Source organism: Euprymna scolopes, chromosome 21, assembly GCF_053919585.1.
Source record: "Euprymna scolopes isolate OS-2025 chromosome 21, ASM5391958v1, whole genome shotgun sequence".
Taxonomy (NCBI): Eukaryota; Metazoa; Mollusca; class Cephalopoda; order Sepiida; family Sepiolidae; genus Euprymna; species Euprymna scolopes.
Window position 1 is genome coordinate 65,945,454 of NC_136502.1, and position 144,179 is coordinate 66,089,632.

At 38.1% G+C, this 144,179-nt stretch overlaps 1 long non-coding RNA gene and 1 pseudogene across 1 annotated transcript; one reads left to right on the forward strand and one right to left on the reverse strand.

The window, feature by feature from the left end:
* Window positions 1-11,356: 11,356 nt before the first annotated feature.
* On the reverse strand, window positions 11,357-11,504 carry LOC145243218 (U2 spliceosomal RNA; annotated as a pseudogene).
* Window positions 11,505-21,592: 10,088 nt separating this feature from the next.
* Window positions 21,593-111,955, forward strand: LOC145242430 (uncharacterized). The gene is made up of 2 exons (XR_013862731.1): window positions 21,593-21,811; window positions 110,894-111,955. It is a non-coding gene; the product is annotated as an uncharacterized LOC145242430 (long non-coding RNA).
* Window positions 111,956-144,179: the final 32,224 nt, after the last annotated feature.

Sequence of the window (144,179 nt, forward strand, 5' to 3'; positions counted from 1 at the left end):
TGACAGGCAAGTTTTCTTGTTGTAAACAAATACAAACTCGTGATGTTTAAAGGGCATTGATGGATATGTATATATTCCTCGAACACAGAGAAGGAGAAGAGAGAAGGAGAAGAGAGGAGGGGAGAAGAGAGAAAAAGAGAGAATTCGATTTTGGCGAATTCAGATGGTGTTAAAGTCGGGCAGAGATGGCTTTTGACTTAAAACACGTATCTCCAATGGCCGAAAAACTTATCTGAACTCGAGTCACAAGCTACCGTTTTAAAATAGCTACAGCCAACTTCCTTCAAACTCTGAAATATTATTAGACCATTATTATTGTGAATAAACCCAGATTAATTGTTTATTCGTGTGTGGAATCGTTTTTATTTCCTTTTTCACCACACTAAAATCCACGGCTCTCTTATCGGCGATGTTCGCCGGTAAGTGAGTACACAACGTCAGGTCCGGAGTATAAATTTAGACGACCAACTGATAATTCTGTCACTACCAATACCAGCAACATTAAAACGGCTAAGAATTATCACCGGCAGTGGTCACTGGAAGGACGAAAATAGTGAGCTGCAAACCGCCAGAGTCGGGTCGTTTTCAGGCTGCCGTAATTGGAGTAGAAGAGTTCTGAGGTCGACGATCGTCTCAACCGACCGGCTGAAGGGGGTGACATTTGGTGGCCGTTGACCAAGGATTATCGAAATCAGGAAGAAGGTGTGTTAGCTAACCAGGCAGACGGATTCAAAACCAAACAAAAAAAAAACAGAAGGTTTACTGTTTACAGCAGGTGGGACCTCCCAACAAGCGAGTCAACAAAAGCAGCGCAGAACCAACAACATCTCAGCGATCAGGTAGGAAACCACCTTATTTTCGTTCTTATCACTTTCTTTTGCTTGTCGGTATTCGTTTTTGGACTTCTTGTGGGCTTTTTCAAAGAGCGCTTATATATTTTTTTGTTTTGTCTATTGTTATTTAATACGTAATCCACTAGGACTACTACCATGACCAATGAAAACGGTAGGTCTGTAGAGGAGTTAGGGCGTAGGATTGAAGAAGGGGGACGGCTAACCCCAAAACTTAACGTAACGGGATCCAGAGTCCCACTGTTCACAGGTTTGGCTGTGGAGTTGGGACCCTGGCTCAAAGCAATAGAGAAGAAAGGGCGCATCTATAACCTGTCGGATGCCGATATGATTTCACTGGCATACGACTATACCGAGGATGCTGCTTCAGAATGGATTGGAGAGTATTTGGATAAATACAAATCCCAAACCAACTGGAAGATGTTTGAAAATGACATCCAATAGTGAGCTGCAAACCGCCAGAGTCGGGTCGTTTTCAGGCTGCTGTAATTGGAGTGGAAGAGTTCTGAGGTCGACGATCATCTCAACCGACCGGCTGAAGGGGATGACAACAGCACAAGATGGACTAATACTAAGAGGACAAAGAATAGTCGTACCTCAATCTATGAGAGCGGAAATAAAATAAAAATGTCATGCGGGCCACCTAGGCATAAACTCTTGTCTCAGAAGAGTGAGAGAGCTATTGTTTTGGCCAGGTATGTCCACTGAAATACGCCAATATGTCCAAGCCTGTGCCATATGTGCAACATATGCAGACTGTTAACCAGCGGAGCCCCTCATAATCACAGAAGTACCAAAGAGACCCTGGCAACGAGTTGCTACCGACATTTTCTCATGGGGTGGAAATGAATATTTGGTCATGGTGGACCAGCATAGCAGTTTTTTTGAGGTGGACAAGTTGAATGGCTCAACGTCAGATGCAGTGATCAGTCGTCTTAGAGGCCATTTTGCTAGATATGGTATACCAGACATCCTCATTTCTGATAATGGACCCCAATTCTTATCTAGCATGTTTCGGATGTTCGCAAAAGATTGGGCATTTACTCACGAAACAATATCCCCTGGGAACAGTCAAGCAAATGGTGCTGCTGAGGCAGCTGTGAAAATTATGAAGCGTCTAATGCGAAAGTGCAAAGCTTCGGGAGAGGACCTATTACTTGGGCTACTGAAGATGCGAAATATACCCACTGAAGGTCTCAATATTAGTCCAGCACAGAGACTGCTAGGCCGACAGACAAAGGCAACAGTACCAACCACCGAGGCCCTACTGAGGCCCAGCTACACTTACTCACATTATGAGGCACAAAAGAAAGAAGATAAGAAGCTGAGGCGGCAGGGCAAAGGCAGAGAACTGAGCCAACTTCATGTGGGCAGCAATGTCTGGATCCAGCCTCTAAGACCTCACGCAAGAGAGTAGGAGGAAGCCACGGTAAGAAAAAGGTTGACTGGTCGGTCGTACGAAGTTGAAAATGCAAGCGGACAACGATACCGCCGCAACCGTCGTTTCATACGCCAAACAATACAACCAAAACACTCTTTCCCCATACACCAACCAAGAGGCACCATCTACAACCACTCTGAGATAGAAAGACTCACCCCAGACAATGCAACAAATAGACAAAATGAGATGGAAACACCAGCAGATCAACAAGACCCAAACGAGAGACCAATATCACCAATACAGACAAGATCGGGCAGAGTCATAAGAAAGCCTGGCAGATATTGTGAATGATCTACCTGAATTTTGAAAAGGACACACTTTCTCTCTTCCCCTGTAAGGAGGGAGATGTTACGTGTATAAATAATACCCCCCCTTTAGGTGTAACTCTCCTAGTAGAGGTACACTTCCCCTACTTACCTCCCTTGGCCGGCATAACTCACCTTGGTGTGGGGTGTCTGTAATATAGCCATTATGGAGAATAAACTACGATATGAATCTTGTCCCTAGCATCCGTGTTTGTTGTCCATATTATATGCATGTCTACACACATAACAGTAGTCACCAACAATGTGTATTTTTTAACATTATTTTATTATTCCGTGTCTTGGTTTTTCATTGAGAATTATGTTTGGATCATTGTAATAGTGTTTTTAAGTCATTGAAATCGTTTTTACGGGCGTTTCAGACGTTCTGTGAAGCGTCCTCGTCAGAAATTATTTTCAAATGTGTTGGAGATGTAAAAATAGCAATTTTCGTAGTTCATTTGAAGTGTTTCCAAGGGGTGGAGGCTTGTAAGTATTATTCATTGGCATGTTCAATTTTTATTACTCTTTTATTGGGCTTGTCAAGGCCGCTGACCTGGCTGTAGTCACTCTCTCTTTCTGCTAGTGTTTTTTTCTTTTCCTTTAGGGTGGAGTAGGGTGTGTGTGTGTGTGTGTGTGTGTTACACTCGCCTTCCTAGAAGAGACCCTTTATGAAAGGATAGAGCAAAAGTACGGGCACAATATAAAAACACTCTTCATAAAATCTTGGAAAAGATACCTAGACGACTGTTTTATCCTCTGGAGAACCTCATGGGGGGGATATCAAAGAACTCCACACTTTGCTACAAAAAATAAACTTCACACTAGAACAAAGCCCCACAGAACTACCTTTCCTAGACATCCTAGTAACAATAAAAAACAACAACATAATCACAGACATCTACCACAAACCCACAGACACTCAACAATACCTCCACTTCAAAAGCCACCATCCTAAAAACTGTCTAAAATCAATACCCTACTCCCTAGCACGTAGAGTCTGCACCATAGTAACAGACAAACACCTCCGTTCAACTAGACTGAATGAACTACAAATAACACTGCGGAAAAAAGGATATCCACTACCACTAATACAGAAAGGTATTGAAATGGCTGAAAAAATTCCAATAGACCAACTAAGAACCCCAAAAGAACACAACAAAGAACAAATTCTAGCATACGTCTCTACACACAACACAAACAACCCAGAACTATTCACACAGATAACAAAAAACCTTATCCTCCTCAATCAGAACGACAAAGTAAACAACATACTTAAAACAACAAAAATAATAAAAAGCAAACGCCAACCCAAAAACTTAAAACACATCCTAACTTCCTCAAAACTCCTCCCACATACTACAAAAGGGGTTACAAAATGCAACAAACCGCGATGTGGAGTATGTGACATAATAATAGAAGGTAACACATACACATTCAAAAACCCAGCACAAACATTCAAAATAAAAAAGGATCTAAATTGCACCTCCAGAAATGTAGTATATGCACTAAGATGCACAACATGCAACAAATAGGCGCCACCAAGAATTTCAGCAATAGAGTGGCCTTACATAAGAGCAACATCAAAATTGCAGATAACAGACACCTCTATGTTTCAAAACACGTACACACATGCAGTGGAAACAGCTTCAAAATAATGCCAATCTTCCAAACAGACAATTATTTTTATTTACTTACACAGGAAAAAAACTTCATCACCAGATTCACTCCTGAACTGAACAGAGCCTAATATCATCACACAAAAACATGAAATGCAAGGTACACTCGCATGCACATCCATACACATACACATATACACACCCACACATAAATCAGAACCGACACATTAAAACACACACACGTGCGCGCATACAACCACACACAGACATAACACTCCTATCTCTAATACAACACACTGAACAATATCGACCCTACTTAACCTCAAAACCAACAACACTAGGAAACACCTAGAACCATAGTATAATATCTGTTCCAACACCTCGCTCCCTCCTCAGTCAGTGGAGGAGAACCCCCTCATGACTGAAACAACTATCATCCCTTCTATCATCCTCCTCCCATACCTATACCACCTCCAATCCCCCCCCCTCTGGGGAACAAAATCTTCCCCACACTAGGAACCGATCCTGGGTCTGGCCATACCCACATGGGGAGACAAATAAATAGAAACATTAAAAAATCCCCAATACATATTTTAAATACACCCCTCTTTCTAAACAAACATAATATAAAGAATACCCGAAAAGACTAAAACGAAAAATCACAATACTAAAAACCAAGAATCCAAAAAATAAATATCAAAATAGAATGAAAGCACCCCTACCCTTATTTCAGAAGAGCTGCCCCCCCCTCCTCACACATACACATTAGTAACGACCTCGGATCACAGTCTCCTTCCTAGGAAGCAAATAACCTCATAATACTATAAAACAGTATACACATTCTCAAACCAATAAAAGCAAACACACACACGCACACACACGCGCACACACACACAAACACACACACACACACACACACACCTCAACCTAAAGGAAAAGAAAAAAACACTAGCAGAAAGAGAGAGTGACTACAGCCAGGTCAGCGGCCTTGACAAGCCCAATAAAAGAGTAATAAAAATTGAACATGCCAATGAATAATAAACACTTACAAGCCTCCACCCCTTGGAAACACTTCAAATGAACTACGAAAATTGCTATTTTTACATCTCCAACACATTTGAAAATAATTTCTGACGAGGACGCTTCACAGAACATCTGAAACGCGCGTAAAAACGATTTCAATGGCTTAAAAACATTATTACAATGATCCAAACATAATTCTCAAAGAAAAACCAAGACACGGAATTATAAAATAATGTTAAAAAATACACATTGTTGGTGACTACACCCTTATTTAAATATACATCTTTCTTTCATTGGAATTTCTTAACCCATTTTATATATATATATATATATATATATATATATATATATATATATATATATATAAATGTTTTATATATATATATATATATAAATGTTTTATATATATATATATATATATATATATATATATATATATATATATAAATGTTTTATATATATATATATATAAATGTTTTATATATATATATATATATATATATATATATATAAATGTTTTATATATATATATATATATAAATGTTTTATATATATATATATATAAATGTTTTATATATATATATAAATGTTATATATATATATACAAATATTTTATATATATATATATATATATATATATATATATATATAAGTAAATTCTTGGTACAGCAAAATGGAAGGAGAAATTTCAGAGGAAACATAATTTAATTTAAATCAAAAAGATCAAAGAAACAAACAAAAAAAAAACGGGCAGGTGGAATTGTTAAAATTTCCCTTAAGGCCTTATCGTCTGACCCTCTAAGAGGAAACGTCAGAATGATAAATTAAAAGCTAAGAAAGAATTCTGTTGTTTGTAAATTTGTTTGTCAGTGTGGAGCTGACTACGTTGGCAAGGCATCCCAAAGATTGGAAATGAGAATATCCCAACACATCCCTCGGGATATTCGATTACACCAGGTTTCGAGAACATCCGGGCACTCCCAAGCCCATGAGTCCGCCATCGGTAATCACCTGATTAGTATAAATAGGTGTTCTGACCAATATTCCGATGGTTGGTTTTCTGTTTTATACAGTGCTAGGTCGAACTATCATCTCAATATCATTGAGGCGTTAGTCATTAATAACTCTCGACCTAGCCTGTGTAGACAAAAGATTTTGAAACATCAGTTGGAAATATTTACTCATTTAAAACCACCTGAACAGTGACAATTATATATATATATATATACATATATATATATATATATATATATATATATATATATATATATATATATATATATATATTTTTTTTTTTCTCTCACTGGTTTTCCAACTGAAACCAATTTCCCTCTTTCCTCATTCGATTCTTAGCTTTTAATTTATCATTCTGACGTTTCTTCTTAGAGGGTCAGACGATAAGGCCTTAAGGAAAATTTTAACAATTCCACCTGCCCGTTTTTTTTTTGTTTCTTTGATCTTTTTGATTTAAATTAAATTATGTTTCCTCTGAAATATATATATATATATATATATATATATATATATAAATATATCTATAATATAAAGCTGTGTGTGTGAGTGTGTGTGTGTGTGTGCCCAGTCACGAATAGGCTCCTATATGGTTGACTATTTTAAAAAAACTGATTACATATAGTGATAGAAGATGTATCGAGGATCAGGAATGAGTGTGTTTGATCTGGCAGAACGGTGGTTCATAAAAATTGTGGGGTCTACGTTCGTGCCTGGCCCCCAAAGTATGGAATGACAAAATGAAAAAAAAAACGTTTACAAGGGTTTTTGATATAGATGTATACAAGAATACTTTGATAAGTATGTTTTAACTTAAATAGGGATGGCATTATAAAATTATGGCCTCCATAGAATGGAAATAGGCACAAACTTTAATAAAGACTTTTCATATCTATCTGCGTAAGTATACTTTGATAATTATGTTTCAGTTTGAAGATGGTATAATAAAATTATTGGGTGTTCGTTTGCACCTGACTGCATAGAATGGAAATATGTTCCAAAGTTTAACAAGGTTTTTTAATATAGATCCACAAAATATTGTGATAAGTGTTTCAGTGTGAACAGGTATGGTATAATAAATTATGGGGTTATCTATTAAATTTTACTTTCATCATATTTTGCTTTGGTTTTGATACCCCCAAATTCGAAGCTATCTCTTTACAACCCTTCCTTTTCATAACCTATCATACTTTCATAAATCAGAGTCCATTTTCTGTAGGCTGTTTTTGAACTCAGTCAACGAGGGGTACTTTTGCTAGTATATATATATATATATATATATATATATATATATATATATATATATATACTAGCAAGGCCACCCGGCGTTGCTCGGAATCGTATAAGACAATGAGAAAAATTTTGAATATACCTGTTATTCTTAGAATAGAGGAAGTTTTTATGTTTATGTATCATTTGCTATCTTGAGCAAAAGAATATTTTACTTACCCTAGGACGGGTATTACACAACATATTGGACAGGAAATTTACTGCACATATGTGGAAAAAAAATTCCTTACCTAGGGCGGGTAATGTACAACATATATTTAAAATTATTACCATAATTTTCTGTTGTGCTAAATTTTTATGTCACAGGTAAGAGTTTGTTTTTACACCAGAGTGCTATAGTGAAGAAGCACCAGATTTTTTATATAAATGTTAAACTACTTGAATATGTTACATGATTTTCGATTTTGATAACTTATGTACGTCACAGATAAGAATTTCTTTGTTTTTCATACGGGCACTTCACTGTACAAGTACCTTATTTCCTGGGCAGGATACTGTACAAGTACCAGTTTTTCTAATTTAAAAACGTAAAAACTCGATACTTTTAAATAATTTTCTGTTGTGCTAAATTTTCTGTGTATCTAAAGTAAGAATTTGTTTGTGTTTTCATCTATTGCTATAGTGAAGAAGCACCTTATTTCTCATTTAAAAATTATACTATTCGATTATATAACATGATTTTCGGTTTTAATGACTTTTATACATGTCACACGTATGATTTTATTTGTTTTTCATATGAGTACTATACTACACAAGTACCTTATTTCTTGGGTAGGATACTGTACAAGTACCTTATTTATAATATATAGATGACTTTACATAATTTTCTGTTGTGCGAACTTTTCCGTATGTCATAGGTGAGAGTTTGTTTTTATAATAAAGTGCTATAATAAAGAAGCACCTTATTTCTGATATAAATGTCATACTACTCGAATATATTATATAATTTTCGGTTTGGATTACTTTTATGTACGCCACAGGTAAGATTTTCTTTGTTTTTCATATGGGTACTATACTGTACAAGTACCTTATTTCTGTAATTTTCTGTTGTGTTATATTTTCTGTGCACTAGGGTTAAGAATTTGTTTATTTTGTTATCTAGGTGCTATAGTGAAGAAGCACCTTATTTCTCATATGTAAGTCATACTACTCGAATATTAAATGGGACTTTCGGTTTTAATAACTTTTATGTATGTCACATGTAAGATTTTATTTGTTTTTTTCATGAGTACTATACTACACAAGTACCTTATTAGTTTGATAGAATTTCTTTTACACATAAATACATTAAAAAGTGATCATTGTATGTGATTTTTGGAATATGACTATACAAATATACAAATATATATAATACATTAAATTTATAATGATCAGTTAATTAGTATAGGAGTGAATCCAATACATACAAATGCGTAAGTATATACGTATACTAATCATTCATAATGATCGGTTAATTAGTTTAGGAGTGAATCCAAAGAAATATATAAACATATGCACATAATTAAAATTCATAATGATCTGTCAATTAGTTTAGGAGTGAATCCAATACGTAAAAATATATACACATAATTAAAATTCATAATTAAAATTCATAATGATCGGTTAATTAGTTTAGGAGTGATTCCAATACATAAAAATATATAAACATAATTAAAATTCATAATGATCGGTTAATTAGTTTAGGAGTGGATCCAATATATACAAATATATACTCATATAAACATATTTAAAATTCATCATGATCTGTCAATTAGTTTAGGAGTGAATCCAAGATATATAATATATAATTTATATATAATATATATAGATATATAATTTATGAATATAAATATATAAACATATACACATAATTAATATTCTTAAATGCTTACTTTAAAACATTTTAAAATACTCAGTGAAAAGTTTTATTTATTATTAAAAGAACGGACTGAAAAATATATAAAAATTGTTTGTTTTACAGTAAAAAAATTAATAAATAAAATGACATATTCGACTTTCTCCGATAAAAAATAAATGTTCAAACACGAATTTACTTACGATATTTGTATTAAAATTATCCCAAATGTTCAATTATAATAACTAGCGGGACCTGTGGAAATTCCACAGCAGCATTTTTCATATGTAATATATTGTTGTGGGCATGCTGTGATCGTTCTGTTCAGCATGAATGAAGGCACAATCATGTTATTCTATTTTTTTTTTTATTAAAACTGTACTGCCCCCTTATTAAAATAATAACTTTGATATATTTACTGGGCTGATTATTTCATTACAAACACACCGGTTAATTAACTCACATTTTATCATTTTTTCATAATTATTGAATATGTTACTATGTTCGAAAATACTTTTTCATAATTTCAACCCGCATTATCGCCCCTCCCTCTAATATTAAATTTTATATATTGTATCGGCTGATTATTTTATAAAAAAAAAAACACAACTATCAATTAACTCACATTTCATCATTTTTAATAATTCTTGGATATGGTACTAATTTTGACAAATCAATCAATTCTAGGTATATATGTTTCACCTATCTTATCCAATCCCGGGTGACGCCGCATATTCTGCTAATATATATCGTTCACCTATCTCATTCGATCCCGGGCGATGCTGGGTATTTTGCTACTATATGTTTTCCATCTATCTCATTCAATACTGGGCGATGCTTTCTGATAGTATATCTCATTCAATCCCGGGACTGGCTTCATGTCTGCCATCCCACTGTTGAAAATATACATTAAATAAAGTAATGTTTTAATCGTAAACTGTTTCAGCCATTTCCGAGACTGACATTATGTCCCCAACCCACTGCTAAAAATATACATGAAATAATGTAATGTCTAAATAGTAAACTGTTTCAGCCATTTCCGGGACCGACTTTATATCCCAAACCCACTGCTGAAAATATACATGAAATAATGTAATGTCTAAATAGTAAATTGTTTCAGCCATTTCTGGAACTGACTTATAATCCCCACCCCACTGTTGAAAATATACATGAAATAAAGTAATGTATAAATCGTAAACTTTTTCAGTCATTTCCGGGACCGATTTCTTATCTCCCATCCTACTGTTAAAAATATACATTAAATAAAGTAATGTCCAAAACGTAAATGGTTGCAGCCATTTCCGGAACCGACTTCATATTAATGAATGTTAAATGTTAAAAATATACATTAAATAAAGTAATGCATAACGCGTAAACGGTTTCACTAATTTTCGGAACTGATTTAATATCCCCCACCCAACTGTTAAAAATATACATGAAATAAAGTAATGTTTAAATCGTAAACGGTTTGAGTAATTTCCAGGACTGACTTCATATCCCGTAACCCACTGCTTAAAATACACTTGAAATAAAGTAATGTTTTAATCATAAACTGTTTCAGCAGCTTTTCAAAAGTAATACATAAAAACATTAACACGGTTAGAGATTAGGCAACCATTGCTTCAACATGAATTTCTGAGTGTAGTATCAGTTTCAGCATTCCAGTGACTTAAATCCCTCCTTTTTTGGTTTTGGAGAAATCCTTCATTACTGATACAATTTTTATTTTTGTTATTGACCAGAGTGCCCCTTTTGGGGAGCTGGTTTCCCCCTAAATTTTTAAGCGACCTCATGTCCAATTCAGCCCTTGTGGGGAGGCAAGTAAAAAAAATAATCAGAATGAAAATTTTCCAGGGCATTTTATAATTAAACAGAAGTGACATTTCCAGGGCATTTTTGTAATTAAATCAGAAATAACTTTTTCCAGTTACTTTTTTAATATTAAAACTTTGTACCTATTCACAATGCCTCCCCACGGGACAGATTTAGACACCAAGGTCGTTTTTTAACGTGGAGAAAAAATTGTCTTAGTCGTAAAGGATTTCTCTTCTACTGAGAGAGGAAAAATTGAAATGTAGAAGCTGAAGAACAGATACTACATTTTGATCTTAGCCAAAAGGCCAAGAAAGACAAATCGTTTTTATTAGCTTTGCTTCAAAAGCGACACCAATTTTTTTTTAATACAAGCAAGATTTATTTGGAATATTCCACTTTCCTTTTTTACAGCATAACGGTGACGATGATTATCCGAATGGAGAATTCTTCTTTCTCTTTAGAACATATATGGACAATCGGTAACAAAGTGATAACCATAGTTTTTTTTTATACCTGTTAGCAGACGACGTAGTTGAATACCGGAAGCTGCCTATACCTACAAAACTTAATCAGGAAGTGACGTTATGCTATCACGTGCATCTAAGGGTTGCCAATTTAGCGGGTTTCCCGCTAGATCTGGAGAGTTCGTTTGGAATCTAGCGGGTAAATTTTGGATCTAGCGGCTAGCGGTTTTTTCCTCTAAAATCTGGAGATTTCGTTTTGAAAAAATTGAAACCGAAAAAAAAAACAAAAAAACCGTAAACAAACATTTATTAGTTTATAAGATATACACAGCTAACAGCGGCCAAGTCAAAACGTCTAAAAAAGTCTAAAACAAGTTCAGTGTTTTAATATTCAACTGTAAATTTTGCCAAGTAGGTGTGAAAGTGAACACTTCAAAATAGATAAGAGAAAATACAAATTAAACTGGAAGAGTCAATGATAAAAATCTGGAAATAGGATCCCTAACTTGCGGTCTTGTGGCCCTGTTTGTTTCATTTTTTATCGCCAAGATAGTTAATTCAGGCTTATATCATTTTTTAACTAGCATTTTTTATTCTTTATTTTTAGCAAAATTATTTTTTTAAAATAGGATTTTAAAAGTAAATTGGGCTTGTTTTACTATACACATAGATTCGAAAAAGTTGTTAAAAAACAAACATAATAAATAAATGTTATTAAAGGCAAGATAAGTTACTCTTCTACCTATATGGACATGTTTTAGTCTTGTTGAAACTGTAAATCATTCTGACAACTTATCAGAATATCTTAAATTTTAATGGTAAAAAGTAATTTATTAATGCTGTAACTTGTGCTAATCATTTGTAAAAAAAAGAAAAATGATTAAAATAAATCGTTCATGAATTACATTGTTTTTTAACATTTGAATTCTTAAATATAAATAATAATGTGACAAATAATTTAAATAACATTAATTAAGTGTAGGTATGTTGAAACGGTTTACTGACCAATATTACCAACTATTTTTGTCTCTTTTTTCAGTCATGATACAGCGAATTAATCGATTTATTATTTTGTTGTCTGATTTTTGCAATTTCTTAAAACTGTTTATTTTTCAAATGTTAATTTGTTTTCTGGCGGTTTGTGGATGTGATCCTTGTGCATTATAATTGGATACAAAAATGCATTTTAAGTAAAAAGATCACTATTGTCTAATTGCCTGTCGAAATTAATAAAAATAAATTCAACTGTAAGGACTTCACTCATAAGGGAAAGACAACAAGACACAGTAGTTAGCCTCGATAAGCGACGTATGTGTACCTTTATTGGGCCCGCCATGACAGTCTCCTTTTCTCTCTTCTTCCTGGAGAGCTCAGGTTAAGGGTACATAACTCAGTGTTATGTTTACATGTTATTTTTATTTATTTATTTATTTATTTTTTTTAAAGTCTTTTTTTTTTTTATTATTATCATTATTATTATTACCACTATTATTATTATTATCATCCAAGCTGAAAGTCCTTAAATCTAGACGGTAATCGTCTGTTACGGATAGGTCTAGACCTAGCTTCAGATCTTTCATTCTGCCCTGTATCTGTCATTTTCAGGGGTTCATTCTTTATTTGAGTACCTGGTGTCGAAGGTGGGGTTGGTGTTATTTGTATTTGAGGGTGTTGTTGGCTGTCTGGGCGTACTGGGTTTGAGTTTGTAGGTGACTGTGGGGAATGGATCCTGATTCTGTTTGGTAGGTCATCTGGTAGGGTGTCATCATGAGCCAGGTTGCGGCTATCCGTGCTTATTTTGCGAAGGTAACGGCGGTTTCAGAGTGTGGTTCTTCTGCTGCCATCAACTAATACATGGTATTGTCTGTGGAGGAGAGTTTCAACAATCGTGCCGGTGTTATCCCAGCGCAGTGGTTTGTGTCCATGTTGGTTTTGAATTGACACATGTTCCCCAATTCTTAGTGGGTTGAGTTGTTGCCTGTTCTCAGTGTGTTTCATGTTGTTGAGGAAACGTTGGTTAATGGCCCTCTCACGCATGTCGGCGAGTTCCAACCATTCACGGTGAAATTTTGTGGGGTTTGGTAAGTGGTCATTCAGGGGACGAGTGAATAGAAGTTCTGATGGTGACGCACCTATGTCAGGTGGTGGTGTGTTGCGATGGAGTAGCAGTGCTTTTGCCACTTCATCCATATCCAGTGAACCATTGGGGCTAACATTTGTTGTTAATATCCTCTTCATATGCTTGACAGCTGCCTCAGCTCTGCCATTGCTTTGTGGATAATATGCCGACGAGACTCGGAGGGATATGCCCCATGTTTTGAGAAATGTCCTCCACTCATCAGAGTTGTATGGGGGTCCACCGTCACAAGCAATTTCCTCCGGCACACCATAATTCACAAAATACCTGCGTAAGATGTTGCATACTGTGGAGATCCTGGCGTCTTGTTGCATTGAAGATACCTCTGTCCAACCTGAATATCTGTCAGCATATATCATATATTTCCGTCCCGCCATGTTGAAAATATCTGTTACTGTCGACTGGAAAGGGTATTCTGGGTGGACAGGCTCCATTGCAGGTTCTTTATGGTTTGATGGGGCAATTTCGTTACAGCGCTTGCACTGATTGCACTTTTCCTGCAATTGTGCTCCCATACCAGGCCAAAAAAAACATTGTCTGGCGTTGCTTCTCATACTGTTGACCCCCTGGTGGCCAACATAGAGTTGGTCGATGAGTTCGCGACGTAGGTTTTTTGGAATTAATATGCGGCCTTCCTTGAATACTAGAGACTGAACTGTGTATAGGTCGCTTCGCATATTCCAAAACTCTTTAATATTTGGCTGTAGAAGATCCTTATGTTCAGGGAATCCTTGTTCTATTGTTTCCACGAGGTTCATGTATTGGTGATCCATCGCGGCTTCTTGCTGTATGCGCACCATCTTGATAGGAGATGTTTCTTGGTTGTATCGGGATATATTCCAGCTTGCAACGCTTCTTCCATGCTATCCAATTCCGCTGCTGCGACCTTTGGGGTATGTGTAGGGATACGGGACATGGCATTTGCTCCACCATTGGCGTCGCCTGGTATTGATATGGCCCTGAACTGGTACATCAGGGTCTGCTCTCTGATATCTAAAATCCTGGGATTTTTATTTCGTCCAAGCTACGATCATTAAATATCGGTAGAAGGGGTTTGTGATCAATAGCAAGTATCAGGTGGGGGCAGCCTAAAACAAACATTTTGCAGCTTTCCAATCCAAACTTTATAGCTAAAGCTTCCCCTTCAATTGGTGCATACCGGTTCTCAGCAGGTCTAGTGAATCGGGAGCCAGCATATACAACTTTCCAATGTCCTGGCCCACAATGGTGGTCCATTGTGGACGGGCATGCACAATGTTTTGGGAGTAGGGTAAATCCTATTCCTGTTCGACTCCAGTCTGTAGTCAGACATGTTGGGCGATTTATTTCGAATGTTCGAACGCCATCCCGGATGTTTTCTAGGATTGTTTCCTTGGATTGCTGGAAGAGTTGTTCCAATGTATCGTCCCAGTAAAACCTGCTGTTATGTTTCAGTAGTTCTCTGAAGGGTGACATGATGGGTGCTTGGGCAAACGCATATGAAACTTGGTTAATCAAACCAAAGAAAGATCTAACTCCTGTAATGTTTGTCGGTGATGGGAAGTTTCTGATGCCCTCAAGTAATTTTTGAGATGGTTTGTACCCTGTTAAGCTGATGTTGAAGCCAGCAAACTCTACATTGTCTTTTGCGAATTGGAATTTTTCTGGGTTAAATACTATTCCATTTTCAGCACATAGTATGATGTATCTAACGGTGTGCCAAAAGGATAGTGCCATATCATCATCCCACAAGATAGAGTCGTCCACACAGCGAGCAACACGAGGGAAACCTTCTGTAATGGTGTCAAATCTCTTTGTGTAACCACCATTGGACGCTTGGAAACCTTGGGGGGCTCGCAAATACCTGTATCTGCCCCATTCTCTTATGAAAGTGGTGGCATCCCGTGCCTTTACAGCCAGAGGAACACTGTGATATCTGTTCCAGGCATCCAGAATAGTTTTCTTTTTTCCTGGGGGTATCGTATTGACAAGATTGAATGGGGAGGGTGTGTGGTGTGTTTCTCGTCTTGTCATTGCATTTAAATTTTGGAGGTCGACCGTTACGTGGGCTGCCATCTTTTTTGGGCACGGTGATCAATCATTCTCGAACACCATGTCGTTGGTGTCCCTGCTGGCACTGGTTCAATGATGTTCAGTGCTACGTCTGCATCAAGCTGGGATTTGACAGCTTCTTTCCAGTGGTGAGGGACAGGGATTGGTTTGTGAACAGCCTTAGGTTGGTGGTTGTCGAGGAATGTGATAGTAAGCGGTTCTCCGGTCATGGTCTGCAATTTCTGGTGGGTACATGTATTAAATGCACTGCTGGCAAAATAGCATTTGATCCAGCTCTCTATCTCTCCTCGATATTCCGGTGTGGCAGGAAACGGGAGCTTGTCTGGCAGTGGTGGGCATGGTGATCTGTGTGGGCATCCGCATGGGGCTAACATTCGGTCAGTTGGTTTGTGGTCCATCTTCGTTGTAGCTACCAGACTATTAATTTGTGCTGGAAAGTCGTCGTTGATAATTTTGAGTTTTTTCAGGGCCGTTTGTGATATATACAGGCCCTTAACCCTTGGGCTGATGTATATCACCTCCGAACATGTTGCCTTACCGAGTGACATTGTGGCAATTAAGGCCCCCTTAATGGGCAGGTTGTCATCATTAATGGCACGTAACCGATGTCTGGTGTGCAGCAGATGTTCAGAAGTGCACCCCAGATTGTTCAATAAGTCCACACCAGCTGTACTTGTCTGAGCTCCTGTGTCTGCCAAAGCGAGCAATTGGACGGGTTGGTGTTTCATATTTATATGTCTGAATCGTCCGAGATGTTGGTGGGCCTTTGTATCTAATGTGATAGTAACATTGAAAAATGGAGGTGGCTCTGGTCGGCTTGGTGTGAACTTGTTGTTGGTCCATGACTCATACGGGATCCCCTCTTCTTCCTCTAGTCATTTAGGTTGTACAGTCATTGTCGATATGAACGAAGAATCTTCATCTTGGCTGTCATTTGGGTAGTCTCCCATTATGGCATTTGACGATGCTGTGCCATGGCATGTGGTTGAGAAGTGGTTCTCTTTGCCACATTTGTGGCATGATTTGCCCCAAGCGGGGCATTGTCTTCGTCCTTTTGGGTGTGCCTTGTGTCCACAACCTTTGCATTTGCCATTATTATTTTTGGTCTTGTCTGGTGGTGGAAACTTTCTTGATGACGCAGATTTAAATTGGGCCACTTGTGTGATATCTGCTGGTCGGAAGTGATTTGATGCTCTGGCGGTAGATTCTAGAGTCAAGAAACGTCTAGTTAAGTCATTTAGAGTTGGCAGGGATGTAATCTCTGCTAAAATTTTGCTCTGGTGGGAGGTGTCCCGTAATCCGGCAATGATTTGAGATTTGATCATGTCTTCGGAAAATGACATTGTACATTGCTGGTTGCCACAATTGAAAGCGCAGAGCGTCGCTTGTGATTTCAACCAGGAAATAGAGGATGTGATAGTCTCCCCATCACTTTGTCTCATTACAAAGAACTGCTGACGGTATACCTCGGGATGGACGGTTTTCACGGCAACGGATTTAATATATTCCAGCAGCTGCTCCTCTGTAGCATTATGCAGGGCATCCAGACCAATAAAATTGAATAACATCTCATTGACAGATGAATTGCATGCAGATCGTAACTCATTCCGGATTTCTGTGGGGTCGTTAAGTTGTGTCATCTTATAACGAAGCCATGCATCCTTAAAAATGATCCATTTATTGTCTGACGAGTCAGGTTCTATTACTGGTCGCTCGGGCTTCACCCGTGAATGGCGCGACAATGGGGTGGGGGCGTGTTGCCCGGTGGACAGAAGGCATGCCATGAGGTTCGTCATCTGTTCTTGCATGGTGAGTTGTTGTTGTTGCATTTGTAACATGAAAGAAATTGGGTCGATTTCGGCATGTTTTGGTGAAGCTTCGTTTGGGTTAGACATATTTGTGTTTAACTAGAATGTCAAAAAGTATTGAATATGTATACTGACTGGATATTAAAAACAAAACAAACAAAGAAACGAAAAAAGTTTACCACGTGGTGAGGGTGCGTCTTCATCGTTCATACGTATTTTCATGTTTTATTTTTAGGATGGGTCGTTGTATTTTTCCTTTGTTTCGTTATTTTTGTTTTTATCCGACTCCTGACACCATGTATAATTAAGAGGGAAGGACTTCACTCATAAGGGAAAGACAACAAGACACAGTAGTTAGCCTCGATAAGCGACGTACATGTGTACCTTTATTGGGTCCGCCATGACAGTGCCTTTTTCTCTCTCCTTCCTGGAGAGCTCGGGTTAAGGGTACATAACTCAGTGTTATGTTTACATCAACACGTCTAAAAAATGATCGAGTAGAACATTACAATTACAAAAAAAATTTGTCAAAAAATGCATTTTTATGTTTCTTTTATTGCAGTCAATACCGACTGATGTTTGTTTGTTTGTTTGTTTGTTTGTTTGTTTTTTTGTTTTAGTAATAAAAAAAAATGCTCAAATAGAAGATCTAAAACATTTAGATCTTCTATTTGAACATTTCTTTTTTTTTTTTGTCATTTTTGAAATTCTTACTAATTTCGACATGACATGTAATTAGGTAATAATTATGCAAATATTTATTTGAATTGTATTTTGCGACAATTTCTTCGGTGATATTATGATCTTAAATTTGTAATTTAATTTTTTATAAAAATTGTGATTTCATAATTTGATTCTTACACAAGCAAAACCTCCCACTAACCTTAACTCCAAATAGCAACACATTAATATTTGTGAAAAAGTAATATTTATTTGCAAAAGTCAGACACATTAATATTCGCAAAATGATAAATAAAACAGACAAATTCATATCTGCACATATTTCAATAATTAATATTTTATCCTGTTACTGCTGCGAAAAAAGTAATTAATAAAATCTGACAATCATTTTGGGAGCTAATTAAAAATTGATTTTTTTTTTATCTAAACTCTGTAAATTAGAATTTACAATTTATCATTCAACAAGGAATATAATTTGAAACTTATAATTTATTGTGTGTGTGTGTGTGTGTGTGTGTGTGTTAGGGAGTTTCCGTTCTGTCTCCACTTTGATCTTCCGACCACTCTGTCGTATCAATTAAGATAAAAATAAAATGTAAAAAGTCTTCAGACGTACCTCTCCATCGTACAGTATATCGATAATCTATGCCAGACTGGGATAGCTTCCGTACATTTATATCAGATCTACCTCTGCGTTCAATGGTTAAAAAGGATGTGTCCTCTATAGTATCAGTCCTGATAGAATGGTTAATTGTAGGTATTGACCGTTTCATATCCTCGAAAAAGTTCCAGCAAAAACCTAACAGCACGCGGTGTTTCTCTCCAGAATGTGCTGCTGCCATTGCGCACAGAAATCACTTTTTCCATTGCTTCAAACATAATAGATGCTTTCAGGACTGCCAGCAACCATTGTAAGAAAGTAATAAAGAATGCAAGAGAGTTGTATGCTCAGTCTGTCAAGTCCAAAGTAGCTGAGCAGTGGCTTGGTTCCCACTAGTTTTGGCAAATAGCAAACAGAATCCTGAACAGAAACGTGTGCTCTATCCTCATCATAAATGGCCCTGAGGTAATCTTGTCAGCATCATACAAAGCCAAACTCTTTGCCAAGAACTTTGCAGCTAATTCTACCCATTGCGACAATGGCTGCCAACCCCCAATATTTCCTCCTGTATCAGAAAACACGCTATGTGATATAAAAATATCATTATGTGATGTTGTCAAGCTAATCAAAAACTTTGATTCCAGTAAAGCAACCAGCCCTGTCGGTATTCCAATTATAGTACTCAAAAAACTTCAACCAGAACTAGTGTTAAAAAAGCTTCACCTAGAACTTGCTCCCATACTTACAAAACTGTTTAAACGTTGTCTCAAGGAGAATTGCTTCCCATCACCCTGGAAATCTCATCAGTATGCCCTGTATTTAAGAATTCAGGTGATCGCTCATCTCCCTCTCAGTACAGGCCAATAAGTCTCCTGTGCATCATGAGTAAGTTACTGGAATCTGTGTTAAATAGAGAAGTAATCAACCATCTCAGCAAAAATAACCTTCTTAGTGACACATAATATGGTTTCTGTTCTGCTTGATCTACAGCAGATGTGCTTACAGTTATATCTCATAGGATTAGCGATTCTCTTGACAGAGGCAACCTTTCTAGGGCAATTGCTCCTGACATATCAAAAGCCTTTGATAGGGTATGGCATAAAGATTTACTTCACAAGATCTCCAGCTACGGTATAGCTAGAAATGTCTTCTCAATTATTAAATCATTTCTCTCATAAGAGTAGTAGTTGATGGGCAAAAATCAAAAGCTCACAGTATTAATGCCGGTGTCCCTCAGGGATCCATCCTGGGCCCAACTCTTTTCCTGATCTACATTAATGATCTTCCAAATCACATCCTTACATCATTTGTAGACATTTATGCTGATGACACTACCATCTATGGTAGCACATCTAAGACTGTAAACAACCAAGTTCTCTCCGATTCTCTCTCCTCTGATCTTGAGCACATGGTACAATGGGGAAAGGAGTGGCTTGTTACTTTTAATGCGTCTAAAACCAAGCTTATATCTTTACATCATCAACGCTCTGATCCCCATCTGGCGTCAATTGAAATGAATGTGTCTCGTCTTGGGGAGGCCTCATGTTTTGATAAGCTCCTGGGCTTGACCTTTACTCCTGATCTGGAATGGAATACATACATCAAATCTGTTGCGAAGGCCGCTGGAAAAATGGTGGGATCTTTCTATCGATCCAGTAGATATCTCACTACTGATGCAATTCTCTATCTATATAAGAGCCAATTTTGTCCAAGGATCGAGTACTGTTGCCACATCTGGGTAGGAGCTGCTAGAAAGGACTTGTCTTGCCTTGATAGAATTCAAAATAGACTTTGTAGCCTCATTGGAGATTTCCTTTTTTCTTCCCTGCAACCTCTTTCTCACAGAAGAGATTTAGCAAGTTTGTCATTATTTTTATGGCAAGTGCTCGACTGAACTTCAATCTATGTCCCCCCTCGTCAAATTTTCACAAGAAACACTCGTCTACCTGAAAACACTATCAATAATTCCCCCCACTCTTTATGTGTGTCTAAACCTAAACGTAGATTCCATGAACAAATCTTCTTTCTTAGAACTGCACACCTATGAAACTGTTTTCTGTTTTTCTGCTTTCCAGCTGACTACAATATGGTTGTCTTTAAGTCCAATGTAAACAAGTTCTTGATGAGCCGTTCACCTTAAGTTAACAAATTTACTGAATTTACATTACTGACAATTACTATATTGTTCAATTTACTACTGTACACTCTTTAACCCGTATCCTCGAGTGGTCCTTGGGCCTTGATAAATGGTGATGCCTATGAAAAAAAATGTATTGTACTTATGCAGCATACTGATTGTACTGAAATAAACGTTATTATTTATTATTTAGAAACCTATTCTTAACGTGGGAGGATGGGCTTTTTTTGTTAACTAGTCTGAACTTTTACCTAACAATTTAATAAACAAAAGATACCGTAAAAATTGAATTTAACTTGAAATTCATGTCTAAAAAAGCACGCTCATTACTCTGCATAACGACTAAATTTATATATAAGGTACAAAGTTAAAATCTAGTGTTCCTTTTTTTTTTTTTTTTTTTTTTTCTTTAGAGATTTTTTTTGTTAATCTAGCGGGTTTTCAAAATCTCGGTTATGAAAAGTAAAAAATCTAGCGATTTTCTGGAGATTTTATGTCCCGAATCTAGCGGGGTTTGAAAATCTCAGTTGGCAACACTGCCGGGCCTTCTTTCTCAGTAGCCACGGAAATACTGCGGACACACACGTAAATGAAAGATAATATTTTTTACGTGTTCGATCTTCCATAAATAATTTTTCTTTTGAAGACGAAAAATTTTACATAGTAATCATTAATTTAATATCCAAGAATTTTTATCAGTTTCCTTTTCTCAGAGAAAACAAATCAGACGAAAAAATGCATAACGGTAAGTCCCATAACAACCAAAATTGTTATCACTAAACGACTGAATTTTAAGTTCTTACTTGAAAATTGATACAATCAAAAAAAATTCAACGTTATCAGATGTAATTTATTTTTTATAATTAGTTTAATCCATGTAAGGAATTCTAAGAATAATAAACAATAAATGTTTATTATTCTTAGAATTCCTTACATGGATTAAACTAATTATAAAAAATAAATTAAAATAAATTTCCAAAATTTGGAAAAATAGAAATATATTTTCGGGGATTTATCAGTGAAGTCTACAAACAAAAAATAATTAAATCAAATATACATAAAAAAAAAAAATAAATGTTCCCATAGCGAATAAAAATTCTTTTTTTTTTTTTTTTTTTTTTTGGTACTTGTACAGTTTAGTCAAGACATTAAAAATGAAAATATCGAAAAACGTTTAAATTGTACGTATCCGTTATGGGACGGAGTTCTCTGAAAAAAAAAATTCACTTATGAAATTAAGTATTTCATCAATTAGTTTTTTTTTTTTTTTTTTTTTTTTTTTTTTTTTTAGAGCGAAAAAACAATTTGTTATGATACCGAGCAAAATGTTCGATTTTTTAGGAAGAAAAGCTAGTATTAAAGATGGGAAGGGGCGTCAGCGCTTTAACTGGAGTTATTTCCCTTTGTCATTTCTAAAATTCAAACAATTTTTTTAAAAATCCAAGATGGCCGCCTCAACGCGCTCTCATAAAAACGTGTTTTTCCGCTGTAAAAAAAAAAAAAAACCCCAAAACTACTTGATGAAATTAAGTGATTTTTTTTTTTGAGAACTTCGTTCTATAACGAACATAAAATTTAAACTTTTTTCGGTATTATTTTAGAAAAAGCGTGAACTCAAACTAATAAAAAACGATATTTTCCTTGTAGATTTCGGTGTGCTGAAAAAGAATCTGAAAACCGTATCCGTCGCAAATTAATAGTTTCGGAGATATTAACATTTTTGTAAGGGATTATTTTCTTTGTAAAATCAGCTGTAATGGCGTAAGTCGGCTGCTTGCACACGCGATTCCAATACATTTGTTGGTCCCCCCCCCCCAACGAAATCTAAAACTAAATTTAATTTAATTATGTAAACAAATAAAATGATGGTTTGAATAAAATGCTTTTAAATGATTGTGATTTCTCCTTTATTTATAAACAAAATAAAACAAAAACAACAATTAGTCATTTCTCTCCCCCTTCCGGTTACGCGCATTAATTTTTAAATTAACATTTACGCGCAAAATCAAATTTGGATGTTTTACTTGGGTTAACTTTCGAAAAAATTTGGATTTCTTTAACTTCACTTTTACCCAAAACTTTGGATTCTTGATTTTCCTTCTCACAAAATTAACTTTTTATTTCACGAAATTCACTTTGATTAACTTTTAATTTTCTTTAACTTCAATTTTACTCAAAACTGTGGATTCTTGATTTCCATTCTCACAAAGTTAACTTTTTATTTTCATTCATTTTTTTTTTTTATTTTACGCGCAACTTTACTTTCAATTATACACGCAAAATCAAAATTTCATTTTGATTAACTTTTAATTTCTTTAACTTCATCACAGAATTTCATCAACTTTTACTTTCAATTTTACGTGTAAAATCTTTTGTTTTACTTCAATAATGTCTGTGATGGATGGATGTTCTTTCAATTATTTCAAGGCCATACAGGTCTTCTATGAAAACTCAGCTATTTCCTTGGAGTTTTTGCGTAGACACGGTGTGCTACCAACTGCCGTCATGTGCACACAGTGTAACAAAAACTGAACCTTTAGGGAGCACGGAGGTTCGGGTGAATGGCGTTGCAAATGCCAAATCGTCGTTCGGGTGAATGGCGTTTGCAAATGCCAAATCGTCATTCCTAAAACCAAAAAAAGGCGGCATTGTACTTTTTATGACAGTGACTACAAGGGGACATTCCTATAGAATTCTCACATGGATCCATGGAAAATAATTATGTATGCGAACCATTGGCTGAGCAAGCTGTGGGACCCAGTGTTGCCAACTGAGATTTTCAAAACCCGCTAGATTCAGGACATAAAATCTCCAGAAAATCGCTAGATTTTTTACTTTTCATAACCGAGATTTTGAAAACCCGCTAGATTAACAAAAAAAAAAAAAAACAAAAAAAAATCTGGAGAAACAAAACAAAAAAAGAAACACTAGATTTTAACTTTGTACCTTAATATATAAATTTAGTCGTTATGCAGAGTACGAAGCATACTTTTTTAGACATGAATTTCAAGTTAAATTCAATTTTTACGGTATCTTTTGTTTATTAAATTGTTAGGTAAAAGTTCAGAATAATTAACAAAAAAGCCCATCCTCCCACGTTAAGAATAGGTTTCTAAATAATAAATAATAACGTCATTATTTCAGTGTAATCAGTATTCTGCATAAGTACCATACATTTGTTTTGTTTTTTTCATAGGCATCACCATTTATCAAGGCCCAGGGGTCACTCGAGGATAAGGGTTAAAGAGTGTACAGTAGTCAATCGGACAATATAGTAATTGTCAGTAATGTAAATTCAGTAAATTTGTTAACTTAAGGTGAACGGCTTATCAAGAACTTGTTTACATTGGACTTGAAGACAACCATATTATAGTCAGCTGGAAAGCAGGAAAACGGAAAACAGTTTCATAGGTGTGCAGTTCTAAGAAAGAAGATTTGTTCATGGAATCTACGTTTAGGTTTAGACACAGATAAACAGTGGGGGGGAATTATTGATAGTGTTTTCAGGTAGACGAGTGTTTCTTGTGAAAATTTGACGAGGGGGGGGGGCCATAGATTGAAGTTCAGTCGAGCACTTGCCATAAAAATAATGATAAAGCAAAGACAAACTTGCTAAATCTCTTCTGTGAGAAAGAGGTTGCAGGGAAGAAAAAAGGGCATCTCTTATGAGGCTACAAAGTCTATTTTGAACTCTAACAGGGAAGGATAAGTCTTTTCTAGCAGCTCCTGCCCAGATGTGACAACAGTACTCGATCCTTGGACAAAGTTGACTCTTATATAGGTAGAGAATTGCATCAGCAGTGAGATATCTACTGGATTGATAGAAGGATCCCACCATTTTTCCAGCGGCTTTCGCAACAGATTTGATGTACATATTCCATTTCAGATCAGGAGTAAAGGTCAATCCCAGAAGCTTGTCAAAACATGAGGCCTCCCCAAGACGAGAGCCATTCATTTAAACTGATGCCAGATGGGGATCAGAGCGTTGATGATGTAAAGACATAAGCTTGGTTTTAGACGCATTAAAAGTAACAAACCACTCCTTTCCTCATTGTACCACGTGCTCAAGATCAGAGGAGAGAGAATCAGAGAGAACTTGGTCGTTTACTGTCTTAAATGTGCTACCATAGATGGTAGTGTAATCAGTATAAATGTCTATGAATGATGTAAGGATGTGATTTGGAAGATTATTAATGTAAATCAGGAAGAGAATTGGGCCCAGGATGGAACCCTGAGGGACTCCAGCATTAATACTGTGAGCTTCTGATTTCTGCCCATCAACTACTACTCTTATGAACCTATCAAAGAGAAATTATTTGATAATTGAGAAGACATTTCTAGCTATACTATAGCTGGAGATCTTGTGAAGTAAACCTTTATGCCATACCCTATCAAAGGTTTTTGATATGTCAGGAGCAATTGCCCTAGAAAAGTTGCCTCCGTCAAGAGATTTGCTAAACCTATGAGATATAACTGTAAGCACATCTGCTGTAGATCAAGCAGAAGGGAAACTATATTATGTCTCACTAAGGTTATTTTTGCTGAGATGGTTGATTACTTCTCTATTTAACACAGATTCCAGCAACTTACTCATGATGCACAGGAGATTTATTAGCCTGTACTGAGAGGGAGATGAGCGATCACCTGAATTCTTAAATACAGGGCAAACTGATGAGATTTCCAGGGTGATGGAAAGCAATTCTCCTTAAGACAACGTTTAAACAGTTTTTTTATGTATGGATGCTAGTTCTGGTTGAAGTTTTTTGAGTACTATAATTGGAATACTGTCAGGGCCGGCTGCTTTACTGGAATCAAGGTTTTTGATTAGCTTGGCAACATCACATAATGATATTTTTATATCACATAGCGTATTTTCTGATACAGGAGGAAATATTGGGGGTTGGCAGCCATTGTCGCAAAGGGTAGAATTAACTGCAAAGTTCTTGGCAAAAAATTTGGCTTTGTATGATGCTGACGAGATTACCTCAAGTCCATTGATGATAGTTGGGATAGAGCACACGTTTCTGTTCAGGATTCTGTTTGCTATTTGCCAAAATTAGTGGGAACCAAGCCACTGCTCAGCTACTTTGGACTTGACGGATAAGCATGCAACTCTTTGCATACTTTATTACATTTTTACAATGGTTGCTGGCAGTTCTAAAAGCAGCTTTAGTCTCAGTACATCTATTACGTTTGAAACAATGGAAAAAGTGATTTCTGTGCGCAATGGCAGCAGCATATTCTGGAGAGAAACATGGCTGGCTGTTAGGTTTTTGCTGGAACTTTTTTGAGGGTCAATACCTACAATTAACCATTCTATCAGGATTGATACTATAGAGGACACATTCTTTTTAAACATGGGACGCAGAGGTAGATCTGATATAAATGTACAGAAGCTATCCCAGTCTGGCATAGAGTATCGATATACTGTACGATGGAGAGGTACGTCTGAAGACTTTTTACATTTCATTTTTATTTTAATTGATACAACAGAGTAGTCGGAAGATCAAAGTGGAGACAGAATGGAAACTCCCTAACACACACACACACGCACACAATAAATTATAAGTTTCAAATTATATTCCTTGTTGAATAATAAATTGTAAATTCTAATTTACAGAGTTTAGATAAAAAAAAAATCAATTTTTAATTAGCTCCCAAAATGATTGTCAGATTTTATTAATTACTTTTTTCGCAGCAGTAACAGGATAAAATATTAATTATTGAAATATGTGCAGATATGAATTTGTCTGTTTTATTTATCATTTTGCAAGTATTAATGTATCTGCAATTAATGTATTTGCAAATAAATATTACTTTTTCACAAATATTAATTGGTTGCTATTTGGTTAGTGGGAGGTTTTGCTTGTGTAAGAAACAAATTCTGAAATCACAATTTTTATAAAAAATTAAATTACAAATTTAAGATCATAATATCACCGAAAAAATTGTCGCAAAATACAATTCAAATAAATATTTGCATAATAAAAGTAACAACAAAAAATCAACGAATAAAACTCCAAAATACATTTTAAAAACATTATTACCTAATTACATGTCATGTCGAAATTAGTAAGAATTTCAAAAATGACAAAAAAAAAAAAGAAATGTTCAAATAGAAGATCTAAATGTTTTAGATCTTCTATTTGAGCATTTTTTTTTATTACTAAAACAAAAAAACAAACAAATAAACAAACAAACATCAGTCGGTATTGACTGCAATAAAAGAAACATAAAACTGCATTTTTCGACAGTTTTTTTTTTCTTGTAATTGTAATGTTCTACTCGATTATTTTTTAGACTTGTTGAATTTATTTTTATTAATTTCGACAGGCAATTAGACAATAGTGATCTTTTTACTTAAAATGCATTTTTGTATCCAATTATAATGCACAAGGATCACATCCACAAACCGCCAGAAAACAAATTAACATTTGAAAAATAAACAGTTTTAAGAAATTGCAAAAATCAGACAACAAAATAATAAATCGATTAATTCGCTGTATCATGACTGAAAAAAGAGACAAAAATAGTTGGTAATATTGGTCAGTAAACCGTTTCAACATACCTACACTTAATTAATGTTATTTAAATTATTTGTCACATTATTATTTATATTTAAGAATTCAAATGTTAAAAAACAATGTAATTCATGAACGATTTATTTTAATCATTTGTTTTCTTTTTTTTACAAATGATTAGCACAAGTTACAGCATTAATAAATTACTTTTTACCATTAAAATTTAAGATATTCTGATAAGTTGTCAGAATGATTTACAGTTTCAACAAGACTAAAACATGTCCATATAGGTAGAAGAGTAACTTATCTTGCCTTTAATAACATTTATTTATTATGTTTGTTTTTTAACAACTTTTATGAATCTGTGTATAGTTAAACAAACCTAATTTAACTTTTAAAATCCTATTTAAAAAAAATAATTTTGCTAAAAATAAAGAATAAAAAATGCTAGTTAAAAAATGATATAAGCCTGAATTAACTATCTTGGCGATAAAAAATGAAACAAACAGGGCCACAAGACCGCAAGTTAGGGAGTCTATTTCCAGATTTTTATCATTGACTCTTCCAGTTTAATTTGTATTTTCTCTTATTGGTACGTCCTGAACCCTCATCTATTTTGAAGTGTTCACTTCACACCTACCTGGCAAAATTTACAGTTGAATATTAAAGCACTGAACTTTTTTTTAGACTTGGCGGCTGTTAGCTTACTAATTAATGTTTGCATTCCCCCCCCCCCGTTTCAATTTCTTCAAAACAAAATCTCCAGATTTTAGAGGAAAAAACCCGCTAGCCGCTAGATCCAAAATTTACCCGCTAGATTTCAAACAAACTCTCCAGATCTAGCGGGAAACCCGCTAAATTGGCAACCCTGGTGGGACCAGGAGACAGTCACCGATTGCTTGGCTATTTCAACTGCAACATCGGTTGACTGGCAGTCTTTTTGTAGTGAGGTGACAGAGTTCTGGCTGGCAAATCAGGACTTTATCGGCGGCCCAAACATCGTTGTCGAAACGAAACCTACGTCGTAAAAACCAAAAAGGCCGACCACTATCACAAATTTGGCTCTTTGGGATGATAGAGCGAGAATCGAAAAAAAAGTTATCCCACTGGTGAACCCTGTTGGAGAGAAGAGGGACAAAAGTACCCTACTCCCTCTCATAAAAAAATATATATATGAAGGATCAATTATAATGAGTGACCGGTGGGGGGGGGCGTATCACTCTCTGAAGGATCACGGGTACACCCACTATATGGTCAATCATTCAGAAAACTTCGTAGATCCTACAGACAGCAGAGTCCACACACAAAACATTGAGCGGCTTTGGAGGGACCTTAAAGAGTGGGTCAAACGACCGGGTATTAGAGCCACCTATTTACGCCAGTATCTAGCAAGATACTTATTTATAAATGATCAAGGCGGTAAGGAGGCTCTTTTACATAATTTTTTTATTCAGGCTGCACGTCTCTATCCCCCCCAAGGTGATCAACCACGTGTTGTTGCTCCAGTTCTCAACGATGAACCCAGTGACGAGGAAGAACAGGACGGCGCAACTTAATGTAAGTGGACTTTTCAGCAATTTTTATAGATAAATCTGACTCCCCCCCCCCCAAAAAAAAACCCTCTAAGAGAGTATGTTCATTTTCCGGGAATACTACTAAAAAATCAGATATTAATAATAAAAAAAGAAAAGATATTTAAACAAAAAAATAGGGTTTGTTTTACTGTACACATAGATTCGAAAAAGTTGTCACAAGTGTCTGTCAATGGAGGAGAAATCCTTCATGACTGAGACAATTTTTATTTTTGTTCCTTTTCTTCACATTTAAAAACGACCCTGGTGTCTAACTCTGTCCCATGGGGAGGCATTGTAAATAGGAAAAAAAACCAAAAATATATTACAGAATTTGAAAAAAATTATTACTAAAAAAAAATAGTCATTTACACCATGTATGGGAAACGATGGGGGTGGGGGACAACAAATGTATTGGAATCGCGTGAACTGTATTTTGTTGCTTGCACGCTATGCATACGCGCAGTCAGCCGACTTATGCCATTACAGTGGATTTTACTAAGAAAATAATCCCTTACAAAAAATGTTAATATCTCCGAAACTATTAATTTGCGACGGATAAGGTTTTCAGATTCTGTTTCAGCACACCGAAATCTACAAGAAAGATATTTTGTTTTTTATTAGTTCGAGTTCACTCTTTTTCTAAAATTTTACCTGTTTTTCGATATTTTCATTTTTTAAGGTCTTGACTAAACTGTACAAGTACCGTTTTTTTGTGCTGGTGTTTTAAAGTAGTTTTGGTGGTGAAGGAAAGATAAGTAGGTCCAGCAGACTGAACAGTTAGGTCACGTGAAATGTGACATCAGTGCTGCTACCAGTATTGACCCTTTGAATGATGGATATAGAACATAAATTTACCTCCCCGAATTTTTATTTACAAAAATATTTCTTTAAAAAAAAAAAAAATCGTTTATGCAAACAAGCATTTGAACTTTGCTGTTTAAAAAAATCTGTTTTCCTTTTTACGTTGACTGATCTTGCCTTTGATTGCAATTATTTATTTTTTTATTTGCACTTGTTTGTTATGTTTATAGTAATAAATGTTCGAAATTTCTTTGATTTTTTTTTTTTTAATTTTTTTTATTCTTTGAATTAAGAAAAATACTTTTAGCTTAACTTATATTTCGTTTTTTTTAGTAATAAAACCGTCCTTGTGTCTAACTGCCCTCGTGGGGAGGCAAGTAAATATAGCAACTGAAAAATGTTTTTTGACCACCTAAAAGCATTTAAACCCTTAAGAATTTCTGCCATGCGGCGTCAGAAATTTCGTGAAAATAGTGAATAATTCCACCCCATCTTTCCAAGCTTATAACTCCTCGAAAAATGTAATTCAAGCCCTAATTTTTTTTCAATTAAAGGAGCAAGGACCAAGGTTTCATTAAAAAAAAAACAAAACAAAAAAAAAACAATGTGTTTTTTTTTTTTAAAAAGGTTTTAAACTTCGGACTTTACAGGTAAATTTCTAAAAAAACACTACTTTTTTTTTGTTTTAAATTTGAATATATTATTTATTGACCTTTTCTCTTCAATTTGTGATATATAAGACTTTGGTACATAAATTAATTATTTACTTTTTAATAGACATTTCAAAATGGGAGGCGTGAATTATTCGACCCCCTGTCTTTCCAAGCTTATAACTCCTTGAAAAATGTAATTCAAGCCCTAATTTTTTTTCAATTAAAGGAGCAAGGACCAAGGTTCCATTAAAAAGAAAAAACAAATAACGTGGTTAAAAAAAAGGTTTTAAATTTCAAACTTTACAGGTAAAATTCTAAAAAACACTACGTTTTTTTTGTTTTAAATTTGAATATATTATTTATTGACCTTTTCTCTTCAATTTGTGAGTAAATTAATTATTTACTTTTCGGTGAGTAAATTAATTATCTACTTTTTAATAGAAACTTGAAAATGGGGGGGCGTGAATTAAAAAAAAACGTTTGTCTAAAATATTATATTCGGTTTATTGGAAAGAACATAAAATTTCACATTGACCCTGAAAATATCGTAAAAATAGAATCAATTGAAAAATATTGAGTTCGGAAAATTCATTACTGTTTTTTTTAAAAAAGAAAAAATATTTGTATTACTTTTAAAACAACTTTAATAGTTTATTTTGGAAGTATAATCCATAAAGAAAATAAACAACCCACTTTTAACAGAGAAATTACGAGATTTTTATATTTTATTCGCAGTTTCGTGTTAGGGGTGTCAAAAATTCCTACAAAAATTCTGATACACCTAGCCATGCGCCCTTGGCCTTAACTAGCCACTACTTGTTTTTAAAACTTGAAAAAAAAAAAAAAAAGCGCTTTAAAATAGTAAGAACACTAAAGCTGTTTTCGTTTTGGAAGGGAGGTTTCAGGCGTCCCTATTATCCCAAAGAACCAGTTATATAAACACTTTGCAATATTTGTTAATCATTTAAAAAAATTCGGTAAATATCCAGATACGCTACAACAGAACACCGACCACTCTAATTTGTTTTTTTTTTATAGGTAATTGAGGTCGCTGATAACGAATCTGATAGTCAAACTTGGGCAAATTTATCGTTTGCATGGTATTAACCCCTGAACCCACTAACTACTTTCCACCATTTTGCAGCTTCTGTTTACTCTGTGCGCTGTACTACTACTGTAGTATAAACGACGGCATCAACAAGCAAACTGCCTTCTCACATGGCGTACAAATCTTCCGTGGAAAATTTGAAATTAGATGAAAAAGAAATAAAGCAAGAAAAGAAAAGTACGCCAAGTTGTGGGAGGGGGGGTGGCATTTAATTTTTTTTTTTTTTGCCAGAACATAGAATTTTCTAATTTTCAAAAATACATTTTAGCACTTTTTGGGTGGAAAATTTAAAATTAGCTGAAAAAGAAATAAAACAAGAAAAGGAAAGCACTCCAAGTTGGGGAGAGGGCGGGGGTGTTAATTTAAGTGTTTTTTTTTTTTTTTTCCTGGAACATAGAATTTTCGAATTTTCAAAAAGTAACGCACCAACATTTACCAATTAGATTTAACATTTTTCAAAGACTTTACTGTTTACATTAAGGGCGCGAGTGGGGGGGGGGGCGCTCCGCCTCCCCCCCTCACTCGCGCCCTCAATGTAAATAGTAAAAATGTTAAAGGGTAGGTATTCCTTGGGTGTTGAGTTCAATGGCGACTAGCATAAAAAACATGCGTCGCTCCCTTCCTGACGTAACACTTATTTAGTGACGTTTTCTTAGTAACTAAACGATTATCTGTCACATTTATTTTGAAAAAAAGTTTCTTTCTGAATATTAAAAGAAAAAAAGTTACTAAACATTTATTAATGTCTCACTTTTACAGACATTTGTTTTTAAATTTCTTTTTAAATGACGACTTTTATTGACTTTTTTAATAGCATTTACGGATGGGTAAAAAACGAAAAAAAAAACAAAACTAAACCATTTGCTGATAATTTCTCACCTTTACAAATATTTTTAACAAATAAATGTTATCAAAGTCAAGATACCAAGAAATTGTCAGTAAATGGTTTAGTTATTTTTTTCGTTTTTTACCCATCCGCAAATGCTATTAAAAAAAATCGATAAAAGTCGTCATTTAAAATGAAATTTACAAACAAATGTCTGTAAAAGTGAGGCATTAATAAATGTTTAGTAACTTTTTTTCTTTTAATATTCATAAAGAGTAAAACTTTTTTCAAAATAAATGTGACAAATAATCGTTTAGTTTGTTGCGGACCAGGATATGAAATACCCTAACTCGTTACAAGAAAAAATAATGAAACGAATTGAATGAAGGAAACAAAGAACTCTGTTGAGAAATGAAAGTCTTGGGTGTACACGTGTTCATTCAGCCGTTGACGATGACGATTACGCGAGTGGAATGCAATAGAGAAACGCAAAGTGGCAAGCCGGCCTGTAGAAAGAGAGGGCTAAGCTCAGTAGAGCGTCGCGCACATGTCTGTTTTCATGAGCCAAAGGCGAAGGGGAAATAGTGACGTTAGAGCACGCGGTCGTTTCATCGACTAAGCAGCTCGAACGCTGGTCCGGACGAAAAAAAAGGAAGTTGACAGGTTTTGTTGACTTTTATACTGGGGTCAGTGTTCTTACTGCGCATGTCTGGCTTTCACTTTAAAGGAAGTGACGTCACAGCTCGGGTGTGTGTGTGTGCACGTTAGCGTGTGTGTGTGTTTATGCGCATGAATGTGAGTGTGTGTATGAGGATGTGTATATGCGTGCGTGTGCATATGTGCGTGCGTACATGTCTGGGAAAACATGTTCGAACAAGGCTCCCCCTCCTGGGGAGAAAAAAATATGTATATACAAGAGAAACGTATTTCGTTTTTGTTTTTATGTATATATATATATTTTTTTTAATAAGTTATATATTGTTTGAAATGTTTTGGCCAATGAACTTTTCGACCAGTTTTTGTTGTTGTTTGTGGTGTGTTGTTTTTTGTAATTTCTTTGTCCGTTTCTGAGTGTGTATGTTCTTGTATTGGAGTAGGAGAAATGTGTAATTGTTCGTCTATGAATGCAGGTTTAAGTCTGTCTATTGCTATAGTGTCTTTTTTTTCTCTTTTTAAAATAGTAAAATACTTTTTACTCCTGTTGAACTAAATAAGGTCCGGAATAATTTGGACATAGTGGTTTTTTTACTGCGTCATTCCTGATAAAAACGTATTTACATGTGTAAGTATCACTTGTAATGAAAATGTTTGTGTCTGGCTTTTTGGTTGGAGTAAATTTTAATTGTGACATTTTGTGTTTTAAGTCCATCACAAAAGTTGTCGTTGGGGAAATGTCTGTATTGTTTTCGCAGAATTGTCCTGGTAAAATCAGTGTTGACCCGAAAACTAATTCTGCAGGTGTGCTCTGCAAATCTTCCTTCAGTGTTGCGAATTGCTAGGAGAATGAGTGGCAAGTTGTCTGACCAGTCCGATTTGTTTTCGTTCATAGCCAAAGATGCTTTTAATTGTCTATGCAATCGTTCCACTATACCGTTTGCACAAGGATGATAGGCAGTAGTTTTAATGTGCTTTGTTCCCAACAAATGGTTGAATTCAGTGAAAAGAGTTGATTGGAACTGTGAACCCCTGTCCGTTGTGATTACGGAGGGCACTCCGAAAATCGCTATCCAATCTTGTAAAATCGCTCTGGCTATTGTTGCGGCTGATATCTTTCACTGGTATTGCTGTCGGCCATCTGCTGAATCTATCGACTATAGTAAGGATGTGGGTATGTCCTTTTGAAGTGGGCAAGGGTCCAACCAAGTCGATATGTACATGAGTAAACCTAGCGTCTGGTACACTGAAAGTTCCTGAAGGTGATTTTGTGTGCCTGTGAACTTTGTTTTTTTGGCAAGGAATGCAAGTTTTGGTCCAACTATGGATGTCCCTATTCATATTTGGCCAAACAAAACGTTCCGCTATTAATTTCACATTGGCACGTTTTCCTGGGTGGGACAAATTGTGGAAGTGCTGGAAAACTTGTCGTCTGAGGCGGGGTGAAATATAAGGGTGAGGGTGTTTTTGTGAAACATTGCAATAGAAATTTGTTGTTCCGAATGGTATCTGCATTTCTTTCAGCTTCAGTGAAGTTTTGTCCAATATAGCTGGGAGCGTGGTATCGGTTAATTGCTCTTGTGCTTTGTACTTAGTGGAGTGGAATTTAAAGAAGCAATTGTTGCACGAGATAAAGCGTCAGCTACAACGTTTTCTTGTCCTTTTATGTACCGTATATCGGTAGAATATTGGGCTATAAAGTCCAGGTGTCGAATTTCTCGTGGACCATATTTGTTGACATGTGTGTGTAGAGCAAATGTTAGAGGTTTATGATCCATATAAATGGAAAATTTTCTGCCCTCGAAGAGATGTTTAAAGTGCTTAATTGCAAGGTAAATTGCAAGTAACTCTCTCGAGAAAGTGCTATATTTAGTCTGCGCTTTGTTTAACTTGTCAGAGAAGAATGAAATAGGGGTAATTTGTTGTCAGAAATTTGGTGAATGACAGCTCCTACTGCTATTTCCGATGCGTCCGTCGTAAGCGTAAGCTCCGTTGTATCGCTATCTTGTAAGTTTGGTGAAGTTTGCCAAAGCAGTTTTCGATTGCTCGAAGGCCTGTAGTGCAGGTCCTTCCAAAACTAACTGTTGGTTTTTGGTTCAATTTTTTAATAAGTCCGTTAAAGGTGTGAGTAATGTGGAACAGTTAGGCAAAAAACGTCGGTAATAGTTAATTATGCCTACAAAACGGGCGTACTTGTCTGACAGATGTCGGTAGAGGGAAATTCAAAATAGCACTTACTTTTTCAGGCAAAGGGGAGATTCCATCCTTGTCAATTAAATGACCGAGAAATTGAACTTCCTGGTGGCCAAAAACACATTTATTGGTGTTTAGTTTAAGATCGAAATGTGACAGTCTTTCAAAAGTTTGTTCCAGGTGTAGCCGGTGTTCTTCGAGGTTTCTGCTGGCGATTAAAACGTCATCCACATAAGCGAATATGAACGGCAGACCTCTGAAAACTTTGTCAATCAAATGCTGAAAAGTTTGACAGGCATTTCTCAGCCCGAAAGGCATTCTTAAAAACTCGTAAACGCCAAATGGTGTAGTCAGTGCAGTTTTATGAATGTCTTCTTCTGTGTCTGGAATTTGAAAATATGCCTTAACGAGGTCAAGTTTGGAGAAAATTGTGGTGCCTTGGAGTCCATTGGCGAAGTCATGGATATGGGGAATAGGATATCTATCTGGAACAGTTTTTGCGTTTAAGCGTCTAAAATCTCTGCACGGTCGCCATGTGATGTTGTCAGCTTTCTGTACCATGTGGAGTGGTGATGACCAAGCACTTTTCAAGGGCCGTATTATTCCCATATGGAGTAGGTTTTGAAACTCGGATTTTGCCAATTTGTAATTATCCGGTTTCAAGCGTCTGGGGGTTGAATAGACGGGCGGTCCTGTTGTCTTAATATAGTGCTTAGCGCTATGTTTGATGGGGTCCATGTTTTTAAACAGCTGGGAAAGTTGAGGAAATTTTTGGAGTAACCGGCGGGCGTGTAAATCTTCAGGTAAGGCAGTGCTGATTCTGGTGGTTAAAAATTTCGAGGTAGTTCCTCTCACTGAAATCTTCATTTCGTTGTCTGTCAATGTGTGATGAGTCATGTCGACAGACAGGTTGAAATGAGCTAAAAAAGCCAGCCCAAAAATTGGAGTGGTCACGCTGGCTATGGTGAAATTCCATAAAAAATTCCTCCGCATTCCAAGATTTAAATTTAAAGGTTTTTTTCGCCAAAAGTGGGTATTTTTGTACCGTTAGCAGCTTGTAAGTTGAAAAATTGGGTCCTTGTTGGGTGGCCATGCGGTGTCGGTATGACGCTGATTTCCGCTCTCGTGTCTATTAAAAAGTTATATCCGTGAATTTTGTCTCGGATATAAAATAGACAACCTTTTTTGTGTGCTCCAGCTACAGTCGTCGTCGTTACTGGCTGGAAGGTTCGTTTCCCTGTGCCGGTTTTTTGAACGCGCAGGGTTTAGTGCATCTTCTCGCGTCAATGCCGAATCTCCTGTGATAGAAACACACATCTTGTCTATGTCGTGATGTGGATCGGTTCCTGCTTGAACTTCTTCGCCTGTAATTTTGCCGCGTGTCGTCGTGGTTTCTGTTCTGTGAGAATGTTGACGCGTTTGAAGTGCGTCAGTTAGCTGCTTCAAAAGCTTCTCAACTGCCGACTTTAATTCTGCTAATTCCTCGTCTCGGTTTTGGTCAGGTTGCCATTGGTGGGCATATACTTGTCGGCTCCGGAAACTTTCGTGAATTCTGTCGGCTATGTCGGCGAGCTTTTCTGTTGCCGTCTCCTCTGACATCGGAGCGAGGATTTGTTTGGTAGTTGGGGGTAATTTACCCAACCATAGACTCTTCATAATGCTGTCCGACATTTTGTCTCCCAGCAAGGCTTTCATGTGGTGAAGTAGTTGAAGGCATATGGTCTCCTAACTCAACTTGTGTGAACAAGTTACGAAGCATGGCTTCGTTAGAAACACTGGTTCGTTGCAGGATTGCTTGCTTCAGCGTGTTGTACAGTCTTTCCTCCGGTACATTTTCGAGGAAATCCGTGACTTCCTCTACCACCTCCAATGGCAGTTCTTCCACTAGATAACAGTAACGTGCTCGCTGTAACGTTACCCGTTTAGCGTCAAATATAGCTTGTAGTTGGATGAACCATATTTTTGTATTTGTCGGGTTGAAGGGTGGAATATTTAATGCCATGGTTTCGTTGTAGGAATCCGTCTGTTGAAGTTCCATTTTGTTTTGTGTTGAAATTTTTATATTTCAATTTCTTGTGCGTGGTTTGAAAATGTTCCTCCTCGTGGTTGACAAGTTTTTTTTGTTTTTTTTTTGTGAAAAATTATTTTTCGTGTGTGCCTTGAATTTTTGTGGGAGAGTTTAGTTTACCGCGTGTTTCGTTCAAAATCATTCATTTCATTTTAAAAATAAAAGGGGTCACCATTTCATGTTGCGGACCACGATATAAAATACCCTAACTCGCTACAAGAAAAAATAATGAAACGAATTGAATGAAGGAAACAAAGAACTCAAATGCTGGAATAAAATAAACATGTCGTTTATTTTCTGTTGAGAAATGAAAGTCTTCGGTGTACACATGTTCATTCAGCCGTTGACGACTACGCGCGTGGAAGGAAAGGGAATGCAATAGAGAAACACGAAGTGGCAAGCCGGCCTGTAGAAAGAGAGGGTCAAGCTCAGTAGAGCGTCGCGCACATGTCTGTTTTGATGGGCCAAAGGCGAAGGGGAGATAGTGACATTAGAGCACGCGGTCGTTTCATCGACTAAGCAGCTCGAACGCTAGTCCGGACGAAAAAAGGAAGTTGACAGGTTTTGTTGACTTTTATACTGGGGTTAGTGTTCTTACTGCGCATGTCTGGCTTTCATTTTAAAGGAAGTGATGTCACAGCTCGGGTGTGTGTGTGTGTATTGTGTATGCGCATGAATGTAAGTGTGTGTATTGTGTGCGGGTGTGTATATGTGTGGGAAAACATGTTCAAACAAGTTACGACTGTCAGTTAATAAAAAAAAAATTATGTGTGCTTGCGTCAGGAAGGGAGCGACACATGTTTTTTTTATGCTGGTGGCCATGGAACTCAACGCCCAAGGAGTACCAAATGGTGTTTTAATTGGTAAATATCGGTGCGTTACGGAAAAACGGTTAACTAAACTGCAGAAGCACATATTAAGCCACATTAGTTCTATAATTGAATCCCCCTCCCGCAAAATAAAGAACGAAAAACATAAAAATGTTTGATGTTTATGTTTTTGTAAATCGCATTAAAAACTACGTGAGACAAAAAAAAAATAGGTCCCCCAATAAGTCATTAAAAAAATCTCAGTCTGTAATTTTTAGATTGATATGCCATGTGAAAAGGCAGTTTGCTCGGTGAAGCAAGCCGTCGTTTATACTGCAGCGCACGCGCGTAATGTAAACGAAAGGTGGAAAATGGTGGAAAGTAGTTCCTGGGTTCAGGGGTTAATACCATGCAAACGGTAAATTTGCCCAAAGTTTGACTACCAGATTCGTTGTCAGCAACCTCAATTACCTATAAAAAAAACAAATTAGAGTGGTCGGTGTTCTGTTGTAGCGTATCTGGATATTTACCAAAATTTCTAAACTATCAATTTTTATTTAAAATTAAATTATTTTCTAAAATATTGTTTATATATGTTTACATTTTGTTTTTAAGTAAAATTAAATTAATTTTAAAAATATTGTTTATATCCATCTTCATTCAAAAGGGTTACTGTTCGGTAGTTTCACTGGTTGTAAACCTAAATTTTCCAAATGTCAGAACGAGGCTCGTCTGCTGGACCTACTTATCTTTGCTTCACCATGTCGGCACTTTAAATGGAGTTATCTCCCTGAGGCGTATTCAAATAAAATTAAAAAATGGCTGACTTCAATGCGCTCGCATAAAAACATGTTTTTCTGCTTTAAAAAAACAAAACTATTCGATCAAATTAAGTGAAATTATTTTCGGAGATCTTCAGTCCAAAATGGAGATGTACAATATCATCTTTTTTCGATATTTTCTTTCTTTTTTTTTTTTTAATGTCTTCAATTTTTTTTTAATGTCTTCATTTTTTTTTAATGTCTTCATTTTTTTTTTACTGTCTTCATTTTTTTTTTAATGTCTTCATTTTTTTTTTAATGTCTTCATTCACAAGTACAGTAGTAGTAAATGCTATTTTAAATCTCAATTATTTAGCTTTTACGAGCGGTTTTACAAACAAGATGGAAGGAGTTTTGTTTAGCTATGACTAGCAGGGGTACTCGGTGTTGCATGTAAGGGTGGGGAGAAACAAAAGGGGGGAGAGAGGTGTTAAAAAAATGTTGTAGGCTGGAACCCGTAACATGGAGGAAAAAAAAAATGTAGTAGTAAGCAGGCAGGCTTGAACCCGTAATGCGAAGGAGGGAAAGAAGGTGAAAAAAACGTTATGCGAAGGAGGGAAAGAAGGTGAAAAAAACGTAATGCGAAGGAGGGAAAGAGGGTGAAAAAAACGTAATGCGAAGGAGGGAAAGAGGGTGAAAAAAACGTAATGCGAAGGAGGGAAAGAAGGTGAAAAAAACATAATGCGAAGGAGGGAAAGAAGGTGAAAAAAACGTAATGCGAAGGAGGGAAAGAAGGTGAAAATAACGTAATGCGAAGGAGGGAAAGAGGGTGAAAAAAACGTAATACGAAGGAGGGAAAGAGGGTGAAAAAAACGTAATGCGAAGGAGGGAAAGAGGGTGAAAAAAACGTAATGCGAAGGAGGGAAAGAAGGTGAAAAAAACATAATGCGAAGGAGGGAAAGAAGGTGAAAAAAACGTAATGCGAAGGAGGGAAAGAAGGTGAAAAAAACGTAATGCGAAGGAGGGAAAGAAGGTGAAAATAACGTAATGCGTAGGAGGGAACGAAGGTGAAAATAACGTAATGCGAAGGAGGGAAAGAGGGTGAAAAAAACGTAATGGGAAAGAGGGTGAAAAAAACGTAATGCGAAGGAGGGAAAGAGGGTGAAAAAAACGTAATGGGAAAGAGGGTTAAAAAAACGTAATGCGAAGGAGGGAAAGAAGGTGAAAAAAACGTAATGCGAAGGAGGGAAAGAGGGTGAAAAAAACGTAATACGAAGGAGGGAAAGAAGGTGAAAAAAACGTAATGCGAAGGAGGGAAAGAGGGTGAAAAAAACGTAATGCGAAGGTGGGAAAGAGGGTGAAAAAAACGTAATGCGAAGGAGGGAAAGAGGGTGAAAAAAACGTAATGCGAAGGAGGGAAAGAGGGTGAAAAAAACGTAATGCGAAGGAGGGAAAGAGGGTGAAAAAAACGTAATGCGAAGGAGGGAAAGAGGGTGAAAAAAACGTAATGCGAAGGAGGGAAAGAGGGTGAAAAAAACGTCATACGAAGGAGGGAAAGAGGGTGAAAAAAACGTAATGCGAAGGAGGGAAAGAGGGTGAAAAAAACGTAATGCGAAGGAGGGAAAGAGGGTGAAAAAAACGTAATACGAAGGAGGGAAAGAAGGTGAAAAAAACGTAATACGAAGGAGGGAAAGAAGGTGAAAAAAACGTAATGCGAAGGAGGGAAAGAGGGTGAAAAAAACGTAATGCAAAGGTGGGAAAGAGGGTGAAAAAAACGTAATGCGAAGGAGGGAAAGAGGGTGAAAAAAACGTAATGCGAAGGAGGGAAAGAAGGTGAAAAAAACGTAATGCGAAGGAGGGAAAGAAGGTGAAAAAAACGTAATGCGAAGGAGGGAAAGAAGGTGAAAATTACGTAATGCGAAGGAGGGAAAGAAGGTGAAAAAAAGTAATGCGTAGGAGGGAACGAAGGTGAAAAAAACGTAATGCGGAGGAGGGAAAGAGGGTGAAAAAAACGTAATGGGAAAGAGGGTGAAAAAAACGTAATGCGAAGGAGGGAAAGAGGGTGAAAAAAACGTAATGCGAAGGAGGGAAAGAGGGTGAAAAAAACGTAATGCGAAGGAGGGAAAGAGGGTGAAAAAAACGTAATGCGAAGGAGGGAAAGAGGGTGAAAAAAACGTAATGCGAAGGAGGGAAAGAGGGTGAAAAAAACGTAATGCGAAGGAGGGAAAGAGGGTGAAAAAAACGTAATGCGAAAGAGGGTGAAAAAAACGTAATGCGAAGGAGGGAAAGAGGGTGAAAAAAACGTAATGCGAAGGAGGGAAAGAGGGTTAAAAAAACGTAATGCGAAGGAGGGAAAGAGGGTGAAAAAAACGTAATGCGAAGGAGGGAAAGAGGGTGAAAAAAACGTAATGTGAAGGAGGGAAAGAAGGTGAAAAAAACGTAATGTGAAGGAGGGAAAGAAGGTGAAAAAAACGTAATGCGAAGGAGGGAAAGAAGGTGAAAATAACGTAATGCGAAGGAGGGAAAGAAGGTGAAAAAAAGTAATGCGTAGGAGGGAACGAAGGTGAAAAAAACGTAATGCGGAGGAGGGAAAGAGGGTGAAAAAAACGTAATGGGAAAGAGGGTGAAAAAAACGTAATGCGAAGAAGGGAAAGAGGGTGAAAAAAACGTAATGCGAAGGAGGGAAAGAAGGTGAAAAAAACGTAATGCGAAGGAGGAAAAGAGGGTGAAAAAAACGTAATGCGAAAGAGGGTGAAAAAAACGTAATGCGAAGGAGGGAAAGAGGGTGAAAAAAACGTAATGCGAAGGAGGGAAAGAGGGTGAAAAAAACGTAATGCGAAGGAGGGAAAGAGGGTGAAAAAAACGTAATACGAAGGAGGGAAAGAAGGTGAAAAAAACGTAATGTGAAGGAGGGAAAGAAGGTGAAAAAAACGTAATGTGAAGGAGGGAAAGAAGGTGAAAAAAACGTAATACGAAGGAGGGAAAGAAGGTGAAAAAAACGTAATACGAAGGAGGGAAAGAAGGTGAAAAAAACGTAATATGAAGGAGGGAAAGAAGGTGAAAAAAACGTAATGCGAAGGAGGGAAAGAGGGTGAAAAAAACGAAATACGAAGGAGGGAAAGAAGGTGAAAAAAACGTAATACGAAGGAGGGAAAGAAGGTGAAAAAAACGTAATGCGAAGGAGGGAAAGAGGGTGAAAAAAACGTAATGCGAAGGTGGGAAAGAGGGTGAAAAAAACGTAATGCGAAGGAGGGAAAGAGGGTGAAAAGAACGTAATGCGAAGGAGGGAAAGAAGGTGAAAAAAACGTAATGCGAAGGAGGGAAAGAAGGTGAAAAAAACGTAATGCGAAGGAGGGAAAGAAGGTGAAAATAACGTAATGCGAAGGAGGGAAAGAAGGTGAAAAAAAGTAATGCGTAGTAGGGAACGAAGGTGAAAAAAACGTAATGCGGAGGAGGGAAAAAGGGTGAAAAAAACGTAATGGGAAAGAGGGTGAAAAAAACCTAATGCGAAGGAGGGAAAGAGGGTGAAAAAAACGTAATGGGAAGGAGGGAAAGAGGGTGAAAAAAACGTAATGCGAAAGAGGGTGAAAAAAACGTAATGCGAAGGAGGGAAAGAGGGTGAAAAAAACGTAATGCGAAGGAGGGAAAGAGGGTTAAAAAAACGTAATGCGAAGGAGGGAAAGAGGGTGAAAAAATTGTAATGCGAAGGAGCGAAAGAGGGTTAAAAAAACGTAATGCGAAGGAGGGAAAGAGGGTGAAAAAAACGTAATGCAAAGGAGGGAAAGAAGGTTAAAAAAACGTAATGCGAAGGAGGGAAAGAGGGTGAAAAAAACGTAATGCGAAGGGGGGAAAGAGGGTGAAAAAAACGTAATGCGAAGGAGGGAAAGAGGGTGAAAAAAACGTAATGCGAAGGAGGGAAAGAGGGTGAAAAAAACGTAATGCGAAGGAGGGAAAGAGGGTGAAAAAAAACGTAATGCGAAAGAGGGTGAAAAAAACGTAATGCGAAGGAGGGAAAGAGGGTGAAAAAAACGTAATGCGAAGGAGGGAAAGAGGGTTAAAAAAACGTAATGCGAAGGAGGGAAAGAGGGTGAAAAAAACGTAATGCGAAGGAGGGAAAGAGGGTGAAAAAAACGTAATGTGAAGGAGGGAAAGAAGGTGAAAAAAACGTAATGTGAAGGAGGGAAAGAAGGTGAAAAAAACGTAATGCAAAGGAGGGAAAGAAGGTGAAAATAACGTAATTCGAAGGAGGGAAAGAAGGTGAAAAAAAGTAATGCGTAGGAGGGAACGAAGGTGAAAAAAACGTAATGCGGAGGAGGGAAAGAGGGTGAAAAAAACGTAATGGGAAAGAGGGTGAAAAAAACGTAATGCGAAGGAGGGAAAGAGGGTGAAAAAAACGTAATGCGAAGGAGGGAAAGAAGGTGAAAAAAACGTAATGCGAAGGAGGAAAAGAGGGTGAAAAAAACGTAATGCGAAAGAGGGTGAAAAAAACGTAATGCGAAGGAGGGAAAGAGGGTGAAAAAAACGTAATGCGAAGGAGGGAAAGAGGGTGAAAAAAACGTAATGCGAAGGAGGGAAAGAGGGTGAAAAAAACGTAATGCGAAGGAGGGAAAGAGGGTGAAAAAAACGTAATACGAAGGAGGGAAAGAAGGTGAAAAAAACGTAATGTGAAGGAGGGAAAGAAGGTGAAAAAAACGTAATGTGAAGGAGGGAAAGAAGGTGAAAAAAACGTAATACGAAGGAGGGAAAGAAGGTGAAAAAAACGTAATACGAAGGAGGGAAAGAAGGTGAAAAAAACGTAATACGAAGGAGGGAAAGAAGGTGAAAAAAACGTAATGCGAAGGAGGGAAATAGGGTGAAAAAAACGAAATACGAAGGAGGGAAAGAAGGTGAAAAAAACGTAATACGAAGGAGGGAAAGAAGGTGAAAAAAACGTAATGCGAAGGAGGGAAAGAGGGTGAAAAAAACGTAATGCGAAGGTGGGAAAGAGGGTGAAAAAAACGTAATGCGAAGGAGGGAAAGAGGGTGAAAAGAACGTAATGCGAAGGAGGGAAAGAAGGTGAAAAAAACGTAATGCGAAGGAGGGAAAGAAGGTGAAAAAAACGTAATGCGAAGGAGGGAAAGAAGGTGAAAATAACGTAATGCGAAGGAGGGAAAGAAGGTGAAAAAAAGTAATGCGTAGTAGGGAACGAAGGTGAAAAAAACGTAATGCGGAGGAGGGAAAAAGGGTGAAAAAAACGTAATGGGAAAGAGGGTGAAAAAAACGTAATGCGAAGGAGGGAAAGAGGGTGAAAAAAACGTAATGGGAAGGAGGGAAAGAGGGTGAAAAAAACGTAATGCGAAATTGGGTGAAAAAAACGTAATGCGAAGGAGGGAAAGAGGGTGAAAAAAACGTAATGCGAAGGAGGGAAAGAGGGTTAAAAAAACGTAATGCGAAGGAGGGAAAGAGGGTGAAAAAATTGTAATGCGAAGGAGCGAAAGAGGGTTAAAAAAACGTAATGCGAAGGAGGGAAAGAGGGTGAAAAAAACGTAATGCGAAGGAGGGAAAGAAGGTTAAAAAAACGTAATGCGAAGGAGGGAAAGAGGGTGAAAAAAACGTAATGCGAAGGAGGGAAAGAGGGTGAAAAAAACGTAATGCGAAGGAGGGAAAGAGGGTGAAAAAAACGTAATGCGAAGGAGGGAAAGAGGGTGAAAAAAACGTAATGCGAAGGAGGGAAAGAGGGTGAAAAAAACGTAATGCGAAAGAGGGTGAAAAAAACGTAATGCGAAGGAGGGAAAGAGGGTGAAAAAAACGTAATGCGAAGGAGGGAAAGAGGGTGAAAAAAACGTAATGCGAAGGAGGGAAAGAGGGTTAAAAAAACGTAATGCGAAGGAGGGAAAGAGGGTGAAAAAAACGTAATGCGAAGGAGGGAAAGAAGGTGAAAAAAACGTAATGTGAAGGAGGGAAAGAAGGTGAAAAAAACGTAATGCGAAGGAGGGAAAGAAGGTGAAAAAAACGTAATGCGAAGGAGGGAAAGAAGGTGAAAATAACGTAATGCGAAGGAGGGAAAGAAGGTGAAAAAAAGTAATGCGTAGGAGGGAACGAAGGTGAAAAAAACGTAATGCGGAGGAGGGAAAGAGGGTGAAAAAAACGTAATGTGAAAGAGGGTGAAAAAAACGTAATGCGAAGGAGGGAAAGAGGGTGAAAAAAACGTAATGCGAAGGAGGGAAAGAAGGTGAAAAAAACGTAATGCGAAGGAGGAAAAGAGGGTGAAAAAAACGTAATGCGAAAGAGGGTGAAAAAAACGTAATGCGAAGGAGGGAAAGAGGGTGAAAAAAACGTAATGCGAAGGAGGGAAAGAGGGTGAAAAAAACGTAATGCGAAGGAGGGAAAGAGGGTGAAAAAAACGTAATACGAAGGAGGGAAAGAAGGTGAAAAAAACGTAATGTGAAGGAGGGAAAGAAGGTGAAAAAAACGTAATGTGAAGGAGGGAAAGAAGGTGAAAAAAACGTAATACGAAGGAGGGAAAGAAGGTGAAAAAAACGTAATACGAAGGAGGGAAAGAAGGTGAAAAAAACGTAATACGAAGGAGGGAAAGAAGGTGAAAAAAACGTAATGCGAAGGAGGGAAATAGGGTGAAAAAAACGAAATACGAAGGAGGGAAAGAAGGTGAAAAAAACGTAATACGAAGGAGGGAAAGAAGGTGAAAAAAACGTAATGCGAAGGAGGGAAAGAGGGTGAAAAAAACGTAATGCGAAGGTGGGAAAGAGGGTGAAAAAAACGTAATGCGAAGGAGGGAAAGAGGGTGAAAAAAACGTAATGCGAAGGAGGGAAAGAAGGTGAAAAAAACGTAATGCGAAGGAGGGAAAGAAGGTGAAAAAAACGTAATGCGAAGGAGGGAAAGAAGGTGAAAATAACGTAATGCGAAGGAGGGAAAGAAGGTGAAAAAAAGTAATGCGTAGTAGGGAACGAAGGTGAAAAAAACGTAATGCGGAGGAGGGAAAAAGGGTGAAAAAAACGTAATGGGAAAGAGGGTGAAAAAAACGTAATGCGAAGGAGGGAAAGAGGGTGAAAAAAACGTAATGCGAAGGAGGGAAAGATGGTGAATAAAACGTAATGCGAAAGAGGGTGAAAAAAACGTAATGCGAAGGAGGGAAAGAGGGTGAAAAAAACGTAATGCGAAGGAGGGAAAGAGGGTTAAAAAAACGTAATGCGAAGGAGGGAAAGAGAGTGAAAAAATTGTAATGCGAAGGAGCGAAAGAGGGTTAAAAAAACGTAATGCGAAGGAGGGAAAGAGGGTGAAAAAAACGTAATGCGAAGGAGGGAAAGAAGGTTAAAAAAACGTAATGCGAAGGAGGGAAAGAGGGTTAAAAAAACGTAATGCGAAGGAGGGAAAGAGGGTGAAAAAAACGTAATGCGAAGGAGGGAAAGAAGGTGAAAAAAACGTAATGCGAAGGAGGGAAAGAAGGTGAAAAAAACGTAATGCGAAGGAGGGAAAGAGGGTGAAAAAAACGTAATGCGAAGGAGGGAAAGAGGGTGAAAAAAACGTAATACGAAGGAGGGAAAGAAGGTGAAAAAAACGTAATGTGAAGGAGGGAAAGAAGGTGAAAAAAACGTAATGTGAAGGAGGGAAAGAAGGTGAAAAAAACGTAATACGGAGGAGGGAAAGAAGGTGAAAAAAACGTAATACGAAGGAGGGAAAGAAGGTGAAAAAAACGTAATACGAAGGAGGGAAAGAGGGTGAAAAAAACGTAATGCGAAGGAGGGAAAGAGGGTGAAAAAAACGTAATACGAAGGAGGGAAAGAAGGTGAAAAAAAACGTAATACGAAGGAGGGAAAGAGGGTGAAAAAAACGTAATGCGAAGGAGGGAAAGAGGGTGAAAAAAACGTAATGCGAAGGAGGGAAAGAGGGTGAAAAAAACGTAATGCGAAGGAGGGAAAGAAGGTGAAAAAAACGTAATGCGAAGGAGGGAAAGAAGGTGAAAAAAACGTAATGCGAAGGAGGGAAAGAAGGTGAAAAAAACGTAATGCGAAGGAGGGAAAGAAGGTGAAAATAACGTAATGCGAAGGAGGGAAAGAAGGTGAAAAAAACGTAATGCGGAGGAGGGAAAGAGGGTGAAAAAAACGTAATGGGAAAGAGGGTGAAAAAAACGTAATGCGAAGGAGGGAAAGAGGGTGAAAAAAACGTAATGCGAAGGAGGGAAAGAGGGTGAAAAAAACGTAATGCGAAAGAGGGTGAAAAAAACGTAATGCGAAGGAGGGAAAGAGGGTGAAAAAAACGTAATGCGAAGGAGGGAAAGAGGGTTAAAAAAACGTAATGCGAAGGAGGGAAAGAGGGTGAAAAAATTGTAATGCGAAGGAGCGAAAGAGGGTTAAAAAAACGTAATGCGAAGGAGGGAAAGAGGGTTAAAAAAACGTAATGCGAAGGAGGGAAAGAGGGTGAAAAAAACGTAATGCGAAGGAGGGAAAGAAGGTGAAAAAAACGTAATGCGAAGGAGGGAAAGAGGGTGAAAAAAACTAAATGCGAAGGAGGGAAAGAGGGTGAAAAAACGTAATGCGAAGGAGGGAAAGAGGGTGAAAAAAACGTAATGCGAAGGAGGGAAAGAAGGTTAAAAAAACGTAATGCGAAGGAGGGAAAGAGGGTGAAAAAAACGTAATGCGAAGGAGGGAAAGAGGGTGAAAAAAACGTAATGCGAAGGAGGGAAAGAGGGTGAAAAAAACGTAATGCGAAGGAGAAAAGAGGGTGAAAAAAACGTAATGCGAAGGAGGGAAAGAGGGTGAAAAAAACGTAATGGGAAAGAGGGTGAAAAAAACGTAATGCGAAGGAGGGAAAGAAGGTGAAAAAAACGTAATGCGAAGGAGGGAAAGAGGGTGAAAAAAACGTAATACGAAGGAGGGAAAGAAGGTGAAAAAAACGTAATGGGAAAGAGGGTGAAAAAAACGTAATGGGAAAGAGGGTGAAAAAAACGTAATACGAAGGAGGGAAAGAAGGTGAAAAAAACGTAATGCGAAGGAGGGAAAGAGGGTGAAAAAAACGTAATGCGAAGGTGGGAAAGAGGGTGAAAAAAACGTAATGCGAAGGAGGGAAAGAGGGTGAAAAAAACGTAATGCGAAGGAGGGAAAGAAGGTGAAAAAAACGTAATGCGAAGGAGGGAAAGAAGGTGAAAAAAACGTAATGCGAAGGAGGGAAAGAAGGTGAAAATAACGTAATGCGAAGGAGGGAAAGAAGGTGAAAAAAAGTAATGCGTAGGAGGGAACGAAGGTGAAAAAAACGTAATGCGGAGGAGGGAAAGAGGGTGAAAAAAACGTAATGGGAAAGAGGGTGAAAAAAACGTAATGCGAAGGAGGGAAAGAGAGTGAAAAAAACGTAATGCGAAGGAGGGAAAGAGGGTGAAAAAAACGTAATGCGAAGGAGGGAAAGAGGGTGAAAAAAACGTAATGCGAAGGAGGGAAAGAGGGTGAAAAAAACGTAATGCGAAGGAGGGAAAGAGGGTGAAAAAAACGTAATGCGAAGGAGGGAAAGAGGGTGAAAAAAACGTAATGCGAAAGAGGGTGAAAAAAACGTAATGCGAAGGAGGGAAAGAGGGTGAAAAAAACGTAATGCGAAGGAGGGAAAGAGGGTTAAAAAAACGTAACGCGAAGGAGGGAAAGAGGGTGAAAAAAACGTAATGCGAAGGAGGGAAAGAGGGTGAAAAAAACGTAATACGAAGGAGGGAAAGAAGGTGAAAAAAACGTAATGTGAAGGAGGGAAAGAAGGTGAAAAAAACGTAATGTGAAGGAGGGAAAGAAGGTGAAAAAAACGTAATACGAAGGAGGGAAAGAAGGTGAAAAAAACGTAATACGAAGGAGGGAAAGAAGCTGAAAAAAACGTAATGCGAAGGAGGGAAAGAGGGTGAAAAAAACGTAATACGAAGGAGGGAAAGAAGGTGAAAAAAACGTAATACGAAGGAGGGAAAGAAGGTGAAAAAAACGTAATGCGAAGGAGGGAAAGAGATTGAAAAAAACGTAATGCGAAGGTGGGAAAGAGGGTGAAAAAAACGTAATGCGAAGGAGGGAAAGAGGGTGAAAAAAACGTAATGCGAAGGAGGGAAAGAAGGTGAAAAAAACGTAATGCGAAGGAGGGAAAGAAGGTGAAAAAAACGTAATGCGAAGGAGGGAAAGAAGGTGAAAAAAACGTAATGCGAAGGAGGGAAAGAAGGTGAAAATAACGTAATGCGAAGGAGGGAAAGAAGGTGAAAAAAACGTAATGCGGAGGAGGGAAAGAGGGTGAAAAAAACGTAATGGGAAAGAGGGTGAAAAAAACGTAATGCGAAGGAGGGAAAGAGGGTTAAAAAAACGTAATGCGAAGGAGGGAAAGAGGGTGAAAAAATTGTAATGCGAAGGAGCGAAAGAGGGTTAAAAAAACGTAATGCGAAGGAGGGAAAGAGGGTGAAAAAAACGTAATGCGAAGGAGGGAAAGAAGGTTAAAAAAACGTAATGCGAAGGAGGGAAAGAGGGTTAAAAAAACGTAATGCGAAGGAGGGAAAGAGGGTGAAAAAAACGTAATGCGAAGGAGGGAAAGAAGGTGAAAAAAACGTAATGCGAAGGAGGGAAAGAAGGTGAAAAAAACGTAATGCGAAGGAGGGAAAGAGGGTGAAAAAAACTAAATGCGAAGGAGGGAAAGAGGGTGAAAAAACGTAATGCGAAGGAGGGAAAGAGGGTGAAAAAAACGTAATGCGAAGGAGGGAAAGAAGGTTAAAAAAACGTAATGCGAAGGAGGGAAAGAGGGTGAAAAAAACGTAATGCGAAGGAGGGAAAGAGGGTGAAAAAAACGTAATGCGAAGGAGGGAAAGAGGGTGAAAAAAACGTAATGCGAAGGAGAAAAGAGGGTGAAAAAAACGTAATGCGAAGGAGGGAAAGAGGGTGAAAAAAACGTAATGGGAAAGAGGGTGAAAAAAACGTAATGCGAAGGAGGGAAAGAAGGTGAAAAAAACGTAATGCGAAGGAGGGAAAGAGGGTGAAAAAAACGTAATACGAAGGAGGGAAAGAAGGTGAAAAAAACGTAATGGGAAAGAGGGTGAAAAAAACGTAATGGGAAAGAGGGTGAAAAAAACGTAATACGAAGGAGGGAAAGAAGGTGAAAAAAACGTAATGCGAAGGAGGGAAAGAGGGTGAAAAAAACGTAATGCGAAGGTGGGAAAGAGGGTGAAAAAAACGTAATGCGAAGGAGGGAAAGAGGGTGAAAAAAACGTAATGCGAAGGAGGGAAAGAAGGTGAAAAAAACGTAATGCGAAGGAGGGAAAGAAGGTGAAAAAAACGTAATGCGAAGGAGGGAAAGAAGGTGAAAATAACGTAATGCGAAGGAGGGAAAGAAGGTGAAAAAAAGTAATGCGTAGGAGGGAACGAAGGTGAAAAAAACGTAATGCGGAGGAGGGAAAGAGGGTGAAAAAAACGTAATGGGAAAGAGGGTGAAAAAAACGTAATGCGAAGGAGGGAAAGAGAGTGAAAAAAACGTAATGCGAAGGAGGGAAAGAGGGTGAAAAAAACGTAATGCGAAGGAGGGAAAGAGGGTGAAAAAAACGTAATGCGAAGGAGGGAAAGAGGGTGAAAAAAACGTAATGCGAAGGAGGGAAAGAGGGTGAAAAAAACGTAATGCGAAAGAGGGTGAAAAAAACGTAATGCGAAGGAGGGAAAGAGGGTGAAAAAAACGTAATGCGAAGGAGGGAAAGAGGGTTAAAAAAACGTAACGCGAAGGAGGGAAAGAGGGTGAAAAAAACGTAATGCGAAGGAGGGAAAGAGGGTGAAAAAAACGTAATACGAAGGAGGGAAAGAAGGTGAAAAAAACGTAATGTGAAGGAGGGAAAGAAGGTGAAAAAAACGTAATGTGAAGGAGGGAAAGAAGGTGAAAAAAACGTAATACGAAGGAGGGAAAGAAGGAGAAAAAAACGTAATACGAAGGAGGGAAAGAAGCTGAAAAAAACGTAATGCGAAGGAGGGAAAGAGGGTGAAAAAAACGTAATACGAAGGAGGGAAAGAAGGTGAAAAAAACGTAATACGAAGGAGGGAAAGAAGGTGAAAAAAACGTAATGCGAAGGAGGGAAAGAGGGTGAAAAAAACGTAATGCGAAGGTGGAAAAGAGGGTGAAAAAAACGTAATGCGAAGGAGGGAAAGAGGGTGAAAAAAACGTAATGCGAAGGAGGGAAAGAAGGTGAAAAAAACGTAATGCGAAGGAGGGAAAGAGGGTGAAAAAAACGTAATGCGAAGGAGGGAAAGAGGGTGAAAAAAACTAAATGCGAAGGAGGGAAAGAGGGTGAAAAAACGTAATGCGAAGGAGGGAAAGAGGGTGAAAAAACGTAATGCGAAGGAGGGAAAGAGGGTGAAAAAAACGTAATGCGAAGGAGGGAAAGAGGGTGAAAAAAACGTAATGCGAAGGAGGGAAAGAGGGTGAAAAAAACGTAATGCGAAGGAGGGAAAGAGGGTGAAAAAAACGTAATGCGAAGGAGAAAACAGGGTAAAAAAAACGTAATGCGAAGGAGGGAAAGAGGGTGAAAAAAACGTAATGGGAAAGAGGGTGAAAAAAACGTAATGCGAAGGAGGGAAAGAAGGTGAAAAAAACGTAATGCGAAGGAGGGAAAGAGGGTGAAAAAAACGTAATACGAAGGAGGGAAAGAAGGTGAAAAAAACGTAATGGGAAAGAGGGTGAAAAAAACGTAATGGGAAAGAGGGTGAAAAAAACGTAATACGAAGGAGGGAAAGAAGGTGAAAAAAACGTAATGCGAAGGAGGGAAAGAGGGTGAAAAAAACGTAATGCGAAGGTGGGAAAGAGGGTGAAAAAAACGTAATGCGAAAAAGGGAAAGAGGGTGAAAAAAACGTAATGCGAAGGAGGGAAAGAAGGTGAAAAAAACGTAATACGAAGGAGGGAAAGAAGGTGAAAATAACGTAATGCGAAGGAGGGAAAGAAGGTGAAAAAAAGTAATGCGTAGGAGGGAACGAAGGTGAAAAAAACGTAATGCGGAGGAGGGAAAGAGGGTGAAAAAAACGTAATGGGAAAGAGGGTGAAAAAAACGTAATGCGAAGGAGGGAAAGAGGGTGAAAAAAACGTAATGCGAAGGAGGGAAAGAGGGTGAAAAAAACGTAATGCGAAGGAGGGAAAGAGGGTGAAAAAAACGTAATGCGAAGGAGGGAAAGAGGGTGAAAAAAACGTAATGCGAAGGAGGGAAAGAGGGTGAAAAAAACGTAATGCGAAAGAGGGTGAAAAAAACGTAATGCGAAGGAGGGAAAGAGGGTGAAAAAAACGTAATGCGAAAGAGGGTGAAAAAAACGTAATGCGAAGGAGGGAAAGAGGGTGAAAAAAACGTAATGCGAAGGAGGGAAAGAGGGTTAAAAAAACGTACTGCGAAGGAGGGAAAGAGGGTGAAAAAAACGTAATGCGAAGGAGGGAAAGAGGGTGAAAAAAACGTAATACGAAGGAGGGAAAGAAGGTGAAAAAAACGTAATGTGAAGGAGGGAAAGAAGGTGAAAAAAACGTAATGCGAAGGAGGGAAAGAAGGTGAAAATAAAGTAATGCGTAGGAGGGAACGAAGGTGAAAAAAACGTAATGCGGAGGAGGGAAAGAGGGTGAAAAAAACGTAATGGGAAAGAGGGTGAAAAAAACGTAATGCGAAGGAGGGAAAGAGGGTGAAAAAAACGTAATGCGAAGGAGGGAAAGAAGGTGAAAAAAACGTAATGCGAAGGAGGAAAAGAGGGTGAAAAAAACGTAATGCGAAAGAGGGTGAAAAAAACGTAATGCGAAGGAGGGAAAGAGGGTGAAAAAAACGTAATGCGAAGGAGGGAAAGAGGGTGAAAAAAACGTAATGCGAAGGAGGGAAAGAGGGTGAAAAAAACGTAATGCGAAGGAGGGAAAGAGGGTGAAAAAAACGTAATACGAAGGAGGGAAAGAAGGTGAAAAAAACGTAATGTGAAGGAGGGAAAGAAGGTGAAAAAAACGTAATGTGAAGGAGGGAAAGAAGGTGAAAAAAACGTAATACGAAGGAGGGAAAGAAGGTGAAAAAAATGTAATACGAAGGAGGGAAAGAAGGTGAAAAAAACGTAATACGAAGGAGGGAAAGAGGGTGAAAAAAACGTAATGCGAAGGAGGGAAAGAGGGTGAAAAAAACGAAATACGAAGGAGGGAAAGAAGGTGAAAAAAACGTAATACGAAGGAGGGAAAGAAGGTGAAAAAAACGTAATGCGAAGGAGGGAAAGAGGGTGAAAAAAACGTAATGCGAAGGTGGGAAAGAGGGTGAAAAAAACGTAATGCGAAGGAGGGAAAGAGGGTGAAAAAAACGTAATGCGAAGGAGGGAAAGAAGGTGAAAAAAACGTAATGCGAAGGAGGGAAAGAAGGTGAAAAAAACGTAATGCGAAGGAGGGAAAGAAGGTGAAAAAAACGTAATGCGAAGGAGGGAAAGAAGGTGAAAATAACGTAATGCGAAGGAGGGAAAGAAGGTGAAAAAAAGTAATGCGTAGTAGGGAACGAAGGTGAAAAAAACGTAATGCGGAGGAGGGAAAAAGGGTGAAAAAAACGTAATGGGAAAGAGGGTGAAAAAAACGTAATGCGAAGGAGGGAAAGAGGGTGAAAAAAACGTAATGCGAAGGAGGGAAAGAGGGTGAAAAAAACGTAATGCGAAAGAGGGTGAAAAAAACGTAATGCGAAGGAGGGAAAGAGGGTGAAAAAAACGTAATGCGAAGGAGGGAAAGAGGGTTAAAAAAACGTAATGCGAAGGAGGGAAAGAGGGTGAAAAAATTGTAATGCGAAGGAGCGAAAGAGGGTTAAAAAAACGTAATGCGAAGGAGGGAAAGAGGGTGAAAAAAACGTAATGCGAAGGAGGGAAAGAAGGTTAAAAAAACGTAATGCGAAGGAGGGAAAGAGGGTTAAAAAAACGTAATGCGAAGGAGGGAAAGAGGGTGAAAAAAACGTAATGCGAAGGAGGGAAAGAAGGTGAAAAAAACGTAATGCGAAGGAGGGAAAGAAGGTGAAAAAAACGTAATGCGAAGGAGGGAAAGAGGGTGAAAAAAACGTAATGCGAAGGAGGGAAAGAGGGTGAAAAAAACGTAATACGAAGGAGGGAAAGAAGGTGAAAAAAACGTAATGTGAAGGAGGGAAAGAAGGTGAAAAAAACGTAATACGAAGGAGGGAAAGAGGGTGAAAAAAACGTAATGCGAAGGAGGGAAAGAGGGTGAAAAAAACGTAATACGAAGGAGGGAAAGAAGGTGAAAAAAAACGTAATACGAAGGAGGGAAAGAGGGTGAAAAAAACGTAATGCGAAGGAGGGAAAGAGGGTGAAAAAAACGTAATGCGAAGGAGGGAAAGAAGGTGAAAAAAACGTAATGCGAAGGAGGGAAAGAAGGTGAAAAAAACGTAATGCGAAGGAGGGAAAGAAGGTGAAAAAAACGTAATGCGAAGGAGGGAAAGAAGGTGAAAATAACGTAATGCGAAGGAGGGAAAGAAGGTGAAAAAAACGTAATGCGGAGGAGGGAAAGAGGGTGAAAAAAACGTAATGGGAAAGAGGGTGAAAAAAACGTAATGCGAAGGAGGGAAAGAGGGTGAAAAAAACGTAATGCGAAGGAGGGAAAGAGGGTGAAAAAAACGTAATGCGAAAGAGGGTGAAAAAAACGTAATGCGAAGGAGGGAAAGAGGGTGAAAAAAACGTAATGCGAAGGAGGGAAAGAGGGTTAAAAAAACGTAATGCGAAGGAGGGAAAGAGGGTGAAAAAATTGTAATGCGAAGGAGCGAAAGAGGGTTAAAAAAACGTAATGCGAAGGAGGGAAAGAGGGTGAAAAAAACGTAATGCGAAGGAGGGAAAGAGGGTGAAAAAAACGTAATGCGAAGGAGGGAAAGAGGGTTAAAAAAACGTAATGCGAAGGAGGGAAAGAGGGTTAAAAAACGTAATGCGAAGGAGGGAAAGAGGGTGAAAAAAACGTAATGCGAAGGAGGGAAAGAAGGTGAAAAAAACGTAATGCGAAGGAGGGAAAGAAGGTGAAAAAAACGTAATGCGAAGGAGGGAAAGAGGGTGAAAAAAACTAAATGCGAAGGAGGGAAAGAGGGTGAAAAAACGTAATGCGAAGGAGGGAAAGAGGGTGAAAAAAACGTAATGCGAAGGAGGGAAAGAAGGTTAAAAAAACGTAATGCGAAGGAGGGAAAGAGGGTGAAAAAAACGTAATGCGAAGGAGGGAAAGAGGGTGAAAAAAACGTAATGCGAAGGAGTAAAAGAGGGTGAAAAAAACGTAATGCGAAGGAGAAAAGAGGGTGAAAAAAACGTAATGCGAAGGAGGGAAAGAGGGTGAAAAAAACGTAATGGGAAAGAGGGTGAAAAAAACGTAATGCGAAGGAGGGAAAGAAGGTGAAAAAAACGTAATGCGAAGGAGGGAAAGAGGGTGAAAAAAACGTAATACGAAGGAGGGAAAGAAGGTGAAAAAAACGTAATGGGAAAGAGGGTGAAAAAAACGTAATGGGAAAGAGGGTGAAAAAAACGTAATACGCAGGAGGGAAAGAAGCTGAAAAAACGTAATGCGAAGGAGGGAAAGAGGGTGAAAAAAACGTAATGCGAAGGTGGGAAAGAGGGTGAAAAAAACGTAATGCGAAGGAGGGAAAGAGGGTGAAAAAAACGTAATGCGAAGGAGGGAAAGAAGGTGAAAAAAACGTAATGCGAAGGAGGGAAAGAAGGTGAAAAAAACGTAATGCGAAGGAGGGAAAGAAGGTGAAAATAACGTAATGCGAAGGAGGGAAAGAAGGTGAAAAAAAGTAATGCGTAGGAGGGAACGAAGGTGAAAAAAACGTAATGCGGAGGAGGGAAAGAGGGTGAAAAAAACGTAATGGGAAAGAGGGTGAAAAAAACGTAATGCGAAGGAGGGAAAGAGAGTGAAAAAAACGTAATGCGAAGGAGGGAAAGAGGGTGAAAAAAACGTAATGCGAAGGAGGGAAAGAGGGTGAAAAAAACGTAATGCGAAGGAGGGAAAGAGGGTGAAAAAAACGTAATGCGAAGGAGGGAAAGAGGGTGAAAAAAACGTAATGCGAAAGAGGGTGAAAAAAACGTAATGCGAAGGAGGGAAAGAGGGTGAAAAAAACGTAATGCGAAGGAGGGAAAGAGGGTTAAAAAAACGTAACGCGAAGGAGGGAAAGAGGGTGAAAAAAAACGTAATGCGAAGGAGGGAAAGAGGGTGAAAAAAACGTAATGCGAAGGAGGGAAAGAAGGTTAAAAAAACGTAATGCGAAGGAGGGAAAGAAGGTGAAAAAAACGTAATGCGAAGGAGGGAAAAAAGGTGAAAATAACGTAATGCGAAGGAGGGAAAGAAGGTGAAAAAAAGTAATGCGTAGGAGGGAACGAAGGTGAAAAAAACGTAATGCGGAGGAGGGAAAGAGGGTGAAAAAAACGTAATGGGAAAGAGGGTAAAAAAAACGTAATGCGAAGGAGGGAAAGAGGGTGAAAAAAACGTAATGCGAAGGAGGGAAAGAGGGTGAAAAAAACGTAATGCGAAGGAGGGAAAGAGGGTGAAAAAAACGTAATGCGAAGGAGGGAAAGAGGGTGAAAAAAACGTAATGCGAAGGAGGGAAAGAGGGTGAAAAAAACGTAATACGAAGGAGGGAAAGAAGGTGAAAAAAACGTAATACGAAGGAGGGAAAGAAGGTGAAAAAAACGTAATGCGAAGGAGGGAAAGAGGGTTAAAAAAACGTAATGCGAAGGAGGGAAAGAGGGTGAAAAAAACGTAATGCGAAGGAGGGAAAGAAGGTGAAAAAAACGTAATGCGAAGGAGAAAAGAGGGTGAAAAAAACGTAATGCGAAGGAGGGAAAGAGGGTGAAAAAAACTAAATGCGAAGGAGGGAAAGAGGGTGAAAAAACGTAATGCGAAGGAGGGAAAGAGGGTGAAAAAAACGTAATGCGAAGGAGGGAAAGAGGGTGAAAAAAACGTAATGCGAAGGAGGGAAAGAGGGTGAAAATAACGTAATGCGAAGGAGAAAAGAGGGTGAAAAAAACGTAATGCGAAGGAGGGAAAGAGGGTGAAAAAAACGTAATGGGAAAGAGGGTGAAAAAAACGTAATGCGAAGGAGGGAAAGAAGGTGAAAAAAACGTAATGCGAAGGAGGGAAAGAGGGTGAAAAAAACGTAATACGAAGGAGGGAAAGAAGGTGAAAAAAACGTAATGGGAAAGAGGGTGAAAAAAACGTAATGGGAAAGAGGGTGAAAAAAACGTAATACGAAGGAGGGAAAGAAGGTGAAAAAAACGTAATGCGAAGGAGGGAAAGAGGGTGAAAAAAACGTAATGCGAAGGTGGGAAAGAGGGTGAAAAAAACGTAATGCGAAGGAGGGAAAGAGGGTGAAAAAAACGTAATGCGAAGGAGGGAAAGAAGGTGAAAAAAACGTAATGCGAAGGAGGGAAAAAAGGTGAAAATAACGTAATGCGAAGGAGGGAAAGAAGGTGAAAAAAAGTAATGCGTAGGAGGGAACGAAGGTGAAAAAAACGTAATGCGGAGGAGGGAAAGAGGGTGAAAAAAACGTAATGGGAAAGAGGGTAAAAAAAACGTAATGCGAAGGAGGGAAAGAGGGTGAAAAAAACGTAATGCGAAGGAGGGAAAGAGGGTGAAAAAAACGTAATGCGAAGGAGGGAAAGAGGGTGAAAAAAACGTAATGCGAAGGAGGGAAAGAGGGTGAAAAAAACGTAATGCGAAAGAGGGTGAAAAAAACGTAATGCGAAGGAGGGAAAGAGGGTGAAAAAAACGTAATGCGAAGGAGGGAAAGAGGGTTAAAAAAACGTAACGCGAAGGAGGGAAAGAGGGTTAAAAAAACGTAATGCGAAGGAGGGAAAGAGGGTGAAAAAAACGTAATACGAAGGAGGGAAAGAAGGTGAAAAAAACGTAATGTGAAGGAGGGAAAGAAGGTGAAAAAAACGTAATGTGAAGGAGGGAAAGAAGGTGAAAAAAACGTAATACGAAGGAGGGAAAGAAGGTGAAAAAAACGTAATACGAAGGAGGGAAAGAAGCTGAAAAAAACGTAATGCGAAGGAGGGAAAGAGGGTGAAAAAAACGTAATACGAAGGAGGGAAAGAAGGTGAAAAAAACGTAATGCGAAGGAGGGAAAGAAGGTGAAAATAACGTAATGCGAAGGAGGGAAAGAAGGTGAAAAAAAGTAATGCGTAGTAGGGAACGAAGGTGAAAAAAACGTAATGCCGAGGAGGGAAAAAGGGTGAAAAAAACGTAATGGGAAAGAGGGTGAAAAAAACGTAATGCGAAGGAGGGAAAGAGGGTGAAAAAAACGTAATGCGAAGGAGGGAAAGAGGGTGAAAAAAACGTAATGCGAAAGAGGGTGAAAAAAACGTAATGCGAAGGAGGGAAAGAGGGTGAAAAAAACGTAATGCGAAGGAGGGAAAGAGGGTTAAAAAAACGTAATGCGAAGGAGGGAAAGAGGGTGAAAAAATTGTAATGCGAAGGAGCGAAAGAGGGTTAAAAAAACGTAATGCGAAGGAGGGAAAGAGGGTGAAAAAAACGTAATGCGAAGGAGGGAAAGAAGGTTAAAAAAACGTAATGCGAAGGAGGGAAAGAGGGTTAAAAAAACGTAATGCGAAGGAGGGAAAGAGGGTGAAAAAAACGTAATGCGAAGGAGGGAAAGAAGGTGAAAAAAACGTAATGCGAAGGAGGGAAAGAAGGTGAAAAAAACGTAATGCGAAGGAGGGAAAGAGGGTGAAAAAAACGTAATGCGAAGGAGGGAAAGAGGGTGAAAAAAACGTAATACGAAGGAGGGAAAGAAGGTGAAAAAAACGTAATGTGAAGGAGGGAAAGAAGGTGAAAAAAACGTAATGCGAAGGAGGGAAAGAAGGTGAAAAAAACGTAATACGAAGGAGGGAAAGAAGGTGAAAAAAACGTAATACGAAGGAGGGAAAGAAGGTGAAAAAAAACGTAATACGAAGGAGGGAAAGAAGGTGAAAAAAACGTAATGCGAAGGAGGGAAAGAGGGTGAAAAAAACGTAATGCGAAGGTGGGAAAGAGGGTGAAAAAAACGTAATGCGAAGGAGGGAAAGAGGGTGAAAAAAACGTAATGCGAAGGAGGGAAAGAAGGTGAAAAAAACGTAATGCGAAGGAGGGAAAGAAGGTGAAAAAAACGTAATGCGAAGGAGGGAAAGAAGGTGAAAAAAACGTAATGCGAAGGAGGGAAAGAAGGTGAAAATAACGTAATGCGAAAGAGGGTGAAAAAAACGTAATGCGAAGGAGGGAAAGAGGGTGAAAAAAACGTAATGCGAAGGAGGGAAAGAGGGTTAAAAAAACGTAACGCGAAGGAGGGAAAGAGGGTGAAAAAAAACGTAATGCGAAGGAGGGAAAGAGGGTGAAAAAAACGTAATGCGAAGGAGGGAAAGAAGGTTAAAAAAACGTAATGCGAAGGAGGGAAAGAAGGTGAAAAAAACGTAATGCGAAGGAGGGAAAAAAGGTGAAAATAACGTAATGCGAAGGAGGGAAAGAAGGTGAAAAAAAGTAATGCGTAGGAGGGAACGAAGGTGAAAAAAACGTAATGCGGAGGAGGGAAAGAGGGTGAAAAAAACGTAATGGGAAAGAGGGTAAAAAAAACGTAATGCGAAGGAGGGAAAGAGGGTGAAAAAAACGTAATGCGAAGGAGGGAAAGAGGGTGAAAAAAACGTAATGCGAAGGAGGGAAAGAGGGTGAAAAAAACGTAATGCGAAGGAGGGAAAGAGGGTGAAAAAAACGTAATGCGAAGGAGGGAAAGAGGGTGAAAAAAACGTAATACGAAGGAGGGAAAGAAGGTGAAAAAAACGTAATACGAAGGAGGGAAAGAAGGTGAAAAAAACGTAATGCGAAGGAGGGAAAGAGGGTTAAAAAAACGTAATGCGAAGGAGGGAAAGAGGGTGAAAAAAACGTAATGCGAAGGAGGGAAAGAAGGTGAAAAAAACGTAATGCGAAGGAGAAAAGAGGGTGAAAAAAACGTAATGCGAAGGAGGGAAAGAGGGTGAAAAAAACTAAATGCGAAGGAGGGAAAGAGGGTGAAAAAACGTAATGCGAAGGAGGGAAAGAGGGTGAAAAAAACGTAATGCGAAGGAGGGAAAGAGGGTGAAAAAAACGTAATGCGAAGGAGGGAAAGAGGGTGAAAAAAACGTAATGCGAAGGAGAAAAGAGGGTGAAAAAAACGTAATGCGAAGGAGGGAAAGAGGGTGAAAAAAACGTAATGGGAAAGAGGGTGAAAAAAACGTAATGCGAAGGAGGGAAAGAAGGTGAAAAAAACGTAATGCGAAGGAGGGAAAGAGGGTGAAAAAAACGTAATACGAAGGAGGGAAAGAAGGTGAAAAAAACGTAATGGGAAAGAGGGTGAAAAAAACGTAATGGGAAAGAGGGTGAAAAAAACGTAATACGAAGGAGGGAAAGAAGGTGAAAAAAACGTAATGCGAAGGAGGGAAAGAGGGTGAAAAAAACGTAATGCGAAGGTGGGAAAGAGGGTGAAAAAAACGTAATGCGAAGGAGGGAAAGAGGGTGAAAAAAACGTAATGCGAAGGAGGGAAAGAAGGTGAAAAAAACGTAATGCGAAGGAGGGAAAAAAGGTGAAAATAACGTAATGCGAAGGAGGGAAAGAAGGTGAAAAAAAGTAATGCGTAGGAGGGAACGAAGGTGAAAAAAACGTAATGCGGAGGAGGGAAAGAGGGTGAAAAAAACGTAATGGGAAAGAGGGTAAAAAAAACGTAATGCGAAGGAGGGAAAGAGGGTGAAAAAAACGTAATGCGAAGGAGGGAAAGAGGGTGAAAAAAACGTAATGCGAAGGAGGGAAAGAGGGTGAAAAAAACGTAATGCGAAGGAGGGAAAGAGGGTGAAAAAAACGTAATGCGAAGGAGGGAAAGAGGGTGAAAAAAACGTAATGCGAAAGAGGGTGAAAAAAACGTAATGCGAAGGAGGGAAAGAGGGTGAAAAAAACGTAATGCGAAGGAGGGAAAGAGGGTTAAAAAAACGTAACGCGAAGGAGGGAAAGAGGGTTAAAAAAACGTAATGCGAAGGAGGGAAAGAGGGTGAAAAAAACGTAATACGAAGGAGGGAAAGAAGGTGAAAAAAACGTAATGTGAAGGAGGGAAAGAAGGTGAAAAAAACGTAATGTGAAGGAGGGAAAGAAGGTGAAAAAAACGTAATACGAAGGAGGGAAAGAAGGTGAAAAAAACGTAATACGAAGGAGGGAAAGAAGCTGAAAAAAACGTAATGCGAAGGAGGGAAAGAGGGTGAAAAAAACGTAATACGAAGGAGGGAAAGAAGGTGAAAAAAACGTAATGCGAAGGAGGGAAAGAAGGTGAAAATAACGTAATGCGAAGGAGGGAAAGAAGGTGAAAAAAAGTAATGCGTAGTAGGGAACGAAGGTGAAAAAAACGTAATGCCGAGGAGGGAAAAAGGGTGAAAAAAACGTAATGGGAAAGAGGGTGAAAAAAACGTAATGCGAAGGAGGGAAAGAGGGTGAAAAAAACGTAATGCGAAGGAGGGAAAGAGGGTGAAAAAAACGTAATGCGAAAGAGGGTGAAAAAAACGTAATGCGAAGGAGGGAAAGAGGGTGAAAAAAACGTAATGCGAAGGAGGGAAAGAGGGTTAAAAAAACGTAATGCGAAGGAGGGAAAGAGGGTGAAAAAATTGTAATGCGAAGGAGCGAAAGAGGGTTAAAAAAACGTAATGCGAAGGAGGGAAAGAGGGTGAAAAAAACGTAATGCGAAGGAGGGAAAGAAGGTTAAAAAAACGTAATGCGAAGGAGGGAAAGAGGGTTAAAAAAACGTAATGCGAAGGAGGGAAAGAGGGTGAAAAAAACGTAATGCGAAGGAGGGAAAGAAGGTGAAAAAAACGTAATGCGAAGGAGGGAAAGAAGGTGAAAAAAACGTAATGCGAAGGAGGGAAAGAGGGTGAAAAAAACGTAATGCGAAGGAGGGAAAGAGGGTGAAAAAAACGTAATACGAAGGAGGGAAAGAAGGTGAAAAAAACGTAATGTGAAGGAGGGAAAGAAGGTGAAAAAAACGTAATGCGAAGGAGGGAAAGAAGGTGAAAAAAACGTAATACGAAGGAGGGAAAGAAGGTGAAAAAAACGTAATACGAAGGAGGGAAAGAAGGTGAAAAAAAACGTAATACGAAGGAGGGAAAGAAGGTGAAAAAAACGTAATGCGAAGGAGGGAAAGAGGGTGAAAAAAACGTAATGCGAAGGTGGGAAAGAGGGTGAAAAAAACGTAATGCGAAGGAGGGAAAGAGGGTGAAAAAAACGTAATGCGAAGGAGGGAAAGAAGGTGAAAAAAACGTAATGCGAAGGAGGGAAAGAAGGTGAAAAAAACGTAATGCGAAGGAGGGAAAGAAGGTGAAAAAAACGTAATGCGAAGGAGGGAAAGAAGGTGAAAATAACGTAATGCGAAGGAGGGAAAGAAGGTGAAAAAAACGTAATGCGGAGGAGGGAAAGAGGGTGAAAAAAACGTAATGGGAAAGAGGGTGAAAAAAACGTAATGCGAAGGAGGGAAAGAGGGTGAAAAAAACGTAATGCGAAGGAGGGAAAGAGGGTGAAAAAAACGTAATGCGAAAGAGGGTGAAAAAAACGTAATGCGAAGGAGGGAAAGAGGGTGAAAAAAACGTAATGCGAAAGAGGGTGAAAAAAACGTAATGCGAAGGAGGGAAAGAGGGTGAAAAAAACGTAATGCGAAGGAGGGAAAGAGGGTTAAAAAAACGTAATGCGAAGGAGGGAAAGAGGGTGAAAAAATTGTAATGCGAAGGAGGGAAAGAGGGTTAAAAAAACGTAATGCGAAGGAGGGAAAGAGGGTGAAAAAAACGTAATGCAGAGGAGGGAAAGAAGGTTAAAAAAACGTAATGCGAAGGAGGGAAAGAGGGTTAAAAAAACGTAATGCGAAGGAGGGAAAGAGGGTGAAAAAAACGTAATGCGAAGGAGGGAAAGAGGGTGAAAAAAACGTAATGCGAAGGAGGGAAAGAGGGTGAAAAAAACGTAATGCGAAGGAGGGAAAGAGGGTGAAAAAAACGTAATGCGAAGGAGAAAAGAGGGTGAAAAAAACGTAATGCGAAGGAGGGAAAGAGGGTGAAAAAAACGTAATGGGAAAGAGGGTGAAAAAAACGTAATGCGAAGGAGGGAAAGAAGGTGAAAAAAACGTAATGCGAAGGAGGGAAAGAGGGTGAAAAAAACGTAATACGAAGGAGGGAAAGAAGGTGAAAAAAACGTAATGGGAAAGAGGGTGAAAAAAACGTAATGGGAAAGAGGGTGAAAAAAACGTAATACGAAGGAGGGAAAGAAGGTGAAAAAAACGTAATGCGAAGGAGGGAAAGAGGGTGAAAAAAACGTAATGCGAAGGTGGGAAAGAGGGTGAAAAAAACGTAATGCAAAGGAGGGAAAGAGGGTGAAAAAAACGTAATGCGAAGGAGGGAAAGAAGGTGAAAAAAACGTAATGCGAAGGAGGGAAAGAAGGTGAAAATAACGTAATGCGAAGGAGGGAAAGAAGGTGAAAAAAAGTAATGCGTAGGAAGGGACGAAGGTGAAAAAAACGTAATGCGAAGGAGGGAAAGAGGGTGAAAAAAACGTAATGGGAAGGAGGGAAAGAAGGTGAAAAAACGTAATGCGAAGGAGGGAAAGAAGGTGAAAAAAACGTAATGCGAAGGAGGGAAAGAAGGTGAAAAAACGTAATGCGAAGGAGGGAAAGAAGGTGAAAAAAACGTAATGCGAAGGAGGGAAAGAAGGTGAAAAAAACGTAATGCGAAGGAGGGAAAGAAGGTGAAAAAAACGTAATACGAAGGAGGGAAAGAAGGTGAAAAAAAGTAATGCGTAGGAGGGAACGAAGGTGAAAAAAACGTAATGCGGAGGAGGGAAAGAGGGTGAAAAAAACGTAATGGGAAAGAGGGTGAAAAAAACGTAATGCGAAGGAGGGAAAGAGCGTGAAAAAAACGTAATGCGAAGGAGGGAAAGAGGGTGAACAAAACGTAATGCGAAGGAGGGAAAGAGGGTGAAAAAAACGTAATGCGAAGGAGGGAAAGAGGGTGAAAAAAACGTAATGCGAAGGAGGGAAAGAGGGTGAAAAAAACGTAATGCGAAAGAGGGTGAAAAAAACGTAATGCGAAGGAGGGAAAGAGGGTGAAAAAACGTAATGCGAACAAGGGAAAGAGGGTTAAAAAAACGTAACGCGAAGGAGGGAAAGAGGGTGAAAAAAACGTAATGCGAAGGAGGGAAAGAGGGTGAAAAAAACGTAATACGAAGGAGGGAAAGAAGGTGAAAAAAACGTAATGTGAAGGAGGGAAAGAAGGTGAAAAAAACGTAATGTGAAGGAGGGAAAGAAGGTGAAAAAAACGTAATACGAAGGAGGGAAAAAAGGTGAAAAAAACGTAATACGAAGGAGGGAAAGAAGCTGAAAAAAACGTAATGCGAAGGAGGGAAAGAGGGTGAAAAAAACGTAATACGAAGGAGGGAAAGAAGGTGAAAAAAACGTAATACGAAGGAGGGAAAGAAGGTGAAAAAAACGTAATGCGAAGGAGGGAAAGAGGGTGAAAAAAACGTAATGCGAAGGTGGGAAAGAGGGTGAAAAAAACGTAATGCGAAGGAGGGAAAGAGGGTGAAAAAAACGTAATGCGAAGGAGGGAAAGAAGGTGAAAAAAACGTAATGCGAAGGAGGGAAAGAAGGTGAAAAAAACGTAATGCGAAGGAGGGAAAGAGGGTGAAAAAAACGTAATGCGAAGGAGGGAAAGAGGGTGAAAAAAACGTAATACGAAGGAGGGAAAGAAGGTGAAAAAAACGTAATGTGAAGGAGGGAAAGAAGGTGAAAAAAACGTAATGCGAAGGAGGGAAAGAAGGTGAAAAAAACGTAATGCGGAGGAGGGAAAGAGGGTGAAAAAAACGTAATGGGAAAGAGGGTGAAAAAAACGTAATGCGAAGGAGGGAAAGAGGGTGAAAAAAACGTAATGCGAAGGAGGGAAAGAGGGTGAAAAAAACGTAATGCGAAAGAGGGTGAAAAAAACGTAATGCGAAGGAGGGAAAGAGGGTGAAAAAAACGTAATGCGAAGGAGGGAAAGAGGGTTAAAAAAACGTAATGCGAAGGAGGGAAAGAGGGTTAAAAAATTGTAATGCGAAGGAGGGAAAGAGGGTTAAAAAAACGTAATGCGAAGGAGGGAAAGAGGGTGAAAAAAACGTAATGCGAAGGAGGGAAAGAAGGTTAAAAAAACGTAATGCGAAGGAGGGAAAGAGGGTTAAAAAAACGTAATGCGAAGGAGGGAAAGAGGGTGAAAAAAACGTAATGCGAAGGAGGGAAAGAGGGTGAAAAAAACGTAATGCGAAGGAGGGAAAGAGGGTGAAAAAAACGTAATGCGAAGGAGGGAAAGAGGGTGAAAAAAACGTAATGCGAAGGAGAAAAGAGGGTGAAAAAAACGTAATGCGAAGGAGGGAAAGAGGGTGAAAAAAACGTAATGGGAAAGAGGGTGAAAAAAACGTAATGCGAAGGAGGGAAAGAAGGTGAAAAAAACGTAATGCGAAGGAGGGAAAGAGGGTGAAAAAAACGTAATACGAAGGAGGGAAAGAAGGTGAAAAAAACGTAATGGGAAAGAGGGTGAAAAAAACGTAATGGGAAAGAGGGTGAAAAAAACGTAATACGAAGGAGGGAAAGAAGGTGAAAAAAACGTAATGCGAAGGAGGGAAAGAGGGTGAAAAAAACGTAATGCGAAGGTGGGAAAGAGGGTGAAAAAAACGTAATGCAAAGGAGGGAAAGAGGGTGAAAAAAACGTAATGCGAAGGAGGGAAAGAAGGTGAAAAAAACGTAATGCGAAGGAGGGAAAGAAGGTGAAAATAACGTAATGCGAAGGAGGGATGAAGGTGAAAAAAAGTAATGCGTAGGAGGGAACGAAGGTGAAAAAAACGTAATGCGAAGGAGGGAAAGAGGGTGAAAAAAACGTAATGGGAAGGAGGGAAAGAAGGTGAAAAAACGTAATGCGAAGGAGGGAAAGAAGGTGAAAAAAACGTAATGCGAAGGAGGGAAAGAAGGTGAAAAAACGTAATGCGAAGGAGGGAAAGAAGGTGAAAAAAACGTAATGCGAAGGAGGGAAAGAAGGTGAAAAAAACGTAATGCGAAGGAGGGAAAGAAGGTTAAAAAAACGTAATACGAAGGAGGGAAAGAAGGTGAAAAAAAGTAATGCGTAGGAGGGAACGAAGGTGAAAAAAACGTAATGCGGAGGAGGGAAAGAGGGTGAAAAAAACGTAATGGGAAAGAGGGTGAAAAAAACGTAATGCGAAGGAGGGAAAGAGGGTGAAAAAAACGTAATGCGAAGGAGGGAAAGAGGGTGAAAAAAACGTAATGCGAAGGAGGGAAAGAGGGTGAAAAAAACGTAATGCGAAGGAGGGAAAGAGGGTGAAAAAAACGTAATGCGAAAGAGGGTGAAAAAAACGTAATGCGAAGGAGGGAAAGAGGGTGAAAAAAACGTAATGCGAAGGAGGGAAAGAGGGTTAAAAAAACGTAACGCGAAGGAGGGAAAGAGGGTGAAAAAAACGTAATGCGAAGGAGGGAAAGAGGGTGAAAAAAACGTAATACGAAGGAGGGAAAGAAGGTAAAAAAAACGTAATGTGAAGGAGGGAAAGAAGGTGAAAAAAACGTAATGTGAAGGAGGGAAAGAAGGTGAAAAAAACGTAATACGAAGGAGGGAAAGAAGGTGAAAAAAACGTAATACGAAGGAGGGAAAGAAGCTGAAAAAAACGTAATGCGAAGGAGGGAAAGAGGGTGAAAAAAACGTAATACGAAGGAGGGAAAGAAGGTGAAAAAAACGTAATACGAAGGAGGGAAAGAAGGTGAAAAAAACGTAATGCGAAGGAGGGAAAGAGGGTGAAAAAAACGTAATGCGAAGGTGGGAAAGAGGGTGAAAAAAACGTAATGCGAAGGAGGGAAAGAGGGTGAAAAAAATGTAATGCGAAGGAGGGAAAGAAGGTGAAAAAAACGTAATGCGAAGGAGGGAAAGAAGGTGAAAAAAACGTAATGCGAAGGAGGGAAAGAGGGTGAAAAAAACTAAATGCGAAGGAGGGAAAGAGGGTGAAAAAAACTAAATGCGAAGGAGGGAAAGAGGGTGAAAAAACGTAATGCTAAGGAGGGAAAGAGGGTGAAAAAAACGTAATGCGAAGGAGGGAAAGAGGGTTAAAAAAACGTAATGCGAAGGAGGGAAAGAGGGTGAAAAAAACGTAATGCGAAGGAGGGAAAGAGGGTGAAAAAAACGTAATGCGAAGGAGGGAAAGAGGGTGAAAAAAACGTAATGGGAAAGAGGGTGAAAAAAACGCAATGCGAAGGAGGGAAAGAAGGTGAAAAAAACGTAATGCGAAGGAGGGAAAGAAGGTGAAAAAAACGTAATGCGAAGGAGGGAAAGAGGGTGAAAAAAACGTAATACGAAGGAGGGAAAGAAGGTGAAAAAAACGTAATGGGAAAGAGGGTGAAAAAAACGTAATGGGAAAGAGGGTGAAAAAAACGTAATGCGAAGGAGGGAAAGAGGGTGAAAAAAACGTAATGCGAAGGTGGGAAAGAGGGTGAAAAAAACGTAATGCGAAGGAGGGAAAGAAGGTGAAAAAAACGTAATGCGAAGGAGGGAAAGAAGGTGAAAAAAACGTAATGCGAAGGAGGGAAAGAAGGTGAAAATAACGTAATGCGAAGGAGGGAAAGAAGGTGAAAAAAAGTAATGCGTAGGAGGGAACTAAGGTGAAAAAAACGTAATGCGGAGGAGGGAAAGAGGGTGAAAAAAACGTAATGGGAAAGAGGGTGAAAAAAACGTAATGCGAAGGAGGGAAAGAGGGTGAAAAAAACGTAATGCGAAGGAGGGAAAGAGGGTGAAAAAAACGTAATGCGAAGGAGGGAAAGAGGGTGAAAAAAACGTAATGCGAAGGAGGGAAAGAGGGTGAAAAAAACGTAATGCGAAAGAGGGTGAAAAAAACGTAATGCGAAGGAGGGAAAGAGGGTGAAAAAAACGTAATGCGAAGGAGGGAAAGAGGGTTAAAAAAACGTAACGCGAAGGAGGGAAAGAGGGTGAAAAAAACGTAATGCGAAGGAGGGAAAGAGGGTGAAAAAAACGTAATACGAAGGAGGGAAAGAAGGTGAAAAAAACGTAATGTGAAGGAGGGAAAGAAGGTGAAAAAAACGTAATGTGAAGGAGGGAAAGAAGGTGAAAAAAACGTAATACGAAGGAGGGAAAGAAGGTGAAAAAAACGTAATACGAAGGAGGGAAAGAAGCTGAAAAAAACGTAATGCGAAGGAGGGAAAGAGGGTGAAAAAAACGTAATACGAAGGAGGGAAAGAAGGTGAAAAAAACGTAATGCGAAGGAGGGAAAGAGGGTGAAAAAAACGTAATGCGAAGGTGGGAAAGAGGGTGAAAAAAACGTAATGCGAAGGAGGGAAAGAGGGTGAAAAAAACGTAATGCGAAGGAGGGAAAGAAGGTGAAAAAAACGTAATGCGAAGGAGGGAAAGAAGGTGAAAAAAACGTAATGCGAAGGAGGGAAAGAGGGTGAAAAAAACGTAATGCGAAGGAGGGAAAGAGGGTGAAAAAAACGTAATGCGAAGGAGGGAAAGAGGGTGAAAAAAACGTAATGCGAAGGAGGGAAAGAGGGTGAAAAAAACGTAATGCGAAGGAGGGAAAGAGGGTGAAAAAAACGTAATGCGAAGGAGGGAAAGAAGGTGAAAATAACGTAATGCGAAGGAGGGAAAGAGGGTGAAAAAAAGTAATGCGTAGGAGGGAACGAAGGTGAAAAAAACGTAATGCGAAGGTGGGAAAGAGGGTGAAAAAAACGTAATGCGAAGGAGGGAAAGAGGGTGAAAAAAACGTAATGCGAAGGAGGGAAAGAGGGTGAAAAAAACGTAATGCGAAGGAGGGAAAGAGGGTGAAAAAAACGTAATGCGAAGGAGGGAAAGAGGGTGAAAAAAACGTAATGCGAAGGAGGGAAAGAGGGTGAAAAAAACGTAATGCGAAGGAGGGAAAGAGGGTGACAAAAACGTAATGCATTAGCCGATGTTGCCATTGTGCAAGTAGAAGATCCGAAGTATGGTCAGTCGAATGTATGACGATTTAAATGCTTTGCCGCTGTTTCAAACAGTTTGACTCTCTTTCCGAAAAAGCCAAACAAACACCTGAGATGATGCCACGGTGGCAATTTTGTTTAACGATCAAAAAAAAAAAAAAAAAAAGATAGAAACAGTGTCCGTTGGCGAATCTGAGATATTGCGATTCACAAAGCTTTTCTCAGACATACCCAAACGCTCATGGCCATTTTGCCTTTTATATATTAGACTTGCAGGGGTACCCGGCGTTGCTTGGGTGTTTGGAGGTGTGTGTGGTTTTGGGTAAATCAAAACAAAAGAATAATAAAAAAATTGTTGCCCGGGTGTTTGTGTTGGGGGGGGGGGAGGGGGTTAAAATTAAAAAAAAAAAAAAAAGTTTTGATAAGTAAGTACGAAGGATCGAACCCTGGAGGCAAAGTTGGAAATTAAAATGTGAAAAAAAAACAAAAAAATGTGTGACGTTAACCACTGGGCCACCACGAAATAGTAGCAGAAACATGTTTGAATTTATTTAGGTATTAAGAATTGGCAGGTGCCCGTACTTAATGACTTAATGAGGTCAGCTTTGACTGCAAAGCAGTATTTTATTTACTGCAGGGCAGCTTTAGTTTTTTTTTTGTTTCCCAAGATATTGGGGGGGGGGGACCAGCTCCCCATAAAAAGGGGATTGTCCAAATTGAATAGCAATATGGAGAAACTTCACATTGATCAAAGCCGATTGCTTTTAGACGTTCCCTGCAATCGCACCGGGAACGATGTCTTAAGCTTCGTTTTGCTTTTATTATTATACGAAAAAGCCCAATCTACATGCGGCGATCAAAAACTGTTGAATATTTAGCTTTTCAAACTCAAGCAAATTAAATAGGCAGGCGACCCCCGTTAACTCGTAGATATTATCATTTAGACGTAATATAAAAAGTTTTAAGAAGTGAGCCAACCGATCGCTTCTCGCAAAAAAGCCTTTCTCGGGCATACACAAAAAGCGAACATACATACACACACATTTTCACTTTTATATATACAGATTAGCAGGGGTGCGTGGCGTTGCCCGGGTGTTTGGAGATGTGTGTGTGTGTTGGGCAGGGGGTAGATCAAAACAACCCTGTTTAAAACAAAAAACGTTGACCAGGTGTTTGGAGGTGTAAAAGAAAAAAAAAGTTTTAGTAGGAAGGTAGGCTCGAACCCGAAGCCTTGACGCGAAGGTGGAAACGAAAGGGAAAAAACCATGACACCTAACCATCGCGGCCACGAGGGGAGAGGAAGTATAAAGTGTCTTAATTTAACGTTTATAAAGTGAAATTGACAGGTGTGAGAAAATTAAGTCGCGTGATGTTTGACCTTATTAAGGTCAAACTAAAAGCGTAATGAAGACGCAGTGATCGAAAAAAATCTCTAAAATAGCGCTTAAAAGTTGGGCAAATTAGACGTGACCCCCGGTTATAACTGCTAGATATTATTATCTAGGGGGTATATAAAAAGTTTTAAGCAGTGATCCGACCAAGAAGCCCAGCAAAAAAGGCTTTGGCGGACATGCACACTAACACACATTTTCGCTTTTATGTATATAGAAGAACACTGTAGGCCGCCATCTTGTTTGTAAAACCGCTTGTAAAAACTGAATATTTGAGCTTAAAAAACCCCATTTAAAACTACTTAAAAACACAATAGAAATGAGCCAGATATGTACTAAAGTAAATATGATTAACATTTTTTGTATTTTAAAATGTTTTTTTCCCTTAGTTGTTCTCTGCAAAATCCTCCAAATTCGAAAAGTTAGGAAAAATTATCCCGTAGAAAAATTACAACTAAAAATATTATTATTGAATTATGTTTTAATGTGGAAGAGTTGTGCGACCAATTTTATGTGACAACTTATTTCCCTTGGTTTTAAGAATCCGAAAATTTTAATCACAAAATGTTAGAATGTAATTTTAGATTTTAGACAATTTTAAGTGCGATATTCGTTTGAAAAAGACCCAAATACCCTAAAAATTAACTTTTAAATGGCAAGTCTTCATTTGGCCCGCTAGGCTACAAATATCAATGAATTTTGTTAACTAATCTACACAAACACTATATTTTTGAATGAAAAATAAAAATAGTTGAATAATAAAAAAAAAAATAAAGCAGTTGTGTTCAGCTGCAAACGAACCACTTTTTTGGTTTTCAGTTTGGAGATTTGGAAAGGCGGACAAATGCAATTTCAAATTGAATTGAAAATCTCAACAAATGTCAATGTGAATTTTTTTGTAACACTGTTATTGAACTAAAATATAAGAAAATTATGAAATAGAGATTAAAGAAAAATTTATTTTTGAAAATTTTTTTGAAATTTTCAAATATGCATATTTTGTTTTCTTTTTAGAAAATATTTCTTTCACATTTGTTGAATTAAAATAAATTTAAGAAAATTATAAGAACACAAAATAGATCAAATTAACAAAGTCAAAATAATGAAATTTTCGTCACATCACTCCCCGCCCCTCCACAGACCCCCCTATGTAAACACAGAATTTTTGTTGATTAAACTGCAGAAGCACCTGTTAAATTATACAAGTTCTATAATTGAATACCCCCCCCCCAAAAAAAAAGAATGAAAAACATAAAATGTTTTTGTAAACCGCTCGTGGAAACATTTGAATTAACATTTAAATCGATTAAAAAACATTAAAGACTACATAACAAAAAAAACATGAACCACATTTTTTTTTTCTTTTTTTTTTTTTTCTTTCTTTTTGAAAACTTATTTCAAATGTATACTAACGATTTCTCCATGATGTGACATGTCACTTTGATACGTGCGTGCACATCATGTATAGAAAACACTACTGTGTTTGTGCATCGGGTTAACAAAGACAGTGAAATAGCATGAAAAAGTCCCAGGGTCCAGGGGTTAATACCATGCTAACAGTAAATTTGCGATGGGTTTGAATATCAGATTTGTTGTTAGCGACTCCGAAAACCTAAATAAAAAAAATAAAAATTAAAAATCGTTGGTGTTCTGTTGTAGTTAAATCTTCTTTTTGAAAATTTTCAATTTTTTGTAACAAAATCCAAACTTTGTTTTGTAATGAATGAAAGTTGTCTCCTCTTGCTGTGTACTCTGTGATGTTTAACAGGTAATCGTTATTAGCTAAATGTTGATTATTACCACAGTGGATATGTTAAGATAGCGGAGAAAAAAAACAAACATGTGTCAAGCTCTGAGAAAATATATGACAATGACTATCGGTTGTTGGAATGTGCGGATGCTGCTTGACTTGCCGTCAACATTAACGCGTCCAGAGCATAGATCTGCTCTTGTATCTAAGGAACTTCAACGTTATGACATGGACATAGTTGCTCTGTCTGAGACCAGGCTGGCTGTTAAGGGACAGTTTTCTGAGTTGGCTGAGGCCCACACCATTTTCTGGAGTGGTAGAGCAGATGGATGTAAGAGGGAATCAGGCGTGGCTTTTGCTATAAAGGCATCAATGCTTTCTAGCCTGGAAGAACTTCCGTGATGTGTGACTGGATCATGACTATGAGATTACCTCTGGTAAATGGTTGTTATACAACTTTTTTGAGTGTTTATGCACCCATTATGGATGCAACAGAAGAGGAAAAGGTTGCTTTCTACCTTGTTTTGTGCAGTGTAGTTAGACACATTTCCTCTGCTGATAAGATCTTCATTCTTGGAGATTTTAATGCTAGGGTGGGAAAAGATTTTGAAACCTGGTATGTGCTGGGTAAACACGGAGTGGGCAAGTGTAATAGCAATCGTCTGTTGTTGGTTTTGTTCAAAGATGGGTTTTAAAATCGGTAACACCATGTTTCAGCAGAAGGACAAATACAAGACGACCTGGATGAATCCTGGTTCCAAACAAGTGTTAGTCAGAAAACGTGAGATGAGGGATATTTGCAGTGTTCGTGTCATGCGGGGTGTAGAGTGCTGGACCGACCATCAGATGGTCCGTGCAAAGATTAAGTGTGTTGTGAAGCTCAAGATGAGGGGAGCTAGTGTGGCTATCCCAAAGCGACTTAATGTTGCCCGTCTAAGGGACAATATTGTGAGGGAGAAACTAGTTAAGGAGATGGAAGAGATTAACTGTGAAAATACTTGGCCTGCTTTTAAGGAATCTGTCTATGAGGTGTGTGAGAGAGTATTTGGTTATTGTGAGCATAAACATCAGGATTTGTTCAATGAGAATGATACTGAAATTCAGGCTCTGCTTGATTCAAAGGCCAGGGCATTACATGCTTATCTCGGGGGTGGTTTGACGGATGGTGGGCAAGATCGATTGAGGGACAAGTTTAAGGTAATCAAGCATGAGGTGCAGAAGAGGTTGCGAAACATGCAGGATGAATGGTGGAGGCAGAAAGCTGAAGAAATACAGCTCGCCTCGGATTCGACCAACATAAAGGTCTTATACAGCCTACTGCGTGCGGTTTATGGACCATCCAGATCACCTATCACTCCTCTGCGCTCGAGGGATGGTGGGGATCTTCTTCGAGACTCTACCGACATTCTTCATAGATGGAGGGAGCATTTCAATGACCTGAACAGACCTTCGTACATTTATCAGGAGTTTGTTAGGTCAATTCCTAGCAGTCTGGTCAAGGATATCTTGGCAGAGGTTCCTTCTCCAGGAGGTTGAAGCAGCTGTCCATAAGCTGAACAATGGAAAGTCTCCTGACCTGAATCGTTTGTATGCAGAGATCTTTAAATGTTCTGGACCCAAGATGATGCGATGCTTAGTGGACTTGTTGCAGACTGCTTGGCAGGATAAGTGCATTCTGCAGGATTGGCAGGATGCATTGATGGTAGTGCTATACAAGGGGAAGGGTAGCAGAGATGAATGTGGAAATTATTGGGGCATCTCTTTGCTGTCAGTAGTCAGTAAGGTGCTATGTAGTATCATGCTAGACAGAATGCTGGAGCACATTGCTAACGATGTTTTGCCTGAGTTGCAGTGTGGTTTTAGAAGATGTCGAGGGACAGTGGATATGATTTTTACAGCCAGGCAACTACAGGAGAAATGTATAGAACAAGCAAAAGGGACTGTATCAGGTGTTCATCGATTTAACCAAGGTCTTTGATACAGTCAATAGGGATGCTTTGTGGGAGATTCTGAAAAAGCTTGACTGTCCTGACAAGTTTGTAACCATCTTAAAGCTCTGATGATATGAAGGCTGTGATCAGTGTTGGGGGAAAGCTGGCTGATCCTATCTTAGTAGAAAATGGTGTTAAGCAGGGAGACATTCCAGCACCTACACTCTTTGCGTTATATTTCACCATGGTCTTTCGGATGGCATTTGGGGGTTGCTCTGATAGTGTCTATATTCGTTACCGAACTATTGGGGGGTTTCTCAACATTAGGCGCTTCAATGCAAGTACAAAGGTACTCGCCAACACGATTCGTGACTTGCTCTATGCGGATGACTGATCTGGTGGCTCATACGGTGACTGATATGCAGCATCTTGTGGACACCTTTGCGGTTGCCTACAGCGCATTGGGTCTGGCTATCAATCTGAAAAAAACTGTTTTAATGTCTCAACCTGCTCCGGGCATGCCATACTATGAGCCATCAGTTTATATCTGTGGGTCAAGGATAGCGGTTGTCACTAAGTTTGTATACTTGGGTAGTACACTACCATGATGACGTATCGTTACGGATCAGCAGGGCAAGTGATGCCTTCGGAAAGTTGGACAGGCATTTGTGGAGATCTCATGGGATCTTGCTGCCAACTAAGATTAAGGTTTATGCTGCATGCGTTCTCTCTACTCTTCTCTATGGTTGTGAAACTTGGACAACATACAGGGAGCATTTGAGACATCTTGAGCGGTTTCACCAGATGTGCGTATGGCAAATCTTAGGTGTGGGTTGGCAGATGTATGTCAGTGATGTGGAGGTATTTGAATGGATCCAATGTTTTAGCATTGAAGCTCACATTATCAAACATAGACTGAGATGGAGTGGACATGTGATGAGGATGTTAGACAGTTGACTTTCCAAACAACTCCTTTATGGCGAGCTCGCCGAGGGAAGACGTCTGGCTCAAAAGCCTAAATTTAGATTCAAAGATTGTTTAAGGTCCACCTTAAAAAAATGTGAGATAGATGAAAGAACCTGGGAGAGTCTTGCTTTGGATCGCGGAGAGTGGAGAAGGACCTTGTGGGGGAGTGTGGGCAAGTTTGAGGTGGATCGAACCCAGTATGAGCGGCTGAGGCGCGATATCCAGAAAGGAAGGATGAAAGGAGCCGTGGATGGGAGGGGGTGCCAAATTGATCTGGAGTGTGAGGTGTGCGGAAGATTATGTCTGAGCAGAGCTGGACTGATAAGCCACCAGACTACTCGTCAGTACAGATTTAACCTGTGTCAACTGTGGGTGGACATACAAAACAGCAGGTGGTTTGAAACGGTATTTGATCATATATTAAAGAGAACATCAAGAACGTGTTGCTAGTGGCGCACATGTCTGTACAATGTGTGCCAAGGAATGCCAGAGTTTGGCAAGGCTTAAAAGCCACCTTCGTGCGGCCCGTCATGTTTTCGTGTTTCTGTATACCTTTTTTTTTTTTTTTTTTTTTTTTTTTGTGGTAATGGCAATGTTCGAAAGCGAATTTGCTGCCATCAGATAGCGGAGAAAAAAAACAAACATGTCTTGAGCTATGGTAAAATCTAAAGTGATTCTGAACCCGGATGGTCCAGGGTCAGTAACTCTTGTGCCATTTGGTTATCTCCCTTTTATTAATGTAATATTTACAAGGAGGACATTACACTTCTTTTTCTTTTTTTTTAATTTATTTACTAAACATCAAGACAATTCATTGAGAGAGTGAGGTGGCTGGATTATCTGCAAAGATAGGTCCAACACTGCGTTTGTTAACTTGAATGAAGAGAATGACAATTATGAATTATTATTATACAGAGGTTTTTTTTTTTTTTTTAATGTTTTTTTGGGGTGGTTAGTTTAGTAATCAAAACGCCTGAGGTTTGAGATGTATTGTGGTTGGTTGTCTTCAGGAGCTGATACTGTTGCGTGTGTGTATAGCTTTCATCTTTGGATGAGGAGCAATCGAGTGGGTCATGTGTGGGCTTTGTTAAGATTTTTTTTTTTTTTTGAAGAATCTGTAATTTGGTTGCCTGTGTATGTGGCGGTAATCATGGATCCCTTTTACTTTGTTACAGTTGTTGGGTTGGTTGGGTGTGAAAGCCTTTGAGGTGTGGTCGCTCTTCACGATGACTGTGTCATCGATGCTAAGATCACTGGGTTTCACGCATGCTTTCTTATCAGTATATCGCTATATCGTTCCCTCGGCTTGAGTGTCACGCTTCCTAATACTAGGGTCTTCGGCTATGGGTCTTACCAGGTGTGGCAGGCAGTGTTTTATGGTCTGACCAAATAGGATTGAAGCTGGGGGTACTCAGGTGGTGCAATGTGGTGTTGTTTGGTAGTCCAGCAGGAACTTGAATAATTCTTGCTTCCAGCTTTGACCTTTAATTAGAACAGCTTTGATGGATTTTTTACAGTGCACATAAGGCCTTCCGTTTCGGCATTGGCCTGGAGCCATAGTGGCATTATCTTCCTGTGTCCAAAACCGTTGATGTTTGTTCAGGTCAAAGTATGAGAGTGAGTATGCTTTGCTCAATGTATCCTTGAGGGTTTTTAAACATTCTGTGTGGCATTCAGTCCAAGACCACTGTGTGGCAATCTCTTTCGTCAATTGACGTAGTTCATGGGTTGGGTTTCATAGTTTGGAATGAATTGTGCACCGCAGAAGTTAATCATTCCCGACAAGCTTCTGACTTCTGATGTACTTTTGGGATCGGGTAATTCAAGGATCTTTTTAATTTTGAGGTCGCTTGGGCCTTTGTTATCGGAAGTGTGTCCGAGGAATTCCAATGAGCTCTTGTTATACTCACACTTGCCACCATTTTTTCACAAAGACATTGGAATATTGCATGGAGGGTTTGATCATGGTCCTGCTGGTCTGATCTAAAACAAAAGATGTTACTTACGTTAATGACTCCCTTAATCTCTGTAAGTGCTTGGCTGATTTCTTCCTGGCAGAGATGCCGAAAAATAACCTTATATATCTGTGCAGACCTAGGTGTGTTGTGAATCTGGTTATATATCAGGATTCTTCAGCTGGTTGAGGTCTAGTTTGCTGAAGATGCTAGCTCCTGATAGAATGGTTTTAAGCTCATCAAGTGGATTGGATGTTGTTCTCTTTTGATGGCTTTGTTTGCTGCTCACATGTTGATGCAAACTGTAATTTTATTTGGATCTTTTTTTGGTATGACAGTTATGGAAGATACCCATTGGGTCGGTCCTTCTGCTTTTTTGATCACTCTCAATTTCTTGTCTTTTTGTATTAACTCTTCTATGTCTTTCTTCACATAGAAGGGGTCTCTGCGGTATCTCTGAGCGATGGGTGGTGTGTTCTCATCTATGTGTAAGTGAACTTTTTTTCCTTTGAATTTACCCAGGCCACTAAACAGGTCTGTGCAGTCCTCTAGAAGTTTCATGGTAGAAGGTGAGATTTGTGTGTCAGAATTACTGATACGATTTATTGGGCATTTGCTTGCTGATAGTAGTTTGAACTTTTTCCATGTTTCCCAGTTGATGATAAGTTTTTCTGAGCTCTTTATTATGTGTATGTCAGCTTGATAAGAGATGCCCATAAATGCTAGTAGAGTGCTGAATTCATCGAGAACTGGAGTGGTTTCCTTGGCACCAAATCCATATATCACAGTTTTTGTGGGTTGGAGACGATTTGTTGGTCTTAAGCACTGAAAATCTGCTTCAGATAGGATATTAATGGTGGCACCTGAGTTGGTTAATACATTTGATTTTTGTTGCCAAAAGATACATTGAAACGGAAAATTTTTCATCCTACCTGTATGGAATTTGCATTCTGTGTCACCGCCACTGGTCTGGTCCTGTTAGTTGTGTTCAATGTGTTTTAATGATCGTAAACCGGTTTCTGGTTATAGGTACATTGGCTCTGGAAGGCTGGGCAGGACATTGATCCCCGTTTATGTGAGTATTCCCCATTGCAATTCCTGCACTGTTTCTTTTGGGGATGGTTGCATAGCTGCCGCTGTTCATATGTGACTTTGTTTGCTAGTGCAGTAATAGTAGCTCTTGTAGCAGCTTTAACGTCTTCTAGTCTCATTTGTTCCAGGTGCGTCGTCATGCTTTCAAGTGTTCTCGCATAATTCATTAGTTCATGTAACGTCATGTTTGTGTAACACGCTCTCTGGTGAAGTTACGTGAGGACCCTTGATCTTCTTGAAAACTTTGGCTCGTGTTGTCTGGTACTTCGAGAGGCCTTACATTGAATCCTGGTATGCTGAAAAAGAATAACAAAACTCACGCAGGCAAGAAAGACAACGCGCTTGAATTCTATTCTAATTTCATAAAATATATTACAGACTTGTTCGGTTCTTAGTAAGTTTTAAAAATCTCAAACCTCTCTTCTCTTTGGAGATAGTACTCAGACGGGATGGAGAGGGGGGTGGTCACGTCTTCAGGGAGCAGTGTGTTTATCTTGAGATTCGGCGTCAATCTGACTAATTTTGAGCGGCATTAGCACTATATAGTAAGGTCAGGTGTGGGAGAGACCATCTCCTAAGCCAATCGAATCACGCCACGCATCTGGGGAATCCAAATTTGCGGGTGTGCAATTCAGCAATATTTCCAGCTTTTAATCTGAGATCAAAATATATCTTTTCCCATGACCTCCAGAGTTCATAGGCTGTCAGTCAGAACACCTGGTACTGAGTCCGTTGTGCCAGACAATGTCAACGCTATTATTCTAACATTTCCTGTCATCAGTTTCGAATAACAATATATCTCTGATTTCCAAACAATAAAGCAAAATATATCTATTTTGACGATGAAATAAAATATATATCCATATCTTCTACTTTAAGTCTTTGAGCTGCCGTTGCCCGGGATCTATGAAAGCTATCTTAGCATAGTTATCTGGCTCCCCCATGAGGGGCAAATCACTCCCTCAGGTTGATCACATTACATTTGAGTTCATAAGTCCTTTTTGACAGACTTTTTCTGACAGACAACCTGTTCTTAGTTGTGACTTTACTTCAGCGTCTGTGTTTGCGAAGTGACACACAGCTGCTGCCTCCTTCAGTTTCTGATAAAACTCCTCTATATTAAGAGTAGTGTGTTTCATTTTGCGGAATATGAATCTGTTATATTTTGTGAAATGAAGTGACTCTGCACAGCCGAGATGAGTTTATCAAAGTATGTTTTATTCTCTCTTGGTAGGGTTTGTTAGAGTGGTAGTTCATCGGTAAGGTTGTTCATATCTTTGCCCACAAAAGTTAGCAGAATCACCTTTTGTCTTTTATCATCAACTATGTTGTGAGCCATAAAGTAGTTTTTTTTAGTCTGATGTATTTTGCCATACATTTTTGTTTCCGAGTTGCAGTTGAATTCTGGGTAGTGTGGCAAAGTGGCCATATTTATTTTTATTGTCTTTTATTTATTTATTTTTTAGCACACTGTTTTTTCTTTTTCTTACTGTCGTTTTTTGTTTTGTTTTTGAGTAAACGACTCTATCCTTGTTCGCCAATGTGATGTTTAGCAGAGAGGTAATCAATATTGGTTAGATATTGATTATTACCATGATCGGCATGTTAAGACGAATATAGATTGTGGAGAGAAAAAACAAACAAACATATCTTGAGCTATGGTGAAATCCAAAGTCATTTAGAACCCAGATGGCCCAGGGGCTGTAATTCCTGCACCATTCGGTTATCTCCCATTTATTAATGTAATGTTTACAAGAAGGATATTACACTCTCCAAATCTTTAAACTGAAGTGTTTCCTCCGTAAAAGTGCACAAGTGCCAAAAAAAAAAGAAAAAAGAAAAAAAGGAATATATTATTGCACATTTAGTAATAAATTGGCGTTGTCAATTTATCAGTGTTTTTTCTAGATCTTTTAATATTTGAATTGAGGAGATATCTAGTGAGATCCGTCTAAAGATGCAGAACAATTAATTACTGTTTTCTTTTTATTTGTATTCATTATTCTTGTTTAAGTGTTGATTTAACAGATGTGTGTGGTAGAACTTGTTTATAATTAAGTAAAATTGTTTGATGCTTTCTGTGAGCCTGTTTCCAAAAGCAGTGATTTCTCATAATAGTCCTTTTTTTTTTAATTATTAGAACGGTTGTCGTAACAGAACAATAGTCGACCTAAACCGGTGTTAGTTGAAAATTGCTTACTAATGTAAAATTGTTCCTGCTTCCTCTGGCGTCACAGTGTTAAAAAAATTCACTTTGGCAATGATGTCTGCATATATTTGAAGTTTATGGCTTTAGCAAAGTTTCACGCCCTTTTGTTTACAAAGCCATTCAGCAGAAGTGATGTCAAACAAATATATAATGTATCCTTTGTTTTTTTGTTAATGCAAAAATACAAATAAGTTTTATTCAAAACCATCTTTATTTGTACTTTTATAATAAAAATATGTTTATGAACTGTTTTATTCCAATGAGATTTTGTTTAAAATATATTAACTAAAGCCAATATTACTTATTCTTGTAAAATATACATGAAAAAAGAAAAAAGTTTCACGTTTTCTTTTATTCTGTTCATTTGTTTTACAATAAAAACCGAACTCTGGTTTCATAACTAGACTTATTTGTTGTAGACGAGAGTTTCACTAGACACTGGTATGGCCAGTTGTAAAGTCACCCATTGTTCCGTTTGTAGCACTCCTAGTGGAGTCACCAATTATAGGAATTATGTGATTCTATACGCTAACCAATTCATAATCGGGATTATCACTTTTTAGGACCGAGGTTGTGTGTGCTGTAACTTTATTGAAGTCGAAAGTAGGAGTGTATCCACAGGATTATTAAAAATAAATTTAACAGGATCGCCGACTAATAGATAGGTTTCACCAATCCACATCTTTACATAAAAAAATAAAAATGAAATCCAGAAAATAACGACACTCGACAAAGAACACGAAATCACAGTATTAACATGAAATAAACATTTATTTACGGGTTCGAAGCATTAAAACAAATGATTTCAACATAACAATGTTCATAATGAAAGATTAGTGAAGATTTTATGAGTATCGCACAAGGTTTCAAATTACTAATTTTTTTATGATCAGAATGGGCACATTAACGTGGTTATTTCCTGAGGAAAACAATCCATAGTTAAGTGAATGCATGTGTGCATATAAAAACAGAAGTTCGAAATAAAATTGTTTAAAGGAAGATTTAAATTCTCATTCCATGATGGGAATTAAAATTCATGTGCATTGCGCGTAATATCAGGATCGGGGATTTTAACATCTGGTCACAGTTATCCTGAACATGGGCTATTCTTGAGAAATTGAAGAGGAAATGAACTTGATTTTTGGTGGGCAAATCTTTAAATACAAACCTTCTCAAATGTTCCAGCCCACTGTTCCACTGTATTTCTATGCAAAGGAGGATAACAAAGTTCCTTTTGTTTTATGTATGCTTGTGGTTCACAATGTCATTCTGCGTATATGTGGGCGTTGAAATGGTGATTGCCGTGAAATGTTCCTGCCAGCGATTTATTCCGGCTGGGCATAGAGGTTGCTACACGTTACACTGAAAGATTTTCTATCACTAATGTAAACACTATTTGTGAAGCGAATTATTGAAATTTTCTTAAAACAAGCAAATTATAGAAATTATACAAATAAAAATGACAATTAGTTTTAAATAAAAACTAATTGCCATTTTTATTTGTATAATTTCTATAATTTGCTTGTTTTAAGAAAATTTCAATAATTTGCTTCACAATACAAACACATTTCAATAATTTCAATAATTTGCTTCACAATACATATCACATTTTTATTACAAAAGTGCAAATAGCACTTTTGTAATAAAAAATGTGATATCGGTATATGGGTGATATGAGAAAAACGTCATACTCGAAATGACTCCTCATGCAAAAATGTTTATTTTGAATGTTTTTTATCTTAAACATTTTTACTTGAGGAGTCATTTTGAATAAAAAGTTAATTTATTTTGCCCATCAAAACTCAAAAAAATGCATGATTAAAATCTGTAAATATTGAATGAATAAAATTCAAAATGGATGTCACCTGGAATTTTGTAGCAAACGTAGCAGCCTTGACCTTGCAATCAAGATCAAGTGAAAAGGAATGAACCGCAGCAAACCTGACAAGATGGAAAATGAAAATGAAACAACTGTTATGGTTTAATGTTTCTATCAGTAAAATATAATTAAAAAGAAAATAATTTAAATAACTTATTTTTATTTATATAGAATAAATGCAAGAAAAAACATGAAAAATAATCTAAACAACTAAGTTTTAAGTTAAAAGTTTTTATGTTGAAAATAAATGTTGTGTAAACACATTTATTTTTAACATAAAAAAATTTTAACATAAAAATAAAAAAACGTTTAAAAGTTGTTTAAGTACTTATGTACTGATGTTACTGTGATAACGTTAATTTTTTCATGTTTTTTTTCTCTTGCGTTTATTTTACATAAATAAAAATAAGTTATTTAAATTTTCCTTTCAATTTCTTTTTGCTTATAGAAATATCAATCACAGTTATTTCATTGTCTTGTCAGTTTTGCCGTGGTTCGTTTCACTCAATCTTGATTTTTGATTGCACGGTCAAAGTTGCTACTTGCACTATGAAATTTCATGTGACAGCCATCTTGAATTTATAGATTTTAATTGTGCATTTTTTTGAGTTCAGATAACACTGTGCCACAAATTTGAATTGAAATAAAAGTACAAGACATATAAGACCTGTTTCGGTGTAAGAAAAGTATGCTGATTCCAAATCTGACATTTATTTCTCTGGATTAGGTACCATTTTCATGTACTTTATTATTAATTATTTTGAAAAAAAAAAAAAAACACCGAATTCACCAGTTTAAACAACATTTGTCCTCTTAACTCTCTTGTGTAGAGTGTCATCATCCTTTTTTAAATTCCAGCAGTAGTCTGCCAACATACCAGTGTTCCATTTTTCTTTAAAACGTTTTTCTATTAATGAAATATCTTGATGGAACCTTTCGCCATGTTCATCACTCACATGGCCAAGATTCTCAGCAAAAAAATCCAAATGAGAGTGGAGCACATGAACTTTTAGAGACATGTTACATCCCATATCATGAAAATGATGCAATAGATCATTCACAACTTGCACATAGTCTTCTGAACGATGTTTTCCCAGGAAGTTATCACAAACTTTCTTGAATGACTCAAAGGCACATTTTTCTTTTCTCGTGAGATGTGTGTTAAAAGTTTCATCAAGAACAATTTTTCGAATTTGGGGACCTATGAAGATACCTTCTTTTATTTTAGCTCGACTTAATGAAGGAAACTTTTCTGCAAGATATGCAAATGCCAAGGAATCCTTGTCTAGTGCTTTCACAAACTGCTTGAACAAACCGAGTTTAATATGCAAAGGTGGTAAATGGATTCTATCACTTTGCAGAAGTGGTTTGTGTTTGATGTTATGTTTTCCTTGCTCAATTTCATCTCTAGCAGGCCAGTGCTTGCGTGCATAGTGTTCAACTCTTCCTCTAGAGTCCCATAAGCACAAGAAGCAACAAAATTTAGTATAGCCTGGCTGAAGGCCAGTGAGCATGGCTATAACCTTGAAATCTGCACAAACATGCCATTTATGGACTTCATAATGTATGCTTGCTAAAATTGTTTTTAAATTTTCATATGATTCTTTCATGGTTGTGCTGTAAGCTATAGGAACAGATGGCAGGGTGTTCCCATTGTGAAGCAAAACAGCTTTTATGCTTTCCTTGGATGCATCTAAGAAAAGTCGCCAGTTGGTATTATCATATTGTATTTCCAGCTGTTCAAAAAGTCCAACAATGTCATTGCAGAAGCATAAATCATCTGTCAAAGTGAACAAAACATGCAAGTTTTGTGCACGTTTTCTGTACAATGTTATTTTCACACCTTTTCTAAGAAGATTTCGTTCTTTAAGCCTTGATGCAAGAAGTTCACTTTTGTCTTTGGTTAAATAAAGATCTCTGCATAAGTCATTTAGAGCATCTTGAGAAAATAGTATTGGTTTATTATTGCTTTCTGAATTAGAAAATTCTACTGTTTCATCACTGTAATGTTCATCCTCACTGCTTGAACTCCACATTTCCTGATCAGGGGGTTTTGGTACAGGTAATTCTTTTGAGTGCTCAACTGGGCGCATTGCTGATTGCAAATTTGGGTAAACAATGTGTTTCTTTTTTTTTGCTGTTGTACAGCCCGTATAGTCTTGCTGACAAAAATAGCAATCATTAGAATGATCTTTCTGCTCTCGCCAAATCATTGGCACACCAAACTTCATGTGAACATTCTTTTTTGCATACCATGCGCTCAATGTTTTCACACATGTAAGGCAACAGGCATGAGGAGCCCATGACTTGTCTTGGTCTCCTATATCAAAATGAAAGTATGCCTTGTACAATTTCTTGATATGGCTGGTAATGCTGCACCTTTCTTTAGCAAATGTTAATTCGCCACATATGTAGCAGAATTTGCTTGGATCATTTTTGCACTGTCTTGAAGTCATCGTCAAAGCCTATACTGCATCTAAAGAATAAAGACAAGAAAAAAAGTAAATTGTTTTATAAAGAAAAATAAGGATTCCATAATGTGAACATGTTAAGCCATTATAAACGCCCACTAGCAAGTTATTAGATTCTTTCGTACAAAAAGTAAGGGGTTGATAAAATTTAATTTCTATTTTTTGCATTTAATTTAGTAATTTAGTAAATTTTCAGAAAAGAATGTATAAAATGCCCCTTTATGTTTAAAACATTAAAATACACAATAATCCGGTCTTTATTGTAGTTTTTAGTTAAAAAATACTTTATTAAATGGATATCTATTTTTAACCCTCAGATTTTTCCCGTGCCCTACAAATAAGGTTCTGAGGCAGGTTTTAGCTTCTTTTCCTTGATTTTTTTAGCCTACATTAAAAAATGCCTTTCTTGACGAATACCATGGCTTTTCGGAAGGTGGTGAACACCAAACCATGTGCTACAGCATTATGTTTTTACTTTTGAAAAAATTAGCCCTGGGTCTAGAAAATATTATACTAACCAAGCTAGCTCTGTCATCTAGCTCTCTTAAATCTGGAAAAATAGCTCATTTCGGCTGACTTTAGCAAATAAATGATTCAAATAAATGATTTAACAAAGTATGTACATAATATGTGTATATTAAACTGTGTTTTTCTCTTAAGATTTATAATTTAATACACATAATATGTGACTGCAAAGTCGTCAATAACCCATTTTTGACGTTTTTACTGAAATTTACGACTGTGGCAATTTTGCACAAATTATACCTAATTCAACAAAAAGAAAGCCCTCATGTAATAATGAAAGGAAACATTTTTAATGCTACACAGACATATTTTCTCCCACAAACCCTATTTAGCGACATTACCAAATATGGGCTAATAAAAATTCAGTATTCAAAGTTAAGACGTCGGAAGTGGACTCGGTTTACTTAAGTCACTAAGCATGAAATGAAATAAAGTTTGTTTTTTTTGATAACATAAGAAGTCTTTCATACATTATTTATGACAAAATTCCATTTATTCATTTTAAGAAACTTTATTTTATATAAATGTTTAAAATAAGTTAGTTTTGTGATAACGCAAGAAGTGTTAACAAAAACTTTCGTACATTTGACAAAATTCTGTGATAAAACTTGTGAAAGACATAAATGTATTATTTCAAAAAGACACCATTTTTATAGAAATGTAAATAAAAATTCTCATTAGTTTTTTTTTGATAACACAACTATTAAAAAAAAACTATTTATTGAAATGTAAAAAAATGAAAGTTTTTTGTTTTTTTTAATTGTTTTATGAAAGCACAAGATGTGTTAAAACTAAAATAATTTTGTAAATAAATTATTTCCACATGGTTTAATATTTAGTTTCAATGTTTAATGACTTCTGTTCTATATTTAGGTAAACTGAGCCCACTTCCGGCATCTTAACTTTGGATACTAAATTTTTGGAATTAACCCAAATATGTTTATGAAATGAGTTTTTTTAAAGAAATAAAACTTTTTATATGAACTTTTGTTGCTGGCATTAATTACTTCATAAACTAAATAGTTCATGACTTTAGGTGAACTCGCATAAAAAAATGGATTACAAGAATGTTTTCAATTAATCTTAATAATGAATAAAATTTCTCACCTCTGCATGAGTGGCGCACCCCCCCCCCCCAAAAAAAAACAATCCTCATCACTTCCAGAAACAGGTTTGCGAGACTTTACTTTACTATAACCTTTTGTTTTATCGATTATCACAGTTGTGATGTAGAAATAAATTCAGTAAGGTTGATTGAAGATGTATTCTGGTCAAATCACGACAAATAAAATAGTTTGTCTGAAAGTTTATTTAAGAAATGAAAATACCGAATTGGAAAATGAAAAAAAATAGTTATTTTTTGCAACAAATTCTTTAACATTTGGAAATTATTCATGATACAACTTTGTGGTAGGCTATGGGCCAGAGACTAAAAAAGGGCTTAGTTTTTGAGTTGGTAGACATTTTATTCATATGAGAAAATTTCAAGTGTTTCTAAGAGTATTTTTTGTGCTGATTCCAAATCTGAAGAGATCTCCAGACTAAATGTGTGCACCGCTTCAGAAAAAGGGGAGATAATACAGGGTGTGTCATTTACGGGAAAAGTCCATTTTCATGGTTCACTTTATGTAAAGTTAAATTTAAATAAGTTGTTTAACACATTAAAGTTTATCAACAAGAAGTTGATATGTTTATTCTCTCATATGATGTGTTTATTCAATTAGAAATTTTTAGCAAATAAAAGAACTTGTGTAAAGCCATATTAATGAAAATGTTACTCTCTATCAGTTTCTCAAATTGAAAATATCTTCATAAAAGACTAATTTACATTCATTTGATAAAAAATAATGAAAAGCATTTATGTTTTCAAATCTTGTGCCTTTCAAAAATCATAGATGGAAAAGCTGTTTTCAAATATTTCTGGTGATTGAATGACTTTTCTCTATTTTAGACGTCCATTTACTTTTTTATGTAATTTTGTCACACATGCACATTGACTGATATACAAACCTTAATGCTTAGACTAACTTTGACTATATATATATATATATATATATATATATATATATATATATAAAAGAATATGGTAATAAGAATTTTTCTCAGTTATGTTGAAAACTTATGAAGTAATCTATCTATATATATAAAAGCAAAAATGTGTGCATGTATGTGTGTTTGTGTGTCCGCTAAAAACTTTTGACAGACAGAGCAAAAATTGACAAACTTGGTATCATATTGAAGCTCCATCCTTCGCCCAAAAAATTGGCCAAAAACGTTCATTTTTTTTTTTCACCCTGAAATCAATTTTCTACAGGAGGGGGGTCAACAAAAGCTGTCCTCTCATGATGAGGTCGGTTCTACACATGCGTCAGATGACGTCATGACCTGATTTAGTTTAAATAGTTGAAGAACTGACTAAATTTCATGTACGTCATGTTAGCTCAGTTGGTTAGAGTGTTGGTTCATTATCTAAACGTTTTGGGTTCAAATTGTGGTGTGAGATGTTTTTTTTTGTTTTTTTTTTTCGATTTTTTAAAAATTTAAATATTAAAGCAGGGTTATTTAAGCCATTTTTCACGTAACGTTCGTTTTTCTGTTTTTTTTTTTTACTTCACTTATTCTTAGGTTTTCATTAACACCCCCACCCCGACTGACCACACACACCCAAGAACACCCGGGTACCCACCGATTTTTTAAAAATTTTAATATTGAAGCCATTTTTCACGTTTTTTTTGGTTTGTAGTTTTCATGTTCGTTTTTCTGTTTTCTTTTTTGTTTTTGTTTTTTCGATTTTTACATTTAACATTGTTTGTTTGCCTTACGTTAGTTTTTTTTGTGTTTTTTTTCGATGTTTTGATTACCTCCTTCCCCCCCTCTCGGGGTACCCCCCACTTAAGTTTTAACGTTCGTTTTTATGTTTTCTTTTTTTACTTCACTTATTCTTAGGTTTTCATTAACAACCACACACATCTCCAAACACTCGGACAACGCCGGGTACCCCCCGCTAGTCTATATATAAAAGCGAAAATGTGTGTTAGTGTGTGTGCATTTTTGTGTGTCTGCAAAAGGCTTTTTTTGCCGGGCTTCTCGGTCGGCTCACTCCTTAAAACTTTTTATATGCTGTCTAAATCATGATATATACGACTTAAGATTGGGGGTCTTTTTTTTTCTTTTTTTTTTTTTTACAAAGGAGTCACCACTTATCAAGGCCGGAGGCCACTTCAGGATAAGGGTTAATGGGTATACATTAGTCAATGTGATTCTAGTGTAGTAATCATAGGTAGTGGAAATTTTGTAAATTGGATTACTTAGGGGGATGGTTCATCAAGAACTTGTTTACATTGGACTTGAAGACAATCAAATTGTAGTCAACCGAAAAGCAGGCAAACGGAATAGAGTTCTACAGGCGTGCAGTTCTAAGAAAGAAGCTTTGTTCATGGAATCTACATTTAGGTTTAGGCATGGATAAAGAGTGGGAAATTATTGATAATGGTTTTGGCTAGACGGGTGTTTTTCGTTAAAGTTTGAAGCTCAGACAAGCATTAGCCATGAAAATAACAATAAAGCAGAGACAGGCTTGCAACATCTTTTCTTAAACATAATCTCTACCCGGCAGTAATACAGTACTGATGACCAATGCAGAAAGATTGCACTCATAATCTGGGTAACGTGGGGTGAGTGATAATCTGACAAACAAGACTCCTTAACATATGAGGTTTTTATTAGGGGGAGGAAACTTTTTTATGAGCTGGTACCAAGTGATCACTTGGAACCCAGGAACAGCTAAAGTCAGGGACGTCATCAGTAAGAGGAGAAAAAAGGGTTCATTAACACGTTTCTCTATCTTTAATTTGCTTGACTTTTATGCGCTATTTTTGTCTTCATTACACATTTTAGTATAAAAAAAGCGAATGATGGGGCAGGGGAAACTGGCTTGCAGCGCAAAACTAGGTCAAACATCACGCGACTTAACTTTCTCGCACCTGTCAATTTCATTTTATAAATGTTAACTTAAGACGCTTATCACTTCCTCTCCTCTTGTGGCCGAGATGGTTAGGTCTCAGGGTTTTTCCCCTTTCGTTTCCACCTTCGCAACAAGGCTTTTGGGTGCAAGCCTATCTTCCTACTAAAACTTTTTTTCTTTTACACCTCCAAACACCCGGCCAACGTTTTTTGTTTTAAACAGGGTTGTTTTGATCTAATCACCCCCCCCCCCCAACACACACACCTGTAAACATCCGGGCAACGTTGGGTGCCCCCCCTCCCCGCTTGTCCATTTATAAAAGAAATTGAAAAATAATTGGTTGTTCAATAATGTGAAGGCATTGCTGCCAAATAGCAGCCTGATAATTTGCTCTTTCTGCATGTAATCGTAAACTATTTTGACAAGATGGTAAAGTATTATCAAATTTTCCAGTTATGTGAAAAATATTTATACGGGCAGTATTTACAGAAGAAACATTTCTTTGTTCAAATTTTCCTACTTGTTGGAAAAAATTGTCAGTCAGGTAGCAGTTTGCCTAACAGTGTGAAAGTTTGAAGAAGTTCCTCTGTTTCTTTCATCAATTCAAATGGTTTTATTTTCCCCTTTCCCTTAAAACTACTAACAGTGTCACAGCCAGTGAATGCATGCGAAGAAAATAAAGCACTTGAAATAACAGGTCCGCATTTCTTTGCAACTGATTTCTTTGTCACTGTGAGGACACAGCATGAAACATCATTGGCTAAATCAAGCAATCAGTTTTTCTATGAAATTCTTCTGCTAGCAATTTCTTCTAATGCATTAATATAAATACAATTAGAGATTTTTTTATTCTCACTAGACAATCTTCCTCAGTGTTAGCATCTCCTGGTGTTATTCTTAATCATGGTGGTGATGTTGTCTCTGGTTCTGGTGTTCTTTTATTCCTGTTTTTCTCTTTTCTTTTCCTTCTACCACATCCTCTGGATGCTGCATTAACCTCCTGAACTTTGGAAATATTTGCTATATCTCCATGAGTTTGTTGATACTTTCGTCTGCTATCAGACTTTCCTCCCATTATATTCACACTGATCTTCCCCTTGCTGCATTTAAAATGAGAAGTCACTTGGTTGAGGAAGAAGTCTTTTAATGATCAAAGTAATGATGTCAGCAAAGAAACAGGTATGTTTGAGGATGAATGTGCTGAAGATTAGTGTCCTGGAGTGAGGATGGAAGACAGTGCAGACACTGGATAAGCTCGTGTGAAGGAAGACGTGGAGGGCTCTTATTGAACAGTCACACATGGTTGACCTTTTACAGTGATCATTCATTGAAAAGACAGATGTCTGTGCAACTGGATTCTGCTTTCATGAGCTCTGGCTTGAAGGATGTATCTATTTATAGGTCATAAGCATTGTGAGAAAGTCCTTCTTTCCCATTGGTCTTATTCGGATTTGACCAAACTTGATGAGGAGGGACCATTGCAGGAGTGAATCCCCAGCCTATCCTGCATCATTTTCATCAGCAGAGACAGTACTGTCTGCTTCCCAACATGTTTGTTGATACAGATTTCCTCAGATGTTATCTTGAATAATGGTTTTTTGTTGATTTTAAAATACTTGCCTACTTGAGTGAGATGCATCTGCTTCTTTATGACAGCCTCATATCCTCCAAATAGACTCTATCTTGCACTCTCAAATAATTTTTTAACAAGGCATTAAACAACTGTGTACTCAAGTATTATAATATTGACTTATTATAAATTTCTAGTTTTAGATAACTTCCTCAATAATAAAAATCAGTAAAACTCAATACAATCATGTTTCTCATTATTTACATCACTGCAAGGGATTTTCAACTCTTTTCTCCTCAGAAAAATATAGAGATGGGGCATTAAGCACCACCGTTTTTCAAAGATCAATATATTTTTGGAACAAATAAGTTATACACTATGACATACATTATGCTTAAATGAATATCAGTATGAAGCAATTAACATATGAGAGTACAAAAAGTTGAAATTTGCAGTAGATTTTAAAATGTGTAGAAATCATGATTACATTTGATAGGTTGTGGATGAAGACTACCTGGACACACTTGAATGTACTGAAAAATGAATACCTGAATTAAATCAGGTGTAAAAAAAATATTAACACTGAATTCCAAAAGTATTTTTTTATTTTCTCTGAATGGATCGGAGGAGATTGCAAATTGCATTGTTATAATGATTGAATTTATTCATTCATGACCTGAAAGTTTTATATTTCTGTTACATTTTCTGTTAGATATTGATGGTTTGAAACTATCAAAAAGCAATCCCTGTCATGAAGAAGAGATGTGCCATTGAATTCTTAGCAAAAGTGCATTGAGAATGGTGGTGATGGCATAGAAAACTGAATTCAGGAGTACAAATGATTGCTCATTTTAATATCATTTCAGTCTTTGTAACTCATCAACTTTTTGAGTAAAAAAATAGATTTTACTTTTGGAATGACTCTCACATCTTGGTGCTTCAGAATTACAGGAACAGCTTAGTGATTTAACAGAGAAACACAGTTTTATGCAGTCACCTTTCTGGAGTAAAAAGTTATGAAGTCAGTTTTGAAAGAAAACGTTTACTGAGCTTGGTACAAAATGACTACGTTTGGTTGGTAAATCAGTAAATGCTAATGTTAAAAACTAAATTTTATTTCAAATTTGTCAATGATTACATATTGGTGCTTATTGCCATAGTAATTCTATAGAGCACTTTGTGAAAGATACCTAATTGCTGGTGCTAAATTTCCCAGGTTACCCTGTATGAGGACCTTCAGATATTTCCTTCCCTAAGAAAAAAATGAGGTTCATCTTTTTTTGAGGTGATTATATATGAGCACCCTAAAAACATTTTAAAATTTAAAGTAGGTGATTAATTTTCCATATAATTGAGTAATAAATAAAAAGGGAGGTAGGAGTAATACTTATAGATTGCAAACTAAGGATTTGGTAGATATTATCAACATGAATAAAGATGAGCAAATGGTAGTTATGATCAGGAGCGGTAGAATAATAATGGTAGGAAGTGGTTACTGATTCTGTCATTCTCTTTTTTTTTAATTTTGCTTATTATTGTGGAGATTAGACTATTGGATCTGTACTCTATCAAAGAAATTCAATATTTGTTGTTACCAGGCCTTGTTGGATGGGTTGCTTAAAGATTATTATTTTTTTTTTTTTTAACCCTGTGGTTTGCTCACTTCTGACAATTGCCCTTTTTTTTTTTTTTTTTTTTTTTTTTTGTAAATTAAATATAAAATGATCCCTTATTATCTGGTCCATTCTAATTATTTATGTTACTTAACTAATATTCTTTATCTCTAACCCTAAACTGGTAGATTGTAAAACCACACAAAATTGCTTGTAAAACAGAAATTATCTCTCATAGCAAAAACTTGTTTACAGTCCTAAAACATTATGATGGTCGGAAAATGAGTGATTCTTTTATTTATAATCGAGATTTCACCATTCACAAAAAATTCTTTTGGACCTGTTATCGTTTAAATACTTGCTGATTTTACAATATTTTTCTTTTCAGTTTATTTTTATTTTATTTTTTTGACTTTTAAAATGAAATTAATGTTAAAATGATTCATTGTTGAGATTAAGATCAGGGACTGATTCTTCAAAAAGATGAATAAAAATTGTGTGTAGGTGATAGTAATTGTTTCTTTTTTTTTAAAAGATTATTATATGATAGATGTTTTTGAGTTAAAATAATTTTAGTATTGCGTAAAATAGAAAAAAACACATTTGAACACTTTTGGGATCCAAAATGGAACGGAAACAATGAAATAAAGTCTCCCTTTTTTTTTTAAGTTGTGCAATGGTAGTATCAATCAATAGAAGCATGCAGACAAAGTATTTCTGATAGGAAGTCAATCTAAAGAAGTCCCGATATGAAGAGCAAAGTTCTTGTGTGAAGACGAGAAAGTATGTGCCAGAATTCTAAATTATCCAGTATGTTTTATAGAGTGATCCAGTTTCTGATTGGTTGCTAGCAGAGCACATCATCATTTGATTGGCAAGTTCTTATTACTCCTGCCTATAAATAGAATCTTCCTATTTTTTTGTAATCCTATTCTCATTATAATCCTATCCTCATTACAATATATTATGTAATCATGTCCTCATTACAATATATTATGTAATCATGTCCTCATTACAATATATTATATGTAATGTCCTCATTACAATATATTATATGTAATCATGTCCTCATTACAATATATTATATGTAATCATGTCCTCATTACAATATATTATATGTAATCATGTCATAATTACAATATATTATGTAATCAGGTCCTCATTACAATATATTGTGCAATCGTGTCATCATTACAATATATTATGTAATCGTGTCATCATTACAATATATTATGTAATCATGTCATCATTACAATATATTATATGTAATCATGTCCTCATTACAATATATTATGTAATCATGTCCCCATTACAATATATTATATGTAAGCATGTCCTCATTACAATATATTATGTAATCATGTCATCATTACAATATATTATGTAATCATGTCGGCATTACAATATATTATGTAATCATGTCCGCATTACAATATATTATGTAATCATGTCCTCGTTACAATATATTATGTGATCATGCCCGCATTACAATATATTATGTAATAATGTCCTCATTACAAAAATACCATGTAATCATGTCCTAATTACAAATATATTATGTAATCATGTCCTCATTACAATATATTATGTAATGTCCTTATTATAATATATTATGTAATCATGTCCTCATTACAATATATTATGTAATCATGTCCACATTACATTATGTAATCATGCCCTCATTGCAATATATTATATGTAATCATTTCTTCATTACAATATATTATGAAATCAACAGTGTAGTAAATAATGGGCAATCAACAATTCCTCCACTAACCAACAATCATGAGGTTCTTTGCTCAGCAACCGAGAAGGCTATCATGATTGCCAGTCGGTTTGCCTCAAACTCCACACTGGACCCTCTAAACCACCCCCTACCTCAATTTCCTATGCGGACAGACGCCACGCTTGACGGTCTAATAATCACCCCTGCTCAGGTGCATGCTATCATAAAAAACCTTGACACTTCAAAAGCATGTGGACCTGACCTCATCCCAGCTGTGCTATTAAAAAAGTGCTCAGCCGAAGTAGCTCCAGTTCTCTCCAAACTCTACAACAAATGCCTTAATGAATCTTGCTTTCCGGGCTGCTGGAAAACTGCTTCTGTGGTACCAGTATTCAAGAATTCTGGCGAAAGAACTGACCCATTAAATTATCGCCCTATTAGCCTCCTCCCACTTTTTGCCAAAATATTTGAGACCTTAATTAACCATGCTCTAGTCCAGCACCTTACAGATTCTAAACTTCTGACCGACCAACAATATGGATTTAGACAAGCCCGTTCCACGGCAGACATCCTCACTGTAATCTCTGAACGCATATACCATTCACTGGACAAAGCGAGAGGGCAGAGCGGTAGCTCTAGATATATCCAAGGCTTTTGACAGGGTATGGCATGAGGGTCTTCTCAGGAAGATTAGATCATACGGTATCACTGGTGGAATACTTAACATAATTAAATCCTTCTTAGATAAGAGAAAAATCCAGGTTGTCCTCGACGGTCGTACATCTAAACAATATGATATAAATGCGGGAGTGCCCCAGGGATCTATCCTTGGACCTCTGCTGTTCCTGATATTCATAAATGACCTCCCTGACAAAATTGACTCTGAGATGGGTATATATGCTGATGACACCACACTCTATAGCAGGCACGACAGAAAAACAAATGAACATATATCTAAAGTAATGGCAGAAACACTAGAGGAAGACCTCCAATCAGTAGTGGAATGGGGACAAAAATGGATGGTCACGTTCAATGCCGCCAAGACAAAACTGGTTTCATTCAATAATTACAAGAAACCTTCTCTACCACCTATAGCAATGGCCAACGACTCTTTATCTGAGAGTATGTCTCTCAAGCTCCTTGGCCTAACGTTCACAGGAAACATGAGCTGGAACAATTACATCGAGAGCATTGCCAGGGCCGCTGCGAGGAAGGTGGGCTCTCTCTACCGTGCTAGAAAACTTCTAACACCCGAAAGTATCCTGTACCTCTACAAGGCCACTATTCGCCCATGTATGGAGTATTGCTGTCATATTTGGGCTGGTGCATCGGCTACTAGTCTCTCGCTCCTTGACAGGGTTCAAAAGAGAGTTGCAAATCTGATAGGCCCTGAACTGGCATCTAAGCTTCAGCCTCTGTCCCATCGTCGAAACGTTGCATCCCTCTGCCTGTTCTACAAGTATTATAATGGTGAATGCTCTGATGAACTGCAATCACTTGTGCCCCCACGACGTAAACACCCTCGAGAGACCCGACAAGCTGCAAAATCCCACCCCCACACTGTAGAGATCCCTAGATGTAAAAGATCTTTCTACTCCAGTAGTTTCTTCCCCAGAACTGCTAGACTTTGGAATTCCATTCCAGGTCACTGCTTCCCCAACTGTACTGACTTGCATAAGTTCAAGTGCAATGTGAACCAACATCTCGCTGCCCAAATCCCTACATAGTACCCCAGTAGATGTTTCCCCTGATAGTAGCCCCCTACACCAAAGTGGCAATGTGCCTTGTTTGGGGTGAAAATGTAATAAAATCATGTCATCATTACAATATATTATGTAATCATGTCCTCTTTACAAATATATTATGTAATCATGTCCTCAGTACAATATATTATGTAATCATGTCCTCATTACAATATATTATGTAATCATGTCCTCATTACAATATATTATGTAATCATGTCCTCATTACAATATATTATATGTAATCATGTCCGCATTACAATATATTATATGTAATCATGTCCGCATTACAATATATTATATGTAATCATGTCCGCATTACAATATATTATATGTAATCATGTCCTCATTACAATATATTATGTAATCATGTCCACATTACATTATGTAATCATGTCCTCATTACAATATATTATATGTAATCCTGTCCTCATTACAATATATTATGTAATCCTGTCCTCATTACAATATCTTATGTAATCATGTCATCATTACAATATATTATATGTAATCATGTCCTCATTACAATATATTATGTAATCATGTCCTCATTACAATATATTATATGTAATCACGTCCTCATTACAATATATTATATGTAATCATGTCCTCATTACAATATATTATATAATCATGTGCTCATTACAATATATTATGTAATCATGTGCTCATTAAAATATATTATATAATCATGTGCTCATTAAAATATATTATATGTAATCATGTCCTCATGTAATATATTATATGTAATCATGTCCTCATTACAATATATTATATATAATCATGTCCTCATTACAATATATTATATAATCATGTGCTCATTAAAATATATTATATGTAATCATGTCCTCATGTAATATATTATATGTAATCATGTCCTCATTACAATATATTATGTAATCATGTCCTCATTACAATATATTATGTAATCATGTCCGCATTACAATATATTATGCAATCATGTCCACATTACAATATATTATGTAATCATGTCCTCATTACAATATATTATGTAATCATGTACTCAGTACAATATATCATGTAATCATGTCCTCATTACAATATATCATGTAATCAGGTCCTCATTACAATATATTATGTAATCAGGTCCTCATTACAATATATTATATGTAATTATGTCCTCATTACAATATATTATATGTAATCATGTCCTCATTACAATATATTTGGTACAGTGGGGAAAGAGGTGGCTGGTTACCTTTAATGCATCTAAGACCAAACTCCTATCTCTACATCATAAACGCTCTGATCCCCATCTGGCATCAAGTGAAATGGATGGCTCTCGTCTAAGTGAGGGCCAGGATTTGATAAGCTCCTGGGTTTGACCTTTACACTGGATCTTAAATGGAACACATACATCAAGTCTGTGGCCAAGGTCGCTGGGAAAATGGTGGGATCCTTCTACCGCTCCAGAAGATATCTCACTAATGATGCAATTCTCTATCTATATAAGAGCCAAGTACGTCCAAAGATGGAGTACTGCTGCCACATCTGAGCGGGGGCTGCAAAAAACAGCCTATCCTGCCTTGACGGAGTACAAAATAGACTCCGTGGCTTGGTGGGGGATGCCCTTTTCTCTACCCTGCAACCTCTTTCCCACAGAAGAGACGTAGCGAGCCTGTCATTGTTCTATCGTTACTTCCATGGCAGGTGCACGTCTGAGCTCCATTCTCTGGTCCCCCCTCGCCAATCTTTCTCAAAAAACACCCGACTAGCTGAAACCACCGTCAATAATTTTCCCCACTCCCTATCTGTACCTAAATCAAAATGTAGATACCATGAACAAAGCTTCTTTCTAAGAACTGCATGCCTGTGGAACTCTGTTCCGCTTGCCTGTTTCCCTCCCGACTTCAACCTGGATGTCTTCAAGTCCAACACAAACAAATTCCTGATGAACCGCCCTCCCCAAGTAATGACACCTTACCAATTCTTCAATACTATTGCTACACTATCCCTTTTGATTACTGTGCATAACTCTTATCCCTGAGTGGCCATTGGGCCTTGATAAGTGGTGAAATCCATGTAAAAAAAAAAAAAATTAAATGTAATCATATCCTCATTACAATATATGTAATCATAATATATTATATGTAATCATATCCTCAATATATTATATGTAATCATATCCTCAATATATTATATGTAATCATATCCTCATTATAATATATTATATGTAATCGTATCCTCATTAAAATATATTATATGTAATCATATCCTCATTAAAATATATTACATGTAATCATATCCTCATTATAATATATGTAATCATATCCTCATTATAATATATGTAATCATATCCTCATTATAATATATGTAATCATATCCTCATTATAGTATATGTAATCATACCCTCGTTATAATATATTATATGTAATCATATCCTCATTACAATATATTATATGTAATCATGTCATCATTACAATATATTATATGTAATCATGTCCTCATTACAATATATTATATGTAATCATATCCTCATTACAATATATTATGTAATCATGTCCTAATTATAATATATTATATGTAATCATGTCCTCATTATAATATATGCAATCATATCCTCATTATAATATATGTAATCATATCCTACTTATAATATATGTAATCATATCCTCATTATAATATATGTAATCATATCTTCATTATAATATTTTATATGTAATCATATCCTCATTATAATATATTATATGTAATCATGTCATCATTACAATATATTATATGTAATCATGTCCTCATTATAATATATGTAATCATATCCTACTTATAATATATGTAATCATATCCTCATTATAATATATGTAATCATATCTTCATTATAATATTTTATATGTAATCATATCCTCATTATAATATATTATATGTAATCATGTCATCATTACAATATATTATATGTAATCATGTCCTCATTATAATATATATGTAATCATGTCATCATTACAATATATTATATGTAATCATGTCCTCATTATAATATATTATATGTGATCATATCCTCATTACAATATATTATATGTAATCATATCCTCATTACAATATATTATATGTAATCATATCCTCATTATTATATATTATATGTAATCATATCCTCATTATATATGTAATCATATCCTCATTATAATATATGTAATCATATCCTCATTATAATATATTATATGTAATCATATCCTCATAACAATATATTATATGTAATCATATCCTCATTACAATATATTATATGTAATCATATCCTCATTAGTATATATTATATGTAATCATATCCTCATTATTATATATTATATGTAATCATATCCTCATTATAATATATTATATGTAATCATATCCTCATTGTAATATATTATATGTAATCATATCCTCATTATAATATATGTAATCATATCCTCATTATAATATATTATATGTAATCATATTCTCATTATAATATATTATATGTAATCATATCCTCATTATAATATATGAAATGATGTCCTCATTATAATATATTATATTTAATGTCGTCATTATAATATGTAATCATATCCTCATTATATTATATTCTCTGTGTTCATATCGTCATTATAATATATGTAATTGTATCCTCATTATAATATATTATATTTAATGTGGTCATTATAATATGCAATCATATCCTCATTATATTATATTCTCTGTGATCATATCCTCATTATAATATATGTAATCATATCCTTATTATATGTAATCATACTTTCATTATAATCTATTATGTGTAATCTTATTCTCATTATAATATATTATATGTAATCTTATTCTCATTATAATATATTATATGTAATCTTATTCTCATTATAATATATTTTATGTAATCTTATTCTCATTATAATATATTATATGTAATCTTATTCTCATTATAATATATTATATGTAATCTTATTCTCATTATAATATATTATATGTAATCTTATTCTCATTATAATATATTTTATGTAATCTTATTCTCATTATAATATATTATATGTAATCTTATTCTCATTATAATATATTATATGTAATCTTATTCTCATTATAATATATTATATGTAATCTTATTCTCATTATAATATATTTTATGTAATCTTATTCTCATTATAATATATTATATGTAATCATATCCTCAATTTCAAAGAGACATGCATCGTCTACATGATATTATCAAATAAGTCATAACGTTCTGTTGACATGTAGACTTTTGCAACTGTATTGAATTCGAGGCAAATAGATGTAAATATAGGGAAAATCTCCCTCCTTTTTTTTCTATCGAATTAACATTTTTATTTTTTACTTTAAATCAAAGAAAATTGTTGCTTCATCTTTCAGTTTTCATGTTGAGGAATTGTACATTAAATTGCAACGATGTGTGAACTGAAAATAATTCTTCATCAGTCATACTCTTGTACTCTTGCTACCATTGCATATTTTTATTTTTTCTGGTTTAGATAATATATTTTGAGTTAAATTACTAATTAGATATCAAACATAAGTAAATTAATACTAAAGAATTAACTAGATATAGACAACAACCTTCAACCATTATGACAACCATTTTCTGCAGGAAATATTTTGATGTCAATCCCAAGAAAAGAATACAGCTGCTTGCAAGTTATGTCGAATCATCACATCAGCAAAAACTTTTACAACAACTAATATGTTAAACCATCTTAGAAATGTTCATTAAAAGAAGACATAAGTTACAAATCTAATAAATAAAAGCACAATGAATATTCAGGGACAGCCATTTCAGAGCTACGAACCTCTAACGAAACACCAAACTATCATAGCATTAATATTGACCAAAAAGAAAGTTTGTGATACTAATGATCACATGTCACAGGATATCCTGAGAAAAGAAATGATTGCTGTTGATATTCAACTATATTTTGTAACATCTTACATTGGATTTAAAAGGGTTATTACAAAACTGTTCAATTTACAGCATTCCATCAAAAAAGTACTTTACTGCAAAATAATTTTTGATATATTTGCAGCATTACAAGTTGATTTTTTGCTTTTTAAATAATTGCTATTTTATCAACTTGCATGAAAAGAGCTATATAAAAGATACTTAAAACCGTTTGAATTATGCAAATACCATCAGTAGTTCAAAAGTTATGAGAATTTTAAGTGTCAAAATTTATGCTTTTCCGTGGACATTTTTCTTTAGAAAAAGTGGGCTAAATTATGGGCCTCAACATTTCAAGAAATTCGGTAATTTTGCCACCATTTATTTATTTTTTAAGCTATTCTTATAAAAATTGGTATTCTTAGGTAAAATTGTAGTCTTTCTGATTATGCAGTCAAATATGATGTATCTAAGCCATGAATTATAAATTCACATGTACAAATTTCAATTTTTTTTTAAACTGGTGCATGGTATTATTCATGAACGAAACTAAGTATTATACTGGTATTTAAATATAGCTTTATTGAGAGTAGGAATTTACCTGCCCCCGCCCCCTTCAAGGAGAGCTTAATCTGGTGTGTAGCCATTTTTTTTTTCTCATAGGCATCACCACTTATCAAGGCCCAGAGGCCACTCAAGGATAAGGGTTAAATTGTGTACAGTAGTCAATTGGACAATATAGTAATCGATAGTAAAGGAAATTCGGTAAATTTGTTAACTTAAGTGGAACGGCTCATCAAAAACTTGTTTATGTTGGATTTGAAGACAACCATATTGTAGTCAGCTGGAAAGCAGGAAAATGGAAGACAGTTCCACAGGCGTGCAGTTCTAAGAAAAAAGCTTTGTTCATGGAATCTACGTTTAGGTTTGGGCACAGATAAATAGTGGGGGGAATTATTGATAGTGTTTTCAGCTAGATGAGTGTTTCTTGTGAAAGTTTGGCAAGGGAGGATCATAGATTGAAGCTCAATCGAGCACTTGCCATGAAAATAACAATAAAGCAAACTCGCAACATCTCTTCTGTGAGAAAGAGGTTGCAGGGAAGAGAAAGGGACATATCTTACGAGGCTACAAAGTTTATTTTGAACTCTATCAAGGCAGGATAAGCCCTTTGTAGCAGCTCTTGCCCAGATGTGACAACAGTACTCCATCCTTGGACGTACATGGCTCTTATATAGATAGAGAATTGCATCAGCAGTGAGATATCTACTGGATCGATAGAAGGATCCCACCATTTTTCCAGCGGCTTTCGCAACAGATTTGATGTACATATTCCATTTCAGATCAGGAGTAAAGGTCAAGCCCAGAAGCTTGTCAAAACATGAGGCCTCCCCAAGACGAGAGCGTTGATGATGTAAAGATAAAAGTTTGGTTTTAGATGCATTAAAAGTAACCAGCCACTTCTTTCCCCATTGTACCAAGTACTCAAGATCAGAGGAGAAAGAATTGGAGAGAACTTGGTTGTTTACGGTCTTCGAAGTGCTACCATAGATGCTAGTGCCATCAGCATAAATGCCTACAAATGATGTAAGGATGTGATTTGGAAGATCATTAATGTAGATCAGGGCCCAGGATAGACCCCTGAGGGATTCCAGCATTAATACTATGAGCTTCTGATTTTGCTAATCCTATGAGGTATAACTGTAAGCACATCTGCTGTAGATCTAGCAGAACGAAAACCATATTGTGTGTCATTAAGGTGTTATTTTTGCTGAGATGGTTGATTACTTATCTATTTAATACAGATTCCAGCAACTTACTCATGACACACAGGAGACTTATTGGCCTGTACTGAGAGGGAGATGAGCGATTATTTGAATTCTTAAATTCAGGGCATACTGATGTGATTTTCCAGGGTGATGGGAAGCAATTCTCCTTAAGACAATGTTTAAACAGTTTTGTAAGTATGGGCGCTAGTTCTGGTTAAAGTTTTTTTAAGTGCTATAATTGGAATACCATCAGGGCCGGGTGCTTTACTGGAATCAAGGGTTTTGATTAGCTTGGCAACATCACATACAGATATTTGTATATCACATAGCGTGTTTTTAGATACAGGAGGAAATATTGGGGGTTGGCGGCCTTGGTCGCAAAAGGTAGAATTAGCAAAGTTCTTGGTGAAGAGTTTGGCTTTGTTTGATGCTGACGAGATTACCTCAGGTCTATTGATGATGGTTGGAATAGAGCACAGGATTCTGTTTGCTATTTGCCAAAACAGGTGGGAACCAAGCAGCGGCTCAGCTACTTTGGACTTGATGGACTGAGCATAGAACTCTCTTGCATTCTTTATTACTTTTTTACAGTGGTTGCTGGCAGTCCTGAAAACGGCTTTAGTCTCAGTACCTCCATTATGTCAGAAGCAATGGAAAAAGTGATTTCTGTGCGCAATGGCAGCAGCAAATTCTGGAGAAAACAACGGTTGGCTGTTAGGTTTTTGCTGGAATTTTTTTGATGGTATGAAACAGTCTATACCTACAATTAACCATTCTATCAGGATTGATACTATAGAGGACACATCCTTTTTAAACATGGAATGCAGAGGTAGATCTGATAAAAATGTACGGAATCGATCCTAGTCAGCCATAGAGTACTAATATACTGTACAATGGAGAGGACTGATTACATTTCATTTTTATCTTAATTGATACAACAGAGTAGTCGGAAGATCTAAGTGGAGACAGAACAGAAACTGAACATAGTTCAGGGCAAGTTGTGAGAAAAAGTCTAAGAGACTTGCATACTGGCCATCAGTGTCGGGCACATAGGTGGGTTCATGAACAATCTGAGTGAGGTCATAAACAATGGAGAAATTGTGACAGAACCTCCCCTCATCATTGGTCTTGTTTGAGTGGGTTAACCATTCCACATTGTGAACATTGAAGTCTCCACATACATGAATGTTAGCTGAAGGATAAGCAGATAGGACGTGGTTAATTTACTCAGATATGCTTTAAAGATAGTTAACTCTGCTGTAGTGGTGGCGATAGAGAGTAAATATAAATGCAGTAGTATGAGCAAGTGCAACCTAGAAGCACATATAGGGTAAGTTAGTATCTTCTTTGGAGATGTCCTTATACCATGGAAAGCCATCGTTAATATAGGCACATGTTCCATGCCCATGGCGATCTCAGATTTGGAAGTTAAATTAGAGTAGCCTTTAATTAGGAACTTATCTAGGGAAATAGTCTGTCCAATGCCAGTTTCGCTTAGGAATAATAGGTCTGGTTTAGTCTCCTGTAACTGGGTTTCAACGTCTGAAAGGTTAGAACGTAGACCCCTGATGTTGGAGAAGGAGACATGGTAGTGGGTGTCTGTGTTGAAAGTTGGAGATCTGGGTTTAATCGTGTATTTTTTCTTGAAATTTTTCATGATAGTTTTTGGGATTTGTGGACTAGGTCGACAGACTTGCTTAGAGCAGGACAGAGGGAGAGAAATAGAAACAAAGAACTTTTTTCTTTTCTTTTTTTTTGTAGCACATGAAAAGGTAAAGCCATAACAATTACCCACTAATATGGCATCGGGAAGCCCCACCAGAAGCTACTGCATGGTCCAGAATCGATTCACCAAATGGCAATACAGTAGCCCCAGTACTTTGCACCTGCTGATAGGACAGCCTCCTCCAAGGTTCAGGTCCCTGACTATCAGCCGGATAACATCAGCCCAGATAAAACGTTTACCTCCAGCATCCTTACTAGTGACATATCTACAAGGATAGACATAGAGACAGAAAATTTCCGACATCTCTGGCGACTGTTCACACAAAATACTACCAACCTAGAATACAGATTTTTCTTCTCCCTTTGTCAGAAAAATCACTCATCAAAAAATGAGGACTAAGTGACAAATAAAGAGAAGCAAGAGTAACAGGAGCTGCTGATCACGCATCCACAATGCATTGTCTACATTGAATGCCTAAAGAGCATTCATAGCCAGTATTTACTACTCTCGTCAAAGAAAAGAAAAATTTAGTAAATATGAATTAATCTTAGAAATAAATCGAACAAAATTTTCATATAGATTTTGGATTTCTGTAAAAGATGGAAATTCCCATAGTCGACCAGAACTTATGCATTTTGGGACCAATCCAATTTTCAATTTTGTAAATCCTCTCTATCTGACCCAAAATATATCCCTATTTTCTGAGATGCAACCATAAATTGTACTCTACATGAATCCTCAATGTAACTTTCACAGTACCAGGATACCAGGAATCCTGATAGACAACAACTATATATTCACCAGTTGATTGTAATTTTTGTCATTTCTATTCTGTTGTTTTACTGAAAATTCAACTATGTAAACAAAGAAATAAAATGGTAATTTTTCTACCTTGTTTCAACCTTAACATTTAAAATGATTACTTTTATATTTTTAGGATATGCTGAAAACGAATATCGCATTTAAATTTTCTGCAAAATAAGTAGTTTTCCGGATATTAAGCAATGTCATTTCTTACGTTATACTTATGTTATATGTCTTGGAGCTTGCATACCCAACCCCGAAAAACTATGCATAAACACGCGTACCAAAATGGCCACCAGCAATAACATAAGAAATGACATTGCTTAATTTCCAGAAAGCTACTTATTAGCGGAAAATTTAAATGTGATATTCGTTTTTAGTATACCCGAAACCTTCTGAGGTAGTCATTTTAAAGAAAAATGTTTAAGGTGGAAACAAGATAAAAATTTACAAAATGCATCACAATGAAATTCTTTATCGAACCACCTAATTATTATTATTGTTGTTGTTGTTGTTGTTATTATTTAGATATCCTCAGGTAAAAAAAAAAATCTGTTTTGTTTTACGGATTCGAAAAAATGGTCTTGACAATGAGTTAAAAATAAAAATATTTGAACAAAATATTAAAACACACTCAATAAATGTCACAAGGACATTTATTGGTTGGGTTTTTAACAGTATTTTGTATATTTTTGAAGTCATTGTCAAGATTTCAAAGACATTAGATACCATGTGGCTATTTTACTTAGGCTTGTGTAACGCTCAACACTAATTGTTGAAAAAAACAAACATTTTACATTAAATAAATACACTAAAAACATTCAATTAGGTAGAAGAGTAACTTATTTTGTTACCACGCTATTTTTTCAAACAGTATTATAAAGTTAAATTCAAATTTCACAATATCTTTTTTTATTTGTTAGGTGAAAGTACAGAATCGTTAACAAAACGCTCTTTCCTCCCCATGTTAATAATGGGTTTCTAAATAATGTTATTATTTCAGCATGGTAGCATGAGTACCTTTTATTTGTTTTATATATATATATATATATTATTTTTTATTTTTTTACCACTAAAAAACAATTCTACCTTAAGTACAAGTAAGAAGCTATAAATACTGATATAAATAACAGAAACACATGTACATTTTGTGTTTTTTTTTAATGCTTTTAGTACATTGTACAACAAAAACAAAATAGTTTTGGCTCGGTATTGTTTGGAAATCAAATTTGAAAAACTTGAAAATAATTTTTTTAAATTGACAAACTCAGAATAAAAAATGAAACTGTTTTTTCTGCTTTCGTTTTGAAAGCAGAAAAATCAGTTTTCTATTTTTAAGATAATACAAACAAAACTCGTTAATATGCTGACTGTAGGCAGCCCAGTGCTGGGCAGCGCATAGCAAGCCGTTTTCCCGTTAAATTCTATATTCTGTAATTTCTATAAAAGATAACATTTTAAAGAAATTTTCGCATAATTAATAATTATCAAATATTTACATATTATACATGAAATTAATTTTAAAACTATTATCTATATGAAAATGGATGATATGTACCGATTTATCTTATCAATTTTGAAATATTCTTCGTCAACTTTGCTCGATCATAACTTTGCTTCCTGTGGTCGTAAAAATATAAATCAAAGTCCAGTCCTCTGTTTATATAGCCTATAAAATTTCACCCCACGCATGTGTATCCAAACATAATGTATAAAATGTAAACATTGAAAAACAGTTTACGTTTTTGGTGTCATAATTTTTTTACCGTTTTTCATTTTTAACTTGGAGCATAAAAACATTGAACGTATAAAAAAATGAATTAACATAATTGAAATGCTTATTCTATTATCTTTCCATCAATGTAATTCTTTTAAAAATTGATCCATAAATGAAAAAGATATGACTTGGTGAAGCACATTAGGTATATAATATTGTCGATGTCCACGAAAATGCAGCATACGCTTGTAATGCTAAAAGCAATGCAAAGTAAAACAAAAATTGTTTCTTGCTGAAATTAGCATTTCATGAACTGCATTTGGAAAGCTACGACAGATAATACTCCCTTTCTGAGTTTGACAGGTCATTGGTTTTCAAATGACTTTGAACAGTGCAGAGCTGTGCTTAGAGTTGTTCCATTCCCTGGTGCACACACAGGGGCAAGAATAAGTGAAGAATTGCACAATGTTCTGAATGAGTATAACATTTTCAATAAAACTTTATTCTTGTAGGATCAGGAACAAATATGGTTGCTGGTATCAGGGAATGTGATTTAGAATAACTATCATACATTGTAACTCAGGCTGTGAAGACAACCATGACATCTAACTGAAATACAGTTTCTCACTTTAAATGCTTTCAATTAGTGATTAGCAAATTAACTGAAATACAAGATCAGTTTAATTTAGAAAAACAAACTCATGCAATATGTGACCACATGGTGGAATTCAACATATTATATGCTGAAAATAAATTAAGAGCAATGAAAAACTCTTGAATTGTGTGCTGTTCATAAGATTCCTACCATAACAACATACCAATGGGGACTTGTTTGAAAAAATATCCAGTTCCCGAGTCCATATAAAAAAATCTCGAAAGATGAAAGTCACAGAACATCAACAATATCAATGATAATACATACAAATTTAGCTGTGAGGTTATTTTTGTTAAAAGTTGTCCAATCTAATTCTAGTATTTCTAACTTTAGTGGAATCCTTTTTACCATTGTTGAACAATTCAGGTTATCAATGGAGACAAAATTTTCATCTTATCTAAATGATAAAAACTTGTGTATGTCAACTTTCCTAGAGCCATTATTCAAATAATTATTTTAAAAGATAGGCATAGAAAACATATTGAGAGTTAGATTCTACATCTACTTTTCACTGATGAGCAGCAGTATATACTACCCTGATGAGGGTGCAGAAGCATAAACGTGTAAATTACAACATGGCTATTTGAAACAACTCCCACAAAACAACCAGTAAAAATGTCAGAAAAGATGCTTTCATCACTCTTAGTATAAGAAGACAATAGAAAGTAAAAGTACCAAATGTCATAAACATGCTACTTTCAAAATCATATATCAAAAACTAAAAAAGATCTGAAATATTTCATGCCTAATCAATACATATTGTAGAATGCTATATCCAAATGTCAGCTCTTTACATCATGTACTTCTTAAATAGTATCCTCAAGAAAATGTAATAATTTTATGTAGTGTTTTTTACTTGGTTTATCATAGCGATGTAATTAAGTAAACGTACATGATCCACATCAATGTAATTTTAATAAAAGTAAGAACTGCATGTTATCAACAATAGAGTTCTTTATACAATTGGTATTTCTTTGCGATTCGGTTGAATTCTTTGCTTGGCACTGATCACATTCATCCTTTTGAGGTGGTTTCCTAGTCAAACACATAGAGAAAAAACTTTAGTTGTCCTTCAATGTTTGTGGCACAGATCACTTTTGTAAAATTGTTAGGTGAAAGTACAGACTAGTTAGAAAACCACCCTCTCCTCCATGTTAAGAAATGGGTTTCCAAAAAGTTCTCTGCATAAATACTATTGTTTTTATTATTTTAACAACTTTATTTTTCTATTGGCTGTGTTCAAGTTAACACTGTGATTGTTTATAGCTGATTTATTTTTGGTTTGTGGAGATGGTTCTGCTTTACGTTAAATGCCCAGAAAAAGTCCTTTCTGATTAATGTTTACCAGTTTTAAAATAAGCAAACGACTGTTTTTCAGAATAACTGAATATTTTTATCTGGTAAACATTAATCAGAAAGTACTTTTTCATGGCATAAATGTGAAACAGAATTATTTGCACAAATAAGACTTATTCATTTTTTTTTTTTTGTTTTTGTTTTTACCTACAAGAATTTGTGATGCTATAAAATTCCTACCTTAGCAACAATTGGGCACTTGTTAAAAAAATTGCCCAGTTACTGAATCCATTTGAAAAAACAAATCACCAAAGAAACAAGTTACAGAACTCCAATCATATCGATGATAATTTTAGCTTTTAAGGTTATTTCCTTCAAAAGCTGTCCAATCTAATATTTCTGACGTTAGTGGAATCTTTACCACTGTTGAACAATTCAATGAATGAACGGAAACAAGATTTTCATCCTATCTAAAGAATAAAACCTCGTGTATGTCTACTTGAATAACACTGAGAATTGGATTCTACATCTATTTATAATGAAGCAGAATCAGTAGGATACACTTCAAGCTTTGTTGAGGCTCAAGAAGATCAAAGTGAAAATAAAACTGTATTTCTTTCAAGCCTGTTTGATGAATTAGCTTTAAATAAGCCTACAGTAACAAATCAAAACTTAGAGCAGGTAAAAGCTGAGTTAAACATTGAAACTGCAACTACAAGGGAAATACAAAATCACAATCTAAACTCAAAAGGAATAAATCCCTTATGCTTAAGTGCACAAAAGAACTTGATCATTATGTAGCTTTACAAATACTCATAAAAGGTAATGATCCATTTCAATGGTGGAAGTAGACACAGGAGACCTTACCACTACTGAGTAAACTGGCTTCAAAATATATGCACCACCTTCATCTTAGAGGGTGAGAGACTCTTTAGAACATGTGGTAATGTGTATGAACCTATGAGGAACAGCCTGTGTTCTGAGAATGGAGAAACTGTTTCTACATTACAACTTAAAAGTATTCCACTGTAAATATTGAAGAGGTTATGAGCAGAGGAGGCAGGGAGCAGGAATAGAAAAGGAAGGAGAGCAGCAGAATCAGGTGCAGAACTTCAGCTTCTAGTTATTCATTTAAAGAATTACAATTTTTACTTGGTCATTTCTTTTTTCTCATCTAATTGTTTATTTATATTCATTTCAGAATTGGAAATTGTGCTTTGTATTTTGTAATTTTAGTTAATAAAGACAAAAAGCCATAATAGTGGACATACACTTATAAAATGTTAAGTTAAATTAGCAGTTACTATGCTATTATGCCAAAGTTATCTGATGAGTCAATTGGCAATGATGAAATGATTTAAATTTAATAGGAAAGAGAAAAGTAATTAATCGGCTAATTGACCGATTAATGGGCAAAGTAGCCGATTAGGCCGATTACTGATTACCTGTTGATTAATTGATACACCCCTCGTTGAGATAACACAAAAATTAGATTTGTAACGCATATTTTTTTTTAAATTTATTTTTTGTAAATTTGTAAAAGTGTTTACTTCATTTCAGTTAACGTACACTTCATTAAACTTTTTAGCTAATAATCTATTTCCATTTAATTATGCAACCATATTGGAAATCTGTATATGTGCCCATTTAAAAGGTATTTTGCTTCAGATTTTATATGTAATACTAAATTCTCCAAAGAGATCTAAAAAAAAAAAACTAATAATTTTTGGTAAATTTTTACCTGGTTGCCACCTTAACATTTTCCTTTAAAATTACGACTTTTATAGGTTTTTGGGTATGCTGAAAACGAATATCGCATTTAAATTTTCTGTAAATAGTTTACCAGATGTTAAGCAATATCCTTTTTTTATATTATTGCTGGTGGCACACAAACCAGAGAAACTATGCACTTGCTTGCACATACCAAGATGGCCACCAGCAATAATATAAGAAATGACATTGCTTAACATCTGGTAAACTACTTATTTACAGAAAATTTAAATGCAATATTCGTTTTCAGCATAAAAAGTTGTCTTTTTTAAGGAAATGTTAAGGTGGAAACCAGGTAAAAATTTATCCAATTTTTTTTTTATCACAATCTGTCCCTGATGCAAATCTCATTATTTACTTTTAAGTGTAGTATCTGTTCTTGTACTATACTTTATCTTTTTTTGGCCTCTGTGAAGGAAGAATCATTCTAAACTGAGACAATGATATTCTTTAATATTTGATATATTTAATGTCTTTATGTTAATGTATTTATTCTTAAATAAAATATCTTATTTATTCACAGGAAACCGCAAATATGGAGAAAATGAAAATACCTTTTGCATATATTGGATAGAGAGCCTATTCTTTTGAAGTATGCCAATCACAATGTACAAGTTTCATTTACTAATAGCAACGAGTCTGTTAATGAAAAACTGTATCTTTTTTAAGGCATAAAGATAATCAATTGTGTACAAGTAAATCTCATTTAAACACAAAGATGAATAGACACACTGGCAAAAAACCTTATTCTTGTGGAGTCTGTACCTCATTTTTTGTAACGTCAAGTAAGTTAAAGAGACACATTCAATCTCATACTGGTGAGAAACCTTACTCTTGTGAATTATGTTGCTCATCGTTTACAACGGCATCTCACTTAAAGATACACATGCGCTCGCACACTGGTGAGAAACCTTATTCTTGTGAAGTGTGTGGTTCATCATTTACAAGTGCCTCCGATTTAAGGACACATGTGCGTGTACACACTGGTGAGAAACCACATTGTTGTGAAGTATGTGGCTCTTCATTTGCTAAGAAAACAAATTTAACAATACATATGCGAACTCACACTGGTGAGAAACCTTACTTTTGTAAACTTTGTAACTCGGCATTTACAGCAAAATCTTCTTTAAAGACACATATACGAATTCACACTGGGGAGAAACCTTATTCTTGTGAAGTGTGTCAATTGTTATTTCGAAACTCATCTAATCTAAAGATTCATATGCAATCTCACACTGGTGTATGATATGAAACGAAATTGGAAATTAAAAGACATTTCAATTATACCAGTCATCATAGGAGCAACTGGACTTATGAAAAAGAACTTTAAAAAGTACATAGCAAGCATACCCGGTGAACCAAGTGCAAGTGAAATACAAACGATTGCACTGAAAGGGACGGCTAGAATCCTGAAAAGATCTCTTGGTTGGACTCACTAAAATAGGGGTAAATGTCAGACATCTGGTTGGATGTCTCATCCCCTACAAGAAAAAGTTTAAGAAAAATGAAAAAAAAAAAAAGTAATCAAGTGTTAGTCTCAAAAGGCCATTTATCTTTTCAAGCTAAATAAAACTATAAAAGAAAACTTTTTTTTATTATTATATGGTAGTCACCACTTATCAAGGCCCCAAAGGCACTTGGGGATAAGTGTTATTGCGTGTACAGTAATCGATGGGATAATATTGTAGTAATCGTTAGTAATGGAGATTTGATAAAGTGTCTTACTGAGGGGGGGGGCGGTTTATCAGGAATTTGTTTATGTTGGACTTGAAGACATCCAAGTTGTAGTCAGGTGGGAAACAGGCAAGCGGAAGAGAGTTCCACAGGCGTGCATTTCTAAGAAAGAAGCTTTGTTCATGGAATCTATGTTTTGATTTTGGCACAGATAAAGAGTGGGGAAAATTTTTGACAGTGGTTTCAGCTAGACAGGTGTTTTTCGTGAAAGATTAGTGAGGGGGGAACCAGAGATTGGAGCTCAGACGAGAACTTGCCATGGAAATAACGATAAAACAAAGACAGGCCCGCAACATCTCTTCTGTGGGAGAGAGGTTGCAGGGAAGAGAAAAGGACATCCCCCATTAAGCCACAAAGTCTATTTTGTACTCTGTCAAGGCAGGTTAGGCTGTTTTTAGCAGCTCCTGCCCAGATGTGGCAGTAGTACTCCATCCTTGGATGTACTTAGCTTTTATAAGATAGAGAATTGCATCAGCAGTGAGATATCTTCTGGAGCGATGGAAGGATCCTACCATTTTTTCAGTGACCTTGGCAACAGATTTGATGTACATGTTCCATTTAAGATCAGAAGTAAAGGTCAATCCCAGAAGCTTGTCAAAACATGGAGTCTCCCCAAGATGAGAGCCATCCATTTCCATTGATGCCAGATGTAGATCAGAGTGTTGATGATGTAAAGATAGGAGCTTGGTTTTAGATGCACTAAAAGTAACCAGCCACCTTTTCCCCCACTGTACCACTTGCTCAAGATCAGAGGAGAGAGAATCAGAGAACTTTGCATTTACAACCTTTGATGTGTTGCCATAGATAGTTGTGTCCTCAGCAAGGATGTCAACGAATGATTTCAGTATGTGTTTTGGGAGATCATTAAAGTAGATCAGGAAGAGAATTGGGCACAGGATGGACCCTTGTGGGACTCCAGCATTAATACTGTAGGCCTCTGATTTCTGTCCATCAACCACTACTCTTATGAACCTATCAGAGAGAAATGATTTAATAATTGAGAAAACATTTCCAGTTTTACCGTAGCTGGAAATCTTGTGAAGTAGGCCCCTATGTCATACCTTATCAAAGGCCTTTGATATGTCAAGCAATTTCCCTAGAAATGAAGCCTTTGTCGAGATTCACTAATCATATGAGATATAACCATTAGCACATCTGCTTTTGATCTGACAGAATGGAAACCATATTGCATGTCACTAAGAAGGTTATTTCTTCTGAGGTGGTTGACTACTTCTTTATTTAATATAGATTCCAGCAACTTACTCATGACAAACAGAAGACTTATTGGTCTGTACTGAGAGGGAGATGATTTATCACCTAAATTCTTAAATACAAGGCATACTGATGAGGTTTTCCAGGATGTTGAGAAGCACTTCTTAAAGCAACGCTTACACAGTTTTGTAAGTTTAGGCGCAAGTTCTGGTTGAAGCTTTTTCAACACTATAATTGGAATGCAATCAGGGCAAGTTGCTTTACTGGAATCAAGATTCTTTGATTAGCTTGGCAACCTCACACACAAATATTTGTATGTTGCATAGCGTGTTGTCTATTATAGGAGGAAATACGGGGAGTTGATGGCCTTTGTCGCATAGGATAGAATTAGCTGCAAAGTTCTTGGCAAATACCTTGTCTGATGTTGAGATGACCTCAGGTCCATTGATGATGGTTGAGATATAACGCACACATCTGTTCAGGATCCTGTTTGCTATTTGCTAGAACTGGTGGGAACCAAGCCACTGCTCTAAACTTTGGATTTAACGGACTGAGCATATAGCTCTCTTGCATTTTTTATTATTCTTTTACAGTGGTTGCTGGCAGTCCTGAAAGCAGCTTTAGTCTCAGTACATGTATTACGTTGGTAGCTATGGAAGAAGTGATTTCTGTGTGCGATGGCAGCAGCACATTCTGGGGAGAACCATGGCTGGCTGTTGGGTTTTTGTTGGAATTTTTTAGATGGCATTAATCGGTCTATGCCTACAATTAACCATTTGGTCAGGTCTGATACTATAGAGGACACATCCTTTTTAAACATGGAATGCAAACTTATTCTTATGAAATCTAATTTAAAGATATAAGTGCGATTTCACAATCCCGGAAGGTCCAAACAGAAAACATGCACTTGATGAAGATACTTATATCAAGGATCCAGAATAACAGGAAAAATACAAATACTTTGGTATAGAAGAGAACGATTCAATTCAACATAAGATGAGAGAAAAAATTGGCAATGAATATTTGTCATGTAAGGAACATCTGTACAAACAAAAACTATAACTAGATATGCCTGTGATAACATACAACTTTGGCATCGTTGACTGGCCACAAAGCAGACTAGACACTAAAACATGGAAAATATTGAAACTGTACAGAATAACATACAGAAACCATTGTCTGCTTAGATTGTATCCGCCCAGAGGAGCAGGAAATATGGGTTTCTTAGAAATCGACCATCAGCATTGTGCCACTATTATGAGTACTAGGCAATAGATGATGAGCTTTTAAAATATAAACCTAAAAATGGTGGATCAACATCATAAAAGCCAGCAACAACCTCTATCATGAAACTGACCAAACATTTTGGACAAAACTGTCTTACAAATGAAACAGAATCAGAAAACAAATCTGCTATGGAAATAGCCCAAAGAGACACCAAAAATTCACCAAGAATTTCCATTGCAAAAAAGAGAAAGAATGAGCCAACTTACAGCATGCCAAGTATTTTCTGGATAAATTCACTCAGCATAAACAAGGTTTTATGGACTTGCTAAAAAGATGATCACTCCACTATGATCAGGAGAGGATTATAATGGCTGTCCAAGATTAAAGTTTGATGATCAATGCTTTTAAAAAGATGACTGGTTATGAGAATGACAATAAGCGCAGGTTCTACCACTCTGAAGTGAGTGTGAGTCACCTAACATCCAACTGTAAAGTCTTGCTTATGGATGGCTACTATATAATAGTGCGGAATATCTCCACTGGATGATCTGTAAAAAGTTAAATATTGAAATGCAGCAACAAGTCCTGGGAACATATACTGGCAAGAACTGTTGGAAATAAGTCAAACACCATTCACTATGACTACGCAATTTCTACAGCTATGCACCTTGAAAACGGAGCTATTAAACCTAACAGTGATATAGGACAAGGAGAAAGAAGCAACCTTAATAGAAGTTAGTGTCCTCAATGATGCTGGGTTAAACAGGGCTGAGAGGGGGAAATATAACGAAATACCAGGGTCTTATGTATGACATGAAAAGATAAAATACCAATTTCCTATGTATGACATGAAAAGATAAAATACCAATGTCTTATGTATGACATGAAAAGAAAAAATACCAATGTCTTATATACGACATGAAAAGATAAAATACCAATGTCTTATGTATGACATGAAAAGATAAAATACCAATGTCTTATGTAGATATGAAAAGAAAAAATGCCAATATCTTATGTACGACATGAAAAGAAAAAATGCCAATGTCTTATGTACGACATGAAAAGAAAAAATGCCAATGTCTTATGTACGACATGAAAAGATAAAATACCAATGTCTTATGTACGACATGAAAAGATAAAATACCAATGTCTTATGTACGACATGAAAAGATAAAATGCCAATGTCTTATGTATGACATGAAAAGAAAAAATGCCAATGTTTTATGTATGACATGAAAAGATAAAATACCAATGTCTTATGTATGACATGAAAAGATAAAATACCAATGTCTTATGTATGACATGAAAAGATAAAATACCAATGTCTTATGTACGACATGAAAAGAAAGAGGAATCTTAGGAAGATCTCCATTATTCCAGTAATTATATGAACAACTGAACTCATAAAAAAGAATTCTAAAAACTATCAGGCAAAAGAGATACAAACAATTGCACTAAAAAGGGCAGTTAGAATCTTTAGGTGAATATCTTGCATTCAGTAGGATGCCCCAATCCCAGCTTGAACAAAATGATGAGAAAATTTTAAAAAATAATGAAAGTTAATGACATCAAACCAGACATTATCATGTTATATATACTGGAATCATCTCATTATAGATGTAACCATCCCAAATGACTATGAAAGCTGTGCATGAAAAAATCCAAAATATGAAGACCTCAAGAATGACTTGATAAAGGCATGGTCTTTGAAAGTAATAATTTCAATAATATTGTGGTAAGGTTACTTATTTGAAAAGTAAGTAAAAATACCTAGACACAGTCTCTGGAAGCAAAGCAAATTTTTTTGTTAATTTTTAAAAGATCTTTCATATAGATGTAACTCATAATGAAAATATTCTTTTGAAAAGCGAGGCACTTAATCAATTAGAACTAACTGAAATAAATTCATCTGATTTTATTATTTTTTAGTAAATTTAATATTGAAGATCTAAAAGTGGATTTAATATTCCCTTGGCATTTCCTTCTTTGAATGAAGATGGTTCAACCCATCCAAAGTGAATGCTGTACAACATTTAGTAGGAAATAGCTTTAGTTGCATGAGAAACCCAGGAAAAACAAGTAATGTGTTTTCATGTGTCACATCACCTTTCACAAATAAAATCTGTTGGAGTATAGAAAAAACACATTTGAGAAAAGTAATTTTTCTCAAATATTTTGCTCTTTCTTTTCAGAAATGACACATTCAACAACAAATTCACATTTCTCAAAGTTTCTTCATTAATACTTGAGCCAATATTAGTTAGCCACATGCTAATGTGCAAGAAATGGGTGAAGTTGTATTAGAATCTAGAATCCTAAGGCCCGAGGTAGTGAACAGAGTGGATTTCAAACCCAAGAAAAAGACATTGGCAAAAACTGAGAGCGAGTGCAGGGTATGTGCACTGCAACCTGGACCAAGTAAAGTCCTGCATTTGGCAAGACATGCTATAACTGTAATAGAGAAAACACTTTGTTATGAAATGCAAATTATCAAGAAAAAAGAAGGTGCAGATTGTCAAAACCCAACAATATGACCAGGAAAACGACAGTCATAATTGTTCATACTATGGACACGTAGACGGTATTACAATTAAAGAAAAGGTTAATTTTGTGAGTCAGGAGGTGATCAAAGTGGAAATGATGGTGAAAGGAAAGCCAATTATTTTTCAGCTTGATAGTAGAGCATCAGTAAACATACTGAATGAGAAGCATGTGATGGGGAAACCACTGGAGTCTTCAAATAAGATGCTTGTCATGTGGAATGGAGCAGAAGTGAAGCCATTTGGGAGAGTGTCGAGTCAAAATGATAAATCCCAAAACTGAACAAAAATATACGGTCAACTTTGTCATTGTGAAAGAGGATTTCCATCCCTTACTTGGGGCAAATGCAATTCAGAAGATGACACTCATCACAATCAACCAGGACCAGTTCAAAATGGTCGCCAAAGTTTCCCAAGTGGATGAATTCAGCAGCCAGAACTTGAACTGCATTATAAATGAGTTCAAAGAGATATTTAAGGAGGAATTGGGTCAATTACCGGGAGAGGTACATTTGGAGGTGAATTCAAGATTAACACCAAATGTAGCAGAAGCACAAAGAGTACTAGTGGCACTTAAAGACAAGTTAAAAGTCAAATTAGAAAAATTGGTTAAAAAGAAATACTAATAACACTAAATGATACTACTATTACTAAATGATACTAATATTACTAAATAATACTAATATTAGTAAATATTACTAATACAGGGTGACTCCCCCCCCCCCAAAACAGGCCCCAGCTCTAATTAGGCTCCGTTTCTTAGTGTTTTGTCCGAATGAAATGAAACTTTGGTCATAACTAGTTTATTATATTCAAAACATATCAAAACACAAGGGTCTTTGGCCTTTTTTTTCTCTGTTGACTGTAAAATGCTCAGAAAAACAATTGAATGTCTTCTGTTTTTTTTTTTGGGGGGTCGTCCTGTATTACTAAATGATAATATTACGACAATGTATGACGAGCCGGTCGCTGTTGTGTCCAATGCACAAATGACACTGCGCCTGTGTGATGGGACGGGAAATCCAGTTGGTACTGATTTGCATGAGTTGGCGCCCCTGCGGTGGTAAAAGATGTCGGACTTTTGTGTGTACGCGGTATTCTTTCATTTGCTTTGGTTGGGTGAAAGATTTTGTGCTGTTCGTCTCAGTTATGTGAATTGAGGACAGGAAGAAAAGGACAGTGAGAACTGCAAATAGAACCCGACTGATTCAAGCTATTTCGGCATTGTGGTTGAAGGAAGGTTCAATCTAAAATTAGTACCGGAATATGACGGTACAACATCTATTGTAGACTGGTTAAAGAGAGTGGACCTTATCTGCAAGCTCTCGGGAGTTGACAGTCGAACAGGTCATCCCCTTGCAACTAGCTGGTGGAGCTTTCGATATCTACCAACAGCTGTCAGATGCAGAGAAGAATAATGTAACACGGGTGAAAGATGCACTGCGCAGGGCCTTTGCACTTGACCCATGTGAGGCATACAAGCAGTTTGCAAGACTCACCTTACACTCGGACAAGTCGGTAGATGAGTTCTACACTGCGTTAACAAAGCTCTCCAGTCTGTTCGGAGGAGTCCCGAGCCAGACACTAAAGTATGCATTCATGGCTGGACTGTCTGCCCATACCCAGGAGTATTAGTTTTATTCACACCCAGGAAACCATTTGAAAACAAGCTTTTTAAGGTAGGTTTGTGTTGGTCTACCAGTCCACAATACCCCCCCCCCCATAAAATGACATTCTGTTTGGGATATGAAGTCAGTCCCGGAAATGGCTGAAACCATTTACGATTTAAACATTACTTTATTTCATGGATATTTTTAACAATGAGGTGAGGGATATGAAGTCAGTCCTGGAAATTGGTGAAACATTTTACGATTTAAACATTACTTTATTTCGTGGATATTTTTAACAGTGGGGTGGCGGGCATGAAGTCAGTCCTGGGATTGGATAAGATAGGTTGAACATATACACTACGAGAATACCTGGAATTGATTGATGTGTTTGTAATGAAATAATCCGCCCAGGCAATATATCAATGTTATTATTTTAGTAAGAGAGGAGGCGACATTGTGGGTCAAAATTATGAAAATGGTTGTCAAAATTAGTAACATATCCAAGAATTATAAAAAATGGAATGTGAGATAATGGATTGGTGTATTTGTAATGAAATAAGTCCAGATAATATATCAAAGTTATTATTTTAGTAAGTGGAGGAGGGGCGATAATGTGGATTTACATTCTGAAACATGATTGTCGAAATTAACATATTCAAGAATTCTAATAAATGATGAAATGTGAGTTAATTGATTGGTGTATTTGTAATAAAATAATCAAGATAATATATCAATGTTATTTTAGTAAGAGGGGGGCTATATTGTGGGTTAAAATTATGAAAAATGATTGTAGAAATTAGTACCATATCCAAGAATTATGAAAAATGATGAAATGTGAGTTGATTGATGCGTTTGTAATGAAATAATGAGCCTTGGCAATATATCAGTTATTATTTTAGTAAGGAGGAAATAATATGGGTTAAAAATATGAAAAATGATTGTCGAAATTAATAACGTATCCAAGAATTATGAAAAATGATGAAATTTGTGTTAATTGATTGGTGTTTTGTAATGAAACAATCAGCCGAGACAATATATCAAAGCTATTATTTCTGTAATAGAGGTGATAATGTGGGTCAAAATTATGAAAGATGATTGTCGAAATTAGTAACATATACAAGAATCACCAAAAAATGATTAAATATAAGTTAATGGATTAGTGTGTTTGAAATGAGATAATCAGCTCAGACAATAGATCGAAGTTATTATCTTAGTAAGGGGAGGGCGATAATGTGGGTTAAAATTATTAAAAATGTTTGTCGAAATTAGTAACATCGAAGAATTCTGAAAAATGATGAAATATAAGTTAATTGATTGGTGTTTGTATTGAAATAATCAGCCGAGACAATGTATCAGTTATAATTTTAGTAAGGGGGGGGGAGCAATAATGTGGGTTAAATTATGAAAAATGTCTGCCTAAATTAGTAACATATCCAAGAATGAAATGTGAGTTAATTGATTGGTGTGTTTGTAATGAAATTATCAGCCCATACAATGTATCAGTTATTATTTTAGTAAGAGGGGCGATAATGTGTGTTAAAATTATGAAAAATGATTGTCGAAAATAGTAACATATCTAAGAATTATGAAAAATGAAATTTGAGCTAATTGATTGGTGTGCTTGTAATGAAATAACCCAGATAATATATTAAAGTTATTTTTTTTAGTAAGGGGGGGAGCGATAATGTTGATTAAAATTATGAAAAATGATTGTCGGAATTAGTAACATATCCAAGAATTCTAAAAAAATGATGTAATGTGAGTTAATTGATTGAGGTGTTTTTTTTTTTTTTACAGGGGAGTCACCACCTATAAAGGCCCAGAGGCCACTCGGGGATAAGGGTTATTGTGTGTACAGTAATCAATGGGACAATATAGTAGTAATTGCTAGTAATGGAGATCTGATGAAGACATCCAAGTTGTAGTCAGGTGGGAAACAGGCAAACAGAAGAAAGTTCCACAGGCATGCACTTCTAAGGAAGAAGCGGTGATGCCTATGTACAATAAAAAAAGAAGCTTTGTTCATGGAATCTATGTTTTGATTTAGGCACAGATAAAGAGTGGGGAAAATTGCTGACAGTGGTTTCAGCTAGACTGGTGTTTTTCGTGAAAGATTGGCGAGGGGGACCAGAGACTGGAGCTCAGATGAGTACGTCCTATGGAAATAACGATAAAACAACGACATGCCTGCAACGTCCCTTCTGTGGGGGAGAGGTTGCAGATAAAAGAAAAGGACATCCCCCACTAGGCTACAAAGTCTATTTTGTACTCTGTCAAGGCATGTAAGGCTGTTTTCCTGCCCAGATATGGCAGCAGTACACCATCCTTGGACATACTTGGCTTTTATATAGATAGAGAATTGCATAAGCAGTGAGATATCTACTTGAGCGGTAGAAGGATCCCACCATTTTCCCAGCTACCTTGGCAACAGATTTGATGTATGTGTTCCATTTAAGATCAGAAGTAAAGGTCAATCCCAGAAGCTTGTCAAAACATTGAGCCTCCCCAAGACGAGAGCCATCCATTTCCATTGATGCCAGATGTGGATCAGAGCGTTGATGATGTAAAGATAGGAGTTTGGTTTTAGATGCATTAAAAGTAACCAGCCACCTCTTCCACCATTGTACCATACGCTCAAGATCAGAGGAGAGAGAATCAGAGAACTTTGTCATTTACGGTTTTTGATGTGTTGCCATAGATAGTCGTGTCATCAGCATAGATGTCAACGAATGATTTCAGTATGTGTTTTGGGAGATCATTGATGTAGATCAGAAAGAGAATTGGGCCCAGGATGGACTCTTGAGGGACACCAACATTAATACTGCAGGCCTCTGATTTCTGCCCATCAACCACTACTCTTATGAGCCTATCAGAGAGAAATGATTTAATGATCGAGAAAACATTTCCAGTTATACCATAGCTGGAAATCTTGTGAAGTAGGCCCCTATGTCATACCTTATCAAAGGCCTTTGATATGTCAAGAGCAATTTCCCTAGAAATTATGCCTTTGTCAAGAGGTTCACTAATCCTATGAGATATAACCATTAGTACATCTGCTGTAGATCTAGCAGAACGGAAACCATATTGCGTGTCGCTAAGAAGGTTATTTCTGCTGAGGTGGTTGACTACATCTATAATATGGATTGCAGCAACTTACTCATGACACAGATTATTGGTCTATACTGAGAGGGAGATGACCTGTCACCTGAATTCTTAAATACAAGGCATACTGATGAGGTTTTCCAGGGTGTTGGGAAGCACTTCTTAAGACAAAGCTTAAACAGTTTTGTAAGTATAGGGGCAAGTTCTGGTTGAAGCTTTTTCAACACTATAATTGGAATGCCGTCAGAGCCAGTTGCTTTACTGGAATCAAGGTTCTTGATTAGCTTGGCGATATCACGCACAGATATTTGTATGTTGCATAGCGTGTCGTCTGTTATAGAAGGAAATACGGGGAGTTGATGGCCTTTGTCACATAGGATAGAATTAGCCGCAAAGTTTGTGGCAAATAGTTTGGCCTTGTCTAATGTTGAGATTACCTCAGGTCAATTGATGATAGTTGGGATAGAACGCACGCTTCTGTTCAGGATTCTGTTTGCTATTTGCCAAAACTGGTGGGAACCAAGCCACTGCTCAGCTACTTTTTAACGGACTGAGCATATAGTTCTCTTGCATTTTTTATTATTCTTTTACAGTGGTTGCTGGCAGTCCTGAAATCAACTTTAGTCTCAGTACATGTATTACGTTGGTAGCTATGGAAGAAGTGATTTCTGTGTGTGATGGCAGCAGCACATTCTAGGGAGAACAATGGCTGGCTGTTAGGTTTTTGTTGGAAATTTTTAGATGGTATTAATCGGTCTGTACTACAATTAATCATTTGGTCAGGTCTGATACATACACATACTTTTTAAACATGGAATGTAGAGGTAGATGAGATAAATGTATGGAAGCTATCCCAGTCAGCCATCGATATACTGTACGGTGGAGAGGTACATCTGAAACTTGTTGCATTTCATTTTTATCATGATACAACCATGTGGTCGGAAGATCCCAAAGGAGATAGAACGGAACATGAACTCAGGGAAACGTCTAGAAGGCTTGCATACTGACCAGTAGTATCAGGCACATGGGTGGGTTTGTGAACAATCTGAGTGAGGTCTGTGCGAACATGTTTTTTTCCTCACATACACACACCCACATGTACGCACGCACGCACATACGTACAGACACATACATATGTTCACGTATATACACTCACATTTATGTGCAGACACACACACGCTAATGTACACACATATACGCGTACATGTATGCACACATGGGAAACGTCACTTCCCCTGAAAGGAAATCCAAACATGCACAGTCATAACATTGACCCGGGTATAAAAGTCAACAACACCATTCAACATTCTCTTTCTTCCCTTTTGTTTTGGTTCATCATCCAGACAAGTTTGCGTCCACAGCCTTTGGCTTGAAGACTTTTCCACGTGGACGACTACTACCATGGATGCGCGGCTTTACTGAGGTCTGTCATGTCGTGTTAAGCATGTATGTGTAATAATAAGACAGGAACACGTGTGTTTGATTGTAAGAAAGGAACTGAATAATGGTGCCCGCTTTATTGCTATGCGCATGCGTGAGTGCAAAGTTGGATCAGGAAACCGAGATGAAAGGGTCCATATAAAAATAGCTGAAACGAAAGGCGATATTACATCTCCCTTTCTCTGAAAACAAAGATGACTTATGCTTGTAAAACAAAACAAAGAAAATGGAGAGACTGATTCAGGGTAGACTGCCTGAACAGCTGCAGCGAAGAAGGGAATTATTCTGCCTCATGAGATGCTTGCTAGGAGGTTATGAGTGTTTGCTCATCACAAGTTCATTTTTGATGGTGGTCATTCCACTCTACCACTATGGGTACATTTTTGAGTGTCATTTGATATGTTTGGGGATGCACACACAAGTAGATCCACAGACGTCGCACATTTTTGTGGAGCTGTGTTGGGGAGGTCTTGCGACATTTGTGGGGTAGGCGTCACTGGAATACCTCTTATGTGTTGTCGGTTTCTTCGCAACACATTCCCATTGACATTCTCCAGGAGATAGGAGCGGTGACCATCTACCTGGGATACTACAGTCGCTGGGTCCCAGCTTCCAGACACAGGATTCTGTACCCTTACCCGTTGACCATGGTATAGGGGTGGTAGATCCTCCTTAAGTGCATGTCGGTCAAAATACCTCTTTTGGTTCTGCTGGCGTTGTTGGAATATGCTGTATATCTGATCCTGATCATGGTTGTCGTTTCTGATTTTGGTGATCAGTGGAGATTGGATTCGTCTACCCATGAGTAGTTGTGCAGGGCTTGGTATGACACTTGAAATTGGAGTGCAGCGCGAGTGCAGCAGTGCGATCTCAGGAGTTGTTCCCGATTGTTTGGCTTTCTTGAGAATATTCTTGATAATCCTTATTTGACGTTCTATGAAGCCATTTCCTTGTGGTCTCCGAAGTGACGTGGTCTCATGATGGAAGCCCCATTCTTTGGCGAATTCGCGGTAGAGATGACTTGAAAAGTGTGATCCGTTATCGCTGACTATCTTTGATGGTATGCCAAACTCTGAGAAGATTTGGCGTGTGATGTTCACTATGACACTGCTTGGTGAATGATCAGGTAGGCGTTTGACTATAGGATACTTTGAGTAATAGTCAGCTATGATCAACCATTGACTTCCGTGGAGATCAAACAGGTCTGCGCTAACTACGTCCCATGGATTTGTTGGAATGTCATGTTGCATTAGCGGCTCTTGCATTTGGGAGGGCTGATGCTGTTAACAGATACTGCATGACTTTGTGAACTGTTCAATGTCTTTGTTTATGTTTACCCAATGAACAGTGTCCTTGGCAAGGAGTTTTGTTTTCTCTTGTCCTAAATGAGCAGCATGTAGTTGTTCTAATATGTCTTTTTGTAGTGATGTAGGATGATGATTTGTTGTGCTTTGCAGATAAGACCATCATCAATTGAGAGCTGATCTCTTAGGCCCCAGAACACTCTAATGTCAGTGGGCAGCTGCTTGATTGTCTGGCCATCCCGTGATGATGGTCGCTCTCAGCTGGTTAAGCAGAGGATCCGCTGTCATACACTGTCTTAGATGTTCGATGTAATTAGTGGAAAAATGAACTGTATCAACCCGGACATCAAGTTCGATAGGGTCCGCATTACAAGGTGGTGGTAGGCGCGATAATCCATCAGCCAAGAGGTTGTCAGATCCCTTGTTATATGTGAGCCTGAAGTTGTATCCTTGGAGTTTTATTAGCATTCTTTGCCGACGTGCCGGGGTTGAGGTGAGCGGTTTGTCGATGATTATAGTGAGGGGTTTGTGGTCAGTGACAACTTGGAAATGGTGGCCATAGAGGTATGTGTGGAACCTCTGTGTACCAAATACGATGGCCAGTAGCTCACGTTCGATACATGCATATCTCTGTTCTGTCTGTGAGGCTCTTGCTTGCATATGTGACCGGCGATATATTGCCATCTGAAGTATATCAACATTAACAATGCATGATGAATAAAAATGCACAAGACAAAATAACATTATGGATAGATCGGCAGACGGTACGTCTCGTAGGGAAAGATCGTCTCCCGGTCCTTTTATTTACTAAAGAAAAAGATTTTAAGACTGTCGCACCCTCTAGTGGTAGTTCATTGAAGTGCAAGTGAGATAATCCGTAGTTCATTGAAATGCAAGGGAGATAATCCTGTCCAATATATTACATACCTTCAATCTTACTCTGGATCACGAACATAGTCTTCAAATTTTTTTGGTGGTCTCCGAATACGCCCTGACTTGCGAGAGGGTGGTGATGCCGATTTTTCTACCACTGCTGGAGTCTCTGCAACCTCTTCCATATGCCTGCTCTCAGGTATTAAACTTTCCTCAGGACTGTCGAGTGTGCTGGAAACTCCAGGTGTGCCGAAACTCTCAAGATTCTTTGCAGCATTATCTGCTTGTATCTCAGGCGTAAGTTCCACTGCTACTGGTGATGAGAGTTTCACAAGCTGGTCCACATGCCTCCTTACTAGCCCTCTACCGGTTTCCACTTCAAAATTCACTGCTCCCAACTGTCTGGTAATGGTACCTTCAATCCATCGCTGAGTAGATCCATAGTTACGCACAAGCACAGGATCGGCTACTTTAAATTCACGGAGCGGCACCATTACCTTGCTCCCCCTTTCCATTTTATTTTTTACATCCATAGCCTTGTATGTGTCTGGCTTTGCCAAATGAAACGCTGTTCGTAACTGCCGTTTGAACATCAGCTTGGCAGGAGAAACCCCAGTTGATGAGTTTGGAGTTATCCTATAAGTGAATAAAAATCGGTTCACCTTGGTTTCAAGTGTTGCCTTGCCGTCTGTATTCATCCTTTTAAGCGCTTCCTTGAAGGTGCGTACACTGCGTTCTGCTAGCCCATTCGAGGAAGGATGGTAAGGAGCTGTGAAAATGTGCCGAATTCCATTAGCATTCATGAATGCTTTGAATTCTTCACTTGTAAAACTGGGACCGTTGTCGCTTACAATTAATACCGGTAGTTCATGAGTTGCGAAGATCCCTCTCAATTTTTCAATTGTGGTCATAGCAGAAGATGATTTTGTAATGCAAACTTCAGTCCACTTTGAATGAGCATCCACTACTATCAAAAACATGTGCCCCAAAAATGGACCCGCATAATCTAAGTGGACTCTCTCCCATGGTGAACTTGGATATTCCCAGCAATGAATTGGAGCCTTGCCGGGATTGCTTTGATAATGTATGCAGGTTCCACAAGCTTTACCGGCTCTCTCAATATCTGCATCAAGATTTGGCCACCACACATAGCTGCGAGCAAGGGCCTTCATTCGCACGATCCCTATGTGTGTCTGATGTAATTGCTGCAACACTTTTGTTCTGAGTATAGCCGGAATTACTACTCTACTCCCCCATAATACGGTACCATCTTCAAATGTCAACTCTGTCCGTTTGTTGAAGTAGGGCTTCATTGCCGTGTCTGGAATACACCTACTCCAGCCATTCAGGATGTATTCGTACACCCGACTCAAAGTATGGTCTCTTCTTGTCTCCAATCTTACTGCCGCCCCAGTCACTGGAGCATCAACCAAGTTCATCATGTATATCCTGTTAGAATTTGGTGTGACATCTTGCTCCTGCACACTGATTGGAAGACGACTGAGGCAATCTGCATTTCCATTAAGGGACCCGGCACGATACTCTAACCTGTAATTATAGGCAGCCAGAAATATGGCCCAGCGTTGAACTCTGGCAGCAGCAAGAGAAGGGATCGGCTTGTTTTCAGCAAACAACCTCAATAACGGTTTGTGGTCAGTGAACAACGTAAAATTATTCCCATACAGATATTGGTGCAACTTTTTTACCGCAAAGACTAGGGCCAGCCCCTCCTTCTCAATGTGCGCATAATTCCGTTCTGCCTCAGACAGCGTTCGTGATACGTAGCATACTGGTTTCTCCCTTCCATCTTCCATTTTGTGAGCCATTACAGCTCCCAGTCCATAGGGAGAAGCATCTACTTGCACCAGAATCGGTTTAGATGGATCAAAATGAGTTAAAAGAGGTGCAGAACACAGCATTTTCTTTGTTTCTTCAAAAGCCCTGGTTTGTTCAGCACCCCATACCCAGGGAGCACCCTTCCTCATTAAGTTGTGAAGCGGTTCAAGTATAGTTGATAAGTTTGGCAAATGACTATGATAATAGTTAAGTGCCCCTAGGTAGGCTCTTAATTCTGTGATGTTTTGCGGTTGAGGTGCCTCTGTCATGGCGGCTACTTTGTCTGGAAGAGGCGCTATGCCTTCCTTACTAATTCTGAAACCCAGATATGTCACTTCAGGAAGGAGAAACTTGCACTTACTTCTCTTTAATTATAATCCGGCCTTATCTAGAGCAGCAAATACACTGTATAAATTCTTCAGATGACTACTGTCATCACTACCTGAAACCAGGATGTCATCCACACGCACCTTGCAAAAAGGAATGTTCTTCAATCTTTTGTCCATCTCCCTTCGAAAAATCCCTGTAGCACTGTGTACCCCAAATTGTATTCTGGTGGGCTGGTATAATCCTTGGTGAGTGTTTACTGTTAGCAGTTCCTGGGTTTCTGCATCCAATTCCAGCTGCTGATAGGCATGGCTCAAGTCGAGCTTGCTAAATTTTTAACCCCCTTTCAAAGTAGCAAATATATCTTCTGTCCGAGGAAGAGGGTAATAGTCACATGGTGATGCCCGGTTTACTGTTTGTTTGTAATCTCCACAGATCCGGATGCCTTCATTATTATTTTTGGCAACCGGTACAATGGGGGCAGCCCACCTAGAGTATTCCACTCTTTTGTAAATTCCCTGGTTTTCCAGGCGATCTAGCTCCTTTTCCACATCCGCTTTTATGGCATAAGGTACTGGTCTTGCCCGACAAAATTTGGGACTCACCGTTTTATCAATGGGTATTTTGACCTTAAAATCCTTTAAACACCCCATTTCTTCACTGAACAGCGAATCAAATTCTTTTAAAAGCCTTTCCAACCTCGAAGGGGAATCTTCCTGGTATAAAAGAAACATGCTTCTCCAATCCAGCTTTACCTTATTCAACCAGTTGCGGCCAAGAAGTGTCGGTACATTACCTTTCACCACCAGCAAAGGTAGTCGATGCTTTAACCCTTCCTGGATTACTTCCACGTCTGTGGTCCCATGTGGTTTCACTAATTCACCAGTGTACGTTCTCAACTTGACATGGCTTTCCTTTAGATCACGAACTTGGCCAATTTTATTGAATTTTTCTAGGCTCATTACTGTGCATGCAGCTCCAGTGTCCACTTCCATGACCACTTTCTCTTGATTAATTAGCAGTTCCACTAATACTGGTGGTGTCCGCAGGTTAGCAACTGTGTGCAAGTCTAGCCTTTCCATATTTATTTCCATTTCTTCACAACAATTTTCCTCCACATTGTTCACCATCCTGCTTTCCTTACCTCGTTTTTCGGAGTTAGGAGGCCTGCTCTCTTCTTGCCTACACCTCCGACGAGTATGCCCTATTCGCCTGCATTTAAAACATTCCTTGTTTTTAAACTGGCACTTGTCCGCTTGGTGGCCAGTGCTTCCACAACGATAACACTCTCGTTTTAATGGTAACCTGTGTACGGACGTTTCATTTCCACTCGTCTGTGCTCCCAACATCAACTTGGAATATTTCCTTGCCGATTCCATAGACACTGCTATTTCAATGGCCTTGTGCAAAGTTAGCATTCTTTCGCCCAGCAAGCGCTCCTGTATCTTCTCATCTTTCACTCCCACAACCAAACGATCACGTATGTGTTCATTTACTTTTTCTTCAAAGTTGCAATGTTCCGACATTTTTCTCAGTGTGGCCACATATTCACTAATGGACTCACCTTCTTGTTTGTCTCTCGTGTTGAATAAGAAACGTTCATGTATCTTGTTGGGGGCCGGCCTGATGTGCCTCTCCATCAGAATACATAGTTCTTCAAATGTTTTCTGCTCTGGCCTGTTTTCGGCTAAACCCCTGAGAATAGCATAATTTTTTGCCCCAATAACCGACAAAAATATAGCACGTTTCTTACCTTCATTCAACACATCATTGGCAGTAAAAAAAAACTTTACTCTCTCAATATAGTGCGACCATTCTTCTTCCGCACTATTCCATTCTCCAATGGTGCCTAATAAAGCCATTTTTATCCGCTACTCGGCAACTTTTCCTCATTCGATTTGTTGTGGGTGTTCGCTTTTAATTTTAAATTGTCTTGTTACTCCTCCGCATTATTCGTTCTTCGTCGCCAATTGAAGTATATCAACATTAACAATGCATAATGAATAAAAATGCACAAGACAAAATAACATTATAGATAGATTGGCAGACGGTACGTCTCGTAGGGAAAGATCGTCTCCCGGTCCTTTTATTTACTAAAGAAAAAGATTTTAAGACTGTCGCGCCCTCTAGTGGTAGTTCATTGAAGTGCAAGTGAGATAATCCGTAGTTCATTGAAATGCAAGGGAGATATTACACCATCCTCATCTGGTTGTAGCAGAGCTGCACCGATTCCATGTAAACTCGCATCACAGTGCATGTATATCAGTTTTCTAGGGTCAAAATAGTGGAGCAGGGACATTTCAGATATTTTTATCTTTTTGAAAGCTTCCTGATGGTGAGGTTCCCACTGGAAAACAGAGTCCTTGCGTAATAGGCCATGCAACACTGCTGTCTTGGAACTGAAGTTCTTGACAAAACGAGACAGGTATGTCATCATACCCGAGAATTGTTGTAGTTCCGTCTTGTTATGTGGTTCAGGTATTTTCTGTAGATCACGTACCTTCGCCGGGTCTGGTTTTAGTCCGGTGTGTGTGTACAGGTTTCCAAAAAAAGATATTTCACGGCATTTGATCTTGCACTTCTCTGAGTTCAAGGTAAGGCCTTCTTCAGTAGCAACCTCCATGAAACGTCTTAGGTTTTCGTCATGTTCCTGCTCTGTCGAGCCATATATGGTGATATCGTCAGCTATACCACAAGCACCAGTGCACTTCTCGAGTATTCTGTCCATCTCGTGTTGGTAGATGTCCTGACTGACACACAAACCGAATGGCAGTCGTTCAAAACAATATCTTCCAAATGGTGTTTGGAAAGTTGTTAGTGGCTGACTTTCAGGGTCGAGCTTTATAGACCAGTACCCAGACTTAGCGTCCAACTTTGAGAAGAATTTTGCTCCTGCAAATCGGTGGTTGAGCTCCTCGACTGTTGGAATTTGGTGGTATGGCCGTATGAGAGCTTTGTTTAGCGCTCGTGGGTCTAAGCAAACCCTAATTGTGTTGTCATGTTTGGTGACATAAGTGAGAGAGCTTACCCAGTTTGTAGGTTCGTTGATGCGGCGAATGACTCCTTGCGATTCAATCTTGTCGATTTCCGATTTGATTTTTTCGCGCATGGCTATAGGTGTCCTTCTCAGTGGATCTATGTGGCATGGTACATTGGGGTTGACAACAAGCTGTGAGTGTTCTGAAATTCACCAATACGGTCAAATCTCTTAGGGTATATGTGCATTAGGTCAGCTGCACGGGTTTGGTTGGGTTGGTGTTGGGCTGAGATGGTACAGTTCATTGTCACTACCCTAAGAGCCACAGATGTTGGCATGCCCAATATGGCTGCTCCTGGTACATCAACCACATAGAATTGGGTATCAAGCCATGGGGAGTTTTTATACTTGCACCTAAAAGTTGTGGTGGCATAACAGTTTATCCTAGTATTTTTGTAGGCTGTTAACATACATTGTGTTGAGGTGAGTGATCCAGGCATTGGGTTTCCAGCTTTGTCTATACTGCTGGGGTACATGTTGCGGAATATGCGGATAGGCAATGTATTTGCTTGTGCCCCTGTATCTACTTTCAGCTTGAAGGTATGAGTGTCTGGGTGGTCCTTTATCTTGATGCTTAGATCAACAAATGCCTCATTTCGCAGATCTTCCATGTTTGCTGGCGTTCCGCTGTTGGTTGTGATGGAGCTAAAGGTGAGGATCTCCATTACCGTGCCTGTGTCAGTCATGGCTTGGTCATCGTGTTTGGCAACGCTGTTTATTTTCTTGCCAAACTCCCGTTGTTGGTTATGACTGTTATGCCAGGGCATGTTGGCTCTTGGTTTTGTGCTTCCCTGAGATGCAAACTGTAGCCCAGTGACCTGTTTTGCCACATGTGTGGCATATATCATTTTTGGCAGTGCAGTGTTCTTTGCCAAAACGGTGACTGTGTCCACAATTTTTGCAGGTTTGGCCGCTTTTTCGGTCAATCCCTTGCCACTGGTGTGTACCATGGCTTATTGCGGCTATCTGTGGTGATTCCTGTAACTGGTGGAGCTGGTTGACATAAACTGCTGAAGCCTCGTGTGAACGGGCTAATCTAACGGCTTCCTCAATTCTGTAACCCTTTGGTTTGTTTAACCGTTCCTTTTGCAGTTCGGGTATAGGTGTGCTGGCAATTAGTAACTCGAGGAGGCGTTCGTTTAATTCGTCAGCACTGAAATCACATTTCTTTGCCAACAGTTGACTTCTGTTGATGAAGATATCTGTTGTTTCATTTGGTCTCTGCTGGTATTTTCCGAGTTCCAGTCTACAAACGCGGTGATTTGTTGCCGGTTCTAGCTGCTCCAAAAATGCAGCAAATATTATTTGTGGATCCTTGCGATCGTCATCCGACATCAACCAACTATTGTATTGGTGTAAACCTTCTTTGCCGGTCACGAGAAGTATTAGAGGGACTTTATCCTTGTGTTTTGTCACTTTGACGGTGAAGTAAAGTTCCATTCGTTATCGGAATAGTTTGAATGATTCGGCGATACATGTCGAGCCCCAATCAAAACTAGGGACTTGTAATGAAATTGTGGCCATGATGATAAGAAAGTGTGAAGAAAAAAAGGTACAGACAATTTGTGTAGCGTGGGAGGTTAGAAATTAGAAAGAAAAAAAAATTCATTCAGCGTATGAGAAATTAAAAATAATCGTTTTTTTTTTTTTTCCTACTGTCTGTGACGTTATAAGATTGCGTGTTGTTTGATAATACCGCTTGCCAATATGTCAAGCCGTATTAAGCATGTATGTGTAATAATAAGACAGGCACACGTGTGTTTGGTTGTAAGAAAGGAACTGAATAATGGCGCCCGCTTTATTGATCGATTGCTATGCGCATGCGTGAGTGCATACAAAAGTTGGATCAGGAAACCGAGATGAAAGGGTCCATATAAAAATAGCTGAAACGAAAGATGATATCATTACAAGGTCAACCCCCTCTCTCTTTCTTTTTCTACATGCTGGACTGCAATTTCTCGTTCTTCTACTTCATTTCTTTTTTTCCACGCGTGTAGTCGTCAACGACTGGATGAACACGTGTTCCACCTAAACCCTTTATTTTCAACAGAAAATAAACATGTTTATTTTATTCAGCAATTGAGTTTTGGTTCCTTCTTTCCATTCCTTTAATTATTGTCTTTTGTAGAGAGTTAAGATTATTATATCTTTTGTAGAGAGTTAAGATTATTATATTAGTTATTTTAAAATGAGATGAATGAGTTTGAACGAAACATGCGGTGTAAACTAAACTCTTCCACACAAATCCACGGCATGCACGAAAAATAATTTTCCTCTTAAAAAACAAACTTGTCGACCACGTGGAGGAACATTTTCAAACTGCGCACAAGATAAAAATTTCAACAAAAAAAACAAAATGGAACTTCAACAGATGAACTCCTACAACGAAACCGTGGCATTCAACATTCGGCAACCTGACCAAAACCGAGACAAAGAATTAGCTGAATTAAAGTCTGTGGTTGAAAAGCTTTCAAAGCAGCTAGCTGACGTACTTCAAACGCGTCGACATTATCCCAGAAACTACAATGACATGCAACGAAGTTGCAGGTGAAGAAGTTTAAGCAGGAACCGGTCCACGTCACGAGATAGCCAAGATGTTTGCTTCTACCACAGGAGATTTGGCGTTGACGCGAGAAAATGCACTACACCCTGTGCCTTCAAAAAAACAGCGCAGGGAAACGAACCTTCCAGCCAGTAACGCCGACGACTGTAGCTGAAGCACAAAAAAAAAGGTTGTCTCCGTTACAAAATCCATGTCTATAACTTTTTAATAGACACTGGAGCGGAAATCAGTGTCATACCAACACCGCATGGCCACCAAACAGGGACCCAATTTTTCAGCCTACAAGCCAGCAACGGTACAAAAATAGCCACTTTTGGCAAGAAAACTTTAAACTTAAACCTGGGAATGCAAAGGAATTTTTTTTGGAATTTCACCATAGCCAGCCGATTTTTGGGGCAAACTTTTTAGCCCATTTCAACCTATCTGTCAACATGACAGACAATGAAACGAAGATTTTGATGAGAGGAACTTCCTTGAAATTTTTAACCACCGGAATCAGCGCTGCCCTACCAGAAGATTTACATGTCTGCCGGTTACTCCAAAAATTTCCTCAACTTTCCCAGCCGTTTAAAAACACGGACCTTATCAAGCATAGCGCTAAGCACTATATTAAGACCATAGGACCGTCCGTCTATTCAATAGTTTCGGATAGATATCCTATCCCCCATATCCATGACTTCACCAATGGACTCCAAGGCGTCACAATTTTCTCCGAACTGGACCTCGTAAAGGCATATTTTCAAATTCCAGTCGCTGAAGAAGACATTCATAAAACCACACTAACCACACCATTTGGCCTTTACGAGTTCCTAAGGATGCCTTTCAGGCTGAGAAATACCTGTCAAACTTTCCAACGTTTGATTGACAAAATTTTCAGAGGTCTGCCGTTCATATTCGCATATGTGGACAATGTTTTAATCGCCAGCAGAAACCTCAAAGGATACCGGCTACACCTGGAACAAACTTTCGAAAGACTGTCAAATTTCGGTCTTAAACTAAACACGATAAATGTGTTTTTGGCCACCAGGAAGTTCAATTTCTCGGTCATTTAATTGACAAGGATGGAATCTCCCCTTTGCCTGAAAAAGTAAGTGCCATTTTAAATTTCTCTCTACCAACATCTGTCAGACAAGTACGCTGTTTTGTAGGCATAATTAACTATTACCGATGCTTTTTGCCTAACTGTTCCACATTACTCGCACCTTTAACGGACTTGTTAAAAAACCGAACCAAAAACCAACAATTAGTTTTGGAAGGACCTGCACTACAGGCCTTCGAACAATCGAAAACTGCTTTTGCAAACTTCACCAAACTTACATATATCCAGGATAGCGATACAATGGAACTTACACTTACGACAGATGCATTGGAAGTAGCAATAGGAGCTGTCATTCACCAAATTTCTGACAACAAAATGACCCCTATTTCATTCTTCTCTGCCAAGTTAAACAAAGCGCAGACTAAATATAGTACTTTCTCGAAAGAGTTACTTGCAATTTACCTTGCAATTAAACACTTTAAACATCTCCTCAGAGGCAGAAAATTTTCCATTTATACGGATCATAAACCCCTAACATTTGCTCTACACACACGTTGACAAATATTGTCCACGAGAAATTCGGCATCTGGACTATATAGCTCAATATTCTACTGATATATGGTATGTACAAGGACAAAAAACCGTTGTAGCTGACGCTTTATCTCGCACAACAATTGCTTCTTGAAATTCCCCTTCACTAAGTATGGAATTAATAGCACAAGAGCAATTAGCCGATACCACGCTCCCAGCTATAATGGACAACACTTCACTGAAGCTAAAAGAAATGCTGATACCGTTCGGAACAACAGATTTTTATTGCGATATTTCACAAAAGCACCCTCATCCTTATATAAAAGCATCCTCAGCCTCAGATTACAAGTTTTCCAGCACTTCCACAATTTGTCCCACCCAGGAAAATGTGCCACCGTGAAATTAATAGCGGAACGTTTTGTTTGGCCAAATATGAATACGGACATCCGTAGTTGGACTAAAACTTGCATTCCTTGCCAAAAAAACAAAGTTCATAGGCACACAAAATCACCTTCAGGAACTTTCAGTGTACCAGACGCTAGGTTTACTCATGTTCATATTGACTTGGTTGGACCCTTGCCTAATTCAAAAGGACATACCCACATCCTTACTAGCCAGAGTGATTTTACAAGATTGGATAGCGATTTTTGGAGTGCCCTCTGTAATCACGACAGACAGGGGCTCACAGTTTCAATCAACTCTTTTCGCTGAATTCAACTATTTGTTAGGAACAAAGCACATTAAGACTACTGCCTACCACCTTTGTGCAAATGGTATGGTGGAACGGTTTTATAGACAATTAAAAGCATCTTTGGCTATGAACGAAAACAAATCGGACTGGTCAGACAACTTGCCACTCATTCTCCTAGCAATTTGCAACATTGTGAAGGAAGATTTGGAGAGCACACCTGCAGGATTAGTCTTCGGATCAGCACTGATTTTACTGGGACTATTCTGTGAAAACAATAGACATTTCCCCAACGACAACTTTTGTAACGGATTTAAAACATAAAATGTCACGATTAAAATTCACCCCAACCAAAAAGCCAGACACAAACATTTTCGTTCCAAGCGATATTCACACCTGTAAATATGTTTTTATCAGGAACGACGCAGTCAAAAAACCACTCTGTCTAAATTATTCCGGACCTTATCTAGATCTCGACAGAAGTGAAAAGTATTTTCCCATGTTAAAAAGAGATAAAAAAGACACTATTGCAATAGAAAGACTTAATTCATAGACGAACAATTACACATTTCTCCTAGTCCAATACAAGAACATACCACACTCACAAACTGACAAAGAAATTACAAAAAACAACGCACCACAAATAACAACAAAAACAGGTCGAAAAGTTCATTGGCCAAAACATAACTTATTAAAAAAAAAAAAAATATACATGAAAAAACGAAATACGTTTCTCTTGTATGTGTATATATATATATTGTTGCAGTGAGGGGCCTGAAGGTGGTTAGCCAACTGACCGTGCAACTAAATAAATGTCAGACACAAGGGCAAGGAAGACAACAGCAGAACAAAGAAGAATGACAAACGCGGGTAGTTTAGTTTAAAGACGAAGTTTCGCCTTTTATTTAGGCAAACAAAAGGGTGGTAAATGTGAATTTTTTCACTGGGCGACGTTGGTCCGGGGTCCGTCGTCGGTGTATTTCCGTCAGGGGGATGCTTGTCGGTTTGCCGTGAGCTGGAATGCTGGGATGACGTCAGAGAAGTCGGCGTGGTAACTGGTGCGGGTGATTGGTTGACTTGGGTCCGACTGGGACTGTACTGATGTGTAGGCGTCAGGTTATGAGTGGAATGGACGGACGAATTGGCAACACTGAGGGTTCAGTGTTCATCAGGTATGGACGGGCGCTCAGATCGGACAGACACTGAGAAAGAGGCGTCAGTGTATGAGAGGAATGGATGGACGAATTGGCAACACTGAGGGTTCAGTGTTCATCAGGTACGGACGGGCGCTCGGATCGGACAGACACTGAGAAAGAGGTGTCAGTGTATGAGAGGTACGGACGACATGGAGACCGGAGTCGTGGTGATGAGGTGGACTTCTATGGCTGGAGACCGGAGCCACGGTAGTGGTGGTGGACTTCTACGGCAGGAGACCGGAGCCACGGTAGTGGTGGTGGACTGCTACAGTGAAGAGACTGGAGTCACAGTGAATGTGCGAGCGTCGAACGGTGAGGAGACCGTGAGCAAGTGCAGAGCTTTGCTGAGACCAAGCTGTTTATTTAGCCTTTCGTCCCCGGCCTTGGCATTATCTACTGCCAAGACCTTATTTGGGGTACGAAAGCGCTTAGGCACTATGGCCAGTAAGGGGAAGTGGGGAAAAATAGGGGTCTTTCTAGTCCTTAGCTAGACTTGCGTTGGATAGCAAGTACTTTATTGTAAAATCTACACTAGAGTTTCTATCACGCACTATTCCGCCTAACATTCTTACCAGGACCTACTTAAAATAACAGCTCCCCAGCTTACGGGATGGTGGGTGACATTCACGCTATGAAAAGGAAAAGAGTAAGAAAAAAAACATATAACCTATTTACAAGTAAAACAAAGGAAAACCATATTTACAAACTAAGGCTCTTTTTTTTTTTTTTATATATATATATATAATGGGGGTGAGATGATGGGGAGGGGGGCAAACTAGAAACACCCAAAAAAGAAAGAAAAATAAAACAAAATGAACAAAATGCTTATGGGGGCGGGTTAGTAAGGGGGACCCTCCCTACCTAATCGCTGGTCTGTCATGTGAAATGCCCACTGTCTTCCGGTCCACTTCCCCCGGGGGGAAAAAGGTGAAAGCAAGCAGGTCGTTCCCTAGAAGGGAGAGGAGGACCTAGGGAATTGTATGAAAAATAAATTAGGGTTGGGGACAACAGGGATGGATGGCGTCTTCCAAGATAAAGTACGTGATGGGTCATAATAGGCCTGGGACAAAATAAAACAAGTGGACTTTTGGGCATCTTTGGAAGCTCTCCTAGTGCCAATCTAACAAAAATAAAGAGCTATGGGAACAGGATCAACACGCATACTACCCTAGCCTAGGCCCCACAAAAAAGCACAAGCCATCCACTCTTGGTGGTTACACGCCTACCCAGCCTAAAAAACTACCCATCTTATAAGGTAAACCTTATATTACAATGTCTTAAAGGCTGGGTTCCGAGAAAAAAGAAACCTCAGCACCCTAGGACCAATACCCCTAGGGTGGAAACACGAACTGAAAATTAGCGCCTCGTCGGATGCACAAACTAGTGTTGTGCACCCATCTCCTATCAAAGTCCATGCGGTGCAATCTTTTCCAATCGCATCTGATTTTCGTTTTAAGTTGATGCTTAAAACGAACAACCAGATCGTGATCAGAAACAGATCGCTCCTCATGAACAATGTCCAGACGTGAAACCCACGTCACTAACCTAGCCACCGCTAAGATTGCTAGAAACACCAACCGTTTCTCCCTGTCAAACGGCGGGTCCACATTATCGACAACGTACGCTAAATCAAGTGGCACCGACCGCTCGGGGTCGATGCGAGCCGTTACCCCTTCGACATACTCCCAGAGACTCCGCACCCCGCTGCAAAGAAAGAACGCGTGTTCTCTCGTCTCCTCCTCATCATCATTGCAGCGTGGGCACGGGGGATAATAATATTCACTATCCCGATCGTCCCTGGCTAGTTTGCCGAAGAGTGGCAGCGCGTCCCGGACTAGCCTCCACGTAAGTGAAAATTCAGAGTGATTGATATGGCTACTGGCAGGCGCCCAACTCCACAGCGAGAGAACTTCCCCCCTCGACAGATGCAGCCGCTCCACCAGCGGGTCTTTTGCAGTCCCCACCACTAATTCCTCATATAGCCTCCTCCTAGGCCGTGCAAGGTCACTGGACCCCGGTAATGCCCTAAGGGCGGCTCGGCATTCGGTCAGGAAACACCTTTCCCCCGCCGGTCTTCTGCGACCTTCAGCGGCAGGGTCAAGCATGAGCCGTGGAAAAGCCTGTTCCACGACTGGTACCCAGTGCGTTTCCTCCATACGTGTCCGACTCAGGAACGCCAATCTTTCTGCGTGCTTGTGACTTTGCAGATCAGGCATCCCTAAGCCTCCCTCGCTAAGCTTCTGTGTACAGACCTGTCTACGGACAAACGGCTTTCCTCCCATCCAAAGAAGTTTGAACAGGAGGCGCTCTAAAGCCTTACAGCGGTCCGCAGGCAGGGGAAGAACAGATAAACGGTAAAGGATCAGCGGAAACACGTACGTAGCACATGCCTCCGCACGACCCTTCAAGGACAATCTCCTCCGAATCCAAGTCCTTACTGACGACTCGACCTTAGTCTGTACTTTCGACCAATTCTTGTCCAGCTGGAGGTCCGGCCCGAACCACACTCTGAGGATCTTTACCGGGCCATCAGTCCAGCCGAACGCACCTGGAAGCGAGTTTACCCCAGTCCAGGCGCCCAACCGCAGGCCAACGGACTTGCTACGATTGATCACGGCCCCTGTAACAACTTCATACTCAGCGATCGCCTCTATCACCGCTTTGATATCGATACGGCGCGCAACAAACACGGTGACGTCATCGGCGTACGCGGACACCCTGGCGAATTTGCCGCCAGGCAGAGCTATGCCGCGTAGGACTGGTCTCGCCGCCTCGTCCCTTAATTTGCGAAGGAAGGGCTCCAACGCCAGGACATAAAGCAGAGGCGACAGCGGGCAACCCTGCCGCACCGACCGGGAGACCCCAAAGGACTCCGACAACGTACCATTTACTTGCACCACAACCGCGGGATCACGATACAGGGCGGAGATCCACTTGCGGAAGTCCGGACCAAAGCCGGCGGTTTCCACAACAGCCCTCAGGAACCCATGGTCCACCCTGTCGAACGCCTTGGACTGATCTAAATTTATCAGCGCGGCTTCCGTGTCGTCTTCTAACCCCTCTAAGATTGTGCGAATCAAGTGCAGATTGTTCTGAATCGATCGACCCTTCACAGCGTAGTTCTGATCCGATTCGACCAAGTCGTTGATAACAACCTGCAATCGGTTCGCAAGAACGCGGGACAAAATCTTGAAATCTGCATTAAGCAGAGTAATGGGTCTATAATCGTCTAGATTCCCCCCTCCATGTTGGTTCCCCTTCTTCAGAAGCGTGACCACTCCTTTGGTTACCTGCCTCGGGATCGAGTCCTGGGCAAACCAGTGGTTAAACACGCCCGTCAGAAGGGGCACAAACATGGGCGACAGCCTCAAGAACAGTTCGTAAGGTAAACCATCGAGCCCCGGAGATTTGTTGCGGCCAACCTGCTTCAACGCAGTAATGACCTCACGCTCCGTAACCATCCCCTCGCAGCTAGCCGCTCGGGCCGCAGTAAGGCGGGGCGAGCCAGCTAAATAGCTGCCAAACTCCTGGCCGCGGAGTCTGGGTAGTTTGGTGAAGCACTCCTCCAAATGTTGCCGAAACCCATTGCAGATCTCCAGCGCCGACACGAGAGAACGCCCTTCCAGGTTTTTCACCTCCCGAATGTACCCATCCGAGCCGCGTCTTAGGGCGGCCCTACGCTCAACAGCGTCAATGTTCACGGCTTCATTGGAGACTCTTTCTAACCTAGCCCTAACTACTTGACCTTCATATCGCTTGCTAGCCAAGCGATTGAGGTCCCCCTTAACTAGAGCTAGTTCTAGGGAATCCCCCCCTGCCACCGCCCGGGTCAATCTATCATCTAATTGCCTTTTGGTCCGAGCCCTAGTTAATGCGAGGCATTGGCTGTATTGGACACAAAAGCGCCTAATGGTTGCCTTAAGGTTAACCCACCATCTACTCCCGGTAACCGCCCCCACTAACTCCCTCTGAATTAGTGTCGTCAGCTGCTCCCGGAAGTCGACCGACTCCAATAAGGAGGCGTTCATCTTCCAGTAGCCAGCCAACCTAGGCCTATTACCTAATTTCAAACGGGCCAACTCGAGTTTGTGGTCCGAATGACCTAACCAGTGGAACGTGGGACAAGATAGGAAATCTATATCGCCCCTTCTAATTAACATCCTGTCCAAGTATGAACTTGCACAGGCGGCCGAGTTAGATTGCCACGTCCACATCTCCCTCCCGGGGTGATCCAGACGGAACCTATCGACCAGATCGCACGAGGCCATCAGGTCAGACAGGCTGCTTTCACACACCCCCGACCCTCTAACCCCCCCGACCTTATCTATGCTGGGGTCCAGGATGGCATTCCAGTCCCCCATTAAAACTACCTGCTCCGGACCCAAAGAGAGAAACACTTCCAGCTCCCGAAAAAAAGAAACTCTCTCGCTGCGGAGATTAGGCGCGTAAACTGCCACGATCCGAAACGCGCCGCTTTTAACGGCAACATCGACCACGACCAACCTCCCATGAGCATCCGCGTGGACAAGTGTAACCGTCGCAGACAGAGTGCGACTTACTAGTACAGAAACCCCCCGGCTCCAGTGGCTGCCATATGCTGAGTAAACATCAAAATCGTTCACCAGCACATCGCAGTCCCCGGCCCCAACAAAGTGGGTCTCTTGTATGGTGGCTACATCTACCTCAAGGGCCACGAGATCCCTCAGCACGCGAGCAGCCTTGCTTCGAGATCTCATGCCCCTCGCATTTAAGCTAGCTAGATTTAAGCTCGTATCCATGTTTCCACTATCTAGTAGTATTCGTCTACTAGGGGTCTAAAGTCCTCGGGGTTCAGGACGTCGAAGGCTTGACCGAGACTGCCCGTGAGCAGGTCGGACGTAAGCCGTCCGTCTCGAGCCAGGCCCCCCACGTCCAGGGGGAACGTCATCTTTAGTGCCCTATAGAATGAAGGGTGAACGTAAAGTGGGACCCTCCCTTCACATTGCTTAGCTATCTTACCGAGTGATGGGTGCTCCCCGTCTACTATTTTTATCTCTGTGAAGGCCTTCTTGCCTTCTTCGATCATTTTCCACAGAGCCTTAGCTCTGCCTCCCCTGTTCACCCGGACGAAGGTAATGAGAGATGGAGCCTCGCTGAAATTCATGGGGTCAGTGACCTCCTTCCCATCCACTATCTTCAGGGCCTCCAGTTCCTTTAGAAATTTCCTCTGGCGTCCGTTGAGGTCACTGACCGTATGGCTTAAGTCGGCGGAGCAGATTTTTTTCCCGGGCCAGAAAGGGAGTTTTCTGCTTCTTTCCTCCCTCGGGGCCGCCGACTTAGTCTGTTCTTCCTTTTTTGGGGCTTCTTTGGTTTCTTCTTCGTTGGTGTTATCTGGATTTTCAGGAGCACCCGATTGCTCCATCTCGGAATCCTGGGTAGTCAACAGGGGAGTGGTGGGCTGAACTTCTTCTTGGGGGGTTGTTTTATCCGGAAGCTCAGGGCGCTGGTCTTGTTGTTCTTCTTTTCTTTCCCTTTTTTCCTGCTGATGGTCCTCCTCGTTCTCTGAGCCCGAGGAGCTGCCTCTCAGTTTCCTTTTTGTTGTTGATACTGTGGGTCTTACCACGGTTTGTGGAGCCGGCTCGGTCTTCTTGTTCTTCTTGGCTGCGACCGTACTCCATTTGCTTGTGCCTGCTTGTTCCTCCTTAGCGGGTTCGTTCTTCTCTGCCGCTACCACTTCTATCTTTTTGGTCGTATCGGCCGTAGTCTTCTTTTGAGGGCAGAATCTGGCGACGTGGCCCGTTTTCTGGCATTCCCAGCATTGTGGCCTTCTGCCCTCCACAATGACGACCATAGACCAGCCCTCGCAGGTGAATTGGGCCGGGATTGCGAAGAATTCTTTACGGGTTACCCGCATCTGGAGCCGGTAGTCCCCCGTATGGATGTTACGTGGGCCCTTGATTGGTTGAATCTCCTCCACGTCTCCATATTGAGATAGGATGGCCCCCAGCTGCTCTTCGATGAGAAAGCACGGTACTCCTGTTACTGTAACCGTCGTTCTTCGCTTGGAGAGATATTCTGGGCGAATTTTGATATCCTGCCAGACGACGTCTCCTCTTGACAGCTTCTCGGCCTCTTCTTTCGTCGGCAAGAGGACCTCCCACATCGCGTTGAATCGTCTGACCGCGTATTGAGCATTTATTTTCAATTCGCCCAGCAGCGCCATCATCCTTTCTTTCTGTACTCCTTTCAATCCCTTGCCCTTGGCGTCTAGGGTTAACAGGGATACCGATCTTTCCCGGATCTTGTCGAGGGCCTCCGGGATGACTGAGATGTTGTTTCCCTCGACGTAGCTCTTGTATTTTTCATCGAAGAGCTGCTTATAATACTGGGGTGATCTTGCTTCCTTTGGTTGGGGACCCCAGCTCCGCTTTTCTTGTACTGGTCTTGCCCACCCTGGCGCCGCAGGGGTTGCCGGCGGTGTTCTCTGCTCCTCTGGGATAGGTGGTGAGTCAGTACCTGCGAGAGCTAGCCACTCCTCCTTTCCTGTCGGCTCCACACTTTTTGCTTGCCACCCCCCCCCCGGGGAGCACCCATCCACAACGTAAACTTCCGCTGATCTAGTTCTTCTTCTGGTCTCTGTGGCCGACTTTTAGGGGCTGCTTGTCTCTGACTGGGTCTGCGCCGGCGGTGATGCTGTTTCATTGTCTATCACCCACCAACGTTTTACCAGCCTCCTCCTCCGCCTTTTCTTCGCCACCTCCTCGCCACCTGGCGTCTGAGACAGGTAATCGCTCCAAGCTTTTATCTCTTCCTCGCGGCTTCTAGCTGTTCCCGTTCTGGGCGCCATCCATGGCCTATTCATGTCGACCACAGAGACCCCTTCGCTCGTCCTGGGGGCGCCTTCCTGGGTGGCGATCCCCTGGTCTGCAACCCTGCCGGACGCTGGTATTGACGATTGCGACCCTTCCTTACTGGGGGTGGCGACCCCCGGAACCATCCACTTCATTGGAGCCCCACCGGGTGTGGTGCCCCCCGTCGTCGGCACAGGGATATCCCCGAAGGCGATATCCCCAGGTATCGGCACTGGAGTGTCACCGGGTGTGACAACCCCCGTTCTCGGCACTGGGGTGTCACCGGATGTGACACCCCCCCTTCTCGGCACAACACCAGGGGCGTCCCCCATGGTGCTAGAGGCAGAGGCCTGCCTCCTGGTTTGTTGGCCTGGTGCCCTTCCCCGACCCGCCGATTTGGAAGCTAGAGGGCCTTCGCCGCAAAAGGGCACGTCGGTAGTCCTGCCAGCTGCTTAAGTCGGTTCCAGACACTGGACAATCTGAAAAGGAATAGAAAAGCAAACAGTTAGTAGTACAATGCCAAAAGGACCACACACCCAAAGAAGGGGTCGGTTCTATTGGCCAACAGAGCTTTGCCGAGACCAAGCTGTTTATTTATTTGCTCCCCCACTGAGCAAATTAGGCACAAGGCCGATTTTTAATGTGAGGAGTGAAGAGGAAATGGGGACTAACTCCCCGGGGAGGAGGGGAGCTGGATAGTGACAATTGGTATGAAGGGTT